This window comes from Phoca vitulina, unplaced genomic scaffold, assembly GCF_004348235.1.
Source record: "Phoca vitulina isolate PV1807 unplaced genomic scaffold, GSC_HSeal_1.0 scaffold58, whole genome shotgun sequence".
Lineage (NCBI taxonomy): Eukaryota > Metazoa > Chordata > Mammalia > Carnivora > Phocidae > Phoca > Phoca vitulina.
Window position 1 is genome coordinate 6,200,273 of NW_022589761.1, and position 111,343 is coordinate 6,311,615.

At 52.3% G+C, this 111,343-nt stretch overlaps 9 protein-coding genes across 15 annotated transcripts; 4 read left to right on the top strand and 5 right to left on the bottom strand.

The window, feature by feature from the left end:
- Positions 1-67: 67 nt before the first annotated feature.
- Positions 68-3,021, bottom strand: TYROBP (transmembrane immune signaling adaptor TYROBP). 2 transcript variants are annotated; one of them, XM_032390401.1, is made up of 5 exons: positions 2,884-3,018; positions 2,470-2,496; positions 2,183-2,317; positions 1,966-2,009; positions 68-301 (listed from the first exon to the last, which is right to left on the bottom strand). In XM_032390401.1, the coding sequence occupies exons 1-5, from the start codon at positions 2,942-2,944 to the stop codon at positions 236-238; spliced, it is 333 nt and encodes a 110-aa protein (XP_032246292.1). In that variant the 5' UTR covers positions 2,945-3,018; the 3' UTR covers positions 68-235. The 2 variants fall into 2 exon arrangements, with proteins under 2 accessions (XP_032246292.1, XP_032246291.1); XM_032390400.1 differs by having other exon boundaries at positions 70-301; positions 1,966-2,012; positions 2,884-3,021.
- Positions 3,022-23,428: 20,407 nt separating this feature from the next.
- On the top strand, positions 23,429-31,804 carry LRFN3 (leucine rich repeat and fibronectin type III domain containing 3). The gene is made up of 3 exons (XM_032390250.1): positions 23,429-24,298; positions 25,588-27,024; positions 29,084-31,804. The coding sequence occupies exons 2-3, from the start codon at positions 25,604-25,606 to the stop codon at positions 29,547-29,549; spliced, it is 1,887 nt and encodes a 628-aa protein (XP_032246141.1). The 5' UTR covers positions 23,429-24,298; positions 25,588-25,603; the 3' UTR covers positions 29,550-31,804.
- A 4,516-nt stretch (positions 31,805-36,320) lies between these two features.
- LOC116623211 (IgGFc-binding protein-like) lies at positions 36,321-60,510 on the top strand. Its single transcript, XM_032390151.1, has 16 exons — positions 36,321-36,413; positions 36,569-36,626; positions 37,138-38,448; positions 40,991-41,880; positions 44,297-44,852; positions 45,493-46,088; positions 49,329-49,917; positions 50,465-51,015; positions 51,983-52,466; positions 54,482-54,681; positions 54,842-54,940; positions 55,304-55,801; positions 56,885-57,413; positions 57,886-58,487; positions 59,362-59,908; positions 60,183-60,510. Exons 1-16 carry the CDS (start codon positions 36,321-36,323, stop codon positions 60,488-60,490), a joined length of 7,911 nt encoding a protein of 2,636 aa, XP_032246042.1. The 3' UTR covers positions 60,491-60,510.
- A 1,333-nt stretch (positions 60,511-61,843) lies between these two features.
- Positions 61,844-66,601, top strand: LOC116623301 (IgGFc-binding protein-like). Its single transcript, XM_032390381.1, has 3 exons — positions 61,844-62,603; positions 65,982-66,271; positions 66,406-66,601. The coding sequence occupies exons 1-3, from the start codon at positions 62,250-62,252 to the stop codon at positions 66,452-66,454; spliced, it is 693 nt and encodes a 230-aa protein (XP_032246272.1). The 5' UTR covers positions 61,844-62,249; the 3' UTR covers positions 66,455-66,601.
- Positions 66,602-67,109: 508 nt separating this feature from the next.
- On the top strand, positions 67,110-68,223 carry SDHAF1 (succinate dehydrogenase complex assembly factor 1). Its single transcript, XM_032390399.1, has one exon. The coding sequence runs from the start codon at positions 67,210-67,212 to the stop codon at positions 67,564-67,566; it is 357 nt and encodes a 118-aa protein (XP_032246290.1). The 5' UTR covers positions 67,110-67,209; the 3' UTR covers positions 67,567-68,223.
- Positions 68,224-74,892: 6,669 nt separating this feature from the next.
- Positions 74,893-78,702, bottom strand: SYNE4 (spectrin repeat containing nuclear envelope family member 4). Of its 2 annotated transcripts, XM_032390348.1 has the most exons (8): positions 78,575-78,702; positions 78,233-78,383; positions 77,628-77,771; positions 77,220-77,414; positions 76,892-77,147; positions 75,932-76,029; positions 75,168-75,223; positions 74,893-75,070 (listed from the first exon to the last, which is right to left on the bottom strand). In XM_032390348.1, exons 1-8 carry the CDS (start codon positions 78,700-78,702, stop codon positions 74,893-74,895), a joined length of 1,206 nt encoding a protein of 401 aa, XP_032246239.1. The 2 variants fall into 2 exon arrangements, with proteins under 2 accessions (XP_032246239.1, XP_032246240.1); XM_032390349.1 differs by lacking the exons at positions 77,220-77,414; positions 77,628-77,771.
- Positions 78,703-79,105: 403 nt separating this feature from the next.
- Positions 79,106-84,238, bottom strand: ALKBH6 (alkB homolog 6). Of its 5 annotated transcripts, none has more exons than XM_032390374.1 (7): positions 84,186-84,236; positions 83,361-83,439; positions 82,991-83,017; positions 81,467-81,527; positions 80,958-81,109; positions 80,634-80,750; positions 79,106-79,550 (listed from the first exon to the last, which is right to left on the bottom strand). In XM_032390374.1, exons 1-7 carry the CDS (start codon positions 84,227-84,229, stop codon positions 79,287-79,289), a joined length of 744 nt encoding a protein of 247 aa, XP_032246265.1. In that variant the 5' UTR covers positions 84,230-84,236; the 3' UTR covers positions 79,106-79,286. The 5 variants fall into 5 exon arrangements, with proteins under 5 accessions (XP_032246265.1, XP_032246266.1, XP_032246264.1 ...); XM_032390375.1 differs by having other exon boundaries at positions 80,958-81,004; positions 82,991-83,059; XM_032390373.1 differs by having other exon boundaries at positions 82,991-83,059.
- Positions 84,239-84,678: 440 nt separating this feature from the next.
- Positions 84,679-96,713, bottom strand: CLIP3 (CAP-Gly domain containing linker protein 3). Its single transcript, XM_032390291.1, has 14 exons — positions 96,522-96,713; positions 95,972-96,196; positions 92,845-92,984; positions 92,667-92,760; positions 92,294-92,455; positions 91,818-91,936; positions 91,085-91,321; positions 88,633-88,768; positions 88,379-88,507; positions 87,588-87,731; positions 87,386-87,509; positions 87,117-87,181; positions 86,651-86,723; positions 84,679-86,255 (listed from the first exon to the last, which is right to left on the bottom strand). Exons 2-14 carry the CDS (start codon positions 96,135-96,137, stop codon positions 86,201-86,203), a joined length of 1,644 nt encoding a protein of 547 aa, XP_032246182.1. The 5' UTR covers positions 96,138-96,196; positions 96,522-96,713; the 3' UTR covers positions 84,679-86,200.
- Positions 96,714-98,795: 2,082 nt separating this feature from the next.
- THAP8 (THAP domain containing 8) lies at positions 98,796-110,948 on the bottom strand. The gene is given in 6 exon segments (XM_032390391.1): positions 98,796-99,687; positions 100,953-101,198; positions 101,201-101,285; positions 101,488-101,559; positions 109,904-110,032; positions 110,700-110,948. Coding segments are annotated over 5 exon segments (582 nt in total). The 5' UTR covers positions 109,976-110,032; positions 110,700-110,948; the 3' UTR covers positions 98,796-99,580.
- Positions 110,949-111,343: the final 395 nt, after the last annotated feature.

Consider the following 111,343-nt stretch of genomic DNA (forward strand, 5'->3'; position numbering starts at 1 on the left):
TCCATGATCCCCCAGAACCCCACATATCCCTGCCCCCTCAGCCGAGAGATCTGGAATAACTCAACAGTGTTTTTGTGTGCCATGTTTATTTGGGGACAGTAGTGGAGAGAAGTCTGACCCCTCAGGGAGGGCACTCTGTGGATCTGTGTCTTGGTGGGAGTAGGAATAGGGTGCTAGGGAGGCATCAGGAATGACTGGATCCAGGCATCAGGTTGCTGACTGCTGTGGTTTAGGCTCATTTGTAATAAGGCCTCTGTGTTTTGAGGTCACTATAGACATCTGACCTCTGACCTTGAAGCTCCTAATGGGAGGGACAGGGTGGGAACCATTAGTGGGTGAGGTCCACTGAATAAACTTATAACAAAATTCAGCCTTCTCCCAGTGGCCTATAAGGCTCCTAGCAGCTTCTTCAACCTTGCAGCCATGGAAAAGATCTGGATCTTAATCAAGTGCATTTAGTGTTTCCCTGTCTCCTCTGCCTCATCATTTCGCCCCAGCCTCAGGGCCTTTGCATAAGCTGTTCTCTCTGCCTGGAACACGGGGTTTCCTAGATATTCCCAGGGATGGTTCCTTCTCCCCCTTCAAGTCTCAGCTCATGTCACTTCCTCAGAGAAGCATTTCTTCATTTTGCCATCTAACTTCTCCCCACCAGACACACACTCCAGTCACGGTCACACCAGTTTTATTTCCCCATGATACCTCCCCAAATTATCTTATCTCTTAATTTGCTTCAAGTCCATCTCCCCAACTGGGATGTAAACTCTCTTGCTATGTTGGTGCTCAACAAATTCCACTGAAGGATGAATAAATTAGAATATTGCTTTGCCCTAAAATTTCACTACCCCCGGTAACTGAAAATTCCCTCATTCTTCTGGACCTCACAAAGCCAAACTCGAGATGCTTACACTTTACAAAGGGACTTTTTATCCGCAAGTGAGGCAAAGCAAACCTGGCTGCAGATAAGTAAGAGACTTCACAGAACAAGGCTTACAATTTTGGGGGGTGGAGTCTATGGCCTCAAGAGGCCCTCAGACTGAATCCCTGAAATCATAAGCAAATGACTGGTCTGGGTGTGCACCTTTATGGGAAGGGGTCTGTTTGGCTTCCATTAGATTCTCACAGGAGCCCATGACCCCCTAAAGGGCACTGATAGAGAGGCAAGCAATGGAAAGGTGCCTCTATCTGAGGCATCTTTTTTTTTTTTTTTTTTAGAGAGAGAGAGCGCGTGCATGCGCACATGGAGGGGGAATCTTTTTTTGTTTTAGATTTATTTATTTGAGAGAGAGAAAGAACGAGTGGGAGGGGAGGAGCAGAGGGAGAGGGAGAGAGAGAATCCCAAGCAGACCCGCACTGAGCACGAAGCCAGACGGGGCTTGATCGCACAACCCTGAGATCATGACCTGAGCCAAAATCAAGAGTCAGATGCTTAACCGACTGAGCCACCCAGGCGCCCCTGCATGGTGGTTCTTAAGAAGGGTTTCAAGATACCTGTGCCACCCCTAGATTATATGCACAATTTTATAAATTTTTATGTGGATTTTTCTGAGGAGTCTCTAGCTTTCATCAGCTTCTCAAAGGGATATAGGATCTTCCAAAAAATTCTAAAACTCCTCTCTTCGGAGTTACCAAATTAGGGCTGAATTATGTCCTCTGCCCTTCTGAGAGCTTCTCCCAGAAATCATCCTGTCCTGAACAATTCCGTGCCTGCCTTCTCACTATGGCCTACATTTGCTCTTGCGAAGGTAAACTCTCCCTATGTTTTCTCACACATTTTAAGTTGAGCATAAGGTCATGATTGATCTTTGAAGGCAGCTTTGGACAGATGCCCCATGAGTCTTTGAGGGTTTGAAATGTTGCTGAGAAAGTGGCTTTAGGGTCTAGGTTCTAGAAGGACTGGGGAAATGTTTAGGACAGACACCCACAGGGTAAGAGTGAGATGTGAGGAAGAGAAGCTGGTTTTCTCACCTGATAAGGCGACTCTGTCTCAGTGATGCGCGGTTTCCTGGTCACTGCTGGGGGATGGGGAGTAGCGCAGAGTGCAGAGATAGTTAAGGTGGTGAATTGGGACCATTTTGCTGCTGCAAAATCAGCCCCTCCATCATTATCCCTTTGGATGGTTGTGACTTGGGAGCTTACCCCTCCCTCAGAGGGTCCCAGGCTATCCCCTGCCAGCCTCACTCACCCTCCACAGCCCCTCGCCCCCGAGGGAACAGCCGGCCCAAGGAGTACACAGCCAAGGCGATGAGGAGGGTCAGCACCAGGTCCCCCAGCACGATCCCCGCCAGCACCCCGGGACTTACCACGGAGCAGTTGCATCCTGAGAATGTGGCACAGGGGTTGGGGGTGGTCAGTGGGAGTTGGGAACTGGCAGGAGGTGTCAGCAGGGGAAGGTTTGGAGAGACTGGGGAACAGACAGAGATGGGGAGGTCTTTAGGAGGTAGGGAGGGGGACTTCAGAGTCCAGGCCTACCGTTCTGTGCCTGGACAGGGCTGAAACCTGAGGAGAGAAAAAGAAGGTAAATTGAGGCATGGGGCTGTGATTGGAGGGTGGGCACAGAAGCTGGGGAGGGTGGGTCCTGAGAGCTAGGAGATGAAGAGTGGAAAGCGATGTCTGGTGGGACCTGTGGGCCGGCAACAAGGTCACTGGACTAAGTTACTTCTACCCCGACTTGTCCTGTTGCAACATCCGTAGAGTCCCCTCCCCCTGCTGTTACCAGCGGCCACATCTTGGGGTCTCGGGCTCTGGGAGACAGCCATAAGTTTTGGGGGACTGGGGATCTGCTTTCCCCCACCTCCCTTTTGGTTCTCTTTCTACCCCGCTCCCTGCTCTGCCCCAAGCTGAGCCCAGGGACTCAGGAGGCAGCTGTAGAAGCCCCCAACTCACCACCCACAGTCAGAAGGAGAGGCAGGAACAGGAGCCTGTTGGAAGGTCCAAGGACCCCCATGACGCAGGCGACACTGCTGGACACCGGAGTCCAAGGGCTGGTGGGATGTGGTGTAGCGTCCAACCAAGTGAAGGAGGAAGTCTGAGGTGGGCGGTGGCAGGAGGGAGGAGGGGACAATACAGGAGGAGGGACGGAGAGAGATAATGCCAGGAAGAATTAGGCCAAGACGGCCTTGGGGCCATGCTGTGGCCCCTAACCACTGGACATAAGAGGAAAAAGGGTACATGTGCCCATCCACCCCCGATCAGGGGTCAGCCCTCAGTGTACCAGGAAGAGTCAGTGGCTATTACTGAAGCGAGTTTTGCCTCTTCCTGGCTGGGCAAACTTAAGTCATTCAACCTCTCTGGGCCTCAGTTTCCTTATCTGTAAAATGAGGAGTAAAATAGCGCCTATTTTGTAGGGGTTTGGGGGAGCAAATGGATTAATGTCTCTAGAACAGGGTCCGACACTCGTCAGCTTTTTATAAGCACCAGCTATAGTTATCTGATAATCAGAACTTTGTGATGTTTATAGGATATTAAAAGAGAGCCATCAGGATATGGGCACTAATGAGCAGCAGGCGTTCGTTCGGTCCTAAGGTGTTAACTCTTTTAACCCCCACAACACCCATCGGAGGTAGATGCTCTCATCATCCCCATTGTACAGAAAGGTACAGACACTTGTGCAAGGTCACACAGCAAATAAAGCTGAGAAGGAAACACAGGACCCAAGGACAGATATTTGACCCTTAGAGAGAAAGAAAAAAGAACCAAGATGAAAGATAGGGAAGGAGAAAGGGGTGGCAAGGCCGAGAAAAAAGAGAGAGGGATAGACAGTGACGCAGATATGCACAGCACAGACACAGGGCTGGGGGTTTGGGGTGAGGCGAGTGGGGGACGACATGCTGACCACTGCGCTGGGCTGCACCACCAAATGAGGAAGTAGCTGGAAGTGAGGACGGAGGGAAGGCACCCAGGAGGAGACAGGGACTTCTAGTCCCCCCCACCAGAGCCTGAGCTGGGGCTCCTTAGGAGGAACCTGAGGTTAGGGCACTGGGGGGATGGGCCCGCGGCAGGAAGCCCCCTTCCCCCATCCAGGCGTCACACCCCACAGCTCCCTGGGCCTGGTCTCAGGAGAGAAAAGGGGAAACTGGATGCCGGTCATGGGACAGACTCTGAGTGGCCCTTCGTGGTGGGGGGATTTGGAAGCCAGAGGAGGGTCAGGGCCCAGTCGGGGGTAGCACTAGCTACCAACAGCCGCCATCACCCAGGCCTGGCCCAGTCCACTTGCTAAAGAACCACCCCCCCACCCCCCCCACCACCACCAGCCCTGCAGTGAGCGCGGAGAGAACAGGCTCCCGAGGGCCTCAAGGTGGCTGAAGCTGAGTGAGCCACGGGGCAGAGAGCAGAGGAAGCTCTGAGCCTGGAGGGTCTTGATCTGACTCTGGTGCTGGTGCTCGTGGGCTCCCTCTGGCCAGGCTGGGGGCGCACACTGTGGGGGGCAGGGCTTCTGGGGTCCAGTTTTATTGTGAGCGTTTGTAACGTCTGCCTGGCACGTTGTAGCTGCTCAGTGAATCTTTTTTTTTTAAGATTTTATTTATTTATTTGACAGAGAGAGACACAGCGAGAGAGGGAACACAAGCAGGGGGAGTGGGAGAGGGAGAAGCAGGCTTCCTGCTGAGCAGGGAGCCCGATGCGGGGCTCGATCCCAGGACCCTGGGACCACGACTCGAGCTGAAGGCAGACGCCTAAAGACTGAGCCACCCAGGCGCCCCTGCTCAGTGAATCTTAATCACCATCCTCCTCATTACAGTTATTGTTATTAGTACTTCAAGTCTCCAGTTCTGGGCTCGCCTTGATAAACATCTTCCCTGAACCCCTCAGACTCAGCCCCCCGGTCTGATCCTCCTGACTCCAGCCAGGCCCGAGCTGTCCCCAGAATTCGGTCTCATAGCCAGCACACTCATGCACTGACCAATCAAGCAGCTGTGGCCATAGGGCCCTGAGTCCTGGAGCCCCCCTTTTAGTGGCTGAGATGTGGGGAAGTCCAAGGTATCCCAAGGGAACAGACTGGGGTGGTGGCAGATATCTGTGGGAGGTGGGGTAGGGGCTCTTTACCAACCAAAAATGAAGTATTTAAATATTTTAGCGACTGGTATGACTGTGCTGGTAGAGACCCCAGAGTGCTGGCCTGGGCTGGTCGGCCTGGGCTCTCCATGGGGGGATGGGTCACTGGGTGAAAGAAGGCTGAGATGGAGGGCACCCAACTGACTGGGAGCCACCCCACACCCAGGGCCAGACTCCAGGAAGTAGGGCTGCTTCACCTCCCATGAGATCTGTAAAGTGTCTCAATCTCTCCTGGCAAGCAGCCCAAGAGTTGGGCAAGACCCAAGGCTGACCTCGCCAGAAAGCAGGCAATGTGTTGAGCCTGTGACAGGCTTGTCTCTGTGGAAGCTACAGCCCCTCCCTACTCCCCCTGCTTCTACTTTTGCCCCCTACAGCCCATCCTCCCCACAGTGGCCAGAAGAAGCTTTTGGAAAAGTCAGAGAGCCAATTTTGCAAGTGGCCAAAAAACGTGAACAGATAACGTCACAAAAGAAGAGACATGAATGGCCAATAAGCACGTGCAAAAGCGTTCAACATCATTAGTCATTAGGGAAATACGAATTAAAACCACAAAGAAATACCACTACACACCCAATGGAATGATTAAAATTAAAAAGACTGACCCTCTCAAGTGTCAGCAGAGATGTGGAGCAATTGGAAATCTCACGCTGCTAGTGGAAATGAAGAATAGAACCACCACTTTGGAAAAGAGTTTGGTAGTTTCTTATAAAGGTAAATATTCACCTATGCAGAGATCCAGCAATTCCACAGAAGCAGGCATCTACCCAAGAGAAATAAAAGCATTTATTTACATAAAGACCTGCCCATCTTTCTGTCCTCCCCTCCTATCCCTCTTTCCCTTGCTTCCCCTACTCCAACTACACTGGCCTTCTTGTTGTTTCTTGTTTAAGTAAAGTTCATTCTCACCCCAGGGCCTTTGCACCTGCTGTTCCCCTTGCCTATGATGCTTTTCGCAAAGTTCGTGTAGAGCTGGCCCCTTCTCACCCTCCAGATCTCAGCTCAAATGTCACACCCTCACAGAGGCCTCCCCTGACCACCACTGCTCAAGTCACCTCCCACCACCAATTTCATTTTCTTCCTGTATTTATCATACCTGAAATTCTCTGAAATTGTGTGTTCTCATTTTTACTGTCTGCTACTTCCTCTAGAATGGAGAACAGGAACCTTTCTGCCTCATTCACTGTTATATCCCCAGCACATATAGTAGATGCTCAGTAAATACTCTTTCAATATTGCACTAAATGGCCACCAGTAACAGGTTGGTTGAAACATGGCTCTTGATCTCTGCAGAGGCCTAAGGGTATCCCAGACATGCCCACTATTTCTTTTTCTTTTTTTTTTTAAAGATTTTATTTATTTATTTGACAGAGAGAGAGAGACAGCGAGAGAGGGAACACAAGCAGGGGGAGCAGGCTTCCTGCTGAGCAGGGAGCCCGATGTGGGGCTCGATCCCAGGACCCTGGGATCATGACCTGAGCCAAAGGCAGACGCTTAACCAACTGAGCCACCCAGGTGCCCCCATGCCCACTATTTCTTCTTCAATTAATCACTTGACAGATAAGAATGCTACTGTCCTCCAATATCCTCCTGCTCCTTCTTCCAGGAAATTTTTAGCAGGGCATCTGCCCATCAAACTAAAGACTGTATTTTCTGGCCTCATTTGCATGTAGAGTGGCCATAGAACTTTGTTCTGGCTGATGGGCAGTGTGGGAAGTAAATGAGCAATTTAGAGGTCTCAGCCTTTGTGGAGGGATGCACTCTACTCCTCTTCTTGATTTTCTCACTTGCTGGAATTTGAATGTGGGAATCTTGGAACAAGTGGATGAGGACAACATCATCAAAATGAAAGAACGAGAAGACAGAAGAAGCCTCAGTGCCCATCATCTTGGAGGAGCCACACCAACCCTAGACTGTTAGGTGACAGAGAAACATCTGCCTTGTTTAAAGACACTCATGGTAGGTGGTCTCCAAACTGGGGGTTTGGTCACCAAGAATTTCTACCTCCCTATATGCATCCCTTTCATCAGGAGGCAGAGAGTCCATTTTTCCTGCTCTTGCATCTGAGCTGACCTTGTGACTTGCTTTGACAAAGAACGTGGTGGAAGGGATGTTTAGAACTGTGCCAGTTCTGAGCATAGGTCTTAAGAAGCCTTATAGCTTCTGGTTTTACTCTCTTGAAATCTAGCTGCCATGCTGTAAGGAAGTCCAAGCTCCCTTCCTGGAGAGTGAGGCCATACAAAGAGGCCCTAGAGGATGAGATAGCATGTGGGAAAAGGCCATGTGGAGAAAAACCAAGGCACCCCAGCCAATAGCAAGTGCCAAGGCCCCAGGCAGGTCAAAGAAGTCATCTGGATCTTTCATGCCATGCCAGCCACCAGCCAGATGCAGCCACTTGAATGATCCCAGGTAACACCATGTGGAGCAGAAGAACCATCCAGTCAGGTCAAAGAATGGTGAGAAATAATAAATGGTTGTTGTTTTAAGCCACTACGTTTTTGGATAGTCTGTTACAAAGCAACAGACAATGATAGATTGATTTTTTTTTAATTTTTAAAAAGATTTTATTTATTTATTTGAGAGAGAGAAAGCACGAGCAGGGGGAGAGGGAGAGGCAGGGGGAGAAACGGATTCCCTGCTGAGCAAGGAGCCCGATGCAGGGCTCAATCCCAGGACCCCGAGATCATGACCTGAGCTGAAATCAAGAGTCAGTCGTTTAACCGACTGAGCCACCCAGCACCCCAAAGCAATAGACAATGGAAACAGCATTGTTATTTTGGGGACTTTGTTACTACAGCCAAATCTATATTCTACTGGACATAGTTTCAAATGCCCGGCTTGAACTAGCTGAGATTAGAGGATGAAGTTTGTGAAGATTTGGAGGTTAGTGCACATGTGCTCTAAGGGAAAGCTGAGCGCCTGACCATCAGAGAAAAGGGGATGGTGGAACTTTGGACAGATCCAGACTGACTCGGAGACTCTCCATCGCTTGCTTTCGCTTCTCTCTGGACCAGCTTTGTTCAGCCCTCTCTGTTCATTGTGGAACTGCAGAGTTTCTGCCATCAATAGCTCACTCTTGCTGAGTCCATGATTTAAAAAAGAAAAGAGGGACGCCTGAGTGGTTCAGTCTGTTAAGTGTCTGACTCGGCTCAGGTCATGATCTCGGGGTCCTGGGATGGAGCCCTGGGACAGGTTCAGCTCCCTGCTCAGTGGGGAGTCTGCTTCCCCCTTCCCTCTGCCCCCCTACCCCCTGCTCGTGCTCTCTCTCTCGCTCTCTCAAATAAATAAATAAACACAATCTTTAAAAAAATAAAAAGAAAAGAAAAGAATCCTGGGAAAGGGCTAAGTTTGGCTATGAATTCCCTGCCCCTCTCCCCACAAACCATGTGGCTGGGGTGGGAGGCGAAGTCTGTAAGAAAATGGCAGGATCCATAAGAACTCTGGTTTGGAGAAGGACGGAGGAACAGTCCCTAAGCAGCGTCCCTAAGCAGGGGATGCCATTGGCACCTCAACCATAGTCCCTCAGCATGTGCCATTTCTGGGCACGCCACCTGCCTTACAGCTGCCTGCACTGTGACTGTCTTAGGGCTCTTTCTGCAAGTAGGAGCCACCTACACGCACCTCCTGACTCTAGTCATTAAACCACTTGACCCAGATGTAGCAGTCACGGTTCTTTGTTGCCTACAGTAGTTTAAACAGCAAAGCGGATGTGTTCAAGGATGTCAGGGAGACCACCGAATCTCTAGGAGGGCCAGAGATCAGTCCTGGGTCTACACAAGTCCTAATACCACCCAGGATTCTCAGCCGCTATTCACACTGGGGAATTGATTTTCCAGGTTGCCTCCTTCTTCTTCTCACTCTTTCAGATAAAATTCTGATGTGAATACCAAAATATTTCCAGATAAAATATGATGCTACATAACCACACAGGGGAGGAGAATGAGTGGGAAAGGATGGGCCCTGGTTGGATGGTTGCCAGGGGTAGATAGACTGTTGAGGGCTCCTCATACTCTTTTGTCTTTCATCTTTTCAAAATTTTCTAAATTAAAAATTTATTGAGGGCCACCTGGGTGGCTCAGTCGGTTAATCATCTGCCTTTGGCTCAGGTCATGATTCCAGGGTCCTGGGCTCCCTGCTTGGCAGGGTGTCTGCTTCTGTCTCTCACCCTCCCTCTGTGTTCTCTCTCAAATAAATAATAAAGTCTTTTAAAAAAAAGGGGGGGGGGTGCGCCTGGGTGGTTCATTAAGTTGAATGTCTGCCTTCAGCTCAGGGCATGATCTTGGGGTCCTGGGATCGAGCCCCATGCCCGCCGGGGCTCTCTGCTCAGCGGGGAGTCTGCTTCTCCCTCTCCCTCTTCCTCTGTGCTCTCTCTCTCTCAAATAAATAAATAAAAATTGAAAAAAAAAGAATTCTCTATTTTTCTTGTGGTGAAGTTTACATGGCTGTATGCACTTGTCAAAACTCATAAAACAATACACTAAAAAGGATGTATTTTACTCTATATAAATTCTACCTGAATAAAAAATTGTTTTAAAGAGACGAAAATTACCAAAGGAACTGGTAAAGAGGTTCCACGATGTCTGTATTTCCTACCAGTGGCAATGTTGACAACTAAACAGATGTTTCCCACTTTGACTTGTGGGAAAATGCTAGCAAATGCTGACTTGCAAGGTGAGCGAAGCAGGATGCCAGAGATCAGCAAACATTGTTTTCTCCCCTTCTATTAAAATAGAATTTGTAATTGGGCATCTGGTCTCCCAGCCAAGGCTATGTTTCTCAGCCTCTTTGGAGCCTGGTAAGGGCTTGTAGCTGTCTTCTGGCCAATGGAATGTGGGAAGAAACAACTTCCAAGTTGTGTCCCTAAAGGCAAAGATGTGGCCCTTTCTCTGTTCTTCCTCTTGGCAGGAATGTGACCCCGACGCTGGGGGTGGACAGACATCCTGGACCACCACAACTGACTTTTTATTTGTGAAATGAAGGCCTTTAAAATATAACTAAAACAATGTTCCATAGATTTATCAATTGTGGTTCATCTACATCATAAATGTAGTCATTATAAATGAATTAGAATTCTTCAAGCTTATTTGAAGGGATTTTAACTGAGAAAAGTAAGGTAGAGAGAAGTGAATATAACATGATGTCAAACAGTGATCAAAAGAATCCCTTGTAAATATGTGTATATATGTTTGCATATTGAGAGGTGGTGGAGAAAGCTGTGAAAGGAGACACCTCAGGCTGCCACCATTGGTAATATTGATGACCTGGGTCAGGATAGGAAATCGGGGAGAGTAAGAGCAAAACAGGGTTGCAAGTGAAAGAAATAGATGATAACAATAATGTGTATAACAAAATGCCTTTTATATCAATTATACATGTAAAATTGTGTATATCTGCACAGCAAAAACTGAATGACATTCAAGAGAATATCAACAGTGGTATCTCTGGGTGGTGAGATTTAGGTTGCTTATATTTTCTTTATTTTTAAAATTTGTGTTTTTACAGTGAGTATTTTTAACTTATATAATCATTAAAAAATAAAGATATTTTAATTTCAGAAAACACAACAAATACATAAAGGCAAATTTGCAGGGGGAAAAAATACAGGACTTCTGCTGCCAATAATGGTGGTCTAAGAAATCAGAAAGCACCCTCTCACTGAAGAACAAATGAAAATGCAGGGGGAAATACATGGGGAAAGTTACTATAAGTAGCAAAGCACTAGTAAGAGGGTAAGGAAATAGCACCCCAAATCCAAAATAAAACAAGAGGGGAACCCAGAACTCAAATGCCTTCAGAACAAATGCCTTCATGTTGTTCTAAAGGCATTTTCCAATCCAGAAGAGTTTGGGACTAGAGAGGCAAAAGTAAAGGCCCAGGTCCACCCTGACCGGAGAGTCTGAATGTCAGCTCTTCTTTTTCAGCTGGGATCTGAATGCCGTCACACTCAAGGTAGGAGCGAGCTCGAAGTCACTTAGCCTTCATGTGAACGAACAGCTTATCCTTGTACCCGCTAAGTCAGGTAAACCTAGGTCTTGTCCTGGGTTAATGCCCCTCTGCAGTAACATACAACCATACTAGGTCTTCAGATTCTTCCGACAAGTCTAAGACAGCATGAACAAGAATGAGCAGAATCAACAGATATGACAACGTACACACAAATACTTCAGATTTCTGACCATATCATATATGCAAATTTTCGTCCTGCCCCTTTTTGTAAATTATTTGTATGAACCTGGAACGAGCAGCTATATTCCCTTTGACTGTTCATCTGTGACCTGACCTTACTGTTCGACCTCTGCTCTTTGCCCTGGAAAGTGACTAAGGAGACAGCCCTCACATGACAGAAGGCAAAATAAATTAGACACCAAAGCTAAGATTTCATTTCTCAGTTCACCTATGCTAGGAAAGAGCTGTGGGGTGAGTCTCCGTTTCTCCTTTCTTCCTCCCACTGCCTGGAATGTGGATGTGGTGGGAACCATCTTGGACCCCGCAGGCCAGGGCGCCCCCAAGGGATGGCAAAGCCATAGGTTAAAGCAGTCTGGATCTCTGATACCATGAAGCCCTGGACTGTCTATACTTGGTCTACTGGTGAGAGAGAAAGTTCTACTTTGCTTAAGCCACTGTTATATGGAGTTCTGTTATGGGGCTCATATCCTACTAACCTATGTCCTATCTAAGTGCTCATTATACATGAGCAATTTCTCATGTTTCTAAAATCCCCTTAGAAATATCAGTCTTGGGGCGCCTGGGTGGCTCAGTCGGTTAAGCATCTGCCTTCGGCTCAGGTCATGATCCCAGGGTCCCGGGATTGAGTCCCACACCGGGCTCCCTGCTCAGCGGGGAGCCTGCTTCACCCTCTGCCTGCAGCTCCCCCTGCTTCTGCTCTCTCTCTCTCTGACAGATAATTAAAATCTTTAAAAAAAAAAAAGAAATATAAGTTTGAAGTTATTGAATTTTTATTCACTCATACCCGTATTGGTTTACCCAACACATATTTGTGCAGGTCCCTGGATGGGTGATAGATATGTAATGATGAACAAAACTGCCCTCATAGAGCTTACATCCTAAGTGGAGGGAGAAGGCAATAAACAAGAAAACTAAATAAATAAAACTTTTCTATTTTCAGAGATACCACGTTCCAAAATGTGTGGCAGAGACTGGCTAATTTGTCACTAAAATGGCTTCCCTTTGCTCCTTTGCACACAGCTGGACCACATTTCCCATCATTCCTTGCAGTCAGGTATGTGAGCCAACAGCAGGAGAGCAAATGTGTTGTGTTGGACCTCCAGGTGTGACCTAAAAACCTCCCACTTGTGGCCCTCACCTCTTTCAACATCCACTGATAGAGAGGACTGGGGACAGGGAGGGGCAAGCCAACTAAAGTCACCCAGAGCCACTAGATGGAAGGAGCCTGAGTCCCTGGGTGACTCAGGGGCAGATCCACCCTACTGACTGCATTACACTATGGTGTGAAGGAAATATAGATTGAATTAAGCCACTGAAATTTGGGGGTTCTTTGGTTAACAGTAGCTAGTAATTTACCTTACCTAATACACTCCATGAAGCAAAGATTCTGGAAGACTACAAAAATGACTCCAATTTTTCACCTCTCTGTCTCCCTGCCTTTTGCCATCTGACTTCCCAGCAACTTCCTTCAAAGGGTGGAGTCTATTCCTCTCCCCCAGCCCCGGCCTTGAATCTGAGCAGGTGTTGGGAATAGATGCGGTCAACAGAATGTGGAAGAAGGGAATGGCGTGATGGTTGCCCACAATAGCTAACTCCCTGACCAAATAAATTCAGGAAAAAAAAAACAATGTCCTGGATCTTTTGGGACACACGCGCTGGGAGAAGCCAGCCACCATGGAAGATCACCATGCTGGAGTGGCCAGGTGTATTTGCTCTGGTCGACAGCCCACTGACCTTTCATCTGACAGTCAGCAACACTGCCAGCTACGTGAGAGAGCCACCTTGGCCACCCAGGCCAGTCGAGTTTTTAAATGACTCCAGCCCCACCCAGCATCTGACTTCAACCAAAGGAAGCCCAGCCCAGCCCCACCGAGCCCTTCTTGAATAACTGATCCATACAGTCAGAGGAAAAAGAAAATGGTTGGTTTAAGCTGCTTAATTTTCGGATAATTTGTTATGCAGCAAAAGATCATTGAAACACTGGGGTTGCAAATTCTACCCTGACCCTCATCCTACAGCAGCCAGACATGTAAGCCAGTGAGCGGGGCCTGGTGTGGGACAACAGGGCATGGTGGGGACCCTGATTTACCAGGGAACCCATGCTGTGCTGCTCTAGGCTGTATTTGCCCCCAGATCTGTCCCTCATCCTCCCCTTTCTGCCTGCATCCCAGCCTCAGTTCCCAGTCTCCCCCTTTATCTGGATTTATCTGGGGTTCTGCCAGTGGGAAGCAGTGGCAGGAGCCTGGAGAGTGGGAGCAAGAGGCCATGACAAGTCATCCCTCTCCCCGTCGTTGTGCCTCCTCGAAGCTCCAGGCAGCTTGACAATCCCACTGGGTCTCCAGCTTCTTTTAGGTGACTTTGTCTCGGGGATCTGCTGATACCACCTCCTCCCTTTGTTGCTCCAGCCTGGGGTGACAGTGCTGCTAATCTCTGATTGCTTCACTGGCTCCTGCTTGGCCCCCCAGCTCCTCCACGTGGTGCATAACCACCTCCATGTGTTAACGTCTCTCTCTTCTAATATCTGTATCTGCCCCAGGCCCTCCCAGGGGTAGCAGTGGTAGCCTACTGTGCTCAGCAGAAAAGTGGGCTCCATGTTGTCAGATACCCCAACATGGCAGAAGCCAGAAATCAAGAGTGTCATGGGGGTGTTCCGATTTTTCAAACGCTGTGGATGCCAGTGGTCCTCTTACTTCAGAGTAGGTAGAAGCCGCAGGAGAGACTGAGGAGGAGGACTTACTAGGTCAGTGAACAGACCTTTATTGAGCACCGACTGTGTGCAGGTACTGTGTGAGGAGCTGGGGACAAAGTGGTAAGTAAGAGAGGTGAGTCCCTGCCCTGTAGGCTTACCTTATAGTAGGGGAGACAGACAAACGAATGAAGGAGAGGAAGAACAGTGTGTGGAACACGCCATGCAGAAGGAAAGGTGGGTGATACTGTGTGAATGTGGGTGTGGGGGAGTCAGGCTTTAGTTGGGGTGACACAACGGCAGCATCGAGATGGGGCATCTGAGCTGAGAGACCTCAAGGACAAGAGAGCCAGGCCTACAAAGATCTGGGAGAACCCTGTTCCCAGAAGAGGGAGTGGCCGTCACAAAGTCCTGGAGCCAGGAGGAAAGAGCTGGAAGTGTGTGAGAAACAGCGAGAAGGGATGGCTGGGGCAGAAGGAGTGAAAGGCAAGTTGAAGGACTATGTGGGGTTGGGGAGACTGCCATGGCCACAGGAAGGAGCTTGGATTTTACTGTTTAAGCTCAATGAGAAGCCGTTGGAAGGTTTAAGAAGGGAAGTAATATGATCTGGTTTATGTTTTTGAAAGACACCTCCCCCCAAAGGTATAGTATGAGGACGCCAAGTAGGACACAAGATTAGAGGCTGGGAAACCAGTCTGTAAGCAATTGCGGTAGTCCAGGTGGTGCTGAATGGGGCTCGGGCCAGGGTGTTAACAGTATAGCAGTGAGAAGTGGGCGGGTTTGGGGGAGCTGTGTCACAGAAACCAGAAGGGGAGTTTTCAGATGGGACTGGTCTGGAGGACTTGTTAAAATGCAGACTGCTGGGTCCTGTCCCCAGAGATTACAGTTCAGTGGGTCTAGGGCAACAGAGAATTTGCATTTCTAACAAGTTGTCATATGATATTACTCTTGTTGCTGCAGACCCAGAGATCACACTTTGAAAACCACTAAGTCTAAAACAATGCTTTCTAATAGAAATATAATGCAAGCCACGTGTGTTATTTAAAAATTTCTAGGGGCACCTGGCTGGCTCAGTCGGACGAGCACACGACTCTTGATCGCGGGGTCATGAGTTCGAGCCCCATGTTGGGTGTAGAGATTACTTAAATACATTTTAAAATAAAATAAAATTTTCTAGTAGCCACGGCTAAAAAGACAAAAAGGTGAAAGTATGTTAATAAAATATTTCAGTCATATGTTATTATTAATATACCCCAAATACTATCATTTCAACAAGTTACCCATGTTTTTAAATTTTTTTAAAGATTTATTTATTTATTTGAGAGAGAGAAAGAATGAACAGGAGGAGCAGAGGGAGAAGAAGAGAGAACCTGACGCAGACTCCAGGCTCAGCATGGAACCCTGCAGGGCTCCGTCTCACCACCCAGAGATCACGACCTGAGCCAAAACCAAAAGTCAGACGCTTAACCGACTGTGCCACCAGGCGCCCCTACATGTTACTAATGTTTTTAAAATTCTTGAGATATTTTACATTCTTTTTCTTTCTTTCTTTCTTTCTTTCTTTCTTTCTTTCTTTCTTTCTTTCTTTCTTTTCTTTCTTTCTTTCTTTCTCTTTTGCAACAAGTCTTTGAAATCCCAGTGTGTATTTATACTTATAGCACATCTTAATTAGGATAATTAAACCTTCAACACCCTGTGTGGCTAGTGCCTACCACACTGGACAGCACAGGATAGGCCTGTTATTGTAGGACCAGTGTTAAGGACAGAGAATTGCCTCTTGAGTTTAGCTACAGGGAAGAGCTTTAGCAACACAAAAGTATCGGGGGTTTTTGTGAAACAGAGAGAGAGATGGAGGGGAGGGCATGTAGACACTTCTCTCCTGAAGTTTGGCTGTGTTACTGTAATGGATGGATAAGGCTGACAACACTGACACCCATCACTGGATATTAACAACACAAACACAAAAGAAACATCCAGACATTATTATGTGCCTCCTGATTGAAGAACTCACCATCACCCATGAAGTATACTTACCCCTAAATTAAACCTGAAATTGACCCAGACTCTAGATCTACCATTTTGCAGGACATACAGGACACAGAAGGAACTAGCCAAGTCAGACTATGAGATGAATGAGAGGGAGGGTGAACTGCGTTAGAATAAAAGACTTAAACAGCTGCCAACAAAACGCAACGCATATATCCTGTTTGGAGTCTGATATGAACCAGTCAACAGTTAAGACATTTATAAGACGATCAGGGAAATTTGGAGACAAGTTGGGTATTAAATAAAATTAAGAAATTATTTGTTGTTAAGTGTGATGAAGGTTTGTGGGTTTTGTTTTTTTTTAAGAAACTTGTATTTTAGAGATACATATAAAAGTATTTGTGGATGAAATCATATGATGTCTGGGACTTGCTTTAAACTAATTCTGCAGGGAGGGAGGCAGAAAAAATATAACAAGATCGGCCATATGTTGATAATTGTTGAAGAAACGTGATGGGTGCCTGGGGGATCATTACACTATTCTGTTTTTATGCATGGTTGAACATTACCATAATAAGGTGGAGTTTTTTGTTGTTTTGTTTTGTTTTTTAAAGGGGGTAGAGGGGTAGCTGTGAAGGAAAAGAGAGAAAAGAAGGGGAAGGGATTTTTCTTCTTTTAAGACTAAAGCGCCGTGAACAGGCTCGAGAGCTGACAAGGGATAGTGGAGATTCAGGAGAGCCGCAGGCGGCTGAGCTGGCTCTAGGGTAGTATACACCGTGTGTGTGTGTGTGTGGGGGGTCTCGCTGGTTGTTAAGGGACTGCGCAGCCCCCACCCCCACCCCATTCCCCCCGCTGTCTCAAAACGGCTGCGACTCCTGGGACAGAACAGAGGTCCCTACCCACCCGCTAAGGTCCATCTGGCTTGACCAACCGCCCGCGCCTGCGCAGCATTCCCCCCCCCCCCCCCCAGGGCCGCGGGCTCAGTTCCGACACCCCACAATCCCCCGCGCCTCTCTGGAGGCGCACTCCCTGAGGGGGCGAGGCCTCAGCCACCATATTTGAGCAAGGCGAGGCAGGGAGTGTCGCATAGCCTTCTAGGAAATGCAGTTTGCTTGCTAGGCTAGACCCACCGCTTAACCCACGCACGAGACTACGTGCCCCACAATGCACCGCGCGCAGCGGCTGAGCGGTGTGTTGCTGCCCCCACGTGGCAGATGAGAGGTTATGTCTAAACCTGGGACTAGTGCTGAGAGGGGCACGAGCTGGGACCGGACTGGGGGACGTTGAGGGTTGCCCTGGGAACCTCTGGGAGGCCTTTCCAGAGGGGAGGGCCCCGGACCTGGACCAGGGAAGAGTGGTGGTGGTGAAGAAGTTGGAGGTAGGGCCACTATGAAGATTAAATGAAATTATTATTGTTATCATTACAGCTGGTACTTACAGAGTAAGTACTTACGTGTGAGGCACTGCTCCCAGCTTTTTACATGAACTATCTCATTTAATCCTCTCAACAACCAGTTGAGGTACTATCAGCCCCCGCTTTACAAGAATGAAGTTGAGGCCCAAAGAAGGGAATAATTTTCCCAAAGTCAATTCAGCTTGTCAGTGGCAGAGCTGGGATATGAACCTAGGCTGTCAGGATTCCCTGTCAGTGCTTTTCTTCACCAAGACTGTAACACCCTCTGATCACTCTGTTAAATTAGCACAAGATTGTAATTAGCACATGAATCAACTCAAAATGGCCATTAGTATGTGGATTTCTGAGTTGGTGATTATGTGTTTCTGCCCAAGTTTGTGATTTAGCCCTGCTCCAGGACAGAGTTTACAATCAGCATAGATTTATAATTAGCACATGAATCAGAACGGGTTTATGTTCACAGAGATCAGATTTCTGATTAGCACTTGAATCAACAGTCGTTTGTGTTAGAAGCTGGAATCATTAGTTTCTGATTAGCACACAGATCTGTGCACACAGGGATTATATTTACACCTAGAAAGCCCTACCCGCTTCTGGGCCAGGTGACCTCCTCCTTAAAAGTTGCCCTCATCCCTTCACTGAACCTCCCCACCCCCAACCCCATCATCATGCACCTGCAGGTAGCCTTGGTGATTTCTTTGTCCCTCCTCTCTCCCCCATCTTGTTCATAACGGAATATCACAGCGACAACCACAGTTCAGAAATTACCTGTTCTCTTTCTGCCTTATGAGGAGACAAAATTCCAAAGCCTGGACTGTACCTGATTGACGGGTGTGTTCCCAGCATCGGGCCTAGCACATAGTGAGGGCTCAATAAATGCTTGGGAAAAGAATGTTGGATGCTCACCATCATCTTTATGCATCGACCTAAAGATCGATCAAATCAAGACAGATTCACTTTGCCCTCAAAAGAGTAAAATCTGTGGTCACCCAGCCCAAAGGCAGGGCCCAGGGTAGGTGGGTGGGTGGGTGGTCAGGGTGGGGCCGAGACATCTCCCTGCAGCAGGATTTGGTATCTTGGATGGAAGGAGATCCCACCTCCTCTTCCTGCTGCCTCCCCTGAGGTTGCAGATCTGGTGGTGGTTGATGTTGGGTCCATTATAATCCATACACTCTGCATAATTGTGACTGAGAGGAAGCTGCCCAACCTGGAAATAAGTTCTCAACCCTCCTTGCATCCGGGGTGGCCACGTGACTAGTTCTTTCCAATATAATATGGGCAGAAAGGAGGTTTATCAAAGGTCACTTCTGGGCCAAGTTTCTTAAGAAGCCAGTAAACCTTCTCCACCCTGTTTCCTTCCATTTGCCAGGTGGAAGCAGATAATTCTGAGCCCCAGGAAATAATGGAGGCATAAAATTAACAAGTCTGCTGGGTGAGTCACCAGATGGAGGACAGCTGCCAGCCAAGCAGGACACCTGTGGCAAGAAATCAACTATTGTCTGAAGTCACTGAAATCAGGAGAGTTCTTTGTTACAGTAGCTGACATTATAGGCACTGATACTCCGCCCCTTCCTCTCTGGTCCCCTGATAGCAGTAAACCTTGGGCACCCCCCTGTCATTCGGTGAAATGAGCCTCTAATCCCCAGTTGTGATGCTCAGGCTTTCACATAGCACTTTCATACAGTGGCCCAAAGGCTCTATGTTTACTAATTAAAAGTTATCAGTATATTCCCCTCCATTCTTTGCACAAATGTAAACTTTCCCCCGTGTTCTTATGGAAGTTCTCCTCCAGGTTGACAGTTGGGAGTCATTAAAGCAGAATCCTGAACATTGCAGTAGGTCTTCTACCATAGTTAAGCAGAGCCTCATGCACAGGATCTTGTGGTTGCCCTGTGGAAGTCAGTGCTTGCCAGAAATCCGTCGGTCTGATTTAGGGCGGTTAGTGTATATGTTTGGGAGGGTGGGAGGATGTACTCATCTTCCTGCCCATCTCTTTTGACCCATCCATATGGAAATGCACCTTCAGACCTAACCTTTAAAGTGAGTTCCTTGGGGCGCCTGGGTGGCTCAGTTGGTTAAGCATCTGCCTTCGGCTCAGGTCATGATCCCAGAGTCCTGGGATCGAGCCCCGCATCGGGCTCCCTGCTCAGCAGGAAGCCTGCTTCTCCCTCTCCCTCTCCCCCTGCTTGTGCTCTCTTCCTCTCTCTCTCTCTCTGTCAAATAAATAAATAAAATCTTAAAAAAATAAAACAAAAAAATAAAGTGACTCCTTAGTCCCCAGTACCAATTCATGTGCTAATTACAAAACTGAGCTAATTCCAGTGAACCCCGCTGGCTGGACTTGGGTTGGTGGGTACTAGTTGAGGGTAAAGGGACACCACCTCCATCCATCATTGCTCAAACAACCCCCAACTTGAAAGGGGCCTAAGTTTATAAAGTCTTTTTTTGACAGACAGACTGATTTCGTTGATTTGAATGTCCATGTGCACATGTGAGTGCGTACCCATCCCTTGTAGGTGTTCGATATGGCTTTCTGAATATGTTTCTTGTGTATATGTGGGGGAATGTGGCTCACACATGCATGCAAGAGGGAATCTGGGCAGAGTGTGTTTCCACACATACGATCTCTCACATGTCTGAGTGTGAGTCTGTGTGTGTGTATGCCACAGCTGTGTGACTAGGTGTGCACTTGTGTATGTCTGCTGTATTTGAACATGAAGCCAGGTGTATACGTGTTCCATGCACCTGCTGCTGAGCCTCAGAGTCCGTGATGTGCATGTATGAATATGGATGTGTCCTCCGTGTGTATTTGTATATGCAGGCAGATTCTGTGTGTGTATACGAGCAATCCCCTTCCCCCCAAGGCCCCCTCAGCTCTCAGGCAGTTTAACCTCATTCTTCCTGCTGTGGCTCTTTCCGCTGCTTTTGTCCCCTTCTCCAGATGTTGTAATTAAGTAAATGTGGCAATTAGGCAGAACCCCCCAAACCACCATCCCACCAGGATCCCCTTGCAGGAGCTAATGAGGGATTACAGCACATGCAGACACATGCACGGTATTATTCAGGCACCACAGGGACCCCCCCAGACTGCACATGCTATAGCATGAGGGCACACAAACAACACAGAGAGTCCCTTTGCTCACCTGCTTTTTTTGTACTCATCCTTCAGTTCTCAGCATAAAGGTCCCCTCCTCCAGGAAGCCTCCCTCACTGGGGGCGGGGGCGCCTAAAGGGTTGGACTCTGCCTCTGGGACCCCACACCCCTCTGCTTCCTCCATCAGAGCCCTGACCACTCTGGCCTGTGCTTTGCCGTCAAAGCCCTTAATTACTTTGCCCAGTGCGTCCCCTGTCACACCCTGGCCACTGTGGCCGGGCCTCTGTCATGACAGTCCCAGTCTCTGCAGCCCAAGCTTCTCCCAGCCCAGCCCTGATCACTCTTGGCTGTCTAGAGAGGTGTCTTTTTTGCTTTTGAAATTTGAGCTCAGTGAAAGCAGGACCTGACACTGCCTTGGTGACACTTCTGCTGCAGTCATTTAGCACACAACCATGGCCAGACAGCCACAGCAAATGTCGAACTAGCATCTTTGCCTTTGCCCCTCTCTGTTTCCGAGCCCCGCTTTATGTCTCTAAATATGTCGGTTTCTCTGGCACACACTTAGAATGCTAAATCCCCTCAATCCCCCAGCTTTCAGCACAGCTGTAGTGGACAGTTCCATGGAAGTCAAGTGCTGTAGTGGACAGTTCCATGGAAGTCACAGATGTTCCTGGTTTAGCCCAGTGGTTCTCAAAGTGTGGTCCCTGGACCCGCAGCATTAACATCCCCTGCGAACTCGTTAGAAATGCAAATGTTTGGGCCTCACCTAGAAGTACTGGATCAGAAACTCTGGGACTGGGGCCTAGAGATCTATTGTTAAGGTTATCCCAACATAACTAAAGTGTGAGGACAACTGGTTTACTTCACGCAAGGCATCCCTCTCTGCTTTTCTGCCTCAGATCTCAGATGGCTCTCAGTACCACCCTCTCCCCCCATCAAAGAGATGACCGTCACCCAAAGGGGTAAGGACTAGTGTATAAATGCAGGGGCAGGGGGAAGAAATTTTGCAGGGGGGAAGAAAGGGGAGGAACCATAATTCTGATGTGTTCTACAAGTTCCTTAATGTTCCCCAGCTGAACTGAGCCCCAGTTGCCCAGAGGGGTAATCTGCTCTTCACCTGCACCCTCTATTAACTTTCTTCCTCCTCTGCCTCTTTCTCCCCCAATCGCTTGCCCATTACCTGGGGTCACCCCCAAATCAGCCAGTTCCACTGAATTCTAATCCCACTCTGCTCTTGGACTGTCTCCAGGTATTTCTGTCTATCTGCCCACCTCCACCACTTCTGTAGTGTCTCTGAGACTTCTGCAACCTTTTTCTGAGTGTCTGAGTAACCGGTATCCACTATGCTGGGCCAGGAGCACTGATGAACTTTGCTAATGATCTGGAAAAGCAGGCCTTAGAGCTGAGTTAATTTTAGCTACAATTTTTCAATACACATGTGTGGAAGGAGCCAAAAGTCTGTTCAGAAATCTTCAGCAGAGATAGGGATGCAGGGTGATGTGCATCCATGTTCCTACCCCCAGGTGGCTTTACTCCTCTACTCAGAAGGGAGGGTGGCGTCCCTGGGGGTGGTATGTGACTATTCAGGTTCCCCCAGGGTTAGGGCTATGACCAAAGGCCAAGACTGTGTTCCCTTCAGACCAGGGGTCCCAAAGATCAGGTCCCCCATATTGCTATAACCAAGTTCCCAGGGCAGGCTTGTAAAACCACCACCCACATCCCTCTTCCTGTGATACCATGTGCCAGGAGACGTGTGGAACGCCCCACCCTCCCCTCCACTACCCTCTTACAATGGTCAGGACAGGCAGCCCCCACTCCTGGTGAGTCATGTGTTAGTACAATTCTAGCAGAGTCCTCTGTGGGGCAATGAACCTGAGTCAGGGAGAGGGAAAGGCAGTGGACACACCTCTCTGGGTCAACCTGTCCAGTCCTCTGCCTCTGTCCCATTTCCTATCTTTTCCATCCTTTATGGGTTATCTGTCCAGTGTTTCTCAAGGTCTAGCTGTAATTCCAGAGGGCACAGGGTCTGGGAGCCAAGTTTCCCCCTTGCAGCCAGGGCAAGGAGACTTGGGAAGGAGCAGAGTCTCCTCTCTGGCCTGAAAGATCAGGCCTGTTGCTGGGCAGAGTCCATGTAAGGAAACCCCACCTAGGGAAGGACATCCCAGGGAGATGGTGCTGAGACAAAGGAGAGGAGACAGGCTTGGGGGCCCGAGACTCTGGGATGGAAGGCCATATTCAAAGCTGTGAATAGGAACTGGAAACACACACAAATACACATACCCATCCTCATAGCTGAGTTGCCCCCGTGCAGTCTCTGCCACCCCCACCCCCGGCCCACCCGTGTCTCTGTCTCTTTGACTTTCTCTGTCTCTGTCATTGTCTATCTCTGTCATGTCCTTGTCTATTTCTCTCTGGGTCTCCCACTGTCTCTGTGTATTTTCATCTCTCCTTGAATATGTGTTTTTCTGTCTTCCTCTCTCATTCTACTTCTGTCTCTCCATCTAAACCTGCCCATCTTTTTGTCTCTGTCTCTCCCAATCTGTGTGTCTCTTTGTCTCAGTCTCTGTGTCTCTCTCTATGTCTCTCTGTATCCAAGGATTTTTTCTCACTCCCAAGCAACGCCAGGGCGACTCCAAAGGAGATGGGGCCGGATGCGCGCCTTTGAGAGAGGGGGGGCTGCCTACACCTTTAAGCGCGGGCACGCGCGGGGCCTGCGCCTTTAAGCGCGGGCGCGCGCGCGGCCCTGGGTTCCCGGCGAGGAGGCCGCGGGAGCGCCCGGACCCAGCCCGCCTGCCCGGCCCCCGCCCGGCCCCCGCCCCGGCCCCGGCGGGGGAGGGGTCTCTGAGCGCGGCCCCTCCCCCCTGCGCCCCGACCTACGCTGCGGTGTCTCCACCCGAGTGTCCCAGTCTGTCCGTCTGTCCTCGCCCAGGCCTCGCCCCACCCCGGCCCCCGGGGCTGCCTTGCCGCCCCCCTCCCCCGACCGCATCCCCCCCATCCCTCCGGGCCAGTCCCCGCCGCAGCCGGGGAAGCAAGCCGGGACCACGCCGCCCCAAACCCAGGGCCCGCACCCCGACATCGGTGGCCTGCACCCCGAGATTGGATCCAGAGATCTGGAAACCTGAGCCTGAGACCCTTATCTGGGGCTGGGACCCCAAGACCTGGAGCCTGAACACCTAGTATCTGGGGCTGGAATCTCAACATCAGTCTCTGGAACCCCAAGACTTGGAATATGGACCCCCAAATTTGGAGCCTGAACCTCAAGATTTCGCATCTAAAGCCCCAAATCTGGAACTGAACTCTGAACGCTGTGCCTGGGACCTTGAAATCTGGGACCAGATTCTCATATCTATACTCTGGAACCCACTATTTGGGACCCGAACCCTGAGATTTAGGCCTCAAATTCCAAGATCTGAACCCCGGCATTCCAAGGGGCCTAAACCTGAGTTTGAGCCTGAAGTCCTTGCTGCAAACCCGAATGCTGAAATTGAGGGCTAGAGACCTCCAAATCTTGATTCGGCACCCCAATATCTGAACCCAGCACCCCAGTATCGGATCCCAGGACTGGGCTTGAGACTCAGACCCTAAACTCTCCATTTGGCTGTTTAGCATCCCAAGACCAGAACTAGGAGACACTGGCTCTAACCAACCCAAACTGGAGCCTGGGTCTCTAAAATTGGCCCCTAGAGGCCTTATATTTAGAGATCTAGGACCCTAAGTATCAAGGTCTAGAGACTCCATGGCCACAGATCTGGGCTGAGATACAGCACAGTCCCTCTACAGAGGTCCTGGGGACAGAGAAGGCATGACCAGGCCCCCCCTCCAGAGCCCTGACCCCTGACCCCTTGGAGCCTGAGGACTCTGCTCCCTGGGGCGGCTTCCAGCTCAGGTAAGGCTCTTGGGGGACCCCCATGGTGGGGAGGGACCTGGGAGGAACTTTGTGCCTGGGGGTGGAGGTAAGTGAGGACTAGGTCCCCCTGGGCACCCTTGGGGTTTTCCCAGGAAACAAATATCCGCCCCCCTCCTCCAGGGGTTTGCCTCTAGCTCCGCTGTGCCTCAGATACTCTCTGGGTATTTATTTGACCAGCACTGCCCCTCTGACCTCCTCTTCCCCAGTTTATGGCACCTCCAGGTCTCTGATCTCGCACTCTGTTCTCCAGTTTCTTCCCACCATCTGTCTCATCTGACCGTCTCCAGACGCCTCTCCTGGCCACCGCCCCCCTCACTGACCATCTCCGCTCACCACTCCTCGCTCTAATCATCTTTGACACTTCCATCCACCGCTGCTCTCTCAGGCCACCTCTGTCTGCTGCTTCACTCAGTGACCACCTTTGGCATCTCTGTCCACCGTGCCTCTCTCGAATCATCTTTCACCAGCTCTCTTGCTCTTGTCCACCCCTGACTCTGAGCCTTGGCTGTCTCTGACCATCTTTTGCCATTGTTCTCGCCCTCCTCCTGCCGCCTGTCCCAACTGCCAGTCTGCGACCCTTACTGACCACCTCTCTTCTCTCTGTCTCTCTTGAGCACTGGAGTTCTCCCATCATCTCTAGTATCTCTGGCTGCCTTTCCTCTCTCTGATGACCTCTCCCCGCACCCACCATCCTACCCTGCTGTCCTCATCTCCAGCTGTCTCCTCTATCTGACTACCTCTCTGGCTCTTGACCATTTTGGACCATCTTTGACCATGTCTCCTAGATCTGAGCACCCCTGACCACGTCCCTTCCTTTTCCACCTCTCGTCTTCTTGGCCATCTCTAACCATCTCCCTTCTCTGGTCATGTTTGACTACTTCTAATCATTCCCACCACCTTGACTGCCTCTTCTCTCTGGCCGTCTTTGACCATGTCTTTGACCATGTTTCAAGCCCTCTGGCTTCCCTTCTACCCACTCTGATCAACCCTCCCGTTCTCTCTCTCTGACCATCTCTAATTACCTCCCTCTCCTCTGACTGTCTTTGATCATGTCTGCTCCCTGTGACACATCCCTCTGAGTCTTTGACCAGCTCCTCTGGCTTTTGATCCGTCTGACCACTCTCACTCCTCTGGCTGACCATCTTTGACCCAATATTTTGCTCCCAGCCCGCTGAGACCTTCTCTCCCGGTCCTGAACCACCCTGATGCCCTCTGGCACCCCCCCTTCTGGCCTCAGCCTGCCCTAATGCCTCCCTTCTTCCCTGTAGGCCGCCCCTGCCCGCAATGGCCGTCCTCCCTCTGCTCCTCTGCCTGCTGCCGCTGGCCCCTGCCTCGTCTCCAGCGCAGCCAGCCACTCCCAGCCCGTGTCCCCGCCGCTGCCGCTGCCAGACACAGTCCCTGCCCCTCAGCGTGCTGTGCCCGGGGGCAGGCCTCCTGTTCGTGCCCCCCTCGCTGGACCGCCGGGCAGCCGAGCTGCGCCTGGCGGACAACTTCATCGCGGCCGTGCGCCGCCGCGACCTGGCCAACATGACCGGCCTGCTGCATCTGAGCCTGTCGCGGAACACCATCCGCCATGTGGCAGCCGGCGCCTTTGCTGACCTGCGCGCCCTGCGGGCCCTGCACCTGGACGGAAACCGGCTGACCTCGCTGGGCGAGGGTCAGCTGCGCGGCCTGGTCAACTTGCGCCACCTCATCCTGAGCAACAACCAGCTGGCGGCCCTGGCGGCCGGCGCCCTGGACGACTGCGCCGAGACACTCGAGGATCTCGACCTGTCCTACAACAACCTGGAGCAGCTGCCCTGGGAGGCCTTGGGCCGCCTGGGCAACGTCAATACGTTGGGCCTCGACCACAACCTGCTGGCCTCCGTGCCCGCTGGTGCCTTTTCCCGCCTGCACAAGTTGGCACGGCTGGACATGACCTCCAATCGCCTGACCACCATCCCGCCCGACCCGCTCTTCTCCCGCCTGCCGCTGCTGGCCAGGCCCCGCGGCTCCCCGGCCTCCGCCCTGGTGCTGGCCTTCGGCGGCAACCCCCTGCACTGCAACTGCGAGCTGGTGTGGCTGCGGCGGCTGGCCCGGGAGGACGACCTGGAGGCCTGCGCCTCCCCACCCGCTCTGGGCGGCCGCTACTTCTGGGCCGTGGGCGAGGAGGAATTTGTGTGCGAGCCCCCCGTGGTGACTCACCGCTCGCCGCCCCTGGCGGTGCCTGCGGGCCGGCCAGCCGCCCTGCGCTGCCGGGCAGTGGGGGACCCCGAGCCTCGCGTGCGCTGGGTGTCACCCCAGGGCCGGCTGGTGGGCAATTCGAGCCGTGCTCGTGCCTTCCCTAACGGGACGTTGGAGCTGCTGGTCACCGAGCCGGGCGATGGTGGCATTTTCACCTGCATTGCGGCCAATGCGGCTGGTGAGGCCACCGCGGCTGTTGAGCTGACCGTGGGTCCCCCCCCACCTCCCCAGCTAGCCAACAGCACCAGCTGTGACCCCCCGCGGGACGGGGATCCTGATGCCCTCACCCCGCCCTCTGCTGCCTCCGCCTCCGCCTCCGCCAAGGCAGCTGACACCGGGCCCCCTACCGACCGCGGTGTCCAGGTGACTGAGCATGGTGCCACAGCCGCTCTTGTCCAGTGGCCGGACCAGCGGCCTATCCCGGGCATCCGCATGTACCAGATCCAGTACAACAGCTCAGCCGACGACATCCTCGTCTACAGGTGCAGGGCCCAGGCAGTGGGCAGAGTGGGGGGCAGACTGAGGTGGAGGGAGGGCTGGAGCTACATCTGTTGGCACCCCGGGCTGCAGTGCAGCTGAGAAATGAGGCTGAAATGGCTACAAAGGAAATCAGACGGCAAAGGTAAAAGAAATCAGGCAGAGAAGGCAAAAGAAATCTGGCAGTAGTGATAAAAAGAAAGAAGGCAGCAAAAGTCAATAGTAACAGATATAAAAAAGAAATCAGGCAGCAAGAGTAGAAAGTAATCAGGCCAGAAGAATAAAAAGTTAATCGGGAGGGGAGGGGAGGAGCAAGGTTGGAGGGGTACAAACAAACGGAATATAAAGGTGGAGAGGAACCAGGTGTTTCCAGAGGACAGGACTAGATATAAGCCAAGTTGCAAGAAGAAAAGGAGATCAAACAGGAAGGTACAGAGTTCATGGGGAAAATGAAATGAGGGAGGAGGCAAAACAGAGATCAGGCTTTGGGTCTGTGCAGTGTGAACTGTTCCCGATGTTTAGAGTTCTAATACGGTGACATCTCAATTTGTGATTTTCTAAATCAAATTCAACCTAGTTCATGCTCCACCTGCTAGGTGAACGGGAACATTCGCTTTGCCCACTGTTGGGGATCCCCTTCTCTATTTAATTGTTGCAAGCGATACAAGAAAATCTGGGGCTTCTACACTCCAAGAGGTGGATCAGGACATCTTCCGCCCCCGAGCTGGAGAGCATTTGGAACATCTGCTGTGGCTGGCCACATGTGGTCAGGAGTGGTGGCTCCGACCCAGAGGCTGCTGACACTTCTCACCCGAGTCTAACCTTGCATGGGTGGCTGTGGATGGTTCCCTCTTCTCACTGCCAGGCTGGGCCAAGGGTGCGGTCCCCGAGGCCCGGCTGCAGAGAGTCAGGCCTCCCAACGCCTGGAGTGTGCACCTTATAAACCCAGTACCTGGGTCCCTTTCCTTCCCCAGGGGCCCACATCTCAAGAGGTCATCAATTGATTTCCTTTTCAGTCCTGGAAATCTAGCGAGCTTATTCTGTTCCCTTTCTCAGATGGCCGTAGTCCCTGGAGGGGGAGTCGGCTCCATGGAGGGCCCACACCCAGAAATCCCACAAATCCTGCCCACCTTGCCTGGCAGGGGATGAGACAAATGCTCTCCTAGATAGTCACCCTCTCAGAGACAATCACGGGGTTCCCTGTAACTCCCACATTAAAGCAGTTTAGGAATAAAACAGATTATAAAACAAGTTAAATCTCCAACAGGGTGCTCTGCTGCAAAAGGAAATAGAGTAGAACTGGGTGCTAAGGATAAAAGGAAATGGGAAAGGTAAGGATAAAAAACAGGCAACAGAGATAAAAAGGGAATCGAGAGCCGGAGCTGGAAGAAATAAGGCAACAGGGAGAAAAAGAAATCAGCTGTGATGGCTGAGGCACATCAGTTTCACGAGAACAGAGACCGGCTCACTGGAAAGTGCACTGTAGATACAATAATGATAATAAGGCAATGGGGCTAGGGGGACATTCACTGGCAGGTTAGAAGGAAATCAGGCAGCAGTATGGGGGAATCAGGCGGGCAGATGAGAGAATTCTAGTTGTACGCTGGAGGAGCGTGGGGCAGCTGGAAAAGGGAAATCAGGCCCCAACTGGAGGAGAGGCAGGGAGGGGAACCTGGGGAGTTGGGCGAGGGTCTAGAGGGGGACCCGGAGCTGGGGTTGGAGGGAAAGTTGCACTGCAGGGTAGCTGGGCCCTGAGGCCATGGTGAAACCACAGAGCCCAAACAGAGGAGCAGTGAGCAGCCTGCCCAGGAGGGAATCGGCACTGGGGCTAGAGGGAGATTAAACTGGGGGATTTGAGTGGCAGGCGCCAGCAACCTAAGACGATCCATGGGTTATCAGTCAGGAGGCTGGCCCGGTATTAGACCAAAGGGAATTTGAGCCGCGGTGGGAAGGGACTTGGGCTAACAGCGGGCTGGGGGGAGATCGGACCGGAGGGTTGGGGCACAGTGCAGGGTGGGTGCTGGGCAGCCAGAGACCTGACCCTCCACCTGCCTGTCCCTCCAGGATGATCCCCGCCGACAGCCACTCTTTCTTGTTGTCGGACCTGGCGTCGGGCCGCACCTACGATCTGTGCGTGCTGGCAGTGTACGAGGACGGCGCCACAGGGCTGACGGCCACGCGGCCCGTGGGCTGCGCCCGCTTCTCCACCGAGCCGGCGCTGCGGCCCTGCGGGGCCCCGCACGCACCCTTCCTGGGTGGCACCATGATCATCGCCCTTGGTGGAGTCATCGTGGCCTCGGTACTGGTCTTCATCTTCGTGCTGCTTATGCGCTACAAGGTGCACGGCGGCCAGCCCCCCGGCAAGGCCAAGGCACCCGCACCCGTCAGCAGCGTTTGTTCGCAGACCAACGGCGCCCTGGGCCCCACATCGGCCCCGCCCGCCCCTGAGCCCGCGGCGCCCAGGGCCCACACCGTGGTCCAGCTGGACTGTGAGCCCTGGAGGCCCAGCCACGAACCCATGGGACCCTAGCCTCTCGCCCACCTCTACGGCCGTTCTGGCCCCAGGGGTGGGAGGACCCAGGCACCCCATGGGACCTGGCCTCAGACTCACCAAATTGCTCACGGTTTTTAAAACTCTGATGGGGAGGGTGTCGGGGGCACCGGGGCACAACAAGAAAGTCCTATTTTTCTAAGCTTGGGCCTAGGCCCTTGCCCTTGTCTCTGTCTGTGGGGGTTGGGGGGGATCATGCAGGGGTCTGGAGTTGGGAATGCCTCCTCTGGGGAGAGACCCCCACCCCACTCCATTCTGTCTGAGGTTCCTGGATGAGACTGAGGATGGTCATCCATTCAGTTGACAGAATTCCGTGAGCATGCCCCCTGGGTGTGCCCTGTGCTGGGTGATGCTGCCATGACCCAGAACGGCCCCAATCCCTGCTCAGAGAGCAATAGTTCAGAGTTAGCAGAGATGTGGTGATGAGGGAAGCCTAAGATATTGCGGGAGCCCAGGAAAGGTGCCTGACTCAGCCTAGGGTGTGGTCAGGGAGGCTTCCTGGAGGAAAGATGAGATCTGAGCATGACATCAGAAGGAGATAATTGGACAAAGAGCAAAGGGAGAGCTGTCCCAGGCAGAGGGCCCAGCACAAGCAAGGACTTAGTAAATGCCAGACACTGGGGGTACTGTGGTAGAGGTAAGGCAGGAGGGGTGAGCAGGGTCCAGGACCTCCAGGCTGAGGAACTCAGCTCTGGTCTGATAGTACTCGGGAGCCATGGAGGATTCTATGCAAGGGAGGGACAGGGTCAGGAATGGGCTTTAGGGAGCTCTTTCTAGCTGTCATGAAGAGGATGGACCAGAGGGGAAGACTGACGCTGGGAGCCTGGGGGAAGCCAAGGCAGGGACCCAGGTGGCTAAGGACAAGACTGGACCGGGCAGGGCTGGGGGAAAGGAGTAGGGGGTAGGTGAGAGAGGAAGCTGAATGGACAGATTGTGGAGCTGAAGGGCTGTGGGGGGAGGGAAGCGTCCAGGGTGAGGCCCAGGGCTCTGGCCAAGGGAGGGGACAGTGGAGCCACCTGATACAGAACCAGGAAGAAGGTACAGGTTTGGGGAATATGCTGAGGCCAATGGGGGGACTTGGTGAATGTGGGAGGCCCCAGAAGACTTTTCTAGGGAGTGGTGGCCAGGAGGCCTCAGGACCCTGGTCTGAGGCTGGAGCTGGGGACCGAAAAGAAGGCTATGTCAGCAGAGATGGAGAATGAGGCCACTGGGGTGATGAGACAGCCTCTGGGACTTTCCGTATTTAAGGGACAGGCAAAGAAAAACCTGACAAAGACTAAATAGGAACAGCAGATGGAGGGACAGAGTGAAGCAAACCAGGCAAGTCAGACCCAAGTGACTATTGTGTTTAATGATATCAGGCCATGGTGACCTCAGTGAGAGCGGTGTTAGGGGATTGGCTGGGCAGGTGCCAGATTCAGCTGATTTGAGAGTAGGAGTAAAAAGTATAGTTAGGGAGCGTAAACCCTGTGATTCTGTGGACCTCGGACCTGGTTCAGGTTGATCTGGACCTATCAGCCCTGTGTCTGCAAGGCTGGTCCTCACTCTGTCTTGGACTGCCTTGGGCCCCCCTCAGACACCAGACCTGGAGGTTTGGAAGACCAAACCCTGGGTCTTGGTAACATCGTGCCTCGTTGGAGAGCCAGGAATGGGATAGGCAGTAAGAGGAATAGTGTTCCTTGACCCCAGGCCTCCTCTGGTGGTGGGTCCAGAGGCAGAGAAGATGGAGGTGGGGGAGAGGGACTGAAGTCCTGTGAGTGTTTTCTGGAGTGATGCTGATGTGAGGAGCATGGTGAAGAGGGCCCAAGACTGGACTGGCCATTCTCAAGACCTGGTGCACATGACCCTGTCCTCGTGGGATAACATCCTAGATTCTGCAACAGTTTTCTTGGTGGGTATAGGCTTTGAAAATGATCTTCCACCAGTCATGGGAACAATCTGAGTCCCAGGGACCTGGTCTGACTCCTGAGTCCTCCAGAAGCATAATGAGGTCCTTCTTGTTTGTTACCCTTGGTGGCTGAGGTCAGGTGAAGCTATCAGGGTGAGTGAGGTGTCTTGGCCAAGGGGGCCTAGGGAGTGGGAAGTTTGGAGGTCTAGTGCCAACTACAAAATACCCAGTTGCTGCCACGAGGGGGAGCCAGAGTGCACCATTCCTCAACCCTTTTTTTCCTAAAGATTCATAGTATTTTATTATTTTTTTAAATTTTATTTATTTATTGGACAGAGAGAGACACAGCGAGAGAGGGAACACAAGCAGGGGGAGTGGAGAGGGAGAAGCAGGCTTCCCGCAGAGCAGGGAGCCTGATGTGGGGCTCGATCCCAGGACCCTGGGATCATGACCTGAGCCGAAGGCAGACGCTTAACGACTGAGCCACCCAGGCGCCCCCCTCAACCCTTCTTTTTAAATTTGAATAATTTATTGTGTGCCTACTTGTGCAGCATACTGGGAATTCAATACTGAGCAAATTCAGGCACAGGTCCTGCCCTCACATATCTCACCATTTGGTGGGGAAACATGTGAAATCATCACACAAGCCAGTGTAAAGCATCTGTGGTGATGGCGAGGGGAGGAGCGGGGCATGCAGGAGAGATCCATGGAATCGTGAGACCCTGTAACCAGGAGACCTGACCCAGGAATTGAGGTTGAGAGAGGCTTCCTGGAGGCAGTGACTACTCAGCTGAGATCTGAAGGATGCTCAGGTTGGAGTTAACTGCCCCGGGGGTGGAAAGGGCATCCCATGCAAATGGAACAGCATGTGCAGAAGTGTAGGGGCTGGGGGGTGCATGATGAGTAACAGGGCCTGAAGGGGGCTGCTGAGGCAGGGTGAGGGAAAGATGCTGTGTTGAGGCTGGAAAGTGGGAAGGGGCCAGATAATGCAGGACACTGTAGGCTGCCGGGAAGAATCTGGGTTTTATTATAAGTGGCATGAGAAGCCATTGGAGGTTTTGAACAAGGAGGAGAAGCTTCCTTCTTCAGGAAGCTCCAGTGGTAGGTCTGTTTGCATGTAGGGGACAGAAGTGGAGAAGGGAGACCGAGGAAGGGGCTACTGCAATGGTCCAGGCAGAACGCTGACCCAAACGAGGTTGGGGCCTGAAGTGGATGGACTGGAGAGAGATTTGAGACTACCTCACCAGGGACCTCTGTCCCCTATGCAAAGGAGGACAGTGCGGACCACTATCCAATGATCTGGCTCTCAGGCAAGGTTGTAGAGACTGGAAAAAAGAGCTGTGGGACCCAGGTGTGTGATATCCAAGGATCCGTCCCTCAGATGAGGAAGCTGACCTGTCTGTAGCATAAGAATTAAGAACTTTTTCCAGGTTCAAGTACCAGGCAGACCGTGGACGTTGGCTCTGCAAGGCAGAGACCATGACTGGTTGGGGGGAGTTTCCTTCCAGGAAATGCAGGCCTGGAAGGGGGACACACACCCAGCGGTAGCTGATTATACATTTGGAAGCAAAGAGTGTGGGAGGAGAGAGATGGGGGCAGGCTAGTTCCTCTAGCATGGCCCCCCTCTGCCTTCCCAAAAGGGTGCCTGGGTCATCCCCCACCCCCATGCAGGAACAATACTACTATGGACAAATGATCACATGTATCTAGAATTTAAAGTTAAAATGTAGCTTGTCCAACACTGCCCAGCTGAGTCCACCAATTTCCTGAGCCCAGGGAATGCTCCTCCTCCTCCCATGGTCCATCCCCTGTGTGGCTTTGAGAATGCCTTGCATATTTTTGAGACCAAGTTTCCTGGAACCAAAGTTCCAGGCTCCTGGAGCGTTTTCTCGAAGTAACCATAGTCCTCATACCAGGACGCTCTCCTGTCTGCATGCTGCCACATCCAACCTATGTGTCTGGGTTAGCGGCAAAGATAACATAGGCCCCGAGTGTCTCCGTATCTGGGGTCCCTTCCCTGCCAGGCCTCAGCTAATGCCAAGCTTTCACAGCTCGTTCTGTGGGCACGTGTTGGGGGGAGTCCGATAAAGGGTTCCTCCGAAAAGGGATGTTTCTCTTCCAGGTTGAACCTGAGCGTGGCCTCTGCCTTTGATTCTTCCCTGGTGCCTGTACCCCTATATGCTTCACAAAAACAAGGATGGGCATCTGTGCTTGGTGCTGCCCTGACCCGTACAGAGCAATGCTGGGAACCCGGAGGGGCGGGGGGGGGGGGACCAACCCAGCCCCAGACCCCGCCTTCACAGAGCTCCAGGCCCATGGAGGAAATACATGTTCACTAAACAATGGCACCCCAAAGTGGAGAGGGCTGGGATAGGGGAAGCGCAGGGAAGACTGATTAGGGCCTGTCTAAGCGCAAGGGACTTTGGGAGCCCAGAACGGGCTCCTCACTGAGCCTGGCTTGGGAGGTGGCCTGAATGCGGGGCCAGCTTCATGGCAGTGTGACCTGTAGCGTCCCACCACAGCACCTCACGTTTGGAAGGGCCCTGTGCGTGGTTGAATGCCCTGCTGTCGCCCTCATGAAATTCTTAATAATTTTTGAACAAAGGACTCCACATTTTCATTTCACACTGGGCCCTCCCTGCATACTTGCGGGATATACAAAAAGAGCCAGGAAAGGAGAGGGTCTTCCAAGGACAGAGAACACTGTGTGCAAAACACAAGAAAAGGAAGAGAGGATTGTACTCTTGAAGAGCTGGCTGAAGTTCTGTGTCACTGGAGCACGGAGCGGAAGATGGGGGATAGTGAGGGGTGAGCTTGGGCAGCAGGTGGATGTCAGCTGCCAGGCTGGCGAGCAGTGACACCATTCCAGAGGCGCTAAGGAACCATGGCGGAGGGTCGGGGTCAGGCTTGGACTTCAGAAAGATCCATCTGTCTGTGGTGGGGAGGGTGGCTAGTGCCACGTGACAAAGAACAAGGTCGGGGGGGGAGGCTGGGCTGCCTATGGAGAGTGTCTGGTCACTGTGATGCAGGCTCATGAAGAGCCTTGAATACTTGGGTGACAGTCACCCAATGCACCAGGAGACTGGCCAGGGAGACCCAAAGCCACAGGCTGAATCCAGAGCTTCATTTTCACTTGAAGATTTTCACTGTTGGGGAGTGGAGTGCACAAGGGTAGGTTAATGGGTGTCACCGGTAGGTAGAAAATCTTTATATGAGAACTCACATGGATAGACTGATGAAAGTGAATACAAAATTTACAAGAATTTAGAGTATAAAGTGTAAGACTTCAAAGGACTTTATTCTGGGTATATTCTGGCTTCAACTCTGTGGAACCCCTGGAGGGCGATTCCCTCTCCCCGGTCCTCCAGATAAAACATCAGATCTTTCGGAACTTCCTCTTCATCCATAGCCCTAAACGCTGTGGGCCCTCCACCACCACCCCCACCCCCGGGGCTGGGAACTGACCCCCTTCCTGCTTCACTCACCTCCTTCTGGGGTGGCACCTCTCCACATGCCCCCATGCTCCTGTTTTCCTTCTCTGCCGAAGACCCCCACATCTCTGTCCCCAGCGCTGGCCCCTCCTCTAAACCTGGCTTCCCTTGGCTTCCTGGACAGCCCCCAGGCCTCTCACATCCACCGGGTGCCACATTGGCCTTAGCTTCCTCCCAAACCTGCCCCTCTTCCCCAGGTCCTCTCAGGGCGACCCTCCACTCAGCCTCCTGGCAGCCCTCCCACCTAGCCTTCCTCCCTTCTCTGGCTCCACCTTTTTCTAGCTCCTGCCTCACCCACCTGGGTCCCTGCATCTCCTCCCCCTGGAGTCCTGGCCTCAGTCTCCCACTCTGGTCCAGGGAATCTTCGTAAGGCCAAACCTGACCCTCCTCTGCATAAAACCCTCCATGGCTCTCCTTGGTTCCTGGGACGAAGTTCCAGCTACTCAGCCTGGCAGTACAGGCCTTGCCCCTCCCCCACCTGCCCCCAGCTCCACCTCTAGCTTATATGTTCCCCACCTCAGGCTGGAAGGAAGGAAGTATTCCCTGAAAAGCCCACCCTTTTACACCCCCACGTTGTTTGTGTGCCCTGGGGGGAGCCTTCCTTCACCTCCTCTGCTTGTGTTGAAGAGCAGAGGAAGGATCTTAAGCAGGTGAGAAATGAAGCTATTGAAAGAATTCCTTCTTGAATTCTCCCTCTACCCTCCCTACCAAAGGCAAGGGTTCTGGGGGGAGAAAGGGGCTAGGGGTGCAGGTTCCTAGGACCTGGGAAGGAAGGGGCTGGAAACTGAATCCAAGGCCTTTCCTTGTCTGGAGAGCCAGCCTGTCCTTCGTCCCGGATCCTCCACGTAGGGTGCAACCCCATTGTTCTCCAGCTCAGGACGTTCTGGAAGGAGGGGAGTCATGTGGAAGCCATTGTCTTTCCTTGGACAGCTCCGCCCCATAGCCTCCAGACCTGCACATCCAGCACATCGTGTCCTCTCCTGCCTCTGTCACTTCCACGACCTAGGAGTTCAGGTCCCCAGTCCCCTCCTCCCTGAGACACAGAAGTCCAATGTCTATTTCTCTCCTTCCTCAGAATCCAGGAGTCCAGGCTCCTGCCCCCGCCCCCCCTCCCAGGACACCTAAAATTCAAGCCTGAAGGCTCTCTGCCCTTGGCAGGCTCAGGAGTCCTATCCCACTTTTCTTGGAAACCATGGAATTCTTGCCCTGCCCCCTTTGATCTCCTAATTCACTTCCCCATATCTGTCCCTCCCTTCTTCTCTCTGTGTCGCTCCCCCTCTGTCTCTCCATCTCTCCCATCTCCCTGCCCCCACCCACATAATTAGGCCTCATTACAATCAATGGCACCAGGTCAGACTGGAACCAGTGCTAATGGGGACATCCGGTGTGCTGAGGGGAGGTCTGGGCTCAGGCATCTGGGACTATAAATACCCCTGCACTGTGGCCTCAGCCCAGCTCCTGCAGGTGAGACCTGCAGCCTTGCCTTTTTGCCTGGGCTCCAAGGCCTGAGCCCTTCTCTGGGATTCCCCCTGTGCCCCCTTCTGCTCCTGCGGTGCAAGGGCTGAGGCAGACTGGCACCGAGAGACTGCTCTAGCCCATAACTGTCCACCCTCTCCCAGGCCATGGCTGCCCTCTCCTCTGCCCTGCTGTGCCTTGGTGCCCTGGGCTGCCTGTGGGGTGAGTGATCCATGGGGGATGCAGAAGACTGGTGAGCTGCTCTGGATCTGCAGCAGGGGACTGGTTGTGCTGGCTGGGGTTTGGGGCTGCCTGGCATGGTTCTGTAACAGGGGATTAGCCGCGGTAGAGCTTCTTGGGACAGGGCCCTGGCCCGCTGGGTCCAGGGACTGTTTGGGTAGACTCTGTGGCGGAGAATTGGCCAAACCAGTTGTGGGAAGGGGGCTGAGCAGGCCTTTCTGGGACAGATGGTTCAAAGGAAACAGCTTTTTTTAAAGTTAATATTTACCAGATATTGTTCCATGGCCTTTACATATATTATCTCATCTAATATTCTCATAGCTCTGCCAACACCCCCTTTTGACAGATGAGGAAACTGAGGCCCAGAGGTGGTACCTTGCCCACATTGACATGGCTAGAGCATGGCGGTCAGGATTAAAACCTGATGTATTTGACCTCAAAATCCAACAGATTACGCTGACTCCCTCCTTTCCCCTTGGGTTCGTTTCCTCAGGCCCAACGGTTGCATTTGTGGATTTCCAGGGCCGTTACTTCATCACGGCTTTCTTGGAGAACGGGGGCGCTGAGAAGCCCAACTTCCGCCTGTACGTGTCGCCACCGCCCAAGGGGCCCCCGACGGCGGTGCAAGTGAGGGCGCACCCGGTGGGGGGCCCGCCCCTTCGGCGCGCGCTGAGCCTGCAGCCAGGCACCACTGCCTTGGTGCGCCTGCCCAGCGCTGTGGAGCTGCGGGGCTCGCGGCGGGCGGCGGGGGGCGCGGTGCGCTTAGCCGCATCGCGACCGGTGGGAGTGACCGTGGTGAACGCGCGTGGGCGCACCTCCCTAGACACGGCACTGGCGCTTCCGCGCCGCCTGCTGGGTACGCGCTACGTGGTGGTGACGCCGTCGCTGCAGCCCCACGACCGGCACAAGGAGTTTGCGGTGGTGGCCGGCGCTTGGCCCACGCGCCTGCGCCTCACGCCTCCGGTGCCCATCCTGCTGGATGGCGTCGAGCATGCTGCCGGCCGGCCCCTCCTCGTGCGCCTTGAGCCCTTCCAGGCGCTGCAGGTGCAGAGCGCAGGCGACCTGTCGGGCACCCGCGTCGTGGCCACTCATCCCGTCGCGCTGCTGGCTGGCCACAGTTGCCTGCAAGCGAGAAATAAGGCCTGTGGCCACGTGTCCGAGCAACTCCTGCCGCAGGGTTACTGGGGCCGCGTCTACGCCGTACCCCCGTTCGCGCCCGCGGCTCCCGGACCCAAAGACCACGTGTACGTGGTGGCGGACAGCCTGGGCAGCCTGAGCTTCTGGGGGGGCGGCGCCGAAGGGGCGCAGGCTCTGCGCGGTGGAGTCGTGCTGCACTTCGCCGTGGACCCAGTGCGTCCCCTGGTGCTGCGCTCCTCTGCCGGCCTGCAGGTGCTTTTCCTGGCCGCAGCTGCGGCCCGCGGGGGCGTCGCCTACAATCCCTTCTTCGCTCTCTTGCCTCCGGTGGACGCGTTCAGCCGCAGCTTTGCGCTCACAGCGCAGCCGGGCTTTTCCAACGTGGCGGTGCTGCTGGCGCGCGAGCCCACCCCGGTGCTCCTTGATCAGCAGCCGCTGCCCAACCTGCACTGGCGCCTAATCCCCGGCGGCCCAGAACCGGGTCACGGGCAGCATTCTGGTGAAAGCCACGCCACCGCTCCGGGTTTCGTCTGGACCGAGGTGGCATATGGACCTGAGCCCGGAGTGGTGCACTTCCTGGAGACTCGCGGGCCGCCCGTGGGCGTGCTCAGCTTCGGCACCGCCCCTGGCGCGGGCTTCGGGACCCAGGCCATGGGGCAGCCAAGCGTGGGTGAGCAGCACTGGGGCCCAAGACAGTGGGAAGTTGAGCAGACGATGGGATTCCAGGAGATCAGGGACGGGGAAAATCGTAACACTACCTTCAATTGTTCACATAGCAGCCCGAGGGGCAGGGGTTTTTTTTCATGCAAATCACTCCCTCCTCCACTCAAAATCTTTCCATGCGATTATTATTACACCCAGCAGAAGCACAGTACTTACAGTGTTGTGTGTGTGTGTGTTTTTAAGATTTTATTATTTGAGAGAGAGAACAGGAGCAGAGGGAGAAGCAGACTCCCCACCGAGCAGAGCCCCATGTGGGGCTCAATCCCAGGACTCCGGGATCATGACCTGAGCAGAAGGCAGATGCTTAACCAACTGAGCCACCCAGGTGCCCCAGTACTTACAGTGTTTTATGAGGCCCCATACAATCTGTTCCCATTACCTCTCTGATCTCATCTGTTACTCTTGCCCTTCACTCACTCCAGTCCAGCCACACAAGCCACCTTACTTTCTTCTCCCTGCTCAGAGCCTTTAACACTGACTGTCCCCATGATATCTTTATAGATCTCACCCTCATCTCCTTCAAGTCTTTGCTCAAATGCCACCTTCTTACCGAGGCCAAATTGACCACTCAATTTAAAATCGCAATTCCCCATCCCTGACAAACTCCAGCCCTTCCCTGATTTTTTTTCCAGCTCATATCACTTTCTATATACTTACTTATTCTCTTTCTCTGTCTCCCATCAGTTCCTTGAAGTCAATGCTTTAAAAAAAAAAATTAAGTAAGTTCTAAGATACACAGTTAATTGTACGATTTTTAGGTAGGACAGTGTCCAACCCTTAGTAAATATTTGTGGAATGAGGGCGCCTGGGTGACTCAGTCGTTAAGCGTCTGCCTTCGGCTCAGGTCATGATCCCAGGGTCCTGGGATCGAGTCCCACATCGGGCTCCCTGCTCGGCGGGAAGCCTGCTTCTCCCTCTCCCACTCCCCCTGCTTGTGTTCCTGCTCTCGCTATCTCTCACTCTGTCAAATAAATAAATAAAATCTTAAAAAAAAAAATTTGTGGAATGAATAATAATGGTTATAAGTTGTTAAATGTGCACCAAATCATATGCCAGGCACTGGGCTCAAAAAGGAAGTTATTGTTGAAGGTCACATGTTCTTTTTCTTTACTACAGTGTAAATTGTAAACAGTGGGGTCAGGGGAAGGGATAAAATAATGGGTGCTTGACCTTCCCGCTAGTCTTTGAGGTTGACTGTAGAACAGTATTGTAATAATTCCCTTTTTTCTGGGGAGGGGAAGGGCTGGAGGTTAAATCTTTTAGCAAGTTTGCACAGCTAGAAAGTGGCAGAGTCAGGATTTGAACCCAAGTCTACTTGCTTCCAGAGCACAAGTTTTTAACCACCTTTTTGTGTTGTTTTATTTTGTACTGCTTCACACAGACTTATAGTCTAGACTTATGAGCTAAGCGGTAAGTGCTCTTATATATAATGTATGTACATTATACAATGTATTCCTCACAGCCACTCTGGAGGCAGGTCTCTTTATTATCCCCATTTTTAAAAAAGGATTTATTTATTTATTTATTTGAGAGAGGGAGAGAGAGTGGGGGGAAGGGCAGAGGGAGAGAATCTTCAAGCAGACTCCCTGCCAAGCGGAGCCCACCGTGGGGCTAGATCCTAGGACCCATGAGGTCATGACCTGAGCTGAAACCAAGAGCCGGATGCTCAACTGACTGAGCCACCCAAGAGCCCCTGTTATCCCCGTTTTATAGAGGAAGCAGTTGAAGGTTGAAGAGTGCCTGGCATGCAGTAAACATTTGCTATCATTAATTTTCGACAATTTATTTTAGATTTACTTCAGGCTAGGCCTGTTCTGGGTACGGGAGATGCAACGATGTACAACATAGAAACATTCCTACCGAAAGGAGCTGATACTTTAGTTCATATTCTAATCCATACCAAAAGTCTGTATTCTGTTTTGATGGAAAATATGCAAACCCTTACAGAACAAAGTTATTTCTTAAAAGTTCACTTTGTAGGTGTCTAGTATCATGCATCAATAGCTATGAAAAAAATAACTCCCCTCCCTGGGAAATGGGGTGGCTAGATCCCAACAGAACACACACACACACACACACACACTACACAATACATACACACACACACACACACACATTTTTAAGGTTGCTTAACATGGCAAGCTGGAAGTCCTCACTGGCCAAAACCAACGCACAGATGTGTTTAGACTTACTGGCACATAGATTTTGTTAATAACTGATTGGTGTCCTTAGATGGAGTCTGTGCTCTCCAGCTCATCACAACAAGGATGTATACCCACACTGTGCTGACCATTTCTGTATTGTCCTTCAGCCCCACCTTTTTCTTTCTGACGATATAGGCCCACTTCATTTTAGATTGGGAACCCTGCTAGCTTATGAATGTTGAGTCTCCATCAACCCTGGAGGCCTAGGGCATGAAGGCAGGAAAGGGTGGGACCAAATGCCAGGATCTAGTTCTGTTGCATCATTTCATCTCATCTCATCTCCAGATATTCTGACTGAGGAAGATCTGAACCCTCCTACAGAATTCTATCCCCTCCTAGAATCTTCCCTGGTGATGCCACTCCAGTTCCCAGGATCCTGTAAGGACCATGTATGCTCCAGTGGGACCACATGTCACCTTGTGAAGCACAAACCTGAGTGTGTGGCCAGCACCCAGGCCACCGAGATCATGTTCAGTCCCAAGACAATATCTCTAAAGGACTCTAATACAATGTCCTTCTCCAGCTCTAAAACCACGGCAGAGAGCACACCTGAAGCAGAACCGGGGCTTGTATCTGTGGCCATGAATGAACTTAAGCCTCAATCTTTAGCTTTGGTTAAACCAGAACTTGAAACTTTGGCTCTAAAAGAACCAATTCCCGGGACCCTGGTTGTGGCTGAACCAGCACCTGCACCTTTCCCCCTACCAGTGCCCACGGCTCAACCAGAGTCTGAACCCAAGACAGTGTCTAAGGCTGGGTCAGAAACCATCTCAGCGGCCAAGCTGGGGCCCAAGGTGGTGGCCGTGACTGAGCCAGGCTTGGAGGCTGTGACTATGGCAAAGCAAGAACTTGGAACTGTGGCTGGGTCCAAAATGGTGTCTGAGGCCAAGTCGGAGACAGTGGGCATCTCTAGTAAGGGGCAGGGGGGCATCACAGGGGGTACCTGCTGGGCTTCCGGGCTACCATACATCTACACTTTCGATGGCTACTCTTTCCCTGTGTCTGGAGGCTGTACCTACATGCTGAGCCATTGCCCTCAGGCCCTCCCCAGTGGCCTCCCTGCCTTCCAGCTGTGGATCGCCAGCTCTGGAGAGAAGCAGCCCATGCACTTTGTCACGATGCGCATCTTTGGTGTCACCATCACTGCTGTCAAGCACGAGTTCGGCTTTGTCCAGGTAAGAATCATTAAGTATGGAATCCTGGGAAACTCTATCCTTCTCCATCCCTCATTTTTGTCAACTCTACAGTGGAAGCAATTATATAGGTCCACAGTCCCTTATCCAAAATGCTTGGGGCCCGGTGCATTTCAGATTTCAGAATTTCAAGTGGTCATCCCATGCAAATGCCATATATCATATAATAATCCCAATAGGTGTTACATAATTACAAGCATTAATATCTCTGCAGTGAAATGTCTGAATATTCACACTAAGTGGGATAAATAAGACTTTAAGCAGCCATACCATGAGTTCAGGTCAGCTTTTGCTGCCAATTACATTTTTGACATCAAATACACAAAACATCTTGTCTTCAGGCCACTTTTGCATTTGGGGATTGTGGCTAATGGACCGTGGATTTCTAGCACCTATGTTAACAGGTTCCTGTGAAGTGGGAATGAGTTAACATACAAAAAGCACTTGGGACAGAGTCCACCTCATGGTAAGTGTCATCTGAGGAGTTTGCCATGTTTATTGTCCCCTAACACTGACAACTGGAACCTCTACATTCTGTGAGCTTTGGACTTATCCTTGGACCACATGCAGCCACCAGCATGTGTGAAATTTCTCCTCAGGGAAGGTTTGGAGGCATTACTCTGGAAGGTTGTGGGGGCTAGAATATGTTTAATCAGGGTTGCTAGAGGGAGCAAACCTATGAGGTTATGGATATACTAAGCCACTCCTCAGCACCACTATAGAGAGACAATGGACTCTGGAAACTGATGGCCTGAGTTCCAGTCCCAGGTTGTCCACCTGTTATGTGTATGACCTTAGGCAAATCATTTAAACTCTCTGGGCCTTAGTTTCTTCATCTGTGAAATCAGGATGACAAAAAGATTGAACTCATCAGACTGTAGGGAGGATCAAATAGGCTAATATATGGAAAGCACAGAAGTACAGGACGCTAGGACCTGATGCATGAGCCCAAGATGCTCCATACTCCCCTCCACACACCTTTTGGGAACTCACCCTGCCACTCAGGAGTCAGGAGTTCCCCAAGTGCTCTTATGGCTCCCCAGCAACCAGCACCCCAACCCAGGTATCTAGCACCTTCAAATCCACAGGGCGCCAGATTTATACTCTCATCAAATGAGCCCCCGTCTCCAAAGGACCTGACACTCCTGAGTTTCTTCATCAATTAAGGAATGTTTTATTATTATGTACCAGACCTTGCTTAAGGCACTGAGGACACATCAGTGATCAAGACAGACAAAATCCTTGTTCTCACGGTACTTATGTTCTAGTGGAGAAAGATCAGCAATAAATAGAAGTTATTATGTAGTATGTTCGAAGGTGATACATGCTAAGGAGGAAAAAATGGATCACGAAAGTGGCATCAGGATGTCTGAGAGCATAGTTTCAAGTAGGAGCACCTCTCTGAGAAGATGAAACTTGAGCCAAGTCTTAAGAGAGGTGAGGGAGAGAGCAATGTGTACATCTGAGAGAAGAGCATTTCAGGCAGAGGGAACAGCAAATGCCTAAGGGGGGAATCTCACAGGCATGTTCGAGGAATAGCAAGAAGCCAGGCTGAAGAGGAGGGATTGTGGTACAGAGGAGGGATGAAATATCACTTGGGTGTTAACAGGATCCCTGTGGCTGCCATGTGGGGAACAGACTATGGGGCTTGTGAAGGATGCACCAGGAGACCAGTGAGGAGGTCACTGCCATTGTCCGGGCAGGAGATGATGATTGGACCAGGGTGGAGGTGGTGAATGAGAGTAAAAGGTGGGTTGGTAACCTTCTTGGTGGGTGGACGCAAAAAAAAAAATGGAAATCATGGATTGGGAGGAGAGATATCATATGATCCAGAAGCTCTTGGTGGAGGCTCTTGGTAATTGGGGAAAGGACACTGGGGTCCTAGCTGAAGGCTCTCTAATGAACTGGAGGTTCCTTAGTAGAATCACTTATCTAGATTCCTGAGAGGAAGATTTCTGAATTTTGCATGAGGTCGCATCTGGGTATTGGTAACAAGACTCCTGGCTAAAATAAATAAATGCAAAATAATTAAAAAATAAAAAGACTCTGGGTTAGTGCATGGAGTGACCTTCCAACCAGAACAGTGCCTCTAAACATTCCCTGAGGAGAAATTTCAGACACGCCAGTGGCTGCATGCGGTCCTAGGATAGGCCCAAAGCTCACAGAATTTGGAGGTTCCACATGCTAGTGTTAGCGGACAATAGACATAGAAAACCCTCCTCATATGAACCGCGAGGTGGACTCTGTTCCAAGTGCTTTTCACATATTAACTCATTCCCACCTTACCGCCCCAAAGTCCCCACTCCCTCAGTATCCCCAAATCCAACCCCCTCAGCTTCCATCCTCCACGTCTCCTCAAATGCTCAGGAATGCACCCTTTCTTGGGTCACCCCTGCAGGTGAACCAGCAGCGGCTCCGGCTGCCGGCGACGCTGCACGACGGGAGGCTGCGGTTGCATTTCCGCAGCTCAGAACTCTGGGCGGAGGCAGGTCTGGAGCATGAGCCGCCCGCGCTGCGCCTGGTGTACGACTGGCAGCACGCGCTGTCTCTGCAAGTGACCGACGGCTACCGTGCGCACGTGGTGGGCCTGTGCGGCAACTTCAACCGCGACCCGACAGACGATGTGGGCGGTCCGGACCCGCGCGCTTTCTTGCGCACTTGGGCCCTGCAGCCGCCGGACGCCCCGTGCCACGCCCTCTGGGCTGCTCCCTGCGCCAAGCCAGCGTCCCCACCGGAGACCCCGGGGCCCTGCGCCATCCTGGCAGCTCCGAAGGGGCCCTTTAGCCCCTGCCACGACGTGCTGCTGCCTGCGCCCTTCGAGACCAGCTGCAGTGCTTGGATCTGCCCCCTTCCCAACTACCGACCTGCGCTTTGCTTGACCCTCCAGGCCTACGCGCACGCGTGTCAGCGCCTGGGTGTCAGCATCGACTCCTGGAGATTCCAGACGGGCTGCCGTGAGTGAGCCTTAAGATGGAAAAGGCTATGGGTTACTGGGGAAGGGGATTCTGGGACTTAGGGGGTGGTACTCCTTGATGCTGGAGTTGATTCCTGGGGCAAGCCTGCAGGGTCCCTGGGGTGGGACTTTGGAGGCCCCAGAGGCAGAGTTCGTTGGGTTTGGGGATGGAGACTTCTCCACCCTAGGGGCGGGATTTCTGGTTTCTGGGACCTGGAACACCTAGGTCTTGGGGTCTGGGGTCTTTGGGTCTTAGGGCGAAGGCTTCCGGACCCTGGGGTCCAGAATTAGTTCATTCTAAAAGGCAGGTTTCCTGGATTTGGTGGATGGAAAAGTCCTCTAGGTGACGAGGACTCCAGGCTCTGCGGTGAGAGTTCTGTGTCCCAGGGCCAGACTTTTATGTTCTGGAAAGGGGACTTCTGGTTTCTGATGATAGAAACTTCTTTACTCTGAGATGGAGTTTGCTGGAAAGCCTCCATTCTAGGGGAAGAGGATCCCCAGGATCCTGGGCACGACTCTTGGAAGCAGAGGGCGAGAACGTCTCCATTCCAGGGGTAGCTGAATACTTAGGTCTCTGGAACCAGACTAGGAGATCCTGATGTGAACACTCTCTCCCCTCCACCTTCCTCCCCTGCCCCCAGCCATCGAGTGCCCCCACAACAGCCACTACGAGCCGTGTGGCTCCTCCTGCCCAGAGACGTGCATGGGTCGGTTGCGAGCGTCCTGCCCACTGCCCTGCGGGGAAACGTGCGCCTGTGATGCCGGCTACGTTCACAGCGGCCCTGCCTGCGTCCTGCGGCGCCCCGGGCCTGGTGGCTGTGGCTGCACGTACCAGGGACGTCTGCTGGGACCAGGCGAGACTTTATGGGAGGGCGTGGGCTGCACGCGCCGCTGTGTCTGCCCAGCTTCAGGAGGGAGTGTGATCTGCACCCAGGCCGGTTGCAGGCCAGGCGAGCGCTGCGTTCTGTCACTCGGCCTGCGCACGTGTGTGCCCTCGAGCATGGCGACATGCGTGGTGGCCGGTGGAGGCCACTATATCACCTTCGATGGGCGCCGGTTTCGCTTTCCTGGCTCTTGCGTGTACCTGCTGAGCGGCCTTACTTCTCCGGCGCCGCAGGAACTGGCGGACTTCCGTGTGCTCCTGGGCACCGGACCTGATGGCCTCCCGGGTAGCCTCGAAGTGTTCGTGTCTGGGTGCCACCTGAGGCTGGACCCCAAGGAACCCAGTCGTATCCTGGTGAGAAAATCCAACCCTGCCCACACATGCACCCAGGGATCCCACGTTATGACCTCTGACCCAGGGTCCTCACCTCAAGACTCCCAACCCTGATCCCAAGATCCCCCTAACCTCACCCTAGGAACACACCTTGAGTTTTTGTCCTATGATACTGGACCCTCAACCTAGGACTCCCACCTCCTTGCTCTTGCCCCATGATCTCTGACGCAGCCGCTTAACTTTAACCCCCCAAAACTAACCCCCAAATCAGAACTCAAACCTTAACTCTTTAGGACCAAACCCTAAGTCCAGAAGCCCTTTACCCAGTCCCCCATAACTTCTTGTGGCAAAGGAAAAGAGGTTGTAGTGTTGTTGGAAAGGCTACATGGAAGGCGCTCACTAGGTGCCAATATAATAACACATAATGCACAAGAGTCCTCTTAAGGTAGATACAATTGGCATTGCCATTTTCCAGATGAGGAAACTGTGGCCCAGAGAGGTGAGGCAATTTGCCCAAGGTCACACAGCTGATAAATAGCAGAGCTGGTATTTAAAGCTTGGCATTTTGGCTCCAGGGTCTGTTATGCTGTCTCTGCAAATAAAAACAAAACAAAACAAAACAAAACAAAACAAAACAAAAAAACATGACCTCAACTACCTCCTTTGTGAAACATAATTCAGAGTCCCCAATGATTCTGACACCACTTCAACATGGCAAATTTTCTCATCAAGGTGGGAAAGGCCCTGGGAAGAGACACTGGGAGAGGAGCTGTGGGGCCGTGGCGCTGAGTATTCACTGATCACAGAGGACAGGACCCAGACACCGACAGTTATTTTGCATCAGGAGTTTGCCTTGGCAATATTTTTAATTTATTACTGAATTACCACTTTTTTTCTTTTTGGGTGGATTTTTTTATTGGGATTGCATTGAATTTATAACTCCAATTGGGGAGACTGTTGAGTTTGCCAGCCCACCAATGTGGTATATTTTTGTTTTTATAAGTCTTTTATTTTATTTTACTTTATTTAAATTAATTAATTAACATATAGTGTATTATTAGTTTCCGAGGTAGAGTTCAGAGATTCATCAGTTGCATATAACACCCAGTGCTCATTACATCACGTGCCCTCTTTAATGCCCATCACCCAGTTACCCCCTCCCCCACCCTCCTCCCCTCCAGCAACCTTAAGTTTATTTCCTATAGTTAAGAGCCTCTTATGGTTTGTCTCCCTCTCTGATTTTGTCTTGTTTTATTTTTCCCTCCCTTCCTCTATGCTCCTCTGTTTTGTTTCTTAAATTGCACATATGCATGAAATCATATAATTGTCTTTCTCTGATTGACTTATTTCTCTTAGTGTAATACCCTCTAGTTCCATCTACATCATTGCAAATGGCAAGATTTCATTCTTTTTGATGGCTGAGTAATACACACACCACATCTTCTTTATCCATTCATCTGTTGATGGGCCTCTGGGCCCTTTCCATAGTTTGGCTATTGTGGACGTTGCTGCTATAAACATTGGGGTGCAGGTGCCCCTTCGGATCACTACATTTTTATCTTTGGGGTAAATACCCAGTAGTGCAATTGCTGGGTAGTAGGGTAGCTCTATTTTTAACTTTCTGAGGAACCTCCATACTGTTTTCCAGCTTGCATTCCCACCAGCAGTTTAAGAGGGTTCCCTTTCCTCTGCATCCTCGTCAACATTTGTTGTTTCCTGACTTGTTAATTTGAATTACCACTTTTAAATGAGGAAGGCTGGATGTATAGTATCTCTTGAGAAACGAGAAGCCCTGGCAACCAGTCTCCTATTCTAATGGCCACTCGTGGTTGGGACTTTCCTCTCTAGCCAGGGGGACATACTTTCTCTCCAGTTTGTCACAGTCCCCATCAATCCCACGCTCTCCACTTCACTCATTTAGTTATTTGTCTGGTCCCTGGAGGCATGTGATTTAGGACCAGGTTTCATGCTTTTCCTGGGACCAGGGGTCTAGCCCTAGGGGGCCCTAAGGGACCCTAATCCCAGAACCTAAGATCCCTCTGCTACCCCAAGGAACACTGCCCCACAATTACAAATCCTTACTTTATCCTTACAACAATTTTTTCTCAGTGAATATTATTATTTTTCTCATTTTACAGAGAAGTTAAATAAATTGCCAAAGTGAGACAGCTAAACAAACCAGAAGCCAAGATTTGAACCCAGATAACTTGACTCCAAAGTCAAAGGACTCTTAATTACCACAGTTCACTGTCCTGACACATGTAGTTATTAAAATTGGACCATATGAAGCTGCCAATATTTGATTTTTTTTTTTCCTACAAATGTGGCAGTTTCATATAGTTCAACCTAGGTGTAAAGACAATTACTCCTCGCCTGGAGTGTCTGGGACAAAAACTCCTAGCTTGGACTCAAGAATCCTAGAGCCTTTATTGTGGGCCCCAGTATAACAGAGCTTTTAGTCCTGATTCTGGGCTCTTGAAACCCCAGTCCTGACCCAAGGATCCCATTTATTCATTCAACAATCACTTATTGAATACCTACTGTATTGCAGGCACTGTAACATAGGTTATATGTGTTAACTGAATTTCAGACCCAATTTCAGTCCAAGTGGCATCCCCAGACCCAATCCAGGAATTCCAAATCCCCAATTCCCAAAGCTTACAAACCCTCATCCCCAATTCTTATACCCCCAGCCCCAGCTGTTCTGGGCAAATGTGGTTAGACCACGGATAGCAGCTTCAACATTTGTATATGTTGTGGACAGACCTCCCCGCCCTGAGCCATTTGCATAGCACCCTGGAGCCCCTGCCATTACCTAGAAATCCCAGCATCCCTAGGACTCTACAGCCTGACCAAGCCAAGGAGCCTCATTCATTCATCCATGCATTAGTTCAACAAATATTTATTGAATACAGACTAAGTGCCAGACACTGCACATGTGTCCCTTTCAGAGGCTGTCGCTTTCAAATCCCCAAATCTGATCCAGGAATACTACAGGCCCAAATCCCAGAATCCACAGTTCTCACCATCCAAGTATTTGTTGGAAAAAGCAGTACCATGGACAGCATCCCAAGCCCCTCCCCCCCCCCTTTTTTTTTCCTTCTTCTTTTTTCTTTTTTTTTTTTTTCCGGTCATTGTAGACAGACCCCCAGTGCCTCAACAAGGCCTTCTGGAGGCCCTGCTCTTACCTAGGGACATAGGCATCCTTGGTACTGATACTGGGTCCCTAGAGCCCCAGTTTGACATACCTTCTTCACACAGGTGAATGGAGACTGGCAGAATCTACCATTCCAGGCTCTGAGCAACAGTACCCTCATCTTTCGCCATGGCTGGGACACTGTGGTCAGCTGCCACTTTGGCCTGCGGGTGACCTATGCCCCCGGGATCCGCGTGGTAGTGGATCTTCCAGCAGCATATATGGGCCATGTGGTGGGGCTGTGTGCTGACTACAATGGGGATCCCATGGATGACCTCCAGGTGCCTGGAATTGTGCTGGGCACCAAGCTACCTGAGGATGCATTGGTTTGGGCCTTTGGCCGTAGCTATGTGGTGGGTTCCCCGACTGGGTGCCTGAATGTTGCTGACAAGATGCCGCCACTGCCACCATCCTGTGTCACACTGCTGGCCACCAGCACCCCAGCCCACTTTGCCCACATCTGTGACATCCTCTTGGACCCCCTGGGGCCCTTCCAGCTGTGCCATGAGATGCTGGCACCAGGTCCCTATGTCCAAGATTGCATGGTGGATGTATGTCTAGGCATTGGACCCTGCCCCATGCTCAGCCTCTACTGTGAAACTTGCCAGCTGCTGGGTGGCCAAGTCTTCCCCTGGCGGAAGTCGAGTCTGTGCAGTGAGTGCCTAGGGCTTCGGTCAGCCTCTCCATCTTTGCTCATCTGGGGAACCTGGTCCCACTCCTGACAGAGGTTCAGCTCCTTGGCTGTTGCCCATCCCAGGGTGCCAGCTCATCCCTGCACAATGTATCCCTGAGACCCTGTACTTCCCACTGCGCCAGCCTGCACCCATCCCTCCACTCCCCACCAGAGACTGGCCCATCCAAAGTGTCCGGCCTACTCTGATGAAAGTCCAGCCCCCAGCTCTCATTCTTCCTTCTTCTTAGCCCTGATTATGGTCCAGCCCTTCAGCCCTTACCTCTCAGGGACTCAGACCTGTTCATGGTCCAGCCCCCAAGCCCTTACCCATCCAAGCCCTACAGATTAGCTCTGCCTCTGATCCACACCACCTGGTCTTTTGCTATCTGAAGGTTCCCGCAGCTCTGCCCAAGTAGAGCTTCACCCCTGCAGGGCCCCAGATGCCCCATCCTAGCCCCAAGGGGGAGGATGAGATTCCCAACAGCCACATGCCTCGAAGTAATCCTCCAACGCTACTTGCTCCCGCAGGCCCGCTCTGCCCCGCACACTCGCGCTACACGCTGTGCGCTCCGGATTGCTCAGACACTTGCGCGGGGCTGAAGCCACCGCCTGGCTGCGACGGCCCTGGGCTCTGCCGCGAGGGCTGCGTGTGCGACGCGGGCTTCCTGCTGAGTGGCGCCGACTGCGTGCCCGCGGCTCAGTGCGGCTGCCTGAGCGCCGGTCGCTACTTGGAACCCGGCGCGCCGCTGTCGTCCCCGCACCCCGCGACCGGCCGCTGCTGCCGCTGCCGCCCTGGCGGCCGGGTAGTCTGCAAACCCTGCCGCGCAGCCGCGGGCGGCCCAGGCCTCTGCCTCGCCTCAGACGGCCTCCGTTACCGCACCTTCGACGGCACCACCTTCCACCTCCCGGGCGCCTGCACCTATTCGTTGGTGAGCACGGGCACGGGCCGCCTTCGGGGTGTGTGGCCCTTCGAGGTGGCGCTGGAGAAAAGCCCACGGACGCCCGAGGTCCGCCGCGCGCTGCTCTGCGTGCATGGCCACCGCTTCGGCCTAGACTGGGAGGACTGGGGATACATCACGGTGAGCCCCCGCCCTGTGCTCCTCCTCCTTTCAGCTGCCCCGCAGTCTCTGTTCTGACGGGTGGGATCTCTGAGTACCGCCTCCTGATGCCCGCCTCTCTCCAACAACCTCATTTCCACTCTCCTCCTCCTTCTCCCTTCTCCACTTCCCCCACCCTCTCCTCCTGCCCCTTCCCCTTTCAATCCCTCTCTCAATAGTTGGGTCTGCACATCCCCGTTCCATGCTGCTCAGGCTCTCTGTCTCTCCCACTTCCTTCCTCTCTCTTCACCCCCCACGCCCACCCCGCCTATCTCCCCCACCCCCAATCTTCATCTCGGCCTCTCTTCCTCCTCCACCGGGGTCTCCATGTGCCCTCTCCTGCTCCACGACTACCATCACCTCTTCGCCACGAAGCCCACCCAGCCTTCCTTGACCCCTGCTCCCTGCTGGCCCAACCCCCTCTCTGGTGCCCCTGCCTCTCCACTGCCCTTCCTCTCGAGATCTCCCCCTCTTTTTCTCTCCAAAGTGGTCCCTCCCCTCTCTCCTCCTCCTGTCCCCACATCCCCTCCCTCCTCTTTCCCCGCTCTACCGTCCTCTGCTGCCTCCCAGCCCCCAGGTCCACGGATGCCCTCCGGTCCATCTCCGGTCCCTGAGTAAGGAGTTTCCCCTCTCTCCCTGAACTCCAGGCCCGCCTCACCATTCTCCCTCCCCCTCACTCAACTTCCCCTCTCCAGGTCTCCACACACCTTCCCACAATACCCACTCCCAAGCACTGCCCCGAATGTCCCTACCCCTTGAGTCCTCTCCTTCACCCCCTGTCCCTCTTATCACCCCGGCAGTCCCTGTCCACTCTTCCCCCGTTCTGGCACACCACCTCTCTCCCTCCTTGCACACACTGCCCGCACCACCCCTCCTCCCAGACTCCTCCCAGTTCTCCCCAGACCCGGCCCTCCCCCCTCACTCCAGGCTGCCCCACCCCTGCCCGCAGGTGGACGGCGTGCGGCGCTGCCTGCCCTTCGCGCTGACCAGGGGCAGGGTGCGCGCCTTCGCGCGGGGCGCCTCGGTGGTGCTCGCGGTGCGAGGGGGCCCGCGCCTGCTTTTCGGGCTCGGTGGCCACCTGAGCGTGGAGCTGCCTGCGGCCTACCGCGGCCTCACTCGCGGCCTCTGCGGCAACTTCAACGGCAAGGCGTCGGATGACCTGCAGCTGCCGAGGCCCGGGCCCTGCGCCGCGCCACGTCCCTGCCCGGGTTCGGGCTGTCCACCGGCCGCCGAGGACGCGGGCGCAGACACAGCGTGGCGTGGCTCTTGCGACCTCCTGCGCGAGCCCAGCGGCCCACTGGCACCCTGCCACGCACTCCTGCCGCCCGAGCCCTTCTTCCAGGCCTGCGTGGCCGACATGGGTCGCGCCCGCGGGAACCGCAAAGTGCTCTGTGCCTTCCTGCAAGCCTACGTGGCTGCCTGCCAGACGGCTGGTGCGGATATGAGGCCCTGGAGGGCTCCCAGCTTTTGCCGTACGTCCCCCGCCAGAGGGCTTTCCGGCCGGGTGGGGTCCGCGGTGGGAGACCGCGGTCTGGGCTTCATTCATAACACAGGTGTTAGTTGAGGACCTACTATGTGTCGGGCCCACGCTAATGATACAGCACCAAACAGGACAGAGTCCTGCACACCCTATGGTTGGGAAAACAGATTTGATTTTATCCCTCAGCTAACATTTACAACGCACTCATTCAGTATCAGGTGCTGTGTTAAAATTGTTCCCCCTGGACCAGCAGCTGCAGCAGCAATATTCAGGGCTTGTTTACAATGCAAATTCTTGCCCTGTCCCAGACTTACTGAATCAGAAACTCTGGAGTGGCACCCAGCAACCTGTTTTAACAAGCCCTCCAGGAGACCTGGACACAAGGCTGGGTCTGAGAACCTGTTTTATCTGCTTTAAGTCAGCTCACTCCATCTGTGAACTGCTCTAGGAGAGAGGGACAATTGTCTGCCTCCTATAGTCGGGGACAGAGGCACAGAGAATTTTCCAGATCTCACAGCCAGCAGGGGGCAGAACTGGCTTGTCACCTGGCTCCAGAATCCTGACACCTTATGCTATGGTTTCACTCCCAACAATAATGTAAAAATAGTTCCAGTAGTAACATGAAAAGAACAGCTGACCTTACTGTGTACATGCTCAGTGCTAAGCTCTCAATTCTCCCAACAGCCCCATCAGGCAAGTACATTTTATGGGTGAGGGAAACCAAGGCATAGATGGTTAAGGAATTTGCCCAGAGTCACACACCTAGAAAATGACTTATTAGCTGGCACCTGAATATTTTGTTCATTTAACAAATTCTCATCAACTTCCAATTTCTGTCCACATGTATCTTCCATAATCCTCATGGACTCTGGGCCCCACCTTGACTTATCATTGTGGTATCAGTATCTATCTCCTCCTGACCTCTTTCTGCCTCTAGGTTCAAATGTTCTTGGAGGAAATCTGTATGGGTTGCTCTTTACTTACAGACTGATGGCCACCTCCACCTCTGTCTGTCATGGTCATTTTCCCAGCCCTGGCCCAACTAGCTGGTCATGGATACCCAATGCGGCCACTATATCAAGCAGGACTCCTAATGGCAATGTCAGAGTCCCAACTCAAACTGAAGGAAGAAAGACCAATCTGAGGCATATATAACTGCGGAGACTGGGGGTGTTCCTATCCTCAGGCTTAGCGGGATTAAGACTTTTCAATTGCAGTTAAAAAAAAAAAGGTCAATTTTTCTTTTCCGTCTTGTTCGTCCCTTCCATCCTCTCTCTGTGCTAGCTTTATTCTCAAGCAGATTCTCCTCTGGTGGTAGCAGCAAGGCTTTGGCAACTTCAGGCTGACAATTCTATCAGCTTCAAAGCCTTTGCAAAAATGTAACACCCTTTTCCCAGTGGCCCCAGCAAAAGTCCCAGGGTCCACCACCCACAGGTTTTGCCTGTCCAGTTATTGTGATCCAGAGAAGGGAAGAATAATCTGATTAGCCAGCTCTGGGTTCTGTACACATCCCTGGAACCTGGATGTGAAATCACCTCAGTCCACATGTTGAAAGTAAGGATGGGTAGTTGTCAAAAAGCAAGTGGGGGTATTATTGTTAGAAGGGTAGAGAGGGCAAGAAAAGACATCCACCACTAGAATCCACTGGCAGGTTCCCAGTGGACCCAAATAAGCAGGATAAAAGGTGGGGTCACTTGGTGGTTCAAGTAATAGTCAACCCCTTCAGCTGGGGCTGGGATTGGGAGGGAAAACCCCAGAAAAGACAAAGAGCAGGGAAACCGTGTTAGTCCTATCTGGGATGCATTCAAGTAGCCAGCGCCCCGCACAGCATGCAGACACAGCTCAGTCTCTGCTGGTTGTTACTGCTGTCGAGGTTAATCCGAGGGGGAGGTCTGCAATCTGAGGGTGCTGGGTCAGCGGAGGGTAGGCCCCTGGCTTGCCTGCGTCTGACAAGTCCCCTCTCCACAGCCATGCGGTGCCCCCCCAACAGCCACTACAGTCTGTGTGCGAACCCCTGCCCTGCGGCCTGTCCGGGTGTTCAGGAAGTGGTGCGGCTCCCCACTCCCTGCGCTGAGGGCTGTGAGTGTGAGGATGGATTCTTCCCAGCCGGGCGTGACTGCGTCCCTGCGGACCACTGTCCTTGCTTCCACGATGGCCAGTACTTCCCTGTGAGCATCCCCTCGGGTCCTTGTCAGAGCTTCACTTGGGTCCTCCCACTTTGCCTCGGATCTCCATGCACTTCCTTGTATGGGTCTCATCTCAGAACCTCTGGCTGCACCCTCCCTTCAATGCTACCTCCCTCTTCACCCTCCCTCCCCTCCTCCACAGCCTGGCCAGACTGTCCTCATCCAGAATTGCTCCTCCTCCTGTACCTGCCAGCTAGGGGAGGGCGTGGCCTGTGTGCCCTTCAGCTGCCCTACGGAGGAGGTCTGTGGCATCACAGATGGAGTCCTAGGCTGTCGATTGCAAGGTGCCCGGGGCTGTGGTCTGAGGGGTCAGAGATTGGGGCATGACTCCTAAGTCCTGGGAAGGAGAGGACTGGTGACCCAGACTCCTGGGACTCATATGTGCCTGATCTTCTCTCTCTCCCCCACAGCCACCTTGGCCCCTGCCCCGAGCTCTGTGGCCCCGCCACTGGTTTCCTCACCTTTCCCACCCCTGCTCCCCAGCCCCAGTCCCCAGTGCCCAGAAAACTCCCGTTTTGTTCCATGTGCCTCCGCGTGCCCAGCCACATGTGCCAAGCCCGCTGCCCCGGATCACTGTAGCCACCCCTGTGCTCCGGCCTGCCAGTGCCTACCTGGCTACCTGCTGCTAGGGGGCCGATGTGTGCCCCGTGACCACTGCTCCTGCTTCCTGCACCAAGGCCGGACTTTCTGGAGAGACAACTGTACTCAGCAATGCCACTGCCCGACCCTTGGTGCCCCGGGGAGCAAGCTTCCCCAGTGTTGGCCTGACAAGTGCCATGGTCACTGCAAGGCCTCCACAGGTGGCTGGTACCAATGCCTGTTAGCCCAGTCCCCACCCAGTCCCACTGTCCTGGAGAAGTCACTGGTCTGCATGGCCACCGGAGACTTCCACTTGCACACATTTGGAGGAACCCACTATGAATTCCCTGGCTCCTGTGTCTACCGCCTGGCTGGTCTCTGTGGCACAGCCCCTGCCAACCTTCAGCACTTCAGCCTGGATTTGACCCCACTGCTGCGGCCACGTGGCTGGACCAAGGCCCTGACCCTCTTAGCCTGTGGCCTGAGGCTGGACATGAGTCCAAAAGATCTCAACCGCATCCGGGTGAGTTTTCAAAGGCTCCAGATCAGCCTATTATCTCTTACCATCCCCACTACCCACAGGTAACCTGTAGTGACCCCTCTTTTCCTACTGATGCCCCCTTTATTGACTCTCTCACTGGTCCTCAAAGATGTCCTCCAATTTCTTAGTGGCCCATTGACTTGCCTGTTGACCCCTTCCCACAGACTCTCTATTTGAGACTCCTATTACCCTTGAGTCTCCTATCACCTTCCCATTAACCCTCCACTGAGTCCTCAGTTGACTCCCCTTTAACCATAGACTCAGCCTTGATCTTCCCATTGACCTTCCCTTTCTCCCCCATCGAATATCCCATGAACCCATTCATTGCCCCTCCCCAACTGATCCTACTACTGTTATGTTGACTTGCCCATTAACCCTATTTACTGTCCTCTTGATCTCACCCCAAACACCATAGATATGTACTGAGCTATCAGTTAACCTTCCTAGTAATCCACCGACTGGACCATTGATACCATTTACATGTCTATGGATCTTCCCATTGAGCTTCCTATCGCCATTGAATTTTCAGGGCTTTTTATTATCCCAATTGTGCCTGTCTTTGATTCTTAGTCTCACCCATTGAGCCTTCCTTAGACTGTCCCATTAAAATTCATTGACTCCACCCCCTTTTACCCACCAGCTGAGCCTCCCCATTGCCACCCAAAGCCACCTTAAGCATTCTCTTGATCCTCATACCCCTTATATTTGTCTGTCCACATCGCCATTATCCCTCTTCTTGATCCTCCCATTGATCCCTTACTGACTCCTCCCTACTGACTCCCTAATTATTCTTTTTACCCTTCGTTGATCTCCCACGGACCCTCATGAACTCTTATCTAATCACTCTACCATTGAACCCCCTGCCCCATGGAATCCTTTACTTACCCTCCAGTTAGCCTCCACTGATGATCCATTGGATCTCCTTATGATTCCTAATGACTACCCCATTAACCAATGTTCCCCTTGATCCTTCTCTGATCTTTTATTGACATTTCCAAGAATTTCTACTGAAATCTCCTACATCCTTCTCCCGCTGTTCTTGCCACCTGCATGCCCTCCCTGTAGGTGGATGGAATTCTGGAATCGCTGCCTTTCTTTCACGGCCACTGCCTCCGTGCCTACTACCAAGGCCGCCAACTCTGCGTAGACACGGACTTCGGCCTCTCCCTGACCTACGATTGGGACAGCCTGGCACGTGTAACGCTGCCGGGGCCCTATGGACCCTACCTGTGCGGACTCTGTGGCCAGGACGGCCCGAGCAGCTCCACCGTGCCGGTGCCCGACACCTGGAAGGTGGCAGAAGTGCCGGGCTGTGGCCCATTCTGCGGGTCCCTCTGTCCCAGCCCGTGCCCAGTGACCAAGCGCCCTCAATTCGCTGGAGACGCGTACTGCGGGCTGCTGGCGGCGGCCGAGGGTCCCTTCGGGCCATGCTACGCCGCGCTGGACCCGCTCCCTTTCATGGACAACTGCCTGGACGACGTGTGTCGCCACTACGGCGCTCATCACATCGTCTGCCGAGCCCTGGCCGCCTTCACTGTCGCCTGTCAGGCTCTGGGCGTGCACCTGCGGCCCTGGAGGACGCCTGACTTCTGTCGTGAGTGCCCGGGGGTTGGCAGAGATAGCGGGTGAAGCTCGGAAGAGCTAGGATTTGGGACACCAGGGGCCGGACGCGAGAGGACCAATGGGGAAGTTCAGGCCTGGGTGGGTGGAGCCAGGCGCAGAAGGGTGGGACTTGCAGAGGAGTTAGACCTGGAGGGGCAGCAGTTTAATTAACGAGATCTTCCTGTCTTTTGTGCCTCTCTCATTGTCACTGTCTCTCTGTCTCCCCGGTGCTTCGCTGTGCCTCACTGTCTCTACCTCGCGTTCCCATTCTCTGTTCCTCGTTCTCTCTCCCCGCGGTGTTGCTCTCCACGCCCCCCGCCCCGGTCCCCCATCCTCCGTCTCCGTCTAACGGTCTGTTCCTCTCAACCGGCTTGCCCCTTTCTCTGTCCCTCGCTATGTCTTCCCCGCGTCTCCCCATCTCTCTCCCCTCGCTCTGACCCTCCCACCGCCGCGCCTCTCCCCAGCCTGGCGGTGTCCGCCGCACTCGCACTACGAGCTGTGCGGCCCGTGCTGCCCAGCCACGTGCGCGGGCGGAGAGAGCTGCTCCGGCCGCGGCGCCAGCGGCAGCCGCTGCTGTGAGGGCTGCGTGTGCGACGCGGGCTTCGTGCTTAGCGGCGCCGCCTGCGTGCCGGAGGCCAAGTGCGGCTGCTTCCGCGCCGGCCGCTACCGAGCTCTGGGCGCCGTGTGGTACCCCGGGCCCCGCTGCGCGCGCCGCTGCCGCTGCGGCCCCGGCGGCGTGGTGACGTGCGCGCCGCGGCCGTGCCAGCGCGGGCGGGTGTGCGGCCTGCGCGGAGGCGAGCGCCGGTGTCTGCCCGAAGGCCGAGGCAGCTGCGCCCTCGCCGGGCGCGCGCACGTGCTCGCCTTCGATGGCCGCGTGCTCACGCTGCCGCCGCCGGCGCCCTCCCCTTCTGAGCGCTGCCTGCACGTGCTGGCCCGCACGGCGAGCCGGGGGCCCTGTCCCTTCAGCCTAGACGTGGCGCGCGACGGGGCCGGGCTGCTCAGCCTGCACCTCAACCTCTCCGGGCACCACCTGCAGCTAGACCGCACGCTTGTCGGCGTCATCACGGTATGCGTCCACTGGACTGCGCCCACGCCCCGCCCTCTCCCTCCTGGAAGCGCCTCAGTTTCCCCCACCGTGTATAAAAAAAAAGGGGGCATCTCTGTCCCTCAAGGCTTACGAGATGGTGCAAGTATGTGACAAGGTAGAAAAGCATTGCCTGGAACACAGTAGTGGCTCACTAAAGCATAGCTGTTAGGTATGCATTATCACCTCCTACCCGGGATTGGAGAAAATCAGTCATTCAGGCTTATTTCAGTAAATTGTATGGAGAGTCTCCCTGTGGTCCAGGAAAGCCCTGGAGGATTTGATGGGGAGCAAGTCCTGGGAGAGCTCACATACCTCCAGGGAAACAGATGATAAGTAAATAAATAAGTAAAATAAGTAGTACATCTGATGATGGGTATAAGAACTATGAAGAAAAATAAAACAAGGAAGAGAGAGAGTGTAAGAACAGAGTAAAGAGGTTTAGCATTTATTTTTTCTTTTTAAGATTTTATTTATTCATTTGAGACACAGATAGAGAAAGCACGAGCAGGGGGCAGAGGGAGAGGGAGGAGCAGGCTCCCCGCTGAGCCAGGAGCCCAATGTGGGGCTCGATCCCAGGACCCTGGGATCATGACCTGAGCTGAAGGCAGACGCTTAACCATCTGAGCCACCCAGGCGCCCCGAGGTTTAGCATTTAAATAAGGTGATGAGGAAGACCCCACCGAGAAAGTAACATTTGAGTCAAGATCTGAAGGAGGTGAGGGAGGGGTCCATGTGGACATCTGGGAAGGGGCAAACCAGGCAGAGGGAACGCAAAGTGCAAAGTTCAGGGAAATGGCGTGGAAGCAGGCTCAGCCTTCACAGCCCCAATCCTGACCCCTTTCCTCCTCCACAGGTGGATGGTGAGCACTGCCGGCTGCCCTGGGTATTGGCAGAGGGCAGGGCCTGGGCCACGTTGGAGGGCCGCCATGTGGTGGTGCACACGGCCTGTGGGCTACATCTCATGTATGACTGGGGCAGCCAGGTGCGCCTAACTGTGCCTTCCACCTTCCACGGCCAGCTGGTGGGGATCTGTGGGGCCTTTGGTGGCAAAGTTGGCCCCCTTGACCTGCCTCTAGACAAAAGATCCTGGCCCAAAGGCCTGGTCACTAACCCCTGCCCGCTGCCCCAGCCCAATCTTGACTTTAGCATCAGCTGCCCCACGCAACTTGCCCAGATCGTCAATGCTTCCGAACTGTGTAGACTTCTACAGGCACCAGATGGTCCCTTTGGCCGCTGCCTGGGCCATATCAGCCCCAAGCCTTTCCTCAGGATATGCCTGCAAGACATATGTCATACCCGTGGCCAGCACCTTGGTCTCTGTGATGCCCTCACTGCCTTTACTGCAGCCTGTCAGGAAGCTGGCATCCCTGTGAAGCTCTGGAGGGGCCCCAAGCTTTGCCGTGAGTGCTCTGGCTGGGTCTGGAATGTATCTGGGGCAGGTTGCAGGCAGCAGGAAGAGCCCCTCCTGATGGGGATCAGAGAAGCCTGGACATAGATGGAATTGGCTAAGTAGAGTGTAGGGGGGGAGGGCATCCAAGGGAAAGAGAACTGTAATTGCAAAGGTGTGAAGGTTGGAAAATATCAATGGGAAGCTAGCCTGACCAGAGCAGGAGGCAACAGGATTGGAGAGGGAAACTTGCATCCTAAGCACGGGCCTTTGCCATCCACCTGCAGCCATGGCTTGTCCACCCCGAAGCCGCTACAGCATCTGCGCACGGACCTGTGATGGGAGCTGTGTCCAGCCTACCAGCCCTGCACACTGTTCTACCCAATGCTATGAGGGCTGCCAGTGTGACCCTGGACTCATTTTTGATGGCACAGACTGTGTGTCTCAGGACCACTGCGGCTGCTTTCACAGTGGACGCTACATCCCTGTAAGAGAGGTCCCTAGGCATGGGCGGGTGGGTGCAGAGTTTCCCATATCTCGTCATAAGATGTTCCCTGGACCACACTGTATCAGTCAGCATTTGCAGTTGAAATGACAGAAAATGATGCCAAGTATCTTAAATACAACAAGGATATATCTACCTTTAATTGTTTAAATTTGAGGCCTTCAGGCATGGCTGGATTCAGGGGCTCAAATGATGTCACTAGGACTCAAGTTTCTTTCTGTCTTTCACTCCTGCCTTTTCCTTTTTCTATGTTGGCTTCTATATGAAGTAGGCTCTAGGTCCAAATACTACAACAGAGGCTCAAAATTGCAGTGACTTAAACTCAATAGAAGCTTATTTCTCTGTCATGAACAGTCCAAGAATAACCAGTTTGGTTCCTTCAAGTCAGGGACACAAACTCCTTCTATCATGTGGTTCTGCCTCCCCTGTAGTATTGCAATCATCTGCTCCTGACCACATCTACATTCATGCAAGTTGGCCAGGAAAAAAGAGGGGACAGGGAGGTCAGGCCTCCTCTCTTTGAGGGCATAACCCAGAAGTAGGACATACCACTTCTGTTCACATCCCATTGGCCAGAACTTCACAGAAGGGCCCCATCTGGCTGCAGAGGAGGCTGGAAGACATATCTTGTGCTGGGTGGTTCTGAATGCAGCTATAAGTACTAATTCTGGGGAAGAAATGGAGAATGGATATTTGAAGACATGCCTAGCCTCATTCTCCAACCGCATCTGTATGTAGGGCACGGCTGTCTCCTCCTGCTCCAAGCTTATGATGTACATTTAGCCATCTCAGTGGAGAGACAGGCTTCTCTCTCAATAGTTACAGCAGAAGTCCCAGTGCTGACTCCTCTTATCCCAGTGTAGGTCATTTGCCTATCCCTAAGCCAGTCACAGAAGCCGGGAGATGGGGTACTCTGATTTGTCTCTGACTGGCCAGGCCTGGGGCATGTGCCTAGAGCTGAAGCCAGAGCGTAGGTATACCACCTAGGAAACCCCACAGACTGAGAGTGGGGCCAGTTCCCCAAAGAAAGTGGAAGGCTGTTCCCAAAAGACCGTGGATGGACCCTCAGCAGGCAAAGCGCTCCCTTCAAGGTTTTGCAGCTCTTGGGAGTCCATTCAGAAATAAAGAAAGGACCCCCAGGAAGGCTGACATAGTTGTCTTGGAGATTAGGGGCCACTGGATAGGAAAAAACATGAATGTTTAAACCCCAGACCACCCTGGAAATGAAGAGATGCCGACACCGGGAGGAACAGGGCATAAGAGCTGATACCTTGGCCATTGCTTGTCCACTCCACACCAGCACTGACGCTAGCCCCACATCAGAATTTGCAGAGAGCTCTTAAGGCTTTTCACACACCAATGAAAAGCAGGAGGGTTGTCCGGGATTAAAAGAGACTAAAAGACCACAATAGTCAAATGCAGTACGCAAAGCTTGATTAGATCCTAATTCAAAAAATATCGTTTATAGATATTTGGAGAGACAACTGGAGAAACTCATCAAACTTTTTTATTTTTGCCCATCTCATAGAGAAAAAAAATAGCTCAATGGATTTTTAACTTGTATTTGTCTTATTAGGAGGTTGAGCATTTTTTCAAATGCCTAAGAAACATTTGTATTTCCTTTTCTATTAACTTTCTCAATAGCCTCTGCCCATGTTTTTATGCTGACTCATTGGTCTTTTTTTGATTTCTAGGAACTCTATATATGAGGGAACTTAGTCCTTCGTGATATATGTTTTACACATATGCTTTGTTGATATTCATAATGGTTTTTAAAATCCAATTTTGAGTCTGTCTGTCTCTGCAGGTTGGGGAGGCACTGGTCCTACCTGGCTGCCAGGAACGCTGTATGTGCTTGCGTGGTCAAGGCCTCCAGTGCCAGCCCTTTTCCTGCCCACAGGGCACAGGCTGCATCCTGGATGGGGGTGTGCGGTGCTGTGAGGCTGGGGAGGGTGCTACATGCCGCCTAGAGCCAGGGGGCCTCTTCATCACCTTTGATGGCTTCAGTGGGCTCACACCCATGCCTGTTACGTCCTGTGCCTATGAGCTAGCCACATTGGTGGGTTCCAGGCCTGAGGATCCTGACTGGTTCCATGTCATTGTTGACTTCCTGCCCTGTCCCGGCTGCACTGCTCACAAACCACGAGTGATCATCGGCTTCAGGGATGGCTGTGCAGCTGTGGGAACCAATCAGGAAATATGGGTAAGGGACTTCCTCAATTCTAGCCAAGACTCTTCCATAACCTGGAACTGACCCCTGGGGCCTTTTGATCCCTCATTGGCCTTCCGTAGCCTTCTAACATAGGACTGTCCCATCACCCTGATCGCACATTGACCTTCATTGGCTAAATGTCCTTGTCCTGATGTCCCATGACCCATTAGACCCCACATAAACTTCACCTTGGACTTCTCAGGACCCACTGACTCCACCTTGACTCAGGTCCTGCTGAACTCCTGGGAACTACTGACTGAGTGATCAGAGCTCTAATGGGGAGGAGCCCAGGCAGAGTGATCAGGGCTGGAATAGGGAAACAGTGGAAGCCCAGAGGAGGTACCCTCAGTTTAGGAGACCAGTGAAGACTTTCTGGAGAAGGTGACAGATGAGCTGGGACCTGATCTTAGGCTGGGGAAGAGAGCAGGGAGGAGTGTTGCAGAACAAGGCCACCAGGGAAAAGGAGGGACCATATTTGGGGAGTAGTGGCAAAAATCAACTATTGAGTTTAAAATAGCCCAGTAAATGTCCGTGGACTTAGGGCCAAGAAGGTTGTTAGCGACTTAAGAAATCACAGCAGGGAGGGCGCCTGGGTGGCTCAGTCGGTTAAGCTGCTGCCTTCGGCTCAGGTCATGATCCCGGGGTCCTGGGATCGAGTTCCGTGTCGGGCTCCCTGCTCAGCGTGGAGTCTGCTTCTCCCTCTGCCGCTCACCAAGCTCGTGCTCGCTTGCTGTCTCAAATAAATAAAATATTTTAATAATAAAAAAAGAAATCACAGTAGGGGGACGCCTGGGTAGCTCAGTCAGTTAAGCATCTGCCTTCGGCTCAGGTCATGATCCCAGGGTCCTGGGATCGAGTCCCACATCAGGCTCCTGGGGAGCCTGCTTCTCCCTCTATCTCTGCCTCTCTCTCTGTCTCTAATGAATAAATAAATAAAATCTTAAAAAAAAAAAAAAAAGGAATCACAACAGGGGGGCAGCTCCTGGATTGCAGGTTTGAGGACTAGCAGGAATAGACACCTCTCTTGACAAGTTGCAAACTCCCCTTGTCAAACAGATGAGAATAGAGCTAAGCCAGGAAGAGGCAGAGGGCAAGGGTATGTTAGAACTGATTTACATTTAGGATTTTATGATGGGAGGCACTCAGGGATGTTCACGTGCTGATGGGAAGAAGCCAGACAAAGAGAGGTTGGAAATCCAGCAGAGAGAGATGCCAGGGTAGAGGGCACCTGCCTCTCCTAAGGAACATGCAAGCAGGGGAGCAGCAGAATTGGAATCTGGGCAGGCAGACTGGATAGTATTTATGAGAGGAAAACAAGCCTGAAACCCCATGCTGAGAAACAGAATACAGCTGTGCGGTGGAGACTAATTGTAAGAGTGGGTGGACGGTCCAGCAAGAGAACAGTTGGGGTATCTGCCACAAGCCGGCAGATAAGCTAAGCCAGAGCCTTTGGTTAAAGGGTCAAGGGACCCTGACTGTGTGTCTCCTAAACTTCTAATGTAACTATGGGCAAGTAAGTGACTCAACCTCTCTATACCTCAGTTTGCTCTACCACAAAAAGTGGTGATAAGAATAGTACTCACCGGGGCGCCTGGGTGGCTCAGTTGCTAAACGTCTGCCTTCGGCTCGGGTCATGATCCCAGGGTGCTGGGATTGAGTCCCACATCAGGCTCCCTGCTCGGCAGGAAGCCTGCTTCTCCCTCTCCCATTCCCCCTGCTTGTGTTCCCTCTCTCGCTGTGTCTCTCTGTCAAATAAATAAATAAAATCTTAAAAAAAAAAAAAAAGAATAGTACTCACCACCTAGGGTAGCTGTGAGGATTCCTGCAAAGTGCGTGGCATATACTAAGGGCTCAGTAAGTAGAAGCTGTGACTGCTCTTTGGGGCACCTGGCAGGCTCAGTCAGAAGAGCTTGAAACTCTTGATCTTGGGGTCATGAGTTCGAGCCCCACGTTGGGTGTAGAGATTACTTAAAAGTAAATAAACTTAAAAAAACTTTTTTTTAAAGCTGTGATTGCTCTTGCAACCACTTTTATATTATTAATGGAGAGACAGTACATATAGCAGAATGGTTAAGAACACAGGTCCTGAAATCGGACCCCTTTGGTTCAAAACTGGCTCTGCCACTTACCAGCTATGTGAACCTGGGCAAGCTATGTTACTTCTCTGGGCCTCAGTTCCTTCCTTCCTTCCTTTCCTTCCTTCCTTTCCTTCCTTCCTTCCTTCCCTTCCTTCCTTCCCTGCTCCCTCCCTTCCTTCCCTCCCTCCCTTCCTTCCCTTCCTTCCTTCCCTCCCTTTCTTTCTTTCTGATTTTATTTATTTGAGAGAGAGAGCATGAGGGGGGGGAGGGTCCGAGGGAGAAGCAGGCTCACTGCTGGGCCTCAGTTTTTTCCTTCTTTCTTTCTTTTCCTTTCTTTTCTTTCTTTCTTTCTTTCTTCTTTCTCTTTCTTTCTTTCTTTCTTTTTCTTTTCTTTCTTTCTTTCCTTCTTTCCTTCTTTCTTTCCTTCTTTCTTTTTCTTTCTTTCTTTCTTTCTTCCTTTCTTTCCTTTCTTTCTTTCTTTCTCTTTTTCTCTTTCTTTCTTTCAGATTTTATTTATTTATTTGAGAGAGAGAGAGCATGAGAGGGGGGAGGGTCTGGGGGAGAAGCAGACTCCCTGCTGAGCAGTGAGCCTTGATCCTGGGACTCCAGGATCATGACCTGAGCCAAAGGCAGTCACTCAACCAACTGAGTCACCCAGGCGCCCTCTGGGCCTCAGTTTCCTAATCAGGAAAAGGCAAGAGGCACATAGGCCTACAGTACTGATCTACCTTGTCAGAGTGTTAGTGAGGATTTAATATCACTTAAATACTTTAATATCATTAATGACATAAAACAAGTTAGGTGACAATATATAAAAATATCAATTGCATCATATACTGCAATATACTGTCATACATTATCTTATAAATAACCAAATATTAGAGCACTTGGACTAGTGCCTGGCACAGAGTGTGTGTAAACAGTTATTAGATTATGAAGACACAGGTGAGAGAGATGCGACAGGTTCCAAAGGCTTTTTGTTCTCTAAAGCTCCCTTTTAGGAAAGAGTTTATTATGGAAAATTTCAAGCATCACAAGAGAAGAGAGTGGTGTTATGAAACCCTGTTACAGTTACAAATATTTTGCCATTCTTGCTTTCAACTTTTCCTCCCACTCTTTTTGCTTTGTTCGTGCTGGAGGATTTTAAAGCAAATCCCAGACCTTATTCCTCTAGCGAGGACCTGCATATGCGTTTCTGATAGAGACACGCAGCAGGATTCACAGTGGCTTCTGAGCCCACGTTGGGATTCAAACCCTAATCTCCTCCCCGGCCCGCCTCCCCAATCTGCAGGTGAACGGACAACCCGCGCGGCTCCCCGCCCAAGTGTGCAGGGGCGTGGTCGCACGCTGGGCGGAGGGCTCCCGGGTTGTCATCGAGCGGTCCCCCACGCTGCGGGTGCTGGTGGGGCCCGAGGGGGCCGTGGCCCTACGGGCCTCCCCCGCGCTCCGAGGACGCCTCCGAGCAGCCTGCGGAGACTATAATGGAATTGCAGCCGACGACCTGATACTCCCAGGAGGACTCCGGGGTGCCAGCCTAACCGACGTGTTCCAGGCGTGCCGAGCTCGGGGCTTCAGCAACTGGTGAGGACCTTCCCTTCTCCTGCCGCGGTACTTGACTCACATCGGCAGAGGGCGCGATCAACGCAACTCCCTGAGCCCCAGGCTGCCTTTGGGCACTTGGAGCTCACACCCCGTCTCTGACTGTCTTCCCGCAGCACGGAGAAGCTTGTCATGCCAGCCGTGACACAACACTTCACCGCCTGACGCCGTCCCTCTGTGTGTCCCCATGGCTGGGACCTCCCGACGCACACCTGCCCTGGGGATGGGAACCCACGGACCTACCCGAGATTGTTTTAATAAATAACTTCTGACCAAACCTGCTTGTGCCTCTATCTTCTTCCCAATGCCCCTGCGCCCCGGGAGACACAAAGGTCCCAACCTGGGGCGCCTGGGTGGCTCAGTCGTTGAGCGTCTGCCTTCAGCTCAGGTCGTGATCCCAGGGTCCTGGGATCGAAACCCGCATCGGGGCTCCCTGCTCAGCGGGAGGCCTGCTTCTCCCTCTCCCACTCCCCCTGCTTGTGTTCCCTCTCTCGCTGTCTCTTTCTCTGTCAAATAAAAAAAATTAAAAAAAAAAAACCCCAAAGGTCCCAACCTCTAGTTCCCCCGTCTCCCAGGACCCCAAGAGTTAGGTTGGGATCCTGTCCCCTTCAGACTCAAAAATCTGAGTGGGAGCGCCTGGGCCCCCCTCCTCCTCCGTGTTCCCAGACCCGCAGTAACCTCTCAAGGACACAGATTCCTTGTGGGGCAGGCCTCCTGTGAACCAGCAGCTCCGCCCCTGAGCCGCAACATTGTGACGTAGCTGCATCGACGGCCAATGGGACAACAAAGCAGGAGGCGGAAGTTTGGGAGTGCGCGGGCCGGAAGTGTCTGTTGCCCTGCACAGCCGCTTCTCCCAAAGGTGCCGCGGCGCCACTGTTCGCGGGGCATTGCCCGCGAGCGCCGGCGGCCCGGCTGCTACCATGAGCCGGCCTAGCCGGCTGCAGAGGCAAGTTTTGAGCTTGTACCGCGAGCTGCTGCGCGCCGGGCGCGGGAAGCCGGGCGCCGAGGCGCGGGTGCGGGCCGAGTTCCGGCAGCACGCCTGCTTGCCACGCTCCGACGTGCTGCGTATCGAGTACCTGTACCGCCGCGGGCGGCGCCAGCTGCAGCTGCTACGCTCCGGCCACGCCACCGCCATGGGTGCCTTCGTGCGCCCGCGGGATCCAGCCGAGGAGTCCAGCGGCGCGGGGGCTCCAGGGACCCAGCCTGACAATGGTGCTTGTCCGAGGAATCCCCTCGGCATCATGGAGTCACCAGAGACCCTTCCCGATGGGCGATGACGGGCCGAGGAGCTCACCCGGTAGCATAGGGGAACCGAGGGCCCGCCTGACTGCGTGGGGAAACCGGGGAACCCGCCTGATGGAGGGTGAGATGTCTTGAGAAGACATGTCCTGAGAAGACCAGCTGTCTGGATTGGGGGAATCGGAGAGCCCTATGATGGATGCTGAGAGATGCCCGAACTTGCCCAATCCATGATGACGGGTCTACTCTCCCCATGAGGGTTTGGGGCGGCTTGGTTCCTGGCTGGTTGAACTGTGACCAGCTGAGAGCTATTGACCGGGAAGGTTGGGGAGCCAGGACGCCCGCCGTCGGACAGAAAGAAGAGACACCCTTCTCTTGACCCTGGGCTCCCTTCTCTTGTATTTAACTCTGAGAAGAGCAGACTTTTTGCAGAGAAGTTTGGGAAGATACCCTGATGGATGGTGAGAAGCCCCGAACCCCCCTTTGGAAAACTTTCTTCCCATTAGTTGCGGCATACTAGGACCTGGGAAGAAGGGGCTGGGTTATCTTACCCCATCTGATCAAGTAAAGACCCCTCAAGACCTATACTTGATAATTCTAAGGGGGAACCCTGACTCCTGCGCCCTTCTCCCAGGACTGTTGAACAAAAGGAATAAAATCTGGGATGTGATTACTTCCCTTTTGATGGTCTTAAAGATTTCACATGTTTGGGGATTTTTGAAAGCGCCCTCACACCAAGAAGTGACCCTCTGGGAGGGATAGAGAAGAGCTGTCTCTTCCATGCTGGAGTCCTCTAGACTAGCAGATTGGTTGAAAGCAGCCTAGTTCTTGCTCCTGGGCAGATCCTTGGGACCCACCCTGATTTGACCCCAAAGAAACCCTAGTTGACTCCTTCATAGAAGGTAGTGAGGTAGGAGAGAAAATGGTGGAGCTGAGGCGGCCTGGGTGGTAACCCCTGAGGCAGTACTGGGGACCTCAAACATGGCTAAAGAGTCCAGCCTCAGCTACAAGCGAGGATTTTTGTCCGCAAGGCCCAGGCATACCTCCTCCCGTATTCCTGTGTTGATCTTCCCTAGACATTCTCTGGCATTTTGCAGCACTGAATTCTGTTTGCGCCCACGTCGGTTACATAAGTGGAAAGCAGATGAATTCTTAGCAAATGCTGTTGGGAAGAGGAGGAGAGCCTTAGGAAAGGAACTCAGACTTCTGACCAAAGAGAGGATAGACAGAAGAGAAACATGACTCTGCTCTAATCCCCATGGGGGACACAGGTGCACAAAGAGTTATAAAGTGGAGTTGATATTTGAAGAATTATAAGGAGTTTCCCAGATGGTAGAGTTAGGCTTCTAAGCGGGAGGACCAGTGTGGGCAAAGGTCTGGAGGGGACAAAGGGGAGAAATGCAGGATTCCAGCTGGGGCCTGGATTGCCCCAGAGCTCAGGCTGTGTGGCTTGCACACATGGCTTCTACTTCAGTTGTCTCGGCTTGCTCATCTCTCTTCAGCCTCAGTTTTGTTTTGTTTTCTTTTCATCAGGGTGTTTCTGTTAATCCTGGCCTGACTCCATCTCAATAAAAGCCAAAGTCTTGAAAGTGGCTAATGGCCCCGTAGCACTCACCTCTCCCTCTTGCTCACTCCTGGCTCCAAGAATTTGAGTGCTAAGAAGCTCCAGGATGGGATGCCTGTAGGCAGTGAGCAACTGTAGGCAGTGAGCAACTTCCCACTGGGGCTGGGTGACCTGGGTCAGGAGGGGAGACATTCCATCCAGGTATTACAGATGAAGAGAGATTGTGTGGTAGAGAGAATGAGGGAGGGGAGTGCCTGATACGAGGGAGGAGGTTGTAGGTCATTGGTAAGTAAGAGCATGGACTCGGGAACTGCAGTGCCTGGTTTCGGATCCTAACTTCAACATTTACTAATTATATGATCATGGGCCTGTGATTTAACCTCTTTGTTCCTCAATATCCTTATCTGTGAAATGGGCATCATAATAGGGCCTCCCTCCTATGGCTGTTAGGATACAATGGATTAGATATGTGGTGTGGCACCAAATGGTGCCCCAACTCCATGACCCTCTTGCCTACTTGGGTCCACTTGGAGCTGAAGAAGAGGGTTTCCAGGAGACAGCCAGCTTCCTGCCCTGAACAGCTGTCCCAAGGGGCCAAGCCAGTGACCAGGTGCGTGAGGTGATCTAGTGGGGCCTTGGGGACGTCTGGGAAACTCAGAGTACCTGATGAGGAACCACGAGCCACACCAACAAGTTACACCACTCTTTTTTTCTTTTTTAAGATTTTATTTTTAAGTAATCTCTATACCCAACGTGGGGCTCAAACTTACAACCCCAAAATCAAGAGTCACATGCTCTACCGACTGAGCCAGCCAGGTGCTCCATGTTACCACCACTCTTGCTCAGCTCCCTCCCTCAGACAGCATTGGACAATCCTGGAGATGAATGATGTGGAGGAATGACTAGGATTTTCTTGACAGCATAAAAGTAGTGTGATTCGATTTTAAAGCAATCCTGATCTGGAGATGTTCCATGAATTGCTCATGAGTAAAAGGATATGATGTCTAGGATTGGCTTCAGAGTAATCTAGGGAGAGGGGAGTGGGTGCCTGGGAGGATTAAACAGGATTGGCTCTGAACTGATAATGACTGGAGCTGGTGATGAGTCCACGAAGACTTGTAATGCTGTCCCTTCTTTTCTACAAGTTCTCAAAGTATCCGAATTGAAGTTGGGAAAACAAAACAAACTCTGTTGGTCCCCAGCCTAACTCAGAAGTCCTCACTGTGGTCCACAAGGCCTCATCTGATCTGGCCCCATCACCTCTCTCACCTCACCTCCTTCTACTTTCTCCCTCTACCACTCATGCTCTAACTACATTGGCCTTCCCCCTTGCCAGGCACACTTCTACCTCCGGGGCCTTTGCACTTTTTCCCTCTACCTGGAACACTCTTCCTCCAAGTCTGCACTGTCCAATATAACAGGGAGCAACCTGAGATTTGATGATTTGAAATGTGATTGAGGGCCACCTGGCTGGCTCAGTTGGAAGATGCGACTCTTGATCTTGGGGTCATGAGTTCAAGCCCCATGTCTGGTGTAGAGATTACTTAAATAAACTTTTAAAAAATACGATTTGGGACTGAGGAATTAAAAAAATTTTTATAAATTTTTTTAAAGATTTGAGAGAGAGAGTGAGCGGGAGAGACGGGGAGAGAGAATCTGAAGCAGATGAGCACAGAGCCCAACCTGGGGTCGATCCCACAACCCCAAGATCATGACCTGAGGTGAAACCGAGAGGCGGGTGCTCAACTGACTGAGCCACCCAGGAGCCCCCAAAGTTTTATAAATTTTAAGTAATTTAAAAATTTTAGAAGATTTTATTTATTTATTTGACAGAGACACAGCGAGAGAGGGAACGCAAGCAGGGGGAGCGGGAGAGGGAGAAGCAGGCTTCCTGCTGAGCATGGAGCCCGACACAGCCTCAATCTCATGACCCTGGGACCATGACCTGAGCCGAAGGCAGACGCTTAATGACTGAGCCACCCAGGTGCCCCAGTAATTTAAATTTTAAAACAAGCAGTGTAAAATGTTTTTTTCCATTAAACACAACTTTGTTGTTTTGGTAGGATTACATTTCATTTTATCTGTTGAAAAGTGTCCGAATTGAGATGTGCTCTAAAGTATAAAATACACACCAGGGGTGCCTGGGTGGCTCAGTTGGTTAAGCGTCCGACTCACGGTTTCAGTTCAGGTCATGATCTCAGGGTCATGAGATTGAGGCTGTGTCGGGCTCCATGCTCAGCATGGAGTCCACTTGAGATTCTCTCTCCCTCTCCTCCTGCCCCTCCCGCTCATACTCTCTTTCAAATAAATAAATCTTTAAAAAAATAAAATAAAATACACACAAGATTTCAAAGACTTAGTAAGAAAAAAGAATTGTAAAATATCACATTTTTAGATTGATTACATATTGAAGTGATAATATTTTGGGTATACAGGGTTAAATAGAGTAAAAATTATTAAAATTAATTTTACCTGTTTCTACTGTTTACTAGAAAAGTTATTTTTTTTAAAGATTTTATTTATTTATTTGAGCGAGCGAGCGCAAGCAGGAGGGGAAGGGCAAAGGGAGAGGGAGCGGGAGACGCTGGGAGCCCTATGTGGGGCTCGATCCCAGTACCCTGAGATCATGACCTGAGCCAAAGGCAGATGCTTAACTGACTGAGCCACCCAGGTGCCCCATGGAGATGGGCCCTCCACGCAAATGCCAGATCTGGGGGCTGGGGGCCCCGGGGTGGGGGAGGGTGGTATGTAGAGGCCACTTTTAGGCAACAGCCTTGAGCGATGTAAAGTTGAGCAAGGCAACAGGGCCCACAGCGGCCACCAAGCTGAATGCAAAAAGGCTCATTAAGCGACCCACCTGGAAATAATCATAGGCCCTCACTGACCAATGGGCTACCTCAAGCAGGCACAATTACCAAAAAGGGGGAAATTCCATACATTCCCATATTTTCTCACTCTCCACCCTGTAACTATAGCCCCTTACCACCGCCTCTTAGCAGAGTCTCTCCTTTGCTGTCCTGCTCACTGCTCCATTGTGGTGTATTCAGTAAACTTCTATCTCCTTTAAAAAGTAATAATAAAATTATATTTGTGCCTCACATTATATCTGTCTGGGACAGCACTGCTCTAGGAGTCCTGTGGCTTGTTTCCTCGCTACAATTTACCCTAATCACATAATTACAACATAATGACATAATTGTCTCCCTGAGGCCTTCCTCAACTGCCCTAATTAAATTGTATCCCCTTTCCCTTTGCCTACTTTAGTTTTCTCCTTAACATTTAATCACCATCTGACCTGTTACATATTTTACCTAGTCCTTTTATTGACTGTTGATTGCCTCCATTAGAATGTTGGCCCCACGGGGACAAGGATTTTCACCTGTCTTGTTCACTGTCCTAGTCCTGCTCTTTGACCAGGAACTGACTGACTCAAAGCAGACACTCAGTTTTGAGTGAATGAATAAGTGAATGGCACAGACTTGTTCCATTACCCAGTTAGTTGGGTCAGTATTACCAAGACTCTGCCCACACTGTGTGTGGTGACTCTAGGGAGACATGGCTCTTCCTTGACTGGGGACAGAGACTTGGTGTGGAAACAAGACAGACCCTGGTTTGCGTTCTGGTTTTTCCCTGAACCTGGAGTCTCTTGGAATCTGCTGCTTCCTGCCTCCCTCCCTCGGTGTCCATTCCACCTTCTGGTGACAGCCCCCCAGTTTTCTTTGGAGACCCGCTCCCCCCCATTTTCAGTACACATGGTTTAGGAGGGCTGACTGCAGCTGCCAGGGGAGCAGGTGACACTGGCCAGGGGAGCCAGCTTTGGGACTCTGGTTGGAGCTGTAAGGGAAGAGTGAAGTCCTATTGGCTGCTAAATTGGTGGGATGTGTGCTTGGAGGCTTTGAGGGGCACTCTGGCTACCACTAGGGAAGCCAAACCAGTGGAAAGAACTGAGAGATGGAAATACCATGTGTGCCCCTGGACCCAACGGTACTTGCGGCCTGAACTTTTCAGTTACCCACAAATTTGTTCCCATTTCTGCTTACATCAGTGGGGATTGGGCTTCAGCCACTTGCTCCCTGTGTGGCCTTGAGCTAGAGGCTTCCTCTCTTCCCCCAAGAGCCTCAGTTTCATGTTCTGTTAAGTGGGGACACACCATTGGGTGGTTGTGAGCATTAAAGAAGGGACGTGTGTTTAGTGCACATCCAGGAGCCTGGCACAGGGCTCCTGCCTCTGTTCTTGAGTCTGATCCTGTTCCTCTTGTCCTGACTGCATAAACTCCGAGGAGAGGATGAGCTCAGACACCTGAGGCTGAGGACTGGACTTCGGGACCAAGCCCTCGCAATTCAGCTTGGTGTCGTCAAGACCCCGGGAAAGTGGGATTTCATAGTCCTACACCAGGGATGGCCCAGTCTGGGAGTCTGCCATGTAGAATTTTTTAAGATTTTATTTATTCAGGGCGCCTGGGTGGCTCAGTTGGTTAAGCAACTGCCTTCGGCTCAGGTCATGATCCTGGAGTCCCAGGATTGAGTCCCGCATCGGGCTCCCTGCTCGGCAGGGAGTCTGCTTCTCCCTCTCCCGCTTCCCCCCCTCTTGTGCTCTCTCTCTCTCAATAAAATAAATAAAATCTTAAAAAAAAAAAAAAAAGATTTTTATTCATTTGACGGAGAGAGAGAGAGAAGCCGGGGGAGCAGCAGGTAGAGGGAGAGGGAGAAGCAGGCTCCCCGTGGAGCAGGAAGCACAATGCGGGGCTCGATCCCAGGACCCTGAGACCATGATGCGAGCTGAAGGCAGATGCTCAACCAACTGAGCCACCCAGGCGCCCCCCCCCCCATGTAGAATATTTGAACAGAGCACCTGTATGGATGCCGGACAGGGGCTGTAGCAGGTGTTGGCAGCTGGCCCATGTCACCTGCATCCTTCCCGCACACACTTCGAGCTTCCTGGGGCAAGCACCTGTGCCTCTCTGCCTGTGGAGCCTGGACAGGCAGGAGAGGCGGGATGTGCTGGGGAGTTGGCATCTCCAGGAACAGTCCCTAACCAATGAGACACAGAAGCTGGTACATAAATGCCACAACTTCTTCACCCTTTGGGTGGAACCACTTTGAGTGTGTTCCATAGACTCTCCCAGAGGTCCCTAGTGGGATGGAGCCCCAGATGCCCAGCAACCAGCTCATCAACTGCCTTCCCTGGCTCACTTCCCCCATGCCCCTAATCAGTCTGCTTAGGGGGTCACCTCCCGAATAAACTACTTGTGCTTGAATCTTTGTCTCAGGGGCTGGGGGACCCCGATCCAAGATGGGGTGATTTCGTTCTGTGTTGTACACTCAAAGCAAAGGGATCTGTGGAGGGGGCCGTCCAGACGTCAGAGCTGTATTCCAAATTCTCAACTCAGACACCCAGTATCTTCGCACATTCTGCTATGGTCTGAATGTGCCCCCTCAAAATTCATATGCTGAAATCCTGACCCCCAATGTGATAATATTAGGAGGTGACGCTTTTAGGGAGGGATTAGGTCATGATGGTGGAGCCCTCATGGAAGGGATTTAGAGACCGTATGAAAGCTCCCTGACAGACATGTAAGAAGACAGCGAGAAGGCAACCATCTGTGAAGCAGGAAGCAGCCCTCATCAGATACCCAATCTGCTGGCACCTTGATCTTGGACTTCCCAGCCTCCAGAACTGTGAGAAACAAACTTCTATTGTTTATAAGCCACCCAGTCTGTGACTTTATTACAGTAGACCACACGGACTAAGACATATCATTTGACAGTGACCGTTTATTACATATGTCTGGGCTACATACTCAGATTGGGGGGGGACCATTGACATAGCTGAGCACCAGGTAAGGTGTCCTGGTCAGTCGGGCAGGACAGCAGCAGGAGCCCCCTGAAGGTGGCAGGAGCAACATGGCACCCACCAGGAGAAGGAAGAGGAGGAGGAGGAGGAAGGTCAGGGAGTGCCCGGATGCAGGAGGAGGGGCTCTGTGAAGGGAAATGCAGTGTTAAGTGCGTGGTGCACTGCCACCATGATCATGCCCTGCTCCCCCCACACCCCAGACCCATCTCCCAGGCATCTCACCCGGGGTCTACCTCCAACATCAAGTCCTGGAGATTGGGAGATGCTTGCTTCTTGTCCTAAGGGGAGACAGCAGCCAGCAGCAGAACGGATGGAAGTAACACTTAGTCTGGACTCTTCCTTACTACGACAGACCTACAGGGCTGAGTTTATTTTTCCTCCTTTCCTGGCGCTCCCTGAACCCTCAGGACCCAACCCACATGGGCTTGGAATATCTCCAAGCGGGGTGGATATCTGTGCCTGCCCTCCATCCAATCTTCCTTTTCCTGATAACGGTGGCTCGATGTGTGCAGGGGGTGGAGGGCATCCTGCCTCCCCACCCTCAGACCTTCGGGCTCTCCCCACTTCCATGACTGGGCATGTGAGCCCGATCTGGCCAACGAGAGCACTCCATCAGCTTGGCCACCGTGATTGGTTCAGGGTGTAGGTCATGACCCAAGCTGGCCAAGTGGGAGTCAGCCCTGGGACTTTGCTGCCAGTAGGTCAGTGGCGCTCTGCTTCTCCTTGGGTGGGTGAACCAGTGGGACGTGAGTGTTTAGCTGCTGGGGCCGCCATTTGCTGAGAAGGAAACCACCTTGGAGAAGAAGAGCCCGAGAGAGGGAAGGACTGAGCCCTGATAGCACCTGAGATCTTTTCAGCAGCACCCGGACTTTTCACTTACATGAAAAAATAGCATCCCTTTCTTTTGTGTAATTCAATTTGGGCTAGGTTTCTGTCACTTGCCATCAAGATACCCGAGTGATAGCCCTGGCTGAGGACCTGCTCACCTGAGACTTCTGGAGCAGGGAACATCTTTGGTGACCTGCCAAGTGTTTCCGGTGGTTGAAGCCCGACATGAGCATGTCCTGTGGGGAAAGAGAGGTGTGGGGTCCTTGGAGAACTAGGGACAGACACAAAGTTGGGCAAGGGCCAAGACGGGCTTGTCACAGAGATGAGATTCTGGGGGAAGAAAAAGATCTCAGGGAGAGAGAAAGAGAGGGGGCAGAGCCGAAGAAACCAAGAGAAAAGAGACATTACTTATTCATTCATTCAACAAATATTTAATGAGTGTCTATTACATGCCAGGTATTGTTCTAGAATCTATATACACAGGCAAAGTCCTAGCGTCCACAGAGCTTATATTCCAGCAGAGAGAGACTACACATAAATAAATGTACAATGACAAGATGTGGTAAGTACTGTTAGGAAATTAAGAGGTTAAGGAGTGATCATGTTTGGAAGTCAGGGCAGGCCTCTCTGAAGAGGTGACATTTGGGAGGGGCGCCTGGCTGGCTTGGTTGGTAGAGCATGTGACTCTTGATCTCAGGGTTGTGAGTTCAAGACCCACGTTGGGCATAAAACTCAGTTAAAAAATTTTTTTGTGACATTTGGGGAGAGACTGGAATGAAGTGAGGAGATGAAGGGGCATGAGTCTGGGGGCTTTGAGATAGGAGTGACTTTGGAATGAAGAACAAGGAGGCTAACGTGGCTGCAGAGGGGAGAGTGAGGGAGAGCGGGGGCAATGGGGAAGTGCAGATAGAGACCACAAGAGGGAAAACAGAAGACACAGAGACCAAGAGAGGCAGGGGGGGAGGGAGGGAGGGAGGGAGGACAACATTGAGACAGCAAGAGAGAAAGAGACACTGAGAGAGATTGAGGGAGAGACAGAGCCACCAAGAAGTACCCTAATAAGAGACACACAGAGGTGTCCCAAGGGTGCCTGTGGGGGAGGGGGTATCCCCCACCTGCTCTCACCTCAAGGCCTTGTCCCCTGCCCTGGGGGCCTCTGTGGCCACACAGCTCACAGGGAGCTCCTGGTGTCCAGGCTGTCTTTTGCCCCAAGGGCCTGAGGCCTCCAACATCCCCTGCCGGGTCCCACTCCAACTCTGCGGGAGTGGGGTAGCTACTGGGTGCCCAGGGCCCCCAGATCCCACCAGGTCCTGGCCCGTCCAAGTCCCCCTCGACTTCCAAGTCCTGATCCAGTGGGCTGGCCTCCTCAAATACCTGGTCAGAGGACAGAGTCATGGGGGGTGTGGAATTGGTACCTGGGGCGGGGCCTGCCAGGGTGGGCCATACCAGGCTAGAGCTGACCAGCTGGGCCTCCAGCCACCACAGTCGCCGAAAGATGCTGCCTCGGTGGGCTCTGAGGGCCCTCAGGACCTGCTCCAGCGATGCCTGGGCCCGCGGCCCACTCCGCTGTGCCAGCCCCTCACCGAACGCCAGCAGGGCATCCACACGCTCAGCTGCCCCACGCAGGTCTGCCTGGAGGGCCTGGGGATACAAGGTCAGACACCACCCGCCATCCCCCACCCGTACCCCCACACCCAGGAGCACCAGAGGTCTGGGACCTGGAGTTACATCCCTTCTTGTCTTTCCTACCCAGACACCTGGCACGTGGAATAAACCCATTTCCCACCCCAAGAAGCTGGCCCCCACTCCTGAGGCCCTGCTCACCCTCCCACATCTTGGCCTCCCACTGCCCACCTGCAGCTGGCCCATCCTGCTCTGGGCTGATGCCCAGGGCCCCAGGCCTTGCTCTTGGTCCTGCAGCCGGAGGCCCAGCCCCAACAGGCACAGGGCTAGGCTGTCCTGCTCGGCCTCCAATACCTCCTGGCCGGAGCTGAGGTGCTGGGGAATACAGGGGACTGAGTTAGGGCCGGTGGGCCACCCCTCTGCTGCTCCTCCTGTCACAGCGTCCAGCTCTGGGTCTGCACCAGGGTGGCTCCCACCTGGAGTCCTTCCCGGGGGAACCAGGCCTGAAGACCTCTAGTTCAAAGCCTCCAGGTTTTCAAGGCTCCTAGAAACATGGACATATGGGGCCTGGGGGCCTGGACAGGGAGGGGTGATGGAGCTGGATATCCCCACAAGGAATGGGACTACCAGAGTCAATGATGGAATAATTCTCTCCCAGTTGGTAAAACAATGAAAATCTTCTATTGTGATTGGTAAGTCATTTTCTAGAGCATCCCCCGCCCCCCCCCCCCCCCCCACAGATACCCAATGCTTTTCCAGAATCATCATCTCATCCCCAGAATCTGGGGGAGAGGAAGTGGGGGCTGCCACAAGGGGCCTGGATCACCTCAGCTTACCTCACAGGGTTTGCCCCCAGCTGGGTCCTCACTGGAAGAGGGTGTTGGCAATCTGAGGGGACCAGCAGCAGGCTCAGTGCCCCTCAACCCACCCTGGAAGTGTTGGGGAGGGTCCAAGGCGTCTTGCCCCAGTTTCTGGGCCTGGTCCGGTCTGGGAGGTATGAAGCATTGACAGGCCTCTGGGTGCCTAGATGCCCATTATCCACCCTACCTCACCCCTGTCCGCAGCTCCCTCTGCCACGTCCCTAGGTGATCATAGCCACAGTACCTCTCACCCTCAAAATGCCCCCGCTACTGCCCCCACCCTTTTGGGACCCAAGTTTCAAAAGCCCCAGCCCCTACCTGATTCTCTCCTCTCCAGATGCAGGGCAGATGGTACATCCAGCAATGTCCAGTTCCCTAGGGGCTCCAGGGGGGTGGTTGAGGGGCTCTGAGGGGAGTCTAGGGCCCGGAGGTGGGGGCAGGGCCATAGCTGGGAGCCTGGGGATAGAGTCAGTGAGGATCCCCAGTGAGAGCCCTTTCCCTGGCTCCTGGGCAGCCAGAGGCCCAGGAGCAGGCTCAGCTCTACCTTCTAACAAGCAGAACCTGGACACAGGTAACCTGATGCCCAGCTCAGGTGACAGCAGTACCATTTAACTCCTTCCTCCCGAGCCGGCCAGTTAGCTGAACCTAGGCTCACCCCATTCATCCTACCTAAGGGGCTTCCAGATAGAACCCTGACCCAAGAGTCCTGGATTCTAACCCCACTCAGGAACCATACATCTGACCCCAGGGCCCACACCATCCAAGGTCCCAGACACTGCCCCTCAGGAACCCATGCATCTGCCCCCCGCCCACCCAATCCAAAACCAAAGAGAGATTTTTATTGGTTTATTTGAAATGCAACCTCTTCCTGTAGTTTCCACGAAGTTACAGGGAAAATAAATAACCCGCGGTGTGGGGGGAGCGGGGGGGCCTCCCGCCTCGGCCCCAGGGTTCCAAGGTCACAGGGTCGCAGCTGCCAGGAGGGAGGAGGCGCAGAGCCGGGGAATGCGAGCGGGCCGGGCGCCTGGCTTCACTTGCCGAGCAGGAGGCCGGTGCGCAGCACGCGGGGCACGCGGCGGATGGTCAGCGAGACGCGCGTGCCGCGCACCAGGCTGGCTCCGGGCCGCGCCGACGGGCAGGCGGCGGCGTTGGGCGGCAGGGAGGTGGCGTCCAGCGCGTCCACGCGGGCAGCCGCGATGCCGTGGAGGAGGCGCGTGTAGGCGGTGCCTCGGAGCACCAGCAGGCTGCGCGGTTCCAGCAGCAGCGAGGTGGCTGGCCGGGGCGGGGACCGGGGCTGCGGGGAGGGCTGAAGGTCAGCAGGTCCCCAGAAGTCAGGGGCTTAGAGTGATCAGCGGACTTTAAAGGTGGTGGTGGGGGGGTGGTGAGTAGGTCAGCGAGTTCCCAGAGGCCAAGGCTGAGGGGCAAGCGTGCTCCCTGGGAGAAGCTCTGGAGTGGAAATCCTACGGGACTCGGTTAGTGGGCGCAGGTGGGGGGCAAGGACCAGCAGTCCCTTGGTTGCAGCTTGGACCCAGGGCTCGGTAGTCCTAGGAAACTGGATGGAACTGGACTGAGGGCTTGGCTGAAGCGAAAAAGGGGCCACAGTGAGGTGGGGAGGAGCCGGTGTGGTCTGGGCCTGTCTACAAACATCAGGATGTTTGAGGACACCCACACAGTAGAAGGGGGTGTCAGCCTATCCAGGAGCATGTAGGGCGAAAAAGGAGCAGCTGGGATCAGGGTGTCCAGGGGAGTTTCTGTGAACCCTGAGGTATCGGAAGTGCATTCCTCAGAGAAAGGTCAGGGAAGCTGCTATCATATGCAGCCCTCACAGAAGGGAGTCGGTGTATCTGGGGGGCCCATGAGCAGCGAGTCATGGGTTGAGGCCCCAAGGAGAATGTGAGGTTGTCCTACAAGGCAGATCTACACTACTGGAGTGGCAGAGAGGTCTGTGTTGGGGTGCCCTGTGCAGTGGGCAAAGAGAGGATGTCTAAGAGGACGTCAGGGACACCCGCGAGTAAATGGTATTGGGGTATCTGAGGATATCAGTGTCTGTTGGAGTACTGGGGAGTCCTGCATAGGGTATATGGACCTTGGGCTATTGGAGCACTCTGAACATGTGGGGCCAGGGGATCCGTAGGGCATCGGGGCATCGATTTAGCAGGTGAGGGTACTGGGGTGTCTACAGATATCATTTCTAGGCACCCTGCAAATGGATGGGGCTGGAGTCTGGGAGGATGTGGGTGCATTCCATGAGGGGATGGGGGGAAGGTGTCTGGAAGAGTATCAGGGGTACCCTGCAAGCAGGAGGGACTGGGGCCTCTTGGAGGAGGTGGGATGTCGGGACGCCCACAAGTGGCTGGGACAGTGTCTCGGGGCCCACCTGCTCTGCAGGGTCATCATCCTTTGGCTGCCGCGGCTCGTACAGGTCCAGCATGGTGTGGGAGCCCAGGCTGATGGTGCTGACGGTCGGGTAGTAGAGTGGCCCGTCCTCGTGGGGCTAGGGAGTGGGCACCAGGGCTGGACAGGGCAGGAGTCCACACCCCCCACCCTCTGGGGCTCAAGGAGGGCGCCCCTGCTTGGGATGGGGGGGGGTGAATGCCTGGTTGGGGTATGCGGCTGCTTAATGAGTAGAGGTGGGTCAACACAATGCCCTGCCCCATGGTGGGTCGGAGGTGTGAGGGTCGGGGTGAAGGTGTGTGCTTACCATGATGCCCTCCCCAGGCAGATACTGGTTCACAAGGACGTGGTTGGCTGGGAGACCCCCAAAAAGGCTGAGGTCAGATACTTTGTCCACGTAGCGCTGGAGCCACAGAGGAAGCCGCTCAGGAACCATCCCCCGGGGATGGGGGAGCCCACCTGGGAGAGGGCAATGGGGTCCTGAGGACGCCCAACCGAGGAGCCCTGGCACCTGCAGCCCCCATTAGGGATATCCCAGTGGCTGGGAGCACTCTGACCCTGGGGAACCTCTGACTCTGGAGACCACCATCCGATGCTTCCAAGGCGTCCTGACTTCTTCAAACCCCTGGACACTTTGAGATACCCCCCAACTCATCAGGAAATCCCTCATCTCTCAGAACCTCTGCTCACCCCTCAGAATCCTCCTGGCCCTTGGAAGCCCTTGAACCCTCAAGGACCCACCCAGTGTCCCAACCTGAGCCACCTGCCCCAGCCTACATCCCCAAATTGCCCATGCCCCCAGGCAGGGACACTTACCCCAGTTCTGTAACTTCCTCCCAGAGAGCTGGGTCCACTTTGGCTTTGGGGCATTGAAGACCTAGGAGGTGGGGAGGGGTCAGTCCTTTTTCAGGACCACTCTGATTCTCCCACCCAGGTCAACATAGGCCCTCTACCTGGGATGGGAATGGGTCATCTCAAAGTCTGTGGGATTATTCTCTGAGACAGTGTTCCCAGGATTTTGTTGTTTGCCCTCGCCCCTGTGTCTACCAGGATCAAGGAAAGGAACCAGAGCTACACAATCATGGTCTGAATCTACTCAGAGCTCTGGGCTGGACTGGACTCTTTTAACCCAGCAAACAGTGTGCCCTCTGTAATTTCCTGAATCCTGGGCTATCTCGGCACAGCCTGACTTCTGGAACCTCTTTGTTCCTATCACCTGGGGGAGGAAATGTGCTAGGCTGGGCTATCTCAGCATAGCAAAGAGAGTACTTTGAAAATTCTCCGCTGCCAAGATCCCAAGAGTCTAGAATGGGCAATCTCCAAGAAGTCTGTAATCTACTCGATAATCTCCTCATTCCTTTCACAGTTATGGGGCTGGAATGGGCTACCTCAGCACAAGAGTCTGTGTTCTGTGGGGTGCCTGGGTGGCTCAGTCGGTTAAGCATCTGACTCTTGATCTTGGCTCAGGTCATGATCTCAGGGTCCTGAGATGGAGTCCTGCGTCAGTCTCCACGCTCAGCGGGGAGTCTGCTTGAGATTCTCTCTCTCCCTCTCTCTTAAAAAAAAAAAAAAAAAAGTGTCTGTGTTCTGTTGCTAACTTATTCCTGGGACTCAACTTGACAAGACTACTTGGGATGGCATAAGGAAGATCTGTGCTCTGTAACTAAAGTCTGAGGCTGCAAAAGCTCTGAGCTTTGTAAATTCTTTTTTCCCCAAACCTTAAGAATAGAATACAGAATACTGGGCCATCTCAGCAACAGGTGATCCGTGCTTGGTGACCTTGTTCCCAAGACTCTGGCTGGGTCTATGCTGAGCTATCTCAGCAGAGGGAAGAGTTTACCCTGTAGCATTCTGATGCCTGGGTTATGTCAGCAAAGAAATCTGAAACTGCAAATTCTTAATTCCCCCAACCTCAAGGGCCCAAACTGGGCTATCTCAGCCTATGTTTATAACCCCCTTTTCTCTATGATAGCAGGATTGAGCTACCTCAGCACAGAGGGCAGGAGGTTTGTAACTTCCTTGTTTCTAGCATAAGGAATCTGTTTCTAGCAATTTCATCTGTTTTGGAGGCTGGACTGGGCACAGGGAGTCTGAGCTGCGTAATAACTACCTTTCTAAGAATCACTTTGGTTTCCCCTAAGCCTCCTGGGAAAGGCTATTTCTGACAGGCCCCAGCAGGTCCTGCGAGAGAAATAGGGAAGATGAGGGATGGGTGCTGGGTGGCACTCTCCTTCCTGCCAGGATCTTCACTGCAGCCTTAGGCTCTCTCACACAGAACCTAGGGTTTGGGGAGGGATCTGGGAAGGAGGGAAAAACAAACCAGAAGGGTGCTGGGGTTACCTGTCGAAGCAAATACTCTTCCTCTTCCTTGGAGATGAAGTCAGGGACATAGTAGATTATAGGTGGTGCCTAGGATACAGAGCCCCCTGAAGGTGCAGCCCTTAGACCTACACAGGAGCCCTAGTATCACTGAGCAGACTCTGAAAGAGGCTCCGGATGTTCCCAGACAGGCCAGGGCCTGACCTCAAAGGACTAATGTCCATTTTGGGGGTGGGAAGTGGGGATGAGGGTGGGGCTATATCCTGAGGGTAAGAAGGAATTTGGAGGGAGGGAGCAGTCCCAGCCCACAGACGCAGGAGTCATTATCCCCACTCTTATCTCCCACCCTCTAGTCCCCACCTTCACCCTCTGCACCCCCAGTCCTGACAACCTGCTCCACCCTGAATGGTTCCAGGGCTGGAACCCTGGCGTCCTGATCCTCCATCGACACCAACTCCATGCACCCAGTCCTGTGGGGGAGGGGAGGACACTCTGAAGTCACCAAGCCTCCCACCCTCAGGCTATGATCCTATTTTCTGCTTTATCAAGGGCCAGGGCCTCACCTCAGCCCTACAGGGAAACTTACTTGGTTTCTAAAACCCGAGTCCTCAGCATCTCAAAAGCCACCCGGGCACAGTGCACCCAGAACGCTGCCCCACTGCCCCAAACTCCATCCACAACGGCCCATCAAACTACACACATTTTTGCCCTCTTAAGCCTCTCACAGAGAAATCCTCTGACCTCACTGGGAGCCATTCTCAAGAGCTCCACGCATAGCTTCCATGGCTGCACCCAAAGCCCCTTCAAACAGTTTGAGATCCCATCCTAACAACATCAGGTTACCAAGCAACCATGAGTCTGGCTGTCCAACAATATTCAAAGTCACCACGCACCCTCTTCCCGCCTCAAACCCTTTCAGATGCCCCATTCTCAACACCCATGTGCCCCCAATCTGAGTCTCCTCAGATCTCCCCATTCCGGCCCCTTTCACACTTCTCCTCCCAAGAGCCCCTTCCCTGCAGCAACCTTAGGCCTTCAGTCCGGAGCCTGACTCCTCTCCAACCTTCTTCCCTACCTGAACCCCTTAGACTCCCAACCCCGAGTCTCCTAGAATTCCACACTGAGCTTCCCTGGACTCCCATCTGAGCTTCCTCAGGTCCCCATTCTCAGCCCTCTCGGACCCCCATCTCCATCCCCAGCCACCCCCAAAACTGACCGTCCACCAGTGTCCCCTCCAGCACCCGAGTTAAACACCCCCATTCCCTTCCCAGCCACTTCCGCCCCACGTTCCTGACGCAGGTTTCCTCAGACCAACGGGAACTCTCAAAGGTTCTAAGCGTCCGCCTTCCACCCAATCGGCGCTCTCACCCAATATTGCCCCGCCCCTTCGCCCTCTTTCAGTGATAGGCTGCACCTCCTGGCCCCTGAGCCACTGGGGATCCTTCGGAGACGGGTCTTCATCAGGCACCGACCAATCAGGCTCCAGGACCCTGCCAGTTCTCACTGCGGAGGGGGCCCCAGATGGGAGGGGTAGCCTTGGAAGGGGCCAGATGGGAAGGGAGGCCGCCGCAAGCAGACAAGACTGTTAGAACGACTTCCCGCAGGCTAAATCATTCCGTGCCCATTCCACAGGGAAGCTAGACTGAAGGAAGGACTTCCTCTCTCGTCCTCCCCCGGCAAGGGTCCAGAGGCAAGCCCACAACTCCCCAAACACTGACCTGACGCAGACAAGCCATAGAAACGTCTTTATTGAAGGGGATAGGGGTCATGCTGAGTTTGGGGACATGCAGTGAAGGGGCAGTCGTGAGCTGTCCTTGCTGGTCAGGGCCCCAGGTCCACCCTAGACCCCCTGGGCCTTTAGGTTCTCCCTCAGGCTGTTGGTCTGGCCCGGGTGCTGTGAGGTCCTTTGGGGCCAGTGACTCAGATTTGGTGTTTTGGACCTGTGACCAGAACGTAGACTGAAATAGGGGGTCCAGGATTTGGGATCCCCTCAAGGCCTTGGGGCCCTTCATGTATTAGAGATGGAGGCTTTAGGATTTGGGGTTCCCTGGGGGCTGGGGCTCTTTGCATTTGGGTATCTTGAGATACATCGACTCAGGGCATTGAAGTGCTCTGGTTTCCAGGGATGAGAATTCCTGTTTGGGGTCTCCTGGTGCCTATGAATAGGGCTTGAGGTGCCCTGGGAGCCCGGGATGCATATCCTGACTGCAATCTCCTCCATCCCAGGCACAAGGACCTCCATGATTGGGGTTTCCTGGGGGCTTGGGATTGAATTTTTAAATTTGGGATTCCCTGGGGATTTGGGGATTCCATGATTTGAGGATCCTGGGAGTTAGGGCCTTAGGGTCCTCTAGGGGCTGTAGGACTTGGGGGCACAGGGGAATTTGGGACATGTACTCTGGGGTTTGGGATCCCCAGAGTCCCAGAATGGGGCCTCCAAATTTTGGGGTCCCCCAAAGGGGGAAGTCATTACTTAAAAAATAGAGAATTTTCTGGGAGCCTGGCCAGCACAGGGGCTGTGGGCCGTGTGGGGTGGGCTTCATACAAGGCACTGGGGGTTTCTTGAGGGCGCAGAGGGTAGGAAGACTTAGGGGTCCTGTAATTAGCACTTCCAGGACTGTTTTGGTGTCTGTAAATTGGGGGTGAGAGTGGGCTAGTTAATGTGGGTCTCTTCTTGAGGGGTAAGAGCAGGGATTTGTTAATGTAGGTATCTCTGATTGCAGTGTAAGCTTTTGGGGTGACCATGGGGGTCACAACATCCTGAGGGAACTGATGTTAAATGTAGTTGTTACTCTGTTGCTCTGGAGGTACGACCTGTGTTTATTTCAAAGGGATTTGATGGGGGGGGGTGTCTTTGTTATGGGGGAGGGTTCTGATCCAGTGATGAATGACTCAGGAATGTTCTGCTCTGGAGCATGATGTAGAGGTCACCATCATTTGAGGTGATGTGGAAATATGTTACTGGGGGGTCTGCTCTGGGGGTTGGGGACAGGGACTAGCCTGAAGGTGCTACACTCAGGGAATCTCTTTCTGGGTACCATGGGGTCTGTATTTGGGGGTTATCATGAGGGAATCTGTTAATAATGGGGCCTCAGTGATCGAGGGCTGGCTAATGGGGGTCTCTATTCTGGATGTGTTACTGGGAATCTCTATCTCAGGGTGACTCGGGGGCTCCTTGTGTCAGGAGATGCTAGAGGGGACTCTTTGATGCTCTGTCAGGTAGCCAGGCCTCTAAGACTGCATCTCCGCCCTCAGCATCCAGGGAAACCAGCAGCAGAAGAGCAACCTGGAAAGGAGAATCACGTCTGTCACACCTTGCTGCAGGATACGGGAACATCTGGATTAATCACCCCACCCCACCCCCACCCCTGCTCTTCCCCAAGTGTCTGGGATTCGGCCTTTCTGGATTCTGTCTCTACCTGCCTGGCCTATGCCTTCTCAGGCTCCTGTGAAGTGGAAAGTGTTCTGCCTCCTCTACCTGCCCCTTAAGAGTGGAAGACACCAGAATTCAGTGTGGGACCTCACTCCCTAAAAACCATTTCTGGGTAAGCTGACTAGTCACAAGTTTTCCTAACCTCTATTTCTAGCCCCAACCAGAAGTCCAGATCCCTATGTCCAATGGCCTTGTGCAACCTCTCCCTGAACATCCCACAGGAGGTGGGCCAAGGGTTGGCTACCCACCTGGAGATGGAGTTCTCTGATGCGATGTCCTTTGGGGTCCGGACTGTCGTGAAAGTGCGTTTGGGTTGTGTCACTGAAGGGAGCACAAGGTTTGGGTGAGGGGATGACAGACCCTCAATACCCAACCAGACTCCTTGTCATTGATACTTATCCATGTCCCCAATACCCACCTGGACCCCACATTTCAATACCCATCTGGATTTCATGTCACTAATATTCCCTGTATCCCGCATACCTACGCATGTCCCCGGTGCCTGCCCAGAGCCTTGTCGTTAACATCCCCATACCCTACCCCCCATAGCACTTATCCTCTTTGGAATCCTGTCTCATCATTTTCCTGGACCCTGTGTCTCCTGTTAAGTACTGGAGAGTCTGTCACCAGCATATACCCGAGAACCCATGACCCTTCCTCCTATCCCCAAACCCTCACCCCTCCTCTACCTCCTACACCCCAGCCCCAGCTCACTTGTCACTTGATGCACTTTTTTGGCTCCGACATTGTCCCCAGGGGGGTCAGTGGATCCACCAATCCTGGGGAGACATGAGAAGAGTGGGAGGGGTCAGAGTCATGAGAGGCCAGGAGAGCTGAACCCACAGGACCTACACAGAAAGAGCTAGAGTGTAGAGGTGGGTAGCCACACTGTCCTGCTGGTCCAAGAGGAAGAGACACCTGAGAGGGGTGGGCAGTCAGGGTTCTGGGAGGTGCCCTGGGTTGGGGTTGGTGTTTGGGCTCACCTCTGAATTCGGGATGCTGGTGCAAAGACTCCATGCCGTGGGGGGCAGGTGAAGTACCGGACACCGAAGACAGAGCCATCATGCTTGCCAGTGGGCTGGTCTAGCTCAATGCCATACCAGTAACCTGCAGCAGCGGGGTGTCAGGCTGTCTCAAGGTCTTGCCTGCCCCCCCACCCCCACCCCGCCAGATCACTGTCCTCACCAGGGGCAAAGTCTGTCTTCCCATAGAAGCGCACAATCCCTTGCTTCTGGCCCGCGACAAGGACTTGGTCTCCAACCTCAGCCTTGGCTCCCTCCCGCTGTTGCAGGCTGCCCAGAGATGGGGATGACGGGGGCTTCTTTTTGCCTGGAGTAAAGGGTACAGGAGAAGGGAGTGGGGTCCCCAGATGCCAGCCCTGGGGACCCCATGCCACCCAGAAAGACCCAAGATAGAAATTCTGTCCTGACTCCAATCAGGAACTCTAGAGCCTTCCCCAGAACCAAGAGGGCTTTGGGCTTGAAACAATCTCAACCGCCAGAAAATTGGGGGGGGGTGTTAGGCCTGAGGGGAAACTGAGTCAAGAACCTGGAGAACCCCAAAATCCTTTCTCAAAGCTGAGGTTATTTGGGCCAAAGGAAAAACTGAGTCACAGAAGTCAGAAGCCCAGAAATTATCCTTTTAAAATGAAGGAAGGAGTTGGGTGTAAAGATAAATCAAGTCACTAAAGCCAGGAACCCCATAGATGCTTCCCTAAAACTGGGGGAAAACCCTTGACCTGAAGGGAGACTAAGTCATAGAAGGCAGAGAACCTACAGATCCTTTGAAGAACTGGGTGGGGGGCCAGTACTAAGTCAAAGGAGAAACGGAGTCATAGAAGTGAAGAACTCAGAGATTGTCCTCTGACACAGGAGTTTGGGCCTGAGGAGAAACTGAGTCACCGAAGCTAGGTTACCCGCTGAATATCTCAATTTGGCTTGCCTCACCTTCCTCACCCAGAAGGCTCCCCCTCTGACCTTTGTGTTCCCTGCGGCCTTTGCCAGTGACACGGGAAAAGTCCATCCGAGGAGTCCGAGGTGTGGAGGTGACGGATGAGGGGGGTGCATCCACTACCTTGGAGATCTTGGACACAGAGGCAAAGAGACCTGGGGGGACAGAGCCTGCTCTGGGAGTGGTCCAAGCCTCTGCCCTCTGCCCACCCCCATCACCAGCATCAGAACTACTGAGGGGCCCCCTCCACCACCCCTTTTGAGCCCCAGGTGGGACTGACCCTGCTTGGGGGGGCAGATGAAATACCGGACACCCCCAACACTGCCATCATTCTTGCCCTCGGGTTCATCCAGCTCCACGCCCACCCACTGGCCACTGGCGAACTCCGTGGTCCCGCAGAACCGAAGTGTGCCCGTCTGAGGAAACAAGGGAGGATATGGTTTGGAGGCGGGGGGTGGGGGGGGTAGGGGGCGGTCCTTGAGAGGCCATGATAGATCACTGGCACACAAGCAGCATGGAGAGTGGATGAGGGAGCCCTAAGCTCAAATCGGTTTGGACATCACCATTTACTGGCTATATGACTTAACTTCACTGCGCCTCTGTGTCCTCATCTATGATACAGGAACAGAAATCACACCTACCTTATAGGATGGTTATAGAACTGCTCTGTTCAGTGCAGTAAACAGGCATTAGCCACATATAACAATTTAAATGAACTGAAATTAAATTAAAATTTAATTTCCCTGGTTGCACTCACCACATTTCAAGTGCTCAATAGCCACATGTGACTTAATTGGGCAATACACACACAGAGTATTTCCATCCTCACAGATGGAAAGGGCTATTGGACAGGGCTGTCAGAGCCACAGAACAGGGCCTGGTGCTGAGTGAGGGATCAGTGAGTGTTGATTATTATGATCTTGCAGCTTGGGTCCAATGACCTCTTAGGCCTCAGTTTCACCTGTAAAATGGAGATAGCAAAGCACTTCAAAGGCTGGTTGGCTGGTTGAAACATCTGCAATATAGGTAAATTCACTTAGTTGCTGTGAGCCCTCAGTGGGTATGGCTATGATCATCGTGTGAGGCTGCTTCACTCTCCAAGCCCCAGTTCCTTGTCTATAAAATGGGTGAATTAATAGTGCCTGCTTTGGAGGATTGGTGTGGGGATCAGAATAGGACCTGCGATACACAGAGCTCTTGAGATGCACTAAGCCCTATTCTAAGGGTTTTCCGGATTTTAATTAATTTGAGCTTCATACAACTACCTGAGGTGGGTACTGTTATTAGCTCCATTTTAGAGATGAAGAAACTGATACCCTGAGAGGTAGAATCAGTGGCCCCAGGCCCTGCAGCTGGAAAGCAGCAAAGCTGAGATTTGCCTGAGCGTGTGACCACTGTGTTATGCTGTTTCTCTAAGGGGAAGATTGTTATTATTGTTCTTATCTTCAAACAAAAGGTTTCACCTCTCTGAGCCTCTTATAGTCTTCTGGATTGTAAAATGGGGAGAGTCAACCCATTTTGCTTTCAGAATTGTCACATGGATTAGCTCAGGTACAGAAGGTGTTACAGGTGGGGCTGATGCATGCAGAACCCATGATCAGGAAACACAATGTGACTTTTACGATTTCTCACTGTACAAGCAACGAAATTCAGATTCCTTCCAGTGGCTTGCAGGTCGGGTGTGATCCAGCTCCTGCTGACCTTTCCACTTCACCTTCCTGTCACGCTACCCCTTACCTCCTCTTGGCCTCTGTACCTGATGTTTCCTCTGCCTCCATGTTGTTGCAGGTGAGCTCCTTCCCCTCTCAGCTCAGCTCAGACATCAGCTCCTCACAGAAGCCTTTGGAGCACCCCAGCTCCAAAACTGACAGCACATGTCCTCAGCCAGGGGCAATTTACTAAATCCAAACATTTTTTTAAGCTAAAAAAAATTTTTTTAAAGTAATCTCAACGTCCAACTCAAATTCATGACCTTGAGATCGAGAGTCACATGCTCTACTGACTGAGCCAGCCAGGCGCCCCTAAATTCAAGCATTTAATGGTTTTCAAAGCCCTTGCTGCTACCAGAAATTATTTTAACGATGGGTTTACTTGACTGGCTGTGTCTCCTTCATCAGAGAAAAAGCTCCACAAGAGTGGGTCTGGGCTCACACAGCCCTTAATTTCCAAGGGCAGCCTGGGTCCAGCATGGAGCCTGAGGGACACCAGATAAAGAAATCAAAGCTGGAATACCTGGATGAATAAAGATTCTCTCTGCCCTCTGGGCATTTGTACCTGCTCCCCCTACGTGGGACCCCCCCCTTCCCCTTTTCTTTTCCTGGCTCATCCCTCCTTATCTTCAAGGGGGTGCATCCATCCCATCATACCCCTGATCATTCTGACCTGTCCTTTTTTTCTCCAAAGTACTGACCACTCTGGGAGCAGAGGTGGGCCCTCACTGGGGCCCACAAGGCCCAGGGGAACTCACAGGTGCAGAGCTGCACTGATCACTCTGCTTGTGCTTCCTGGTGACAGCCATGACTGTTCTGGGCTGTCCCTGTCAGGTGACAGATCTGTCTTACCTCCCTGGACCGAGAGCTCAGCCCAGGGTGGGGCACAAAGGAAGCACTCACAGAACAACTGTGGGAATGATTGGGAGGGTGGGTGGCCAAAGGAGAGGGTCTACACTCTGTCCAAGGACCCAGCTCTGAGGCATGGAGGCCTGCCCTCCCCACCTTTCCCCAGTCTCTGACCTTCTGGCCATCCAGCAGCACGCGGTCTCCCAGGCGCAGGCCCAGTGCACTGAGCATGAGATTGCCCGGGACGTTGTCATAGTTGGGTAGCGTGACCTTGGGGAGGGCACAGGAGAGTGGCACAGCCTCCTCCAGCAGGGTTCGCAGCTCCTTGGCCACGAGTGCTGCCTCTGCCTTATCCAGGGACATGTCCATGGGGTCTGGGACCACCTCCGCTGGCACCTGTCCCTTTCGGTTCTGGGGGCCAATGGGAAGAAAGGAAGTGAGGATTCGGGGCACAGGCTGAACCTCCGCTGAGCCCATGCTCCCAGAGACCCCAGTCTAGGTAAAGCCATGGTAGAACTAGGTCAGACCCTAGGCCAACATGGGAATAAGAAGGGGTGAGGCACTGAGGTATAGACCATGTCCCCCAGGAAATCCACCCTCAACCTAAGGCTAGGGATCCCAAGTAATTGAGGGTGGAACTAGGGGTGGAGCCAAGGGAATGAAGGTCACACTTCAGTCTCTGGGTCATGATCTTAGGGAAGCCATGCCCTGGAAATCCCAAGCCTGGAATGGGACCATGTGATGGTAAATACCAGCTATCACTTCATTTGTTGAATGTACAAATGATTTTTGTAATGAGCTTCCAGAAACGCAAGCGGTCCTGGCCCCCCTCATCCTCTGCTGGCCGGGAAAGGGTGGGGAAGGAAGGAGAAGGGAGACACTGGGGGCTGGGCCAGGGGTGCAGTACCCGCAGCGCCGGGTTGGCACCATGCTCCAGCAAACATTTGGCTGCACCCAGGCACAGGTTGGAGGCAGCGATGTGCAGGGCTGAGCCGTGGTTGAAGTCACTGCATGTGGAGTTCACCACTGGGTTGTGGGCGAGAGGAGGGTTCCGGATGAGTGGCCTCAGCACCCCGCCTGGCCCCCAACACCACCTTACAGCCTCCCCAAGTCCATCTCACAACCCGCAGGCCCCAGTGCCTCCCATGGCCTCGCATGCAGAGCCCCGCCCCTCCCAACCAGTTCCTGCTCAGCCCTGGGGATGGGTCACGGATGCCTGGGCCCCGTCTCCCACACCTCTTGCCTCCAACCTACCACTATCTCCTCGGATCCCAGTCCCCTCACCCTTCCCCCACCTCCTCCCCCAAACACACCCTCCTCCTGCTTCCAGCCTCCTCCTTAGCCTGGGTCCCATCCCCTCCCAGCCCAGACCCTCCCACTCACCTCTTGGCCGTGCGCCCTTCAGCAGCACGCGCACCAGGTCGGGCACATCGAAGTAGGCAGCGTAGTGAAGCGCGTTCATGTTGGTCCAGCGGCTGCGCAGCGTTACATCAGCGCCCAATGTCAGCAGCTGCTGCGAAAGGCGCACAGCCGCAGCGGGGTCCCCTGCGCAACAGCCCAGCTCAACTTGTGTCCCCTCCTCCAGAGCCTGGGCCCAAGGCATGGGGAAGGCCCTGAGCCTCAGGGACTGCGCTTCGGCATCTTAGGCTGTGGATTCAGGGTGGCGGTCTGAAGGCCGGGATTCTGAGTGGTTTTGAGGGTGTCCAGTCTGGGGGCCTAGGTGCGGGGGCTCGTGCTTTGGGGGTTTGGACCTTACCAACTCCGTGGGCCCCAGCCTTGCACGCATAGTGGAGCAGTGTCATGTCGGTCAGCCCATCACGATCATTCACGTGGCAGCCTCGACGCAGAATCTGGGAGAACCGGGGTCCAGAGAGGTTTACCCAAACATGTGAGGGACCCTATCCTCTCCCTCCCTGGCTTCCCAAGTATCTTACCTCGTTGCCGATGACGTCGATCTTGTGTTGGACTTGGGGCACCCACTGGCGCACAATGGCGAACAGTTCAGGGATGGTGGTCTGGGGGTCAAAGAGAATCTCCTGGCACGCCGGGTCATTGGGATCGAAGAATGTGAAGGCTAGGGTAGTAAGAGGTCCAAAGTCACCCCAGGCAAGCTGACCCCCTCTTTCCATCCTGAGGCAGGGCAGCTCTAGGCCTTTGCCTTTAAGATCCTCTAATGCATGGTCTCAAACCATATGGTGCACGAGCCACAGGCATTTTCTCTGTGGCCAGCATGAGGCTTCAAGATCAGGAGGTTTCACATCAAACTCTGGATGCCTCAGGTGTCTTGCAAAGTTGGAAGATCCAACAATCCTACAGAGCAGCAAACTCCACTCCTTGAAACAAGAGTGTGGAAGGAGTGCGGTATTTTGAGTCTGCACGTGCCCCCCACCCTGGGGGTTGGGGCCTGGGGGGGGGGTCACTGCTCTAGCGCACTATGGCCCTGGCACAGAATGGGCACAGTTTGGCTAAATCTCAAGTAAAAAGGCCAGAAAAACCTGGTTTTTAAGAAAAATCTCAATTTTTCAAATACCGTGCAGTACGCATTAAAATGTACCCATGCGCAGGATCCAACCTGCAGCCAGCCAGGGTGGGAGTCTAGAGGAACTTGCATCTCCCCCGACCAGGCTCTGATGACTGGTGCTCTCTGTAGTATTGTCAACACTTGGCACAGGGCCTGGCCCAAGGCAGGAGCTCGGCGCATACTGAATGAATGAGGAAATGAACACCTGGATGTCACACAGCCCGGGAAAGGGCCACAGACACCGCGTCTCCAGGAATCAGCCTGTGTGCTCCTTTTGAAACTCCAGTCACGTCACAGCCCTCCTTGGCTCAGGACCCGGCCCTGGCTTCCCCCGACACACTCTAAGTACTGACCACTGTCCTCCCCGCAGCCCACAAGCCCTGCACAAACTGTCCTCGTCTGTTCTCTGCCCTCTCCCCCTCACCCAGCCACACTGACTCCTTCTGTCCTCCCAACACGCCAGGCAAATTCCTGTCTCAGTGGCTTTGCACTTGCTGTTTTGCTTGCCTGGGACAGTGTTTTCCCCAAGCCTTCTCGGGGCTTTGCAGGCTTTACTCCAATGTCACCTCTTCAGGGAGGCCTCCCCAGACTACCCTGTGTAAATCAGCGCCTGTGCCCTTCTCCATCCCGGGCCCTTTATTCTTTCTTTAATCACAGCATATCCCACTACTTAACATTAACTTGTTTGCTCCTTCCTTCCCGTTCTCCCTCCCTCTTTTTCTGTTTCTCTTCTTCCCTCTTTTTTCCTCTTTTCCTCTCTCACGTGTCTCCCTCACTAGGATGTAAGCACTACGTTTCCGTGCTGTCTGCTCACTCCCTGCCCCCCAAGGCCCACCACCGTGGCTGGCAGGCAGTAGGTGCTCAATCAATGTCTGCTGAATTAATTGCACACATTTAATACACAAATACACAAGTTCTTCACCGAGTCCACCTTAGCCCTCTCTCTCTCCTAGACCACATTTCCAGATTCCTTCATGTTCTGTGACCAAACCCTCCTCGTTCTACGAGCAAGATTCTGAGGGAGGCGGGGGTGGGGCACAGGGAGCAGCATACACCCTCTGACTTCCCACCAGGCCACAGGCCCCAGCCACATCTAGCTACATTTCCAAATGCGATTTCCAGTTTCCTGGCATGGATTCCCTGCACCGGACACCCAGATAACGTTCTTATTTTTCTATCAGACTGAGCTCAACTTGGAGCCTCTCTGACCCACCTCTAGCGGGTGATATGGTCACAGAGGCCATCCCTCCTGCCCTATCCTAGCGACGCCAGCTCTTTGAACCTGGTGTCTAGTTTCTGAACTTACAGCTGCTGGGGATTCCCAGCCAACATCTTCTAAAAGCCCCCTCCACCCTCTGTATCCAGTAGCCAGAGGGAACTTTTAAAAATATAAATCAAAAATATAAATCAGATCCACCACTCCACTGCTTTTAAGTATCTCCCTACCAACTGCTCTCCCTTCATCACACTTATTCAATGTCCTCACAGTAGCCCCTAAGGCCCTCCAAGATCTAGTCATTGCCAAACCCTCACCTCAACTCCCATCACTCCCTAACTACAGCTCCAGGATGGTCTTCTGTTCCTGCCTCAGGGCTTTTGCACTTGGTGCTCACAGCCGGGAACTATCTTTCTCCAGCTCTCCTACAGCTGATTCCTCCTCAAGCTCTGGGCTTCAGCCTAAATGCCACCATAATCAGAAAGACCCACTCTGACCACTCCATCTCAAGGTGCTGCCCCCCTATTATATGTCCCTCTTTTATTTCTCTTATTTTCTTCCATAGCATTCACTCCATCTGAACTTATCAGATTTAACTATTACTTGCTCCCTCCTGAGAACAGGGATCATGCCTGGATCACTCACCATTAAATCTGTCACCCAGAATAAGGCTTGCCACAGAGTAGTAGCAATGGATAAATATGCTTGGTGAATGATTAGACACTTCCAGGTTCTCCAAGAGGCCATCCTCCCTGCTCCCCAACTTCCTACCTCAGAGCCTTTACTCCTGCAGTTATCTCTCTGGGTATTCCCTTCCCCTGGCCCTTTCCCTCGTTAAACCCCAATTCATCCTTGGGTCTTCCTCAAATGCTACCTCCTCATGGAAACCATGTCTTAAAAAGGTCCTGCAGCATCCGATTCTTGGCAAACACAATTCTCATCATGTCTTGTAATTATATATTTATATTATATTACATTGTTATCTGTGTAAGTTGTCATTGAGGCCTGTAAGTTCTCTCAGGGCAAAGACTGGGTCTGTGTGGCTCCATGCTTTGCTCCAAGCTCCTAGCATAGAGCCAGGTCCATGACAGGCTTTCAGTAAATGTTTGTTGAATGACTGAATGATGTGTCATGAATCAAAGATTAGGATTATTCCAATTGCATTCTCCAACGGATGAATGAATAAATTAATGAAGGGGGGGTCCAAGGGCCAAGACTCCCCTGGACCACTTTCAAAGCCCCCAGAATCATCAGCAGAGCTCAGCCCAACCTCCCTGGCCACCCAAGGCTCCAGACCAAATTGCAGGGTGGGGAGGGTGGTTACCGTAGTCCTTGGGGAGGGGGGCAGGTGCTGAGGGGTGCACAACAGGCTTCTGCCGGCGCTCCTGGGCGGGGCTGGGGGCCTCGGGGACCAGCTCATCCTCCTCCTCCTCTTCTTCTCCCTCCCCCCGGAGTGGAGGGGCCATCGGAGCGGGATCTGTCTTAGTCATAGTCTTCAATGGCCCTCCGGGGGGTGGGTGCAGAGTTGGGGGCGGCTTTCAGGCAAATCCTGGAGACAGCGGTCAGTTAGAGAGAGCGCCTCACAGGGTCCAGGGTCTAAGCCCCCAAAAGCTCCCAGAAGCTCCAAGGCCCCCAGTGGCTCCCACGCCCCCAGCTCTGGATTTTGGGCAATCATAGCGACGGCCATTACCCCTCAGAGGACCCTGGTATGTGGGCCCAGCGCCTAGCACTTCCCCCAGGTCCAGCCCCCCATTCTTCTCCTCCCGCGTCAGGCTCCTCAGTCTAGGCCGCCCCCTCCCCGGGTTTGTTTATCTCGGGAGGCAGGATGCTTCGCCCCTCCCCTTCTCCGCGGGCCTCTCCTCTACCCATCTTACCTGGGGCGGATGGGGCTGAAGACCAAAGCTGAGACTGGGGAGACTGGAGTAATGGGGTGTCAGTGTCCGGGGAAGTGATGGGGGAGCAGAGAGAGACAGAAGGGGACGAGGCCCAGACGCCGACAGGGGATGGGGGTGGAGAGGGAGGGGCGCGGACGGCGCATGCGCAATGTTACCCCCAACCAGGCGCGGGGGCGGAGATACTGGGAGGCTCCTCGCTTTGATGAAAAGACTTGAGGCAGCGTCGGGAAGGGGAGAGACACGGAGGATGGGGAGAGAAAGAAGAGATGGTCACGAAAAAGGATGTGAGACATCAAAACAGAGAGAGATGAAGCAGAAACAAGGGCAAAAGGAGAGGAATGGGAAAGCGGGCCCAGTTCTTTTTTGTGCATACCCCTGGGATGGAGGCTTCCCGCAGGCCCGCAAACCAGGCCAGTTAGGGCAGGGGTCTTGGTGTGGTGGTGATGATGTTTTCTCTCTCTGAGGTCTCAGACCTAACCCCTTCTCCATGCTCACCGCATATAAAGGGTGTCTCAGAGGGATGATTTTGTAGATTCCTTTCATCCTCTTTGGTCATCAGTCATCATGGTTATCATCACAGAGTGCTCACAGAGCACTTACCAGGCTCAGAGAGGTTAAGCCACTTGCCCAAGGGCACACAGCAAATAGGTGATGGAGCTAAGACTTGAAACCAGACAGCCTGGCTGCAGAGTCTGGGTTTTTAATCACCATGCTACATGGCTGTAGCAGTGTCTAGGGGCAGAGCTGCCAAAGAACCTCTCTAAACCTGAATATCCCCCAAAAAGACCTGGAGCCAGCCCAGGGTCCAGGCCTTCCTGGCTCCTTCATCTTGGTTTGGCTGTCACGCCTGCCTGGCTGTGGCCTGCACTGCCCACAACCCCAGCCCAAAGAGGACTGGGTGACTTTGCCTTCCACCCTTCATCCTTCTAATGGTCAGGGCTGGTAAGTTCCATCTCCAAAATATTCTTTCCAGAATTTCGTCCCTCACCCCCTCACCCCACACGCAGGCCCTCATCCTGGTCTTTCCGTCATCCTCTCCCACCTGGACTATGACAGCAGCCTCTTCCCTGTTCTCCCTCATCCCTTACCCCACAACTTGCTCCCTATAATGCAGCCACAGGGACCTAATACACCCCCATCAGGGCCCTCCTCGACTCGTAGACATCTGCTTGCTGCACCTCATTCTAGATTAAAAACCAATGTTCTCAACCGCAGCCCACAGGCCCTAGGTGAAATTTCCCCCATCATCTCTCCAACATCTCTCACTCTCCCCCGAATCTACTGCACTACACTGGCTTCCTTGCTCCTCCTCAGTGCAGGACCTTTGCACTGACCTTTCCTTCTGCCCAGAATGCTCCTCCCCCAGACACTTGGTTCCCTCTCTCCCCTCATTTAGGATTTTACTTATTGGCACCTTCTCTGCTCTAAAATTGCACCCCCCCACACATACACTCCCTCCCCTGCTTCAGTTTTTGCCATAGCAACACCGCCTTCCTCCAGCTGACCCCCTGGATGTTGGGCATTTCCAGGGGCTGTTCTTCTCCCTGGGGCATCCAGCCTGTATGCCTCCACACCAGGTCTTCTCATCCAGGTGTCTGCTCAAACGCTGTCTCCTTAGAGAGTCCTCTTCATCCATCCATCCACCACCCCCACCCCATTACATTTTCATTTAGTCTTTACAGCGCTTATGACAATCTGAAATTATCTTATTAGTTTACTCAAGCAGAATAGGAGCACTATGAGGGCAGGATTTTATTGGCTGTGTTCACTGTTATATACCCAGCTCAGCACCATACTTGGCAAAGGATATGAGGGGCTCTTCAGAACCAGGTACTACTCTCCCCAAATAAACAATCCTTGTTCTGCTTCGAGACTGTTTTACTGACTGCAAAGGTTCAAGCTAGGGGTAGCAGGAACCTGGCACCAAGGGGAATAAGGATTGATGGGGCTTGGGCCCAGGTCAGCCCCAAGGTTCAAGAGGTCCGTAGAAGGGGGTGCTTGGAGCCAGGCCCTTGAGGGAGGTGCTACAATGGCCCAGGCATGGGTGGTGGGGCTAGGCAGGCCCATGTATGAGGACTATCTCTTCCTTTGTTTTGTTTTTTTTTTTAAAGATTTTATTTGACAGAAAAAGACGCAGTGAGAGAGGGAACACAAGCAGGGGGAGTGGGAGAGGGAGAAGCAGGCCTCCCACCGAGCAGGGAGCCCGATGTGGGGCTTGATCCCGGGACCCCGGGACCATGACCTGAGCCGAAGGCAGCCGCCTACCGACTCAGCCAGCCAGGCACCCCTCTTCATTTTCTGTCATCTGTCCCACAACATTATCTGTCCTGGTCCTTATGCACTGGGGGTCTCAGTGTCCAGGAGCTCAGGCTTCGCATCCAGTGTGGGAGGTGCAGGACTCTGGGCAATGACCACAGCTATGTCAGGCCCTCCACAGATGATGGGATTCCTCACGTCCAGGGAGCTGGGCAGTCCCAGACAAAGAAGTGATAGAGATGGAGAACATAGGGGAAAGAGGGGAGGGCAGGAGAGAGGGCAGAGAGGACGGGGGAAGAAATGATGAAGAATAGGGAGGCCAAGGTGGGAGGGGGATGTCAGGGAACACAGAGAGATGTGGGCAGAGAGATTTGTGGGGAGACGGGAAGAGATGTGAGGCCAGAGAGACATTCGTGGGGGGAATAAAGAAATATGGGGACAGAGGAAAATGTGGGGGACATGGAGAGACAGATATGGAGATAGGCCAAACAAAGAGGAAGACAGAGAGGGACACTGATATGAGGGACACAGAAAGATGCAGGTGAAGAGAGCAGTGGGGAAATGGGGAGACAGATAGGAGGGCAGAGAGATGGGGCAGCAGAAACATAAAGATGAATGTGGGAAGAGAGAAGGACATGGAAAAATAGGATTGAATGGGGGCAGTGGAGGCAGAGAGAGACACTGTCAGCCCAGGGGCCCTGGCAGGCTTCATGAAGAGTCCCAGGCCTGAGTTGGAGCTCTGTCCCTGCTCTTCTGTATGTCTCCTTTATGCCCCAGCATGGTCAGGCCATCGTCTCAAACACAGAGCGTCCAGGGGCAGTCACATTGCAGTTCCGGCTGACTGCTACTAGCTGCGAATACGAACCCAGTGCTGCTACATCTGCTGAGCCTTCAGGAAACACCAAAAATTATTTTAAAACACTGTTGTTGAGGCCAGAAAAAATCCTATCTGTGAGCCATGTCCAACCCATTGGCTGTCAGGCTGAGACACCTTAGCTACAGGGCTACTTTGGGGGGCTCCTTTTTGTTTAAAGACCCTTTTCTTTTTTAAGATTTTATTTATTTGAGAGAGAGACAGAGAGTGAGAGAGAGAGAACATGAGTGGGGAGAGGGGCAGAAGGAGAAGCAGGGTCCCTGCTGAGCAGGGAGTCCAATGAGGGGCTCGATCCTGAGACTGAGGGATCATGACCTGAGCCAAAGGCAGATTGTTTAACCCACTGAGCCACCCAGGCATCCCGGAGGGGCTTCTTTCTGAAACCCCTTCCCACTTCTCTTGTCCAGCCAGGGCTGAGAGCCCTGGGACCTCAAACTTGGCTCTGGGGGTTTTAAGCAGGGAAAAGTCCTGGTCAAACTGATTCTTCAAGACAGGATACCCTCCTCCAATACTCAGTAGTAAGATACAGGAGCAAAAGGGTCTTTAGATGGGGTCGGGGAGACTCTAGGAGATAGGCTGCAAACTCAAGCTCTATTAGGAGCCAGGCAAGGAGCTCTCCAACAGGAGAGAGCTAGCCTTCTGTGCAGTCAGACACCTGGTTCGAATCCTGGTTCTGCAACTTCCTGGCTGCCTGACTTTGGGCAAGTGACTGTAGCATCCTGGCACCTGTTTTTTCATCTGAAAAATGGGGACCAGAGCCGCATCAAAGTCATAGTGAGTTTTCAGTAAGTTATTAACGCTGCCTGGCAGAGAGTAAGGGCTCCTTAAATATTATTAATAAATAGAGCAGCCATTACCCTGCTCTGACCAATAGTTGGTAGGCGTTGCCAGATGGACTCTTTTCAAGACAAGCCAGAAACTTGGAAACATGAGTGAAATGTTCTGACTTTTAAATACTGGACTCTAGTTTAAACGAAAATACATATGGGGGCGCCTGGGTGGCTCAGTCGGTTAAGCGTCTGCCTTCGGCTCAGGTCATGGTCCCGGGGTCCTGGGATCGAGCCCCGAATCGGGCTCCCTGCTCAGCGGGAAGCCTGCTTCTCCCTCTCCCACTCCCCCTACTTGTATTCCCTCTCTTGCTGTCTCTCTCTCAAAAAATAAATAACATCTTTAAAAAAAAAAAAAGAAAAGAAAATACATATGCTATGGGGGCCAGGTGGCCCCACTCACCAGGCATGGCAGGCCCCGGTGCCCCTAGGTGGCAGGCCCTCCTTGCACACCTGCTGCTCCAGCTGTTCTACAGCCGCAGCTGCCCCTGAGGCTGCTCCTGGCGCCGCTGCAGTCTCCGCTCCCGCCGCTGCAGCGCTCCCAGGACTGCGCCCAGCCTGGCCAGGGGGTGCTGGGCCTGGACTCCAGGCTGTGGCCCGGCAGGAGAGGGGGCAGGGGGGTCAGGAACACGGCGGTCGTGGCCTCAGGGCCTCCGGATGCTGACCCCAGTACCATGAGGTGCACGGGGCCAGGGGCCACGCAGCTGGCCCTGGGGATAGGGGCGTGGCCTCCGGTGGGGAGGGAGGCACGCCTGGCTTCTCAGTGCTTCGGGAACTCTGCTGCCTCTGGAAGACAAGGCATGGGATGGGGGGGGCGGGCACGGGGGCATCAGGGCCAGACTCTGAGGGGTACTGCCCTCAGATAAGGCCAGACCTCAAGGAGGAACTTCCCTCAGGAGGGGAGGGCTGGGGATCAGACTCCATGGATTATTTCCAGGTGGGGAAGACTGGGGGTCAGACTCCAGCAGTGGGACCTCCTTTTGCTCACCTTAGCAGGGGGTGCCGGGGAGAAAATGGACAGCACTGCATCAGGCCGCAGGTAGCGCACACCCCAGCGACACTGGAAGCAGGACGGTGTGAAGTGCTCACTGCACAGGTGCTGGTGGCAGCTGGGCACCCAGTCCTCGTGGCCCATGTGCTGCAGCCAGTCCCTGATCTCATGACCCTGAGATCATGACCTGAGCAGGTCCAGTGGGAACCTGCCAGGGACCGTGGGGTTACGGGGTCAGCAATATCAGGTGCAGTCCCAGCCCTCTCTGAGGATATGTACACCCAGAGATCCCTGGGCTCCAAACCTCGGTCTCCCCAGGCCAGAAGCTGGCCCTGCCTCCTACCCAGGCTCTCTCTACCACCAAACCGCATCCCCTACTTCAGCTCCACCTTTTAAACACCCAACATCAGCCCACCTCTCCCACCTCTGCTGCCCCTCCCATCCAGCCTTCATCCTCTCCTGGCTGGACTTTTGCAGCAGCCTCCTTCCTGATCTCCCCACCTGTGGCCACTCTGCCCTCCCCCACAATCTGTTCCTCCACATGAGCCTGAGAGAGAGTTTATGAAACTGGACAAATCTAGAATGTGTCCACATTCATGCGGGTGGGGGTGGGGTGGGGTGATAGATTAAAAGAGATTTAAGAAACATCCAATTGCAGGTTGTGGACCTCGTCTGCAACATATCATTCCATAAAAAGACATTTTAACACAGTTGGGGAAAATTGAACATGAATGGGGTATTGGATAGTTGTAAGAAATTAATTTTGCTAGGTATGATAATTGCATTGGTTTATGCTTCTAAAATAGTCATCTATTGGAAAAACATTCTGAAATATTTACAGGTAAAAGAAGTAACATCTGGGATTTACTTTAAAATCATGCATTAAAGATGTAAGTGGGTGGGGGAAGATGGAAAAGATCAGCAAAATGTTGACAACTGGTGAATCTGAGTGACAGATGCATGAGAATCCATTCATATAACTCTATTTTTTGTGTATGCTTGAAAACACCTGTTAAAAGGTTTTTAAACAACTCAACAACAAAAATTAACCCCATTAAAAATGGGCAAAAGACTTGAACAGGTATTTCTCCAAAGAAGATATACAGATGGGCAAAAAGCATATGAAAAGATGCTCAATATCACTAATCATTAGGGAAATGTAACTCAAAACCACCAGATATCACCTCATAACCATTAGAATGGATACTATAAAAGAATCAAAACGGGGGGGGGGGGGTGCCTGGGTGGCTCAATCGGTTAAGCATCTTCAGGTCAGGTTATGATCTCAGGGTCCTGGGATTGGGCTCCATACTCAGCAGGGAGTCTGCTTGTCCCTCACCCTCTCCACCCCTGCTCATGCTCACGCACTCTCTCTCTCTCAAATAAATAAAATCTTAAAAAAAAATAATAAAAACTGCGGGGCTCCTGGGTGGGGCAGTCAGTTAAGTGTCTGGCTCTTGGTTTCTGCTCAGGTCATGATCTCAGGGTCATGAAATCAAGCCCCACGTTGGGTTCTGAGCTCAGTGAGGAGTCTGCTAAAAGTTTCTCTCTCCCTCTCCTGCCCCTCTTTGCACTCGTGTGTGTGCGCCCTCTCTCTCTCTCTCAAATAAATAAATAAATCTTTTTTAAAAAAAAATAAAAATTAAAACAAGTGTTGGTGAGGATGTGCAGAAACTGGAATCCTGTGCACTGCTGGTGGGAAATGTAATATGGTGCAGCCACTATGGAAAACAGTATGGTACCTCCTCAAAAAAAGTAAAAATAGAATTACCATATGATCCAGCAATTCTACTTCTAGGTATATACCTAAAAGTATCATTAAGTGGGGTCTCGAAAAGATATTTGCACACTCATGTTCATAACAGCATTATTCACAATAGCCAAAAGCTAGAAGAAACCCAATATCCATCAATGGATGAATGGATAAAGAAAATGTGGTATATGCATACAACAGAATATTATTCTTAAAAAGGAAATTCTTTTTTTTTTTTTTTTTTTAAGATTTTATTTGACAGAGAGAGACACAGCGAAAGAGGGAACACCAGCAGGGGGAATGGGAGAGGGAGAAGCAGGCTTCCTGATGCGGGGCTCGATCCCAGGACCCTGGGACCATGACCTGAGTCGAAGGCAGACACTTAATGACTGAGTCACCCAGGTGCCCCTAAAAAGGAAATTCTGACACATGCTATAATATGGTGAGCCTTGAGGACATGATGGTAAGTGAAATAAGCCAGTCACACACACAAAATATATGAGGTATCTAGAGTAGTCAAATTCATAGAAAAGGAAATAGAACAGTGGTTTCCAGAGGCTGGGGGGAGTAGGAAATTGGGATCTGTTGTTCAACAGGTATAGAGTTTCAGTTTTGCAAGATGACAAAGTTCTGAAGATTGCACAATAATGAGAATATCCTTAATATTACTGAGCTGTATATTCAAAAATGGCCAAGATGGTAGATTTTATATGTATTTTACAATTAAAAATACAAATTAAAAAATTAAAGCTTAAAAAATGAACTAAATAAAAGCTTTCCCTGTGGGAGTGGGTGGGAATCATCTGAGACTCAAGACTGTCCAAGATGAAGATCTCATTTTCCAGCTTCATATGCAGCCAGGGGTGGCCACAAAATTGAGTTCTGGCCAGTCTGTCCTGTGGCGGCTGTCAGCACCTGTGACACATTAAATGTTTATTTTAAGCAGTTAAATTTTGAGATAGTTTGTTATGTGGCATTAGATAACTAAATAGTCAGTCATTCACATTCCACCTGCGCAATACGTTCCATATCTGCCACGTTACTTAATATTTTTCTTAAAATTGACCAACTTTAAAAATGAAACAAAGATACCTCAAAGAGAAACTTTATACCACAACTGAAAATGGAAGATCAGTATCAATTCCATGAACAGAAGTTGACCAGAAATATAGCTGGATACCTTCATCTGCTGAGGGCTCCGAGGCCCTCTCTCTCTTTGTTAAAAGGGCAGAGTCAGGGGTGATAGAGAGTGGGGGACACCACCATCTATAGGAGTCAAGGTAACAAATTCAGGCACATACACACAAAGGAATACCACACAGCCCTAAAACAGAATGTGGAGGCACTCTATGCACTGACATGCTATTTTCAGGCACATACATTCCATGAAAAAAGCAAAGTTCTAAACAGAGCATATCTGCTTTTAGTAATTGTGTCAGGCTCGGGAACGGCCCCCAAAAGATATCCATGTTCTAATCCCTGGAACCTGTGAATACTATGCTGCACGACAAAAGATGTGATTAAGTTAAGGATCCTGAGATGAGGAAGTCATCCTAGGTCGTTCATTTGGGCCCAACATGCAATCGCAAGGGTCCTTGTAAGAGGATGGCCGAGCGGATATTATGACAGATGAAAGAGGAGAAGGTGATGTGACCACAAAGGCAGAGATTGGAGTGACGTGGCCACCAGAAATCGGAAGAGGCAAGAAACAGATTCTCTCCTACAAACAGCCTCGCTGGGAGGTCAACCCTGCCAACACCTTGATTCTGGCCCAGTAAAACTGACTTGCAGTTCTGGTCTCCAGAACTGTGAGAGGATAATTTCTGCTGTTTTAAGCCATCAAATTTGTTTCAGTATCCACAGGAAACCAATACAGTGATAAAGGGGGAAATTAGAACATGTTTTCAGATTTGCTTGTATTGCATAAAGAAACTGGAAAAGACACATTAGAAACGAGGTGGGCAGGATGAACAGAGATGGGCATGGGAGCAAGACTTCCCAGCCAAAGGGCCGACAGACAGGGCGGATGGGGGTGCAGCTGGCGAAAGAGAACAGAGGGGCTGACTCAGAATCTGAGCTGTGGCACCCAAAGAGCAGAACCCCAGGGCACCCAGCCAGGAACTCTGGCTGCCACAGTCCTTTTCGCCTGTTTGGGATCCAAATCCTCCCATCAACCCCATTCTGCCTGGACACACACAAGAAATCTCTTGCAGCAGCACTCCCCACCCCCTCCTCCTTGGCAGAGACTGACAAGTGACTACTCCACACCTCCTTTTCTTCTTCCTTACTAACAAAACTCCAACTTTAGTTGAGGTCAGCATGTGCTGTGCTGAAAGAACACCAGGTTCCTTTGTGTAGGTGGGGCCATGTTCTGGCCAGTGAACGCTTTCGTGTTGTGTGAGAAATCTGGGATGGTACCTTAAATGCGAAGGGTCCTCAAATGGATCAGGGCAGTTCAAGGGGCAAAGGAGGAAAGTATCATGAAAACCCTCTTCCTCACTTGGTCTTTTTCTTATTCTCCTTTGTTCCTCTGGATAGCAACACTTTTATAATGGGCAATCTAAAAATCTACTTTAGGGGCACCTGGGTGGCTCAGTCGTTAAGCATCTGCCTTTGGCTCAGGTCATGATCCCAGGGTCCTGGGATCAAGCCTCAGATCAGGCTCCCTGCTCAGTGGGGAGCCTGCTTCTCCCTCTCCCTCTACTGCTCTCCCTGCCTGTGCTCTCTTGCTCCCTCTGTCAAATAAATAAATAAATCTTTTAAAAAATAAAAATTAGGGCGCCTGGGTGGCTCAGTTGGTTAAGCGACTGCCTTCGGCTCAGGTCATGATCCTGGAGTCCCAGGATCGAGTCCCACATCAGGCTCCCTGCTCAGCAGGGAGTCCGCTCCTCCCTCTCATGCTCTCTGTCTCTCATTCTCTCTCTCACAAATAAATACAATCTTTAAAAAAATAAAAAATAAAAAATAAAAATTAAAAAAAAAAATCTACTTTAAGTGGACAGCCAGTGTCTTCCTTTTCTATAGAATAGTGTAGTCTCGTTGGTCATCTTTCTAGATCACGTAGTGGCATACGCTGCCAGAAGTCCTTCTTTAAAAAAAAAAGTTAAAATCAATTCAAAATGTTTTCCAGGTGGTTAAATGCCCAGCTAAATTACTACATTTCCCAGTCTTCTTTGTAGTTGGGGGTGACCAATGAGGAAGAACTCACCATTGGGTGGGATTTCTGGGAAGGCTTTATAAAGGGGGCTAACTTAGTTTACAGTTGGAGCCTTTTGCTCTTCCTTCTCTTTTCTTCTTACCAGGTGATGATGGCTGGGGCACTTGGCAGCCATCTTGCACGGAAGCTGCATGCTAAGGATGACAGCACAGAAAGATAGGAACCTCAGCCCTAATGATTGTGAACCTGCCACACAAGTGCTGGTCTGTCAACCTCTGTATTTGTTTTATTTGAGAGAAAAATAAACCCTTGGTGGATTCTATTATTGTTCAAAATATTTGCTGCCCTTCCCCACATGAGGATTACATATCTCTACTGCAGTGACCTGAGGCTTGACATAGACTTGCTTTGGCCAAAGGACTGACAGTGACATGAGCCACTTCTAAATATAGCATTTATGAGGAGCCATTGGGTGATTCTTCCTACTTTCTCTTTTCCCCCTCCTACAAGACCAGCAATATTCTACGCAGGGGAGGCTCCTTCGGCCTGAGTCCCAGGTCAGGATATTGTAGAGTAGGTCCACAAATGGTCTGCAAAAGACATAGCGTGAATGAGAAATAAACCTTTGTTATAGTAAGAGATTTTGTGTCTGTTATTGCAGCATAACTTAACCATGCTGTATCCTATGACCTCCATAATTTTTTTTAAGCCAATAATATTTCACAACTTTCTTACTGCCACCCAAATGCAATTCCTAACTCATAGGCTTCCCATTAGAAATGACTCTCGTATGTTCCGAAAGGGCTGAAAACAGAACTAATGAATGTTTCCTCTGGCTGCCTGGCAGGCTCTTATGTTATTCCCTGGCAGCCACTTCCTTCGATAGGTTTCACCTTGTTCCTTCCTGCCATCCATGCCTTCTCCTGAATCTCCTTAGGAAACAGCTCCTCACCAAACTCTTAACCATGTGACTTCTGCAAGACTGACTCGGGGGTGAGCCTTGAAGTGGAAATGGGCAGCCATTTTGATGAGATTTAAACATAGACATGAACTGATTTTTATAAAGTCATCTGGTTGCTCTGTACAATTGTCATTGTTCTCCTCGTTATTATATGTGAAGCACTTAGAACAGTGCCTGGCATACAATAAGTGCTCTCCAAATAAGTTATTGTTGTTTTTGTAAGGGACGCAGAAGTATAGGCAGGGAGGCCAGCAAGCAGCCATCTCAATGTCTCATTAACAGAGGATGACGGCCTGAACTGTGAGAGCAGAGGTCATGAGAAGTGATCAGGCTGGAAATGTAGGGGCTTTCTGTTATTTCCTAATACTTCAGTTAGGATTTTCCCATTTGCATTTATAACTGTGTTGCCAAGGTGTTAGGGGTTTTGTTGTGATTGATGCAGGGTGGGGATGTGTTTGGAGGGTAAGTCAAAGGATGGGCTGATGGACTGGACGGGGGACAGCAGTGCTGAAGAAAGGATGGGGAGTTACTCCCAGGTTGGGTGTTCAGTTCTTCAATGTTGGACCCTTCACCCATCCATGAGCTCTGTCCGGATAGGAACAAGATCTGTCAGGATCCTCTGTGTCCAGCAGGGGCTTCCTTACTCCAGGAGACACTCAGAGTTGCTGAATTAATAAACAGTACCAGAGTGACATATCTAAAAAAGCAGATCTGGGCACCTGGGTGGCTCAGTTGGTTAAGCGACTGCCTTTGGCTCAGGTCATGATCCTGGAGTCCCTGGATCGAGTCCCGCATCGGGCTCCCTGCTCGGCAGGGAGTCTGCCTTCTCCCTCTGACCCTCCCGACCCTCCCCCCTCTCATGTGCTCTCTCTCTCAGTCTCTCTCTCTCAAATAAATAAATAAAATCTTTAAAAAAAAAAAATTAAATTAAAAAAAATAAAAAAGCAAATCTGGACACACTGATTTAGGTTTAAAGACCCCTCTGCATTACTCCTATTCTGCACCAGGGTCCCTCAAGGGACACGGATTGCTGGGTTTCCTCGGGGAGGCCATCTGAAATGCATTAATGAAATTCATCCAACAAATATTTACTGAGCACCCACTATGTGCCAGGCGCTGTTTTTTTTTTTTTTTTTTAAAGATTTTATTATTTATTTGACAGAGAGAGACATAGCGAGAGAGGGAACACAAGCTGGGGGAGTGGGAGAGGGAGAAGCAGGCTTCCCGCTGAGCAGGGAGACCGATGCGGGGCTCGATCCCAGGACCCTGGGACCATGACCTGAGCCAAAGGCAGACACTTAACGACTGAGCCACCCAGGCGCCCCTATGCCAGGCACTGTTTGAGGGCTGGGGAAATAACAGAGAACAAGACAGAGAAAAATCTCTGCCTTCATGGAGCTGACATTCTAGTGGGGGAGTCAATACATGAATACATCAAATATGTGATATGCCAGATAGTGATAAGCATTAAAAGGAAAAATAAAGGAGAGAGTTATCATTTTACCTTGAGTGGTGACCATAAAGGTAAGACCTTTCCAGGCAGAAGGAAAAGCACAAGCAAAGTCCCTGGGGCAACAGTGTGCCTGGCATGCTAGGGGGACACAGAGTTACCAGTGACACTAGAACATAGTGGTAAGGTGCAGGAGGAAGGAAATGAGCTCATACAGATATTGGGGATCCAGCTCCTGTAGGGTTTTGTAGGGCTTTCTGTCTGCTCCATTCTCACCATTTTGTCTTTTATAGAGCAAGGTGGGAGCCAGGGGAGGATCTGAACAGAGGAGGACTCTGATCTGACTCAGGGGTACACAGGTTCCCTGTGACTGTGTGTGGGGATCAGAGTGTGGGAGTGGGCTGACCGACGAAGAGGCTACTAAAATAGTGCAGTCAGGAGATGGTAATAGTCAGAACCAGAATACAGACAGAGAAGAGGGTCAGAAGTGGTCAATTCTGGATATATTTTAAAGGGAGTGGGGCGCCTGGGTGGCTCAGTCGTTAAGCGTCTGCCTTCGGCTCACCTAGGGTCCTGGGATCGGGCCCCGCATCGGGCTCCCTGCTCGGCGGGGAGCCTGCTTCTCCCTCTCCCACTCCCCCTGCTTGTGTTCCCTCTCTCGCTGTGTCTCTCTCTGTCAAATAAATAAAATCTTTAAAAAAAATAAAAATAAATAATAAAGGGAGAGCCAACAGGATCTGCTGATGGACTGGATGAGGAATGCGTCCCGGCCCATTTAGACTAAGGCCACCAGGGACACACCTGTAGTCCAACAGAGTCAGGTTTATTTACCATGGCAATGAGGGAAACTGCACATTGGAGGTACTATGAGGAGTCTCACCCAACAAAGGAAAAGACAGGTTATTATTTGGATTTGAGAGAAGGGTGAATTTTAGGTGAAATGTAAATGAAATTGTTTGGATAAGCTTAAAGCAAAGCAGAACTGTGTGGATAGATATTAGGTCTGGATTGTGAAGTGAGTCCAGGGTCCTGTCTCCTTGAAAGCAATAAAGTTTAGGTAGATGTGGAAAACTGTGTCCAGAAATGCCTTACCTGAAGCTCTGCACCTGGACAGAAGCGACTGAGGTTGCTTCTCAGTGTCAAAGTGACAACTCCTTCAGGCATTAAGTGAGATGTTTCATTTTTCCTGATATAACTCCAAATGGCGAAGTTTAGGACAGCCTATGATTTTAGAGAACAAAGTTTCCTAGTAAAAAAGCAGCAGTCACTCAAAGGGGAATTTTTTTTTTCACTTTACATCTGCAGCATGTCCCTGAGAAAAATATAGAAATATTTTTCCTATTAACTCTTCAGCCAGACTTTCCCGTGTCTTTTATTTCAGCCGGGGAATAAATGGGAAGACAGATTTTTTTTTTTTTTTTTAACAGTTCAAGCTAATTTTTACTTTCTCAAGTGCGAGGAAAGAAAAGAGGTAGGGATGACTGTAAGGTTGCCAGCCTGAACAACAGGAAAGATGGAGGAAGCTCTTAACTGAAATAGGAAAGGTTGTGGAAGGTTTGGGAGACAAGATCAGATCAGGAGCTCAGTTTCGGTATTTTACGTTTGAGATACCTCAAATTCGTGGAGGTAACGAGTGGGCAGTTTTAGGCTCCTCCCTCCACAGTCCCACTTCTCACGCTCGCCCCTATCACTACCTGTAGTTAATCGTCTACCCCTGCGCTTTAACACAACTGCACCTTCGCCTGTGCCGTATCTAGTGCTGAGAAGACCGTCTCTTCACTTTGCTAGCCTTACTTCGAGACACCTGCAAGCTGGACCAGGCGCCCGGCACAGCTGCAGTTACCCTCGGGCCCCGCCCCTAGAAGCCCCGCCCCGCCCTTGCGCTCACTTGTAGAAGCTCACAGGGCGGCTGTCAGCGCCCAGTCGGCCCGCAGTGTTGGAGCAGTTCGGAGCCCGGCAGTACTTGGGCATGGCTGTTCGACCCCATTGAGTCCTGCCCAGTCTGCAGTCGTACTTTGGTTCTCGCCGGGCGCCGCCGAACCCCGCCCCGCCCGCTCTCCGCCTGACTCACGTGATGGGCCCTTATGCCTCATCAGGTGCAGGGGAGGGAAGAGAGCGCCTGCGCGCTACGCGCCCAGCCGTGTTACCCGTTACGCCCTGGTCACGTGGCAAATGGGGAACGCCGACGCCTTCGGCGCAAAGCCGGTTCCTAGCCACCCGGACCTTACCACGTGTTGGGGGAGAGGTGGAGTCACGGCTTTTCTGAGCCTGCGCCAAGTGGTCCGTCTCGTTCGGCTCCACCCTACGCTTACATCCGGGTGACTGCCATTGCGTGGGTAGTTGCTCGGGGATGGGGAGTGCAGTAAAAAGCGAACTGGAGGCTTTGGCCTTAGCTACGTAAAAGTTAAAATCTAAATGTCTGGTCATGATAAACACAAACCGCATAAAAAACGCCACTTCCCTTGATCAGGTATCAAGTAAACTAGCTATGGCTCCACCCTGCCATATACTTCGCTCCGCCTCTCAGCCCTC

Excerpts from the sequence above, each read along its gene's own strand:
- TYROBP (XM_032390400.1), bottom strand. The coding sequence starts at position 2,944 with ATGGGGGTCCTTGGACCTTCCAACAGGCTCCTGTTCCTGCCTCTCCTT. Across the intron at positions 2,318-2,469 it reads CCCTGTCCAGGCACAGAACG|GATGCAACTGCTCCGTGGTA; the intron begins GTAGGCCTGGAC and ends CCACATTCTCAG. Across the intron at positions 2,013-2,182 it reads GGGGCGAGGGGCTGTGGAGG|CAGTGACCAGGAAACCGCGC; the intron begins GTGAGTGAGGCT and ends CCCATCCCCCAG.
- LRFN3 (XM_032390250.1), top strand. The coding sequence starts at position 25,604 with ATGGCCGTCCTCCCTCTGCTCCTCTGCCTGCTGCCGCTGGCCCCTGCC. Across the intron at positions 27,025-29,083 it reads GACGACATCCTCGTCTACAG|GATGATCCCCGCCGACAGCC; the intron begins GTGCAGGGCCCA and ends CTGTCCCTCCAG.
- LOC116623211 (XM_032390151.1), top strand. The coding sequence starts at position 36,321 with ATGGGGACATCCGGTGTGCTGAGGGGAGGTCTGGGCTCAGGCATCTGG. Across the intron at positions 57,414-57,885 it reads GAGGACGCCTGACTTCTGTC|CCTGGCGGTGTCCGCCGCAC; the intron begins GTGAGTGCCCGG and ends GCCTCTCCCCAG. Across the intron at positions 59,909-60,182 it reads GAGGGGCCCCAAGCTTTGCC|CCATGGCTTGTCCACCCCGA; the intron begins GTGAGTGCTCTG and ends ATCCACCTGCAG.
- LOC116623301 (XM_032390381.1), top strand. The coding sequence starts at position 62,250 with ATGTGCTTGCGTGGTCAAGGCCTCCAGTGCCAGCCCTTTTCCTGCCCA. Across the intron at positions 62,604-65,981 it reads GAACCAATCAGGAAATATGG|GTGAACGGACAACCCGCGCG; the intron begins GTAAGGGACTTC and ends CCCAATCTGCAG. Across the intron at positions 66,272-66,405 it reads GCTCGGGGCTTCAGCAACTG|CACGGAGAAGCTTGTCATGC; the intron begins GTGAGGACCTTC and ends GTCTTCCCGCAG.
- SDHAF1 (XM_032390399.1), top strand. The coding sequence starts at position 67,210 with ATGAGCCGGCCTAGCCGGCTGCAGAGGCAAGTTTTGAGCTTGTACCGC.
- SYNE4 (XM_032390348.1), bottom strand. The coding sequence starts at position 78,702 with ATGGCCCTGCCCCCACCTCCGGGCCCTAGACTCCCCTCAGAGCCCCTC. Across the intron at positions 77,772-78,232 it reads CTGGGGGCAAACCCTGTGAG|CACCTCAGCTCCGGCCAGGA; the intron begins GTAAGCTGAGGT and ends TGTATTCCCCAG. Across the intron at positions 75,071-75,167 it reads ATGTTGGAGGTAGACCCCGG|AGCCCCTCCTCCTGCATCCG; the intron begins GTGAGATGCCTG and ends TTCCCTTCACAG.
- ALKBH6 (XM_032390373.1), bottom strand. The coding sequence starts at position 84,229 with ATGGGGGTGTTTAACTCGGGTGCTGGAGGGGACACTGGTGGACG. Across the intron at positions 83,440-84,185 it reads GGAGGGGACACTGGTGGACG|GACTGGGTGCATGGAGTTGG; the intron begins GTCAGTTTTGGG and ends CCTCCCCCACAG. Across the intron at positions 83,060-83,360 it reads AACCATTCAGGGTGGAGCAG|GCACCACCTATAATCTACTA; the intron begins GTTGTCAGGACT and ends TCTGTATCCTAG.
- CLIP3 (XM_032390291.1), bottom strand. The coding sequence starts at position 96,137 with ATGACTAAGACAGATCCCGCTCCGATGGCCCCTCCACTCCGGGGGGAG. Across the intron at positions 92,456-92,666 it reads GGCTGGGGCCCACGGAGTTG|GGGACCCCGCTGCGGCTGTG; the intron begins GTAAGGTCCAAA and ends GCTGTTGCGCAG. Across the intron at positions 87,510-87,587 it reads GAAGACAGACTTTGCCCCTG|GTTACTGGTATGGCATTGAG; the intron begins GTGAGGACAGTG and ends CCGCTGCTGCAG.